Here is a 127,470-nt window from a genome sequence, read left to right on the forward strand (position 1 = left end):
CATGATCTACATTTTGTTAAGTTACAGTCTTATTCTAAAATGGATTAAATTGTTTTTTCCCCTCGTCAATCTACATACATTACTCCATAAAGACAAAGCAAGACCAGGTTTAGATTTTTTTTGCAAATGTATCAATAAAAACCCACTGGAAACATCACATTTACATAAGAATTCAGACCCTTTACGAGGTACTTTGTTGAAGAGCCTTTGGCTGCGATTATAGTCTTGAGTCTTCTTGGGTATGACGCTACAAGCTTGGCACACCTTTATTTGATGAGTTTCTCCCATTCTTCTCTGCAGATCCTCTCAAGCTCTGTCAGGTTAGATGGGGAGCGTCGCTGCACAGCTTTTTTCAGGTCTCTCCAGAGATGTTCGATCAAGTTAAAGTCCGGGCTCTGGTTGGGCCACTCAAGAACATTCAGAGACTTGTCCCGAAGCCACTCCTGCAATGTCTTGGCTCTGTGCTTAGTATCGTTGCCCTGTTGGAAGGTGAACCTTCGCCCCAGTCTGAGATCCTGAGCAGGTTCTCATGAAGGATCTCTATACTTTGCGCCTTTCATCTTTCCCTCAATCCTAACTAGTCTTCCAATATTTTTTTCTTTATGTTTTTTTTAATAGATTTGAAAACAATTATAATAACCTGTTTTCGCTTTGTCATTATGGGGTATTGTGTAAACATTGATAATGATTATTTCATTTAATCCATTTTAGAAGAAAGCTGTAACGTAACAAAATGTGGAAAAAGTCAAGGACTCTGAAAACTTTCCTAATGCACTGTATGCATAGACACAGCAAAACTATTATGGCAACAGTATCGGAACAATGAGAGTGTCTGTTGTGGAACTATTATTTTCAATGTTCAAAACCAGAAATAGAAAATGGCTCTTCTACAGAAAAAACTAAAGTGTAAACAACTTCCCCACTCAATGATAAGCAATGAAAGAAACAGTCTCTCTTGAGGATTGTCCAATAGTGTGCTCCATCATTCTTGCCAATGCAGATTAGACAAACCAGTTTGAGTTTAGTGTTGTAATACTGTAGAAACTATTTGACAGAAGGTTGTACGAATGGGGCTTTAGAGTAAAGACATGGTAAGTAGTTAAACCATGCCCTCTCAACCCTCCTGTCCAAAGTCCTCCGTGAACTTCCTGACCTTGAACACGTCCGCCATGTTGACTCTGGGCCTCATGGAGGATGTCAGTCGAGTGCAAAGGGACACACCGAGAGGACGAACAAAATCGTGAGCATGGTTCAGCAATTACACAAATGTGAGAGTCAGTTTGCAATGCCTGGACGTGTATGTTGAAACAGCATGTTCTAGTATGTTTGTGAGCAGTGAATGTGAGTGAACATGTTAAGTGTGTCTGTGCTGTGAATGTGTGATTATCACCATGCAGATAATGGGCATCAGCAGCTTGTCGCTTGGCACATCCATCCAGGTCAATTCTATGGCAGCCGGGTCCCCAGGCGTGCACCGGGTCAGTCATCCACTATCAATTGACTGTTGGCACGAGATGGCCCTCACCTAGAGTACCATCACACAAACAAACTCTCCTCAATAGTAGAGAAAGCGATACACCTTTAGTGTGGTGTACAAGAGTCAACTACAATAGAGTTCCTATATCATGTGTACAGTGCCTTGCGAAAGTATTCGGCCCCCTTGAACTTTGCGACCTTTTGCCACATTTCAGGCTTCAAACATAAAGATATAAAACTGTATTTTTTTGTGAACAATCAACAACAAGTGGGACACAATCATGAAGTGGAACGACATTTATTGGATATTTCAAACTTTTTTAACAAATCAAAAACTGAAAAATTGGGCGTGCAAAATTATTCAGCCCCCTTAAGTTAATACTTTGTAGCGCCACCTTTTGCTGCGATTACAGCTGTAAGTCGCTTGGGGTATGTCTCTATCAGTTTTGCACATCGAGAGACTGAAATTTTTTCCCATTCCTTCTTGCAAAACAGCTCGAGCTCAGTGAGGTTGGATGGAGAGCATTTGTGAACAGCAGTTTTCAGTTCTTTCCACAGATTCTCGATTGGATTCAGGTCTGGACTTTGACTTGGCCATTCTAACACCTGGATATGTTTATTTTTGAACCATTCCATTGTAGATTTTGCTTTATGTTTTGGATCATTGTCTTGTTGGAAGACAAATCTCCGTCCCAGTCTCAGGTCTTTTGCAGACTCCATCAGGTTTTCTTCCAGAATGGTCCTGTATTTGGCTCCATCCATCTTCCCATCAATTTTAACCATCTTCCCTGTCCCTGCTGAAGAAAAGCAGGCCCAAACCATGATGCTGCCACCACCATGTTTGACAGTGGGGATGGTGTGTTCAACTGTGTTGCTTTTACGCCAAACATAACGTTTTGCATTGTTGCCAAAAAGTTCAATTTTGGTTTCATCTGACCAGAGCACCTTCTTCCACATGTTTGGTGTGTCTCCCAGGTGGCTTGTGGCAAACTTTAAACAACACTTTTTATGGATATCTTTAAGAAATGGCTTTCTTCTTGCCACTCTTCCATAAAGGCCAGATTTGTGCAATATACGACTGATTGTTGTCCTATGGACAGAGTCTCCCACCTCAGCTGTAGATCTCTGCAGTTCATCCAGAGTGATCATGGGCCTCTTGGCTGCATCTCTGATCAGTCTTCTCCTTGTATGAGCTGAAAGTTTAGAGGGACGGCCAGGTCTTGGTAGATTTGCAGTGGTCTGATACTCCTTCCATTTCAATATTATCGCTTGCACAGTGCTCCTTGGGATGTTTAAAGCTTGGGAAATCTTTTTGTGTCCAAATCCGGCTTTAAACTTCTTCACAACAGTATCTCGGACCTGCCTGGTGTGTTCCTTGTTCTTCATGATGCTCTCTGCGCTTTTAACGGACCTCTGAGACTATCACAGTGCAGGTGCATTTATACGGAGACTTGATTACACACAGGTGGATTGTATTTATCATCATTAGTCATTTAGGTCAACATTGGATCATTCAGAGATCCTCACTGAACTTCTGGAGAGAGTTTGCTGCACTGAAAGTAAAGGGGATGAATAATTTTGCACGCCCAATTTTTCAGTTTTTGATTTGTTAAAAAAGTTTGAAATATCCAATAAATGTCGTTCCACTTCATGATTGTGTCCCACTTGTTGTTGATTCTTCACAAAAAAATACAGTTTTTTATCTTTATGTTTGAAGCCTGAAATGTGGCAAAAGGTCGCAAAGTTCAAGGGGGCCGAATACTTTCGCAAGGCACTGTATAAGTTACCTTTTTGAAGTGTGTGGTTGACTGCACTTTCCTGACAGGCTGCATGAGCGCATCTCATACAAGTGATGCTAATGTCAGCCCCAGGGTAGCCTGTTGTCTTTTTGGCGAGCTTACACAGGTCTGCGTCACTCAGGCTGTGGGTCAGGATGCCCAGGTGCAGCCGGAACATCTGGGTCCTTGTGGGCTCCTCTGGGTGAGGGATGTAGATACGCTTCTCAAACCTGACAGTGACATAATGCACTGACGAGAATTATGTATTGTGATGGAGACGGAGGGGATGGCTGCCGTCTAATCGGCTCTTAACCAACCATGCTATTTTGTTCGTTTTTTCACATTGGTCGTGACTTTTACATAATGTTGCTGCTATCGTCTCTTATGACGGTAGCAGCATCAGAACTGGGACATCAGAACTAGGATTACTCATCTCAGATTAGACGAAGAGTGTTTCCACATTGAGTCGGATGGGAGGGAGACCCGACACCGGACCAGGCCCAGATCCCCGTCATTCACTGGAGAAGGAAACTGAGATTTGGCGGAAAAAGATCAGGATGCCTTGTAAGGATCAGGTGACGAGTGGCAAATCTGCCTTCCATCTTGCTAGCGTTCAATCTCTGAAAATAAATGGGACGAACGGAAAGCATGTATATCCTAGCAACGGGACATTAAAAACTGTAATGTCTTATGTTTCACCAAGTCGTGGCTGAATGACGACATCAACATACAGCTGGTGGGTTATACCCTGTAGGCAGGATAGAACAGCAGCCTCAGGTAAGACACGGGGTGGGGGCCTATGCATATTTGTAAACAAAAGCTGGTGCACAATATCTAAGGAAGTCTCTAGGTTTTAGTCACCTGAGGTAGAGTATCTCATAATAGTGTGGTCTACAGCCTATCTACCTAGAGAGTTCATCTGTATTTTTCATAGCTATCTACATACCACCACAGACCGATGCTGGCACTAAAACCGCACTCAATAAGCTGTATACAGCTATAAGCAAACAGGAACCACTCACCCAGAGGCGGCGCTCCTAGTGGCCAGGGACTTTAATGCAGGGAAACTTAAAACAGTTTTACCTAATATTTTTATCAGCAGGTTAAATGTGCAACCAGAGGGGGGAAAACAATTGAGACCACCTTTACTCCACACACACAGAGATGCATACAAAGCTCTCTCTCGCATTCTGTTTGGCAAATCTGACCATAACTCTATTCCCCTGATTCCTGCTTACAAGCAAAAAATTCAAGCAGGAAGCACCATTGACTGGATCTATAAAAAAAAAAATGGTCAGACGAAGCAGAAGCTAAACGACAGGACTGTTTTGTTAGCAGACTGGGATAGGTTGCGGGATTCTTACAATGGCATTGAGGAGTACACCACATCAGTCATTGGCTTTATCAATAAGTGCATCGAGGACGTCGTCCCACAGTGACCGCCCGTCCGTACTTACATACATACACCAACCAGAAGCCATGAATTACAGGCAACATTCGCACTGAGCTAAAAAAGGTAGAGCTGCTGCTTTCAAGGAACAGGACTAACCCAGAAGCTTAAGAAATCCCACTATTCCCTCCGACAAACCATCAAACAGGCAAAGCGTCAATACAGGACTAAGATCGAATCGAACTACACCGGCTCCGACGCTTGTCGCATGTGGCAGGGCTTGTATACTATTACAGACTACAAATGGAAGCACAGACGAGAGCTGCCCATCGACACAAGCCTACCAGACGAGCTAAATAACTTATGCTCGCTTCGAGGCAAGTAACAAGCATGAATGAGAGCATCAGCTGTTCCGGATGCCCCCCCCCCCCCCCCTTTACACTGCTTCTACTACACTGCTCAAAAAAATAAAGGGAACACTAAAATAACACATCCTAGATCTGAATGAATGAAATATTCTTATTAGATACTTTTTTCTTTACATAGTTGAATGTGCTGACAACAAAATCACACAAAAATTATCAATGGAAATCAAATGTATCACTTGGAGTCACGCTCAAAAGTAAAGTGGAAAACCACACTACAGGCTGATCCAACTTTGATGTAATGTCCTTAAAACAAGTCAAAATGAGGCTCAGTAGTGTGTGTGGCCTCCACGTGCCTGTATGACCTCCCTACAACACCTGGGCATGCTCCTGATGAGGTGGCGGATGGTCTCCTGAGGGATCTCCTCCCAGACCTGGACTAAAGCATCCGCCAACTCCTGGACAGTCTGTGGTGCAACGTGGCGTTGGTGGATGGAGCGAGACATGATGTCCCAGATGTGCTCAATTGGATTCAGGTCTGGGGAACGGGCGGGCCAGTCCATAGCATTAATGCCTTCCTCTTGCAGGAACTGCTGACACACTCCAGCCACATGAGGTCTAGCATTGTCTTGCAGTAGGAGGAACCCAGGGCCAACCGCACCAGCATATGGTCTCACAAGGGGTCTGAGGATCTCATCTCGGTACCTAATGGCAGTCAGGCTACCTCTGGCGAGCACATGGAGGTGTGCTGTGCGGCCCCCCAAAGAAATGCCACCCCACACCATGACTGACCCACCGCCAAACCGGTCATGCTGGAGGATGTTGCAGGCAGCAGAACGTTCTCCACGACGTCTCCAGACTCTGTCACGTGCTCAGTGTGAACCTGCTTTCATCTGTGAAGAGCACAGGGCGCCAGTGGCGAATTTGCCAATCTTGGTATTCTCTGGCAAATGCCAAACGTCCTGCACGGTGTTGGGCTGTAAGCAAAACCCCACCTGTGGACGTCGGGCCCTCATACCACCCTCACAGAGTCTGTTTCTGACCGTTTGAGCAGACACATGCACATTTGTGGCCTGCTGGAGGTCCTTTTGCAGGGCTCTGGCAGTGCTCCTCCTTGCACAAAGGCTGAGGTAGCGGTCCTGCTGCTGGGTTGTTGCCCTCCTACGGCCTCCTCCACGTCTCCTGATGTACTGGCCTGTCTCCTGGTTGCGCCTCCATGCTCTGGACACTACGCTGACAGACACAGCAAACCTTCTTGCCACAGCTCGCATTGATGTTCCATCCTGGATGAGCTGCACTACCTGAGCCATTTGTGTGGGTTGTAGACTCCGTCTCATGCTACCACTAGAGTGAAAGCACCGCCAGCATTCAAAAGTGACCAAAACATCAGCCAGGAAGCATAGGAACTGAGAAGTGGTCTGTGGTCACCACCTGCAGAACCACTCCTTTATTGGGGATGTCTTGCTAATTGCCTATAATTTCCACCTGTTGTCCATTACATTTGCACAACAGCATGTGAAATTTGTCAATCAGTGTTGCTTCCTAAGTGGACAGAAGTGTGATTGACTTGGAGTTACATTGTGTTGTTTAAGTGTTCCCTTTATTTTTTTGAGCAGTGTATTATCTATGCATAGTCACTAATAACTATACATGTACATTTTACCTCAACACCGGTGCCCCCGCACATTACCCCCGAAATATAGCCCCGCTATTGTTATTTCCTTATTATCTTTGTTATTCTTATCTCCTACTTTTTTGATGTTGGTATTTTTCTTAAAACTGCATTGTTGGTTAAGGGTTTGTAAGTAAGCATTTCACTGCAAGGTTAACATGCTGTTGTATTTTTAATTAACCTTTATTTAACTTGGCAAGTCAGTTAAGAACAAATTCTTATTTTCAATGACATATTCAGCACATGTGACAAATATATATTTGATATTGTATCCTTTCATTTTGTTTTTGCTTGAACAGTACAACACAAAATATTTAATTTAATATCTATTGTTCCACAAACATTAAGAAATATTTAGCATAGTTAATCAAGAGAAACGTAAATTAACCACCTTCCATGTTCCAATACAACTCTGGAAATCAAAGGTCTGGGTAGTTTTATAAAGATGAATGACAAACCACACGCACACACCCTGCACTCTGTGGTGGAAAGTCTAACTTTGAAAATGACAAGAGACAAAGTCAATAATCAATCAAGGTATTACTTTTATTAAAGAAATATAGTAAAGGAGGCTGTCGCACCACCCACGTAAGTGAAATGGATTGAGAGCCCCTGCACAGAGAGTACAGGAGCATTATACACACACTATTCAAGCTATCTCATGCAAGCATCTGCAAAAACATGTGACCCTATGTGTGTGTGTGTGTGTGTGTGTGTGTGTGTGTGTGTGTGTGTGTGTGTGTGTGTGTGTGTGTGAGAGGGGAGACAACTGGGTGAAAAGGTTGCCTTAGTCTGTTGCAACTGAGTGAGGACAATAGGGGCCAGAATGAAAGGAAGTAACTCCAGACATACTTCCTCTAACAGTAGCTCAATGGTTCCCCCAAGTTGGGCAAGCAAGTGCTTTCCACTGTCGGCCCAGATGATGTATGGTCGTACTGTTCACACACAGAACATTAATATTTTGCCCAGAAACAGGCTCCAAACAGAATAGCCCTATCACTGGTGTACAGGAAATAACGTTTACTCTGTCTCCAATCAAGCTAAGAGAAACCAGTTAGTTTGTCATTCATGGCTGAGAACCCAGACATCATGGGGTCCTTCGACACACAGCACAATTAGAACAGGCCTTTATAAATGACACACACTTTATCTTATGTGTTTAAAGAGACTCACAAGCCCAATGTCTAGGCATAAACAATAACTTTAGCACAAGCATTACTAAGGTTTAACAGAAAATTCCCTCACACCTCTGACCCGTGTTTAGTTCTGACCTGCAAGCCAACATTGATGAAGAGGCGGGTGTCTGCTGCGTTGGCCATCTGCATAAAGGTAGCTCCGCCCCACACGAGAGACTTACTTATAACGAGGGTGAATACGTTGAGAGAGCCTTCAACCCGAGAAGGCCTGTTGGGTTGATGGTATCCTACCTGAAATGATAAAGTACAGACCACAAATTCCAATTGGCTATACTTAAACTCTTAACATCCTCAGCTCTGACATATTCCCCAACATGTGGAACTAAGGACTGATCACAGCAATCCACAAAAGTGGAGACAAATTTGACCACAACTTCTGTGGGATATGCATCAATCTTGGGGAAATACTATGCATTAACATTACTTGTATATTTCCTCAGCGTAAACAATCTGCTGAGCAAATGTCAAATAGGCTATTTACCAAATTAACCGTAATCAGAACACGTATTCATGATTTGTTGATTTCAACTCAATTTGGCATGAGGGTCTGCTATACAAATGGATGGAAAGTGGTGTTGGGGGCTTAAACACAAATCCTTGTAGACAAACAAGTGTACGGTTACAATTGGCAAAAAAATAATAATACTTCTTCCCACAGGGCCGGGGGGGAGAGAGAGAGATGCAACTTAAGCCCCACCCTCAACATATATCAATGAATTCCCTGAAGTATGCACCAAGAAGGGGAGGAGACCCAAAGTAAAGCTGGGTGCAGACAGACTAGAAGTAAGATCAGGAAACAATGGCGGCAGAATACCAAAAGATGTGGATCAAAAACAAAGAGAAGTAAATATGTATGTTGTGTCAAACTGAAACGGTATATAACGTGATCTGAGTCTGGTAGCGGCAGTTGCTCCATGGACCAGCTCGGCTTGTTACTTTGTAATAAAGTCGTGAATTCACAAGCTCTGGTGTCAGATATTTTTAAGAAGTATTTCCATGACAGATTCTGTCAGACCTGACAGTAAATCTCAGTAAGACAATGGTGTTCCAAAGGTCCAGTTGCCAGGACCACGAATACAGATGCCATCTAGACACCGTTGCCCTAGGAGACACACAGACACACACAAAAAAAAAACTATACATACCTTGGCCTAAAGATCCGCGCCACATGCAACTTCCACAAAGCAGTGAACGATCTGAGAGACAAGGCAAGAAGGGCATTCTATGCCATCAAAAGGATCATCAAATTCAATATACCAATTAGGAACTGGCTAAAAATACTTGAATCAGCTATAGAACCCATTTCCCTTTATGGTTGCGAGGTCTGGGGTCTGCTCACCAACCAAAAATTTTGCAATATTATTCTCAGTGTACAACATATAAACACCAAATAATGCATGCAGAATTAAGCCGATACCTGACAATTATCCAAATCCAGAAAAGAGCCGTTAAATTCTACAACCACCTAAAAGGAAGCGACTCCCAAACCCTGCATAACAAAGTCATCACCTACAGAAGAGCACCCTAAGCAAGCTGGTCCTATGTTCACAAACAGACCCCACAGAGTCCCAAGACAGCAGCACAATTAGATCCAAATAAATCATGAGAAAACAAAAGGGAACTACTAGGCACATTGGAAAGAATTTACAACCCAAAAAACCCAGCAACATCAAAATGCTTGTAACGGAGATGCTGGGAGTCGAGAAGCTGGTGGTGAGTTTAATGCAAACATGGAACTAGGGATACACGAAAGACCGATATTAGCTAAAAACAACAACATTAGTGTCGGCCGATGTCTAGTTTAACGCCGATGTGCAAAGCCGATGTCAAATCTGACGTGCATACCTATATAATGTACATGACAAAACCCTGTATACTCCACCACGGCCACACTGCTAATGCACGCACGTACACACACGACCAGCCCCTAATACAACCACCTAGCTGCATCACAACCATTGATCACTACTGCAGTACTACTTTCAAAAGGCTGCAGAACACTGCACATTTTATAAAACCTCTACAGAACACACACTGAATTTGTCATGATTGAACTACCTCACATCACATGAAGCCTAGAGTGAAAAAGAGATTCTAAAATATCCACAATACTCACTGAGACATAGAACGGTCTAACTGCTGCTCCGGGTCAGCTGGCTGGCTTTAAGTCAAGGGAGTACATCTTAAAATAATAAAATGGTTGAACACCTCTCCAAAAATAGAACGTAACCTGTAAGAGAGCAGCACAAGCCATCTTGAGTCATCTACATCACCTGAAGCCTTGAGTAAAAAAAGAGATGCTATAATATTCACTGAGACATAGAACGGTCTAACTGCTGCTCAGGATCAGCTGGCTGGCTTCACTCTGTCAAAGTACTGGACAGCAACATTAGACAGGAAGAAGAGACATTAGAAATATAGGAGTAAAATAATGGTAAGTAAGCAAGTTATAAGACATGTCGCAACTCCCTTATTGGAGGAGCAATTCTCTCAACAGCTCGTTTTTCTCTGCAACTCCATCGATCACCATGTCAGTATCCAGGGCCATTAGGATATCATTCTCGGTGGCCATAAGCATGAAGGCCTCTAGGTGTTCTTGTGAGATAGTGCTCCTGAGTCTGCTCTTGATATACTTTAAGGTAGAGAAACTTCACTCACAAGCTACTTGGGTAACTGAGAGGGTGAGTAGGAACTTGAATCTAAGGCCAAGGATATGGTATGCATCAGTCAGCAGGTTGCACCATCTCAGCATCTGGTAACACAGTGGACATTCTTAGCAGGATGAGCAGCATTTATTCTTCATTTCCACCTCATATTATTTTCCATTGGGGCCATCATTCACTGTCCTGGTCATGTATTCCCCTAATCATGAACTTCCCAGTCGAAGCTTCTCGGCTATCAAATCGAAGCAAGCATTTGCTGAGCTCTTGAAGGGCTGTCTCTGGAAGACCATTGGATGTTATGTGGGAGAGGTTTCTCGGATCCAGAAGGACTAGGCCAGCATAGTGTCATGTGACAGAAATCACCTGTGGATACTGTGACTGTATCCATCATTTGATTGTGGACTTGAACTGTATAGGCACTCTCTGCCTCTGTCAAAGCTTCATCTCTCCAGACAGGATTTTCTTCTTTCTGGCCCTTTTGGGGCAGAGCGGCTTCCATCTCCTCCAGCGCTGTGTCCTCATTCTGTTCTTTGATCTTATTTGCAAACTGAACAAAATGTGTCTGGAGCTGCCTTAATGGTGTCAAAGTCTCTTGACATGCCTTTCAGGGTTTCCTGTGTATCCACAAGCATTCGATGGGCAGACAGGATGTCCAGCCCACTTGTCTGCAGGTATTTGGACAGCGGTGACGTGTTCTCAAATACCCTAAGAAATATTTGAGCTGTCAGTATCGTCTCATACCGGAGAAGAGCCTCAGTAAATCCTCTTTCCTTCACCCTAACAGTTGTCTTCATGTTGGCCTGTCCTTGTATGGCTGATAGTGTGAGGAGTACTTCAACATAGAGACCCTGGTCTGGTTTTCCAAAGACCTTCATCAATGCACTATCCTTAGTCCACCAGCATGTTTCTCTGATTGGAGATAGGCGTCTGTGGTCGCGTGTCCTGCTTCCTCTCCCACACATCCATCCTTTGGTAGGATTCACCGAGTAACACAGCAATGTCATTAAGGAGCACAAACAGTCACCCACTTGTTAAGACAATTTCAGTTGTGTCAAAACCAGATTAAGGACATGCGCATAGCACCATACATGCACTTGATTGAGGTACTTTTGAAGATAACAGAGTAGAGAAGCACATATCTGCCCTGCATATTGGATGCTCCATCCGTAACATTGCCAATGGACTTGCTCATGTCTAATTTTCGTTTATCCACGACATCTGTCAACAACCAAAGTACTGTCCAGTTGATGCCTCACACTTCACAACAGCCACAAGCCTCTCTTGTACGACATCTGTCACATATCTCAATGACAGACCACTGGTCTTGAGAAGTTATGTCCTGAGTTGTGTCGATCTGGGCAGAGAACATTGCAGCTTGCTCAATATCACTTAACATGGTCTCTTGGATACTGCTCTGAATTGTGTGAATGAGTGTTGACAGTATTTTTTGAATGGAGTGTGACTAGAGAACCTCTCCCTCTTGCCCCAGACTGATGTAGGTTCCTGCTTTTCTCAATGCATTTGGTGAGATGTTCTTTCAAGCACACAGCATACTTACCCAGCAGCATTATCATCTCCAAGAAATTACCGTGATCGATACTGGTGTCCTCAGACTGCATCCCCCTGTAACGGAGCCCCCATCTTGCCAATGACTTTCACTATGTCTACGACACGTTCCAGCACCTGCCTTCCCCTGCGTACCTGCTCTTTGTGGGCAGACACCTGTCGCTGAGCAGACATTGAATGTCTGCTTTGGAGGACCTTAAAAAGTATGCCTCAGCATTACTTCTGTGCATGTTGCTCTTCAAGCGCTTCTACCCTTTGGGGAACATGTTTCCAATCGGTCATTCCACTCATAAAAATACTGCTGTCAGTAGGCTTCGCAATTGCCATACAAATTGAACAGTAAGGCATATCTTTCTTTGTATGACAGCCACTTTCGATTGGTACCGTATTTAAAAGTGTTTTATTTTATCTAGGCAAGTCAGTTAATAAGAACAATGTCAATGATGACCTAGGAACAGTGGGTTAACTGTTCAGGGGCAGTATGACAGATTTGTACCTTGTCAGCTCAGGGATTCAAACTTGCAACCTTGCGGTTACTAGCCCAACGCTCTAACCACTAGGCTACCCTGCCACCTCTGTACCACAGAATTGTTTAAATTCCTGCATAGGGTGGAAACATTTTTTTTTTTAAGGTCATCTGACTTTGGTCTCTTGAAATAATTGGTCTAGCCTTCCCTGGCTCCCTCTTCCACTGAAACGGACCCATCATCAACCTGGATATGAATAAAATATAAATTAACTACATTTAAATGTTTATTCCATGTGTAACTGTTGTTGTATGTGTCGAATTGCTTTAGCTTGGCCAGGTCGCAGTTGCAAATGAGAACTTGTTCTCAACTAGCCTACCTGGTTAAAAAGGTGAAATAAAAAAAATAAAAAAGGCCCAACTTTGAAAAACTTAAAACACAGCAGCAGCCCCACTATTTCAGATCAAGTGAATTAATGACAACAAAACGTTTTTTTGTGTGTGTGACTTTCCTCGCCATTTACACCAGACTGTGGGCATGATGAGTTTCAATGCATTGTCTCGAAAGAGGCGACGTGGTAGGAACCGGTGGCGATGAGGATCATAGTTAGCAAATCACTGTTATCACATTCTCCCGCACAAAATATGAATTTGAAAGGGTAAGGACATGATTCGTTTTACAATATGTACACTATTTGCAACCAATGTTCGCGAAATCTAGGCATCCAGAGCTTTGCTAGGCATCAAATTGAGTTCTTTACGCTATCCGGTTTGAACACCCGGTTACTGAATGTCTTGACCTCAGTTCTTTCTTGCACATTTACACAGCAGTAGCTGACCAATAGTATTTGCATTCCACTCAAATTCGGATATAACATGCATTTGTAACACATTTAGTGCAGGCGAAGCGGTAGATATGTGCCCATATTTGGCTTCGCTGTCCTCTCCGTCTACTCTTCCACCCGCAAACCGGGTTGTGGCATCTTCCTCTTGACCGGTCGAGCACTTCAATGTTAGCGTCTGTGGCACTAGTACTACCACCACCGAATAAATCGGTTCGTTTTTTTTTACATTCACTTGCTTTTGAGTTTAGACTTGACTCTTAACTTGTCAGCCCCACCCTCACATTTTTCACTCTGCTTTTCCGTTTTCTATTGTAGCTAGTTTTCGAGCTGTCAGTGTCAATGTAAGCGAGACAAAAGGGGCTAAGGTTTGCATAAACGTTCGTTTGGAATAGATCAACGGGCCTGGGGGAAAAGGGGAAGGGTTGGCCAGTGTCGCTCAACCTTCTGCCAACTTGATTAATAAATCTATATATTTTACTACTAAAGGCGGCCCACTGGCCTAGAGGTTGACTAGCCCACTGGGAATTCTCCTGGGGCTCAGTCCGCTACTGCTTGGTACCTAGCTAGCTTCATCTGGCTAGCGAGGCACGACCGGACCGGGTTGTGAAGCTGGCCACAATAAGGATAAGGCTCAAGTGGAATTTGCTGTTTCCCTTCAAAATAAAAGTATTGTAACGACCCTGCGTTTACTAGCGCGGATATCGACTCTGCAGTATGCTTTTGGGGCACAGTCGATTGCGCGCTGGACTTCGAGCTAGAAGGCCGAGAGTTCGAGGCCTGCTCCCTGCCTGTTTCATTACAGTAAGTAATTGACAGCGATGCAAATATTAGAATTATGCGACACTTATTTTGAACGCTAACCGCACAGTCCACTATTGTGTTTAATCCTTATTGTGGCTAGTTTCACATAGATGGGTCAGACACCCATTAATCAAATAACTGTCTTGTAAATTAGGGTTATTTTAGATGACACTTGGCTAACTAAAGCTACTGAAAGAGATGTAGTTTTGCTGTGTATTTGGGGAAGAACATATTTTTGCAACACATCCATCAGTTTAAGCTTTTTCTTTTACGACAAGCACTGTCCAGAGCTTGGGGAAGTGCAGGTGCGCGAGACAACTTTACAAGCATCATAGCATACGTATCGATGAATCTTTATTTTTTTAAATATATTTTTTTATTAATTTCAAATCAATACATAAAGCACATGAGGGAACACAAGCATACATAGATTACAAACAATAGACAATCGAGCTAGGGGGTACAATATCACATTACAATTACACAAGGACCTTAAAGGACATGCATATTCTTACAATTCTAACAGCTTTTTTGTTAGTAGAGCATTTAACGGTCTTAAAATACAGTTCAATTTCTTTTTGTAGGGTACGAAAATGTGGTTTTCTGTTTGTAAATTTACATTTGTGTATATGAAATTTGGCCAAAAGAATAATGAAATGAATTACATAAAAATGATTCCGCTTATTTCTATTATATGTAAAGAATCCAAACAGTATATCTCTCCACAATAGTGTAAAATCTTCATAAATGTGTTCAATTATAAACCTACTGATGTCTTGCCACAGTTGTCTTACATGCATACAATGCCAAAAGATGCACAACTGTTTCTGGGTGGTCATTACAAAAGGAGCAATTTGAGTTGATGTTTTCCTTAAACTTCTTCATATAGTGGTTGGCAGGATAACATTTGAATAATTTTAAAGGAAACTTCCTTAATTTTGTTAACAAGTAGGTATGTATGTGGCAACATCCAAACTTTTTTCCAACAGATATTATCAATAAATCCATTCCAATAAGGCATGACATAAGGTACAACATCCTGCTGAAACAAGGATCGTATTGCTCTGTTGTTGAATGGACCAAAAGAGAAACAAATCTTTCCTACTGATGAGTCAACAGAAGGTAGGCTCTGAGGGTCAGGTCTTGACACGTTCCTGAATAACATAGCAACACCTGAGGGAATGGCATCTAAAACAATTGCAAAATCTTTAGGTGTTACAGGGACCTTGTAAAGTGATAAGAATTCTTTATAACTGAGTAAAAGACCCTCTGCATTTACCAGTTGGCTCACCAATAGGATATTTCGGAACCAATATTCTAAAAACAGAGAGGTATTTTTATACAATATATCCCGATTATTCCATATATAATATCTGTGTGGAGAAAAATTGTGTTTATAAATTAAGGACCATGACAAGAAAACCTGCTGATGAAAAGCAGAAAGTTTCACTGGAACTTTGTCAATATTATAATTGCAAAACAACATGAAGTTAAGGCCACCAAAAGTAGAGAAGACATGATGAGGAATACAATTCCAGATAGAAGTGGGTCTTAGGAATTGTTTTATCCAATTGATCTTAAAAGTATTATTTAAAGTAGTAAAATCCAGAAAATTCAGTCCACCATTCTCATAAGTGTTCATTACAACAGTTTTCCTAATGTAATGGGTACGGTTTCTCCAAAGAAAGTTGAAAAGCATCTGGTCTATCTCCTTGCTTATTTTACAGTCAAGATATAAAGATAGCGCACCATATGTTAGTCTAGAGATACCTTCAGCCTTGGTTATTAGGACTCTACCTTTTAAAGATAGGTCCCTCTGTAGCCATTGATTTAGTTTCTTCTGGGTCTTTTTTAATAAGAGGGTTAAAATTTAGTAAGCCTCTAGACTTCTGATCCTTTGTAATGGTTACGCCTAAATATGTAAGTTCTTCTTTTACTGGAATACCATAATATGAAGGTGTCACACAATCTTTGACAGCCATGAGTTCACATTTCTTAATGTTAAGATATAGACCAGACGCTTTGGAAAAGGATTGTATCACATTGATCGATATGGGAATTTGGTTAGCGTCTTTCAGAAAAAGTGTAGTATGGTCAGCCAGCTGGCTTATAATAATTTCTTTACCAGCTATGGAGATACCTTGTACAGGACTATTATTTAAAGAATTTGCAAGAAGTTAGGCGATTAATAAAAACAGGTACGGAGAGATAGGACAACCTTGCCTAATTCCTCGCTTTAACTCAAATCTAGGTGAGGTGCCATATTTTAATTTGATAAAGCTGTTACCATTTGCATAGAGAGTCTTAATAGCCTTACAGAAAAAAATCCCCAAAGCCAAGTCTCTCAAGGGAGTGGAAGAGAAACTGATGCTCTGTGTCAAATGCTTTATAAAAATCTAAAAATAATATGAAGCTATCCTCAGTTATTAGGTCTGAGTAGTCAAGTACGTCTAATACTAGTCTGACATTGTTAGAAATATGTCTGTTCCTCATGAAGCCAGACTGTGTTTCATCAATGATTGCATCCAGGACTTCTTTAATTCTATGCGTATCGATGAATCGTTGTGACATACGAGTGATAATTTACGTAGTTACACTAATGAACGTGTTAAATTATTATGTGACGTGCAGTCATAGTCAAGGTCCTGATGATTGGTTCTTTGGTCAACAAGTGTTATTTGACACGCAAACGGAGTTCCATAGAAGTCCTGTTTGAGGATGAAACGACTCTACGAAACACCAAGTAAGTACAATAAATAGGTTGATTATGTTTTACTTGCAAGGGGGACATACATAAATGCCAGAAAAATAACTTATTGGTTAGTGTGGTGTGTGTAACCTTTATCTAACTAGGCAATTCAGTTAAGAACAAATTCTTATTTACAATGACAGCCCGAATGATGCTGGGCCAATTGTGCGTTGCCCTATGGGAGTCACAATCACGGCGGGATGTGATACAGCCTGGATTGAAACAAGAGACTGTAGTGATGCCTCATGCACTGAGATGCAGTGCCTTGGACCGCTGCATCCGTTTTAACTATACTAGAATACTTTAAAAAAAGCCCAATTTTAAAAATCGGTATCGTTTTTTTGGCAAGGAAAATATCGGTAATAAATCACTACATGGAACAGGAGTTGACATAGCGAATAACATCCCTCACCAAGGTTGGCCACCAATACTTCTTGGAGATGGAGTACTACGAGTAAAACCTGGATATCCAGCGACAACGTCACTCCTTGCGGGCGGTTCTGGTTGCCTAGAAAGGAGACAACTTCCTGATGAAATTGTCACTGCTCTGCCTTGAACAATAGTTGGTTGGCCAGGAGATGTTCCAGGACTACTTGATATGATCCTCCAAGGTAGCCAAGTAGAAGAGGATGTTGTCGATAGACAGCCACCTGGCATCCGAGCAGGTCCCGTAACACCTCGTTGGCGAATGCCTGGCTAAGCCAGAAGGCATCAGAGTGACCAGACATCATACTGAAAGCCATCTTCCATTCATCCCTCTCCCGGATGATTGTATGCACTCCGCAGAGATCCAATTTGATAAGAACGCGGCCCGTGGAGCTGTTCGATAGCTGCCGGCACCAACGGGAGAGTAACGGGACTTGGTGAGCCACCACACTAGCAGGAGAGGTGGACGTGTGGCTAAAACTTTGTTGGATCGCTTCACGGATGTGATCCTCCATGGCCTTAGCCACATACAGTATAGATGCATCTGCGCCGAGTCCGCAAGCAAGTCAATGGCACAGTCCCAGGGACGATGAGGGAGACTAGTGGCACAGGTTTTGGGAACAAACTCCCACAGGTCCTTGTATACCTCCAGGATGTTGGGCTAAAAGGCAACCACAGGACTCAACCGACATGGAACGGGAAAGCAGGTCATCCAGCAGTCGGGTGCCCAGTCCGTGATTGTCATCCTCCACTAATGAAGGGAAAGTTCTCATGATGGACTCCACGGTGAGTGGTCCCGGATCCTAGTAGATGCACCGATCATCAAGGGCTTGAACTGGAAACAGAGGAGAGCAGGTATGAGGTGACATTCAGAGAGGGACTGTAGTCAATAAAGAGCCCCAGGGCATCGGAATCCACAAGCACTGTATTTTTTTGTATTTAACTAGGCAAGTCAGTGTAGAACAAATACTTATTTTCAATGACTACCTACACCAGCCAAACCCAGACGATGCTGGGCCAATTGTGCGCCGTCCTATGGGACTACCAATCACGACCAGTTGTGATACAGCCTGGATTCGAATCAGGGTCTGTAGTGACATTTCTAGCACTGAGATGCAGTGCCATAGACCGCTGCGCCACTCGGGAGCCCTCTAGAAACAGTACATGAGGGACAGCCAACTAGTGTGATCGACACAAAAAAAGTTTGGTAGATAGCTATGAAAAATGACCACTCACCTCTGCCCCAGGAGGTGGAAGATCACATGACCGTCCCTCTGCTCCCGTGGATCCCAAGTAAAAACGTACCGGACACTGCTGAAGCTCCCCTTAACCACAACAGGGACAGAGCCCAGCAGTTTCCGTCACTATGCCACGGGGAGGCGTGTGACCCCTACCTCCAGGGGTTCAGGCTCTGATACAGAGTGGTCACTGAGGGAAGGACAGAAGCAATGGTACCGACGCTCCCAAAGTTAACCATCAGTCTGGTTAACTATCGCAATGAGTGCAGCCAAGGAGGTTGTCATCCCGACATGCAAGTTCCATCTGGACCTCCTCATGCAGTCCTCTTCTGAAAAGCTTACAGAGCACTGGCTCATGCCATCTGCTGAATGTTGCTACTGTCTGGAAGGTGAGCGTGTACTCAGCCGCAGTCTTGGCATCCCACCATAGTTGGAGTAGGCACTCATCACCTCTGCCCTCCGGTGGATGAGCGAAGATAGCTGTGAACACTGCCATGAACCCCTCATAAGAAGCCAGCTCCTCTTCTCTCCCAGATAGCCGTAGCCTACACCCACCCAGGCATCACTGACCTGGGCAGACTGTTGGATGGGCTGGCTCAACTGGTGGTAGAGTATCATCCACTAGTATCCTCTCAGGTATGTTCGAGATGTTGAAGACCACAAAGAACCTCTTCCATAGCCGTCACCAGTTGCATCAGCTGGTCGTGGTGTTGACAAAGTAGTTATCATTGTTCGTCAAACATCAGGGAGATGGCCTGATTTCCTGCTGCTTCCCTTTGAGGAAGTATTCTGTAACAGAGACACTGGGAGTCAAGAAGCAGGTGGTGAGTTTAATAATGCCGTGACCATTGCACAATACAACCCAAGCATACCATCTGTAAATGAAACACATAACCAATAGTGCCTGGGGGAACAGCACTAAGGGAGTGACAGATATAGGGGAGGTAATCAGTGAAGTGATGGAGTCCAGGTGTGTTTCATGATGAGGCGCAGGTGACCGTAACAATGGTGCCAGGTGTGCGTAATGATGGATGTCAAAGCCTGTGATTAGTAAACCACCTGGAGAGGGGGAGCGGGAAAAGACGTGACAATGCTTTTTGGCCCTAAACAGAGAGTACACAGTGGCAGAATACCTGACCACTGTGACTGATCCAAAATCATGGAAATCTTTGACTATGTGCAAGAGACACATATTTCCCTCATTACACAGACCCACAAAGAATTTGAAAACAAATCAAATTTTGATAAACTCCCATATCTATTGTGTGAAATACCACAGTGTGCAATCACAGCAGCAAGATTTGTGACCTGTTGCCACAAGAGAAGGACAACCAGTGAAGAACAAACCCCATTGTAAATACAACCTATGTTTGTTTATTTAATTTTTTGTTTATTTTACTTCTGTTCATCTATTTCACTTGCTTTGGCAATGTAAACATGTTTCACATGTCAATAAAGCCCTTAAATTGAAATTGAATTGAATTGAATTGAGAGAGCCCAGGGGCTCCAACAGTTTTTGAGATGTTTTTGAGATGAGGAAGACTGTTTCAGGCCAACCAGAGTTACTCCTAACAATACATTGCTTATCTTTATGGAAAATATTATGATAGACAATTAACTAATTAGCCTCTTGAATGTCTATATCTGTATACCAGACGTAGTAACCATCTCACATAAAGAAATGCATGTCGGTGTGTGCTTATGTCAAATCAAATCAAATGTATTTATATAGCTCTTCGTACATCAGCTGATATCTCAAAGTGCTGTACAATAACCCAGCCTAAAACCCCAAACAGCAAGCATTGCAGGTGTAGAAGCACCTGTCTATCTAGCTCTCTGGGGTTAGGCCTAAGCTTCTCTTCTTTCGAATAGGCTATATATATATTTTTTTTGTATTAAAATGTTAATATTATACAGTGGACACCGTAGCCCCGATACATGTAGTGCTCAAATTTCTGACAGCTGAACCGTGAGGTGGAAAATTGTTTTAGGGAAGTAGAATAAAAACAAAAAATAGGCTATAAGGTGTGCTGCACATCGAAACACAAGGAATAGTGGTTTTGTCATTTGTTATAGGCTGTTTTTAACGAAACGAAAATGTGGCTCATTTGGCCAAAATCTTCCCTGTCATGTTGTCCCGGCGCTAAAATTTCCTAAACGAAACTCTGAAATATTGTTTTTAAGAATATTTTACAATATTCGCATGATAATCTGTCGTCAATTGGATGGAAACCTAACTAGTGCGCTAGTCCAGTGTCACTTTGATCATGTATGCACATCATGGTTCACCAGCAGCCCCAAACATCTAAAGAATAAACTACCAGCCAAACAATCTTGTATCTGGAGGCTGAGCATTTTTTCATCTCTATCTGTAATTTGTCTGTATCTATGTAATTGTTTATGTATTTATGTTAAAAATAGGGACCAAAATGGAAATAAGTCCCCGACTATATTGTGCAATACCGGTCACTTTTACAAATCTTTGTTTATATGTATTTTTTTAAATTATCAATCAATCAATCCAAACTGTGCAGAAGCTAAAATGTTATGCTAGATCAGCGTCCAGTGTTTTAGTAGAAAACGTGTTCTCTTTGAGATTAAAGTTTTTTTTATAAATCATTCTAGCACATATGACAACCATAAGGACCATTATTGTTTTAACCGTTTGGATGAGGACCAGGATTTTATGGCCCAGACCCAGTTTGGAAAACGCTACGTTGTATAATCATGAACTTATATGTATACATGTTTTCTGTAAAACATATAGAAATAGCGATACATGTAGATTATAAATACATTGCTTACTTTAAAGCAATATTGACCCTTTGTAAACTAGCTATTTCTTGCACTGCAAAAAAAAAACTATCGGTTTTGTGGCGCCCACCTATGTTCCTGTGTTCAACTAGTAATGCCTGGTGAGCTGTGGCTGGTCTGGCCAGCTGGCTAATGTTTTGGAGAACATAGCTAATAGCTAGCCTAGCTACACTGCTAGCTTGTTAACCCCAGTTGGTCAACACAATATACAAACATCGGAGAAAATATACCATAATTATACGAGATAGTTTCAGTTGCTAGTAAAAGTCGAATATATGTAACTTGCTAAGTCGACAAGAACATTCCAACCGTAGCAGTGGGAAAAGGTAGGGACATGGTCGAGTATCGCTAACGTTAGCTAGTTGTGTTAGGCCAATGCAATGTCTTGATGGGGTTGGTTGTCAACGCCAGTTCTTGCTTGAGTTGGACAAACGCTGGCATGTTAGCTAACTAGTTAGTTAATTGGGAGACCGGTAGCTACAGATTGTAACACAAGATAATGTGATTTAACCCAAAAAATATACTGGTAGTTACAGGCCTGGTTGTACAAAACGTTGTCAGATTTTTCAACTAATAACTAACCTGTTATTGGCGATACTATCTTCGTCCTCCATTATAATGGGCCACATTTGTTGGGTTAACTAGCATTTTTAAGTTTCATGACAGCCTGTTTTCGTTGTGGTTCTCTGTATTTCGGTTGTTCTTCCTGAACCCACACCACCACAGTTGTTTTGCCATTAACGTTATAATTGTGTAAAACTAACATGTGTTCATTATTCATGCCACTTATGGCAACGTTTTCATCAGCACCTCATGGCTGTTAACAAATGAGAACTGCAGTGATTAGGTAACTAATAATAAACATTTTTCTTTTAGCTAGCTAGTTAGCTACAAACATGGTTATGTCATCAACAGCTGGATTTCATCATGCAAGGTAAAGGTGTAGACTACAAGCTAGCCACAGACACACTTTCATATGGCTTTTGCTTAGACCCTTTGGTGACTGAGACCAACAAACACCAGTGTGAAGGAGAGGAATGAAGGCCTGATCTTTGAGATGACTGTCTACCCAAAGAATTCGGTGCGGATCTTATCTGCCCGGGAGCGTGGGGCCCGTGGCCTTGGTTCCCAGCGCCTCCTGCAACAGCTTGTTGAGGAGAAGACCCGGCGGATGAAATGGCAGAGTCAGGTAAGGAGCATCCTTGGTGAGGCATGGATGGAAATCGTGCAATCTAACAAGTTTAACTGACATGAGTGGGTGCTTTTTTTATGTGCTCTTATTATATTTTCCTCAGAAAGTGGAGTTGCCGGACAGCCCTCGTTCTACCTTCCTGTTGGCTTTTAGCCCGGACAGGTCAGAATGTCATCCAATAAAATGTTGTAAACATTTTTTGTTTGGAGGAGATAGAAAGACACCAAGACTGGAAGATTGTATGTTAACTGTTAATGTTTTCCCTTCATATAGGACCTTAATTGCCTCCACTCATGTCAACCACAACATTTATATCACCGAGATTAAGACAGGAAAGTGTGTTCACTCTCTGGTGGGCCATCGCCGCACTCCTTGGTGTCTGACCTTTCACCCTACCATCCCTGGTTTGGTGGCTTCGGGATGTCTGGATGGAGAGGTTCGCATCTGGGACCTGCATGTGAGTGGCTGTCATCTTCTCATGCAAAGGAACCTCGGGGACTACATGTGCTACAATAGACTTAATTAGACGACTCATCTTTGGGATATTCTCCTAGACCTAGGTGTCAATTAATTAGTAGGCGAATGGAGGAGTTTGCTCACTTCCTTGATACACAAAAGTATTCCACTCATTGCTAGTGCAGAAGTGTTTTAAAATCCACCACACCCCCTTTGAATCAGCTGTTTTCTCAAAGGAGAAAGCATGCACACATTTAAAAAGGATACGCCACTTATTATTTCATCTGCAAAATGTCTTCCACAACTAGCTGTATTTGTTTTTTTTTATCACTTTACACATTTATTTTGGGATTTCACCCCTGTAAATGTAATTTGCCTTATGGAGAGGAGAGTCTAATTTCTACAAGCTCATTTGTTTATTCTTTTTTTTCACCATTTCATTTTTCCTATAGGGGATTTTAGAAACACTTAAAATAAGGGATGTTTTGTTTAGGCTTTTCCCGGTGTGATGTTTTGATAACTGTAAATCTCTCAAGGACAAAGTGGCTTGTATCAATATATTTGCCTGTATTTATCCCACAAAAATGTAATGCTAATGTGGCTATCATAAAGAACTACAAATGTTATGATGATCTGGACTAGACTGACGAATCGAGGCAAAGGTAATAATCTCTGGATTAACTATCTAATGTTAGCTAAATCCTGTAATGAATAAATTGGTAAGATTTCTTTCAATTGACAATTCTGTGAACTGTCTTGTGCAAGTTTTAAGTTGTCATAATACCTGTTAGCAAAGATGTCCGCTAGAGATAATGTGCAGGAGCTTGCAGGGATTTGTAGTTTTGCATGTCTACTTTGATGCTAATTAGCATTTTCGAATCTGAGCATAAATGGAGCAGAATATATTGATAGAAGTTACCCTGTCCGAGAGAGATTTACACGGTTATCAAAATGTCACACTAGGTAAGCCTACACGAATCACAGCCCTTTAAGTGTTTCTAAAATTCCCTATGGTCAAAATTAATGGTGGAAAAACTTTAGGAACCATTTCCCTGTTTGACTACTAGGTTTTATGGGTACTATGACACCTCCACTGTGAGGCTCTATGGCAGTGTCCATGCAAAAATGGGTTATATCCAACTAGAGATCTCTAACTATCTCTGTGTGTGGCGCTGGTGTAGGTAACCATGTCCTCTCTTGCATCACAAGTTTTATTCCTTACCAATCGATTTCCGTGCATTCTCTTAAAAATAGTTGGATGACATTCTGGGTTTTTGTGCATGTGCATAATATTGACACTAATCTTCTTCTTTTGAACACTGTGTGGGCCCTCTGATGCCCAGGGTGGCAGTGAGAGCTGGTTCACTGAGAGCAATGTGGCCATTGCCTCCCTGGCCTTTCACCCTACTGCCCAGCTCCTTCTCATAGCAACAAACAATGAGGTTCACTTCTGGGACTGGAGTAGGAGGGAGCCATTTGCCCTGGTCAAGACTGCCAGTGAGACCGAGAGAGTCAGGTCTGATAAAAGCTCCACCTTGATCTCCCTATCATTTCCACAGTGTTCGATTATTTGACTTGTTGAAACTTTGCTGCAATATCTGAATTTGGAAACCGAGTCGAAGCAAAACGTAGCTAATGACACATGCAAATGCTCTGTTGCAGACTGGTGAGGTTTGACCCACTGGGTCATTACCTGTTGACCGCTATAGTGAATCCCTCTAACCAACAGGTGAGACTGTTTAATACTTTACATTATTTAAGGTCAGTTGCATCATATCAAGAACATTGTGTTCCTGTTGTGTGCTTTTTAGCAGAGTGATGATGACTCGGAGGTCCCCATGGATAGCGTGGAGATGCCCCACTTTCGCCATCGATCCTTCCTACAGTCCCAACCGGTCCGCCGTACACCCATTCTCCACAACTTCCTGCACATCCTGTCATCGAGGAACTCCGGCTCACAGTCTGAGGAACAGCATCCTCCTGCACCTGCTGCCAATAGTGCTGCTGACTCTCCTAGTCTTCCCTCTGGACATTATTCTGCCCTGCGGAATCGCTCCCGACCCCCCTACCAGGGTTGTGTGCAACACCTTGGTATGGTTTGCTTCTGCAGTCGGTGCTCTGCCACCCGAGCCCCTTCACCATCTGGAGAGGACCCCTCTGACCCTGAGAGCCTGGAGGCCCAGTCTCATGCCTCCACCTTCTCCTCTGCTCGCACTGAGCCCCGGCAGCCCTCTGAGCCTCGCTCCTCACACCGTCCCTCTGCCTTCAGCAGTGTGTACGGCAGTGCTAGAGGACACTCTTTACGCACTCCATCTTCAGGCCCTGGCCAGCGCAGCATCCCAGGCCTTATAACCAACCAGGGCCACCAGCAGCCAGGCCTGGAGTGCTCTGGGCGACTGGCAGGAGCAGACTGGATGGGCAGCATGCTCAACATGCGGCCTGAGCATAGTGGGGGTGTTGGGGTATCTCCACCCAGGACTAGTGCATCCTCTGTCAACCTGCTGTCTATCCTGAGGCAGCAGGAGGGCTCCTTTCAGTCGCCTGTCTACACCTCTACCACAGAGGGAGGAAGCTTGCCCCCAGCAGTAGTGAGCCCTCACACCAGTGGAAACAGCTCTGTAGATGGACCCAGCACTAGTAGTGGACACCACTCTCTTGGGGAGGGAGGGAGCAACAGCCCCACCTCGATCCGTAACGTGCTGCAGTGCAACTTGAATCGCTACTTCATGGAGTATGATCGCATGCAGGAAATGGAGCAGTCAGGTGGTACTGGTGGAGAGAGCAGCCAAGAGCAACAGACACGGGAGATGCTCAATAATAACATAGAGTGTGAGCGGCCTGTCACCCCCCATTATCTGCCCCCCAACAGCAGTGATGGTGGTTCTGGTCCCTCCCGCGGCCATATGAACCGCTGCAGGGTCTGCCACAACCTGTTCACGTTTAACCAAGGTACACAGCGCTGGGAACGCACTGGCCAGACCCCATCACAAGAGGAGGGGAGCACCTCATGGCAGCCCCCAAGCCCCAACCCTGCCTTTCACACAATGAGGCCGACGGTGCTACATGTTCCCCAGTCCTCTGACAGGAGACAGTTATTACAGTCACAGCCCAGTGCTGATGAACCTGGAGGGGACCCAGCCTTCACTCACCGGGGATCCTCTAGCTCACAGAGAGAACAGGCGGTGGGGTTGGTATATAACCAGGAGACAGGCCAGTGGGAGAGAGTTTACCGACCGTCTGTCAGTCCAAGTCCAGCGGTGAATATACCACAAGAGGCCTTAAACCAAGAAATGCCTGACGAAAATCACGATGACGATTACCTGAGAAGGTGAGAGAATCAGGTGTTAAGTTCTGTGTTATCGATATTTTGTGCAATTTGTTAAATGAAAAACATAATTGATGCATAGCTTTTTCCAATATGCTGGAAGTAGCATGAATGGCCTGATGGCTGAACTCTGACTTTGAGGCAGTACCAGATGCAACATTCAACACATCTTATAAGCTTCCAAGTCTGCCCTACCACAAGACGTACACATCATCCCAAGTCACCCCATGCTTGTCATTAGTCTAATCATACAGGCAGACTTTGCATGTTATGCTTTTGTGCTCATTCAACTGTGCAGCTCACATCAGTATCCCAGATTTTTTTTTTTATTAAAAAAAGATTATATCCCTTAATATGGTAATATTTCCCCCTCCTTTTTTAAATGCGTTTTTATTTTTTGTTGATAAAAGGTGTTTTCCAAACTTGTGCAGTCATCAGGGTAATTTTGGACACGCCTTCTCATTCAAGTCTATTTCTTTATTTGTACTATTTTCTACATTGTAGAATAATAGTGAATACATCAAAACTATGAAATGACACACATGGAATCGCGTAGTAGCCAAAAAAGTGTTAAACAAATAAACATTTATTTTAGATTCTTCAATGTAGCCACCCTTTGCCTTGATGACAGCTTTGCACACGCTTGGCATTCTCTCAACCAGCTTCACCTGGAATGCTTTTCCAACAGTCTTCAAGGAGTTCCCACATATACTGAGCACTTGTTGGCTGCTTTTCCTTTACTCTGGGGTCATCCCAAACCATCTCAATTTGGTTGAGGTTGGGTGAATGAGGCGGCCAGGTCATCTGATGTAGCACTCATCACTCTCCTTCTTCGTCATATAACCCTTACACAGCCTGGAGGTGTGTTGGGTCATTATCCTGTTGAAAAACAAACAAGCGCAAACCAGATGGGTTGGTGTATTGCTGCTGAATGCTGTGGTAGCCATGCTGGTTAAGTGTGCCTTGAATAAAATTTTTAAAAAATACACTGACAGTGTCACCAGCAAAGCACCATCACACCACCACCTCCATGCTTCACAGTGGGAACCACACATGCCGAGATCTTCCCTTTACCTTCTCTGCGTCTCATAATGACATGGCGGTTGGAACCAAAAATCTAAAATTTACACTCATCAGACCAAAGGACAGATTTCCAACAGTCGAATGTCCATTGCTTGTGTTTCTTGGCACAAGCAGGTGTCTTCTTATTTCTGGTGTCCTTTAGAAGTGCTTTCCTCAAATCATAGCGCTTGATGGTTTTTGCGACTGCACTTGATGAAACTTTCAAAGTTCTTGACATTTTCCAGATTGACTGACCTTCATGTCTTAAAGTAACAATGGACTGTCGTTTCTCTTTGCTTATTTGAGCTGTTCTTGCCATAATATGGACTTGGTCTTTTACCAAATAGGGCTATCTTCTGCATACCAACTCTACCACCCCCACAACACAATTGATTGGCTCATAGAAGGAAATAAATCCCACAAATTCACTTTTAACAAGGCACACCTGTTAATTGAAACGCATTCCAGGTGACTACCTCATGAAGCTGGTTGAGAGAATGCCAAGAGTGTGCAAAGCTGTTATCAAGGCAAAGGGTGGCTCCTTTGAAGAATCTCAAATATAACATGTTTTGATTTGTTCAACACCTTTTTTTTTGTTGGTTACTACATGATTCCATATGTGTTATTTCATAGTTTTGATGTCTTCACTATTATTCTACAATGTAGAAAATAGTAAAAATACATTAATGAGTAGGTGTGTTCAAACTTTTGCCTGGTACTGTGTGTATGAAATTTACTTTTGCAAGATGTTTTTTGTGACGTTATTACACTGAAAGCCATTGCGTTACGTTTTTGCAAATTGAATACCATTCAAAAAGCCTACAAAAGGCTTTTTTTCAAAACTACAAGGTCGACAATGTGTCGCTTTTCATACAGTAGCTTTTTTGCGTATAGCTTTCTTTTGGCTGATTGTGATACTTAACAAGTGGGAAGCTCGGACCTCATCTTTCTAAAAGTTTCCAAGTTGGAAATGTCAAAATTGTGTTGAATGCAGCATTACCTTCAATCTTGTTAATGCTGAGTTCCAAGCAGGGATGCATCGGGTCTCATTTTTAGAGTATTTGGTGTGACTCGGCCGGGGATCGACTTCCCATCGTTCCAATCAAATGGTGGACACAAGCTAATTTGTAATAGACCTGTAGAAGCAGGATTGTCTTTGTGTTGCTTCAGTTTTCCACTTGGTGGCAGTATGCTACTGACTAAATATTTAGAGATGATTGCCAAGACAACTCTACCTCTCCTGTGGCAACTACCATTGACAACTTTCTAGAATAGGAGTAGTTAGACCTAGGCTATTAGGATTGGTTTGGGAATTAGCATAGGTATTTGCTGTGAACACTTAGAAAAGCTATTTAATGAACAAGCCATTGTATTTGTAGTTGCACAAACTATGAGGATATGATGGGTTCTGCAAAACACGACACAAACTGAATTCTTCCGCTGCTCTATTGTTCGCAACATAATTCAGTCGGAGACTGGTTTTATCTTCATTGATGGCAATGAAGAGTATTAAAGACATTGACAAATTTTCGAAATGCCACTTTACCCATGTGTGCTCTGGCCCAACCCATCAGTTTCTGGAACCAATCAGATGGTCTAGAATGGATTTCCATTCAACAAATCGTCTGGAAGGTACTCAGATCCAGACTCATTGCGGAGAAGAAACTAACATCCTTGGGCGTGGCGTTTGGCTGGAGCAAGGATTTTGGGTAGCCAGGCAAGAAAGTAATGCCTATTTTAGGAAACAGTGAAATGGAAAAAGTGAAATATTTGATATCTTAATATTTGCATAACATTTAGCTACAGTCATTGAAAACACACACGGTAATGTTTTTTTTCCCCCCTCTCATTTTCCTTCTCGCTTCAATCCCAATCCATCCCCCGTGCCCTGAAAGGTTGCAATTAGCCTCTGTTTCAAGGGCAGTGTTGTGAACTTTAACAATGTGAAGTTGCCCTTCCTGCTCAACCCCTCATTATCTAGCCTAATGCTGGGGCTTGTTGTGTGGAGAGCTCTCCAGCACCCTGAGGGTGCTGCTCTACTTTGTCTGACACGAGGCCAAAGCATTGGGTTTAATCTGTAGGCTGTCAAGAAGCGTCTGGAAAGCAAATGACCAAACTGAAGTTTGGTTCTCTGTTATGTTCACGTCTCTTTTAGATTCTAGTCTATCTCATCGACTCACAGCTTCAGGTCACCCTAGATGGAATATGTTCAAGGTTTTATGTGACTATATTAATGATATTTGATCTTTAGGCTACTTTGTGTTGTTGAGCCTACATGGGCACAATGGGTTCTTTCTCATGTCCACATTCTGAAGTTAACCTTCTTTGGGCAAGGCATTGATATAGCAGATTAAAAGTGATTTAACAAAAGGAACAGGCCTAGGCTTATATTAGGCTGTATTTATTGCAGTAATTGCTTTTTCTGTGAGGTGTTGGCTACTGTATTCTTATACATTTTCTGACTTGTTTTGAGCCCAAAAGACTAGAGCGGTTGAGGTTATAATCTAACAATTGAAAATGTAGTGCTTTTTTTGCATACCAAACGTTCCTCAAAACCACTAAAGTATAAAGACCATTGTTATAGTAGTTGCCTCACCATCCTCTGTATAGGAATGGCATTCATGTCCCGGCTCAGTAAAAGACTGAACTAATTTAATGGGTTGTTACACAGGGCTGTGACATTTCACATCACTATAATTATTTTTACTTGATGTGCTGCCGATAATGGGCAAATGAATGTCCCTTAGGAATTTAATGAGACTTTTTTTTAATGACTAAAATGGTGGTTATAAAAGACTATCCTCCAATGAGCAAGCTGGCGAGGATGTAAATAAATGTGAATCTCAAGGAAGGGAATGCTTTGAGTGATTCCAGTAATTTGGCTATTGTATCCCTCACCGTAATGAGCACACTGTTTTGTGACTTTGGGGTAAGGATTATGGCAGGAAGGTGGGAACTGCATGTTCTGTCTCATTAACATGTCAACCACACAATCATTTACAGACTTGTTTTAATGTCGACAATGTCGGGCTTGCTCTCCAGCCAATCACTTGAAATAGTCTGCACTGCATATGTGCTATTTTAGAACACGTTTTGAATCCAACAATAAATAAATATATATATATATATAAATTTTAAACTTTGCATACTAAATCTGAATAAATGATTGCTGCCTTTCCATATTTGGAGTCACTCTTTGTCTTATGGGGCACTAAAATGTCAAATTCAAGATTTGAAATTGTCACGTTGTGTCTCCGTTGCCACTCACATGTCCCTGAGATTTTCTATATTCAATCTATTTCAAACGTTTCAGCTTTAATGGCCTGAATAACAACCTAAAGCCAATCTTTCTCTATGATACATCCAGTTTTATCCAAACTCAAAACTGAAAAATAAGAACTGGACTGCTGAATGCAAGTGGTGTATTGAAATGTTGGCATTGTTCATGGTCTTTGCAACATCCCTAGTGTGGGAATACTGGGTCTTGATAAAGGTTCAGCGCGTCGTCGCATGTTTTATTGCCATTATCAAGCATAGTTGATCGGGCTGTTCAGCTGTAGTGCATTGACTCTCATTCTAAATCTATCACCCAAATCGGCTGTCCCCGAACACAGGCGGTTATATAGAAGAGCTAGGAGACATTCGTATCCATTGAGGAAGCACCTGATATGTAGGCTCTCTATGGTGTGTGTGTGTGTGTGTGTGTGTTTTTTAAAATTGTGGAGGTATTCATTCTCTTAATTATACCTCTGAAAAGTAATGAGATAGGAGAGAAACATTGTTTGGTTGCGTCAGTCACAGAAATGTCTCCTTTTTTCCCCCACTGGAAAGCGGTTTAGACTAGTTGGCGATAATGAATATGGAAAATATTTGAGCTGATTATTAAACAACAGGTACAACAACTTTGTTTGTGGTGTTTTCATTAGTGGACATGAAAATCTAACCATCCCTTTTGCTCCGTTTCTCTTGCATAGGAGGCTTTTGGAGTCATCTCTTATGTCGCAGTCTCGATATGACATATCTGGCTCCCGGGACCATCCTATTTATCCAGATCCTGCCAGGTGAGTCTTGTGGTCAGTGCTATTGATGTCTTACTTGTAATACGTTATTTATGAGAATACAAAAAAGTTCCAAGCGTACTAGATTAGCATGTAGCACACACTACAAGGACCAACAATAATTTGGCACTTCGATAAATGGGGGTGTCAAACATAGTAGATTTGCCCTCAGGTGGTTTGAGTAAAAATAAATTGAAACTGCAGAAATTATATTGGACCTAAATTTATACAGTCTCTTCATTTTGTCTTCTGTCTAACAATCACTGAACATAAGGGACACCGTCAGTGAGCATTGACAATTCTAAAAACAATAGATAGAGCACCATTTTATGGCAAATATTGATGCAAAGGAAATATGACACATTTTCAGGTCGGGCCTCGGTGTAGTGCTCTAACAAGCCAGCAAACAAATGGAAAATGGTCCCACTATCAACATCATTTCACTAGCCTCGTAGAGAACCAGGCTTCCCTAATCCTGAAGTCTGGCCTAAATGAGCTTAAAAGGGGTGGAGACTTGGTCTAAATCTGATGCCTCACAACACGTCAAACCAATCCAAGGCCTTGCTTGGGTGGCGCTTAAGACGCAGCACTCCCTCAACAGTCATGTGGGGAGGGTTCTTGGAATGTAACGTCCAATAAAAATGTAGCTACTGGAAGCCAGCGGACCATTCAAACCGTTTCGGCTACTACAAAATTCTTCAGATCTTCAAAGGAGGCGTGACGACAACAACATTTTGGGAGGACTAACATTTCACTAACCTGTGCACACTTGTCTCTGTGTGGTTCTCAGGCAACAGTATGTCATAGCATTGACATTATATACTGTAAGACAAACTAGACAGTTTAGCTTCAAGCATATGATGCTTACATGAAGTATTTGTCAAAGGTAATTTCCCTTTAACATCTGCCAGAAGGCCAACCGTGTAGCAAATATGAACTTATTCTATTGCATGCTGTTCTTTTGAAATGTATTATCACTGCTATAAATGGAATTGTAACTGGTCGTCGTTAAATATAAATGGAAGGACATGGTCTTTTCATGGGAATACATTTTTATTCATTGCAGCCCTACACAAGTTGTGATGTTTCTTAGACCTTTGAGCAAAGTGGGGACGTTATCAACATCTATCTGTATCCCACCTTTCTGATACTGCCTTGCTGAAGAGTGATTCATTACACCGGGTCTGCTATGAGCCTGGAGGTTCTGAATTTAGTGTCTGGGATTGAATGCCAGCTGACCTCCAAGGTGGTGCCTTGTGGGGTGGATAGTAGGGCCTAGTCCTCTCAGTAAAACCACATTCATCTAGGGACAGCGCTGCTCTGCTTAGGAACCAAGGTGCTATATAGAAAATCAATGTGTGACCCAGAGCAGGGACATAATGATCAGTACAGCCAATTTTTGTAGAGAGTGGACACTTGACAATTGACTACTCACTCTGTCGTCATTTGCTTTGACGTTTGATCTTAAACGCCTTTAGTGGCGAGGATAGCGCCGACACTTCCCTCTCACCTCGTTATTCTCTCTCTCACATGTATTTATTTAAACTTTATTTAGTCAATGTGGAGTTCCATTAAGACCAACGTGTCTTTTACAAGGGAGCCATGCATGACTAACGCTTACACAATCAAGTCAGCATAGGCGCATAGAAAGTACAGAACCTTCAAAAACACAATCATAAAAAAACAACCACATTCCTCGGTTAAGAGGTCTTCAATCAGAATTTTCCAAAAGGCATATTCAGACTGAATATAAGGATCCGTTAAAGGTTTTCTACTTTGAAAATCCAAATCTAGTTCCTCTTCCATTTTAATATCCTCAAACATTCAAGAGTAAGAAGTAGCCTAGGCCTATCTGCAAGAGTAACCGTTACAAATAGTTCCCACATGAAAACATTTCCCATGTGTTCTGGCCATGAACATTTTCTTACATGCTGTCAACCACTCAATACAATGCATTGAGACCGCTGAAGTATCTGAGGTGAAAATGGGTCCTTTTTATGGACAGTTCCTAGAAAGCCTTTTCTAGGGAATTACAAAAATAATTTCCATTGAACATTGTGAGAAAGCTAGTGGGGCTTTGTAGGTGCCTTGTCATTTGTAATTTGCCAGTATGGCTTGCATCCAGGACAGAACTACATTAAGAGTAGGTAGTGTCCAAACTCAGATATTCTCTGCTGGTTACCTGTTTCAGTGCTTGACAGTGTCTTTGATAGTGTTTCCTCGTGGGCAGACCCAGATATTCATGGCCACTGCTGTTCACCTCCTGGAGTATTGGGAACTCCATAAAAAATAACACTATGTACCCTGTTACCTTCTCCTCCCATTGCATTCTGAACTCCAGAGTAGAGATTTATGATTTTAGTTTCTAAGATATCAAAAGATGCTGCCCTGTAATGGAACCTGCCTCCTTTATTTTGGCCATTTTGAACATGTTTGTCCCCTGTCACATCAAATTCATAACGCTTCAGTGGAATTGATGCCAGATCTGACAAACTAATTTGTAGAGTCAATTTAGTATCACTTTTAATACTTGGCAGGTGTTGATTTATTTCCCTGTACTCGTTTTCATTTCCAATCCAGTATTTTGAATTGTAATCCAATTACTGACCCTCTGGGTGTCATGCAATAACTTTGATTAATGTAACTCAGGTTTTTCCACCTATTCAAATAATTATCCAGGCAGATAAACTCATTTGTGACATGAATAGCTATACAGAGATTGCATAGCAGGCTACACTATAACTTGAAGAAAAATCATCTTAATACCAAAGTATTGCATGCTCCTTGAGCCCTGGTAATACAGTACAATCATTGGGAAAGCTAGACTGAGGTCTGCACACAACTTGACTAGTGATAATTGCATGGATGGGTATTGGTTTTGAAAAACCCTAATCTTCTGCGAGTTAAGTCATCTATTTATATTTGTGGAGTGTCAACATTGACTGTCCCAGACCACCTTGTCTGCTGTCGGCAGCAAAAACGAACATATTTACTTTACTGATTTAGCGATATCTCTTCATTCACCTCTTCTGACTCTTGAACTATGTTTACTCAAACCAACATTTTGGATTAAATCTAAATACTGTAGTCTGTGGCCCTAGCCCATAACTTTCCAGTTTAGGCTATTATTTATTTAACATAAATTTTCCTTGATTTGGGTACTCTGATTAGGCTGTAGATATACCATACAAGCTTTCAGATTCCCAAACAATTTCTACACAATGTTCCCAGCTTAGCGAAGCCCGATGAAGACAATTGATAGGTTAGCATTTACACTTTACAAAAATGTCTACTACAGTCTTTCAATCAGTCAATTGAAGTAAATTCATTAGGCCCTAATCTATGGATTACACATGACTGTGATATATATGCATCTGTTGGTCACAGATACCTTTTTAAAAGAAAAAAAGGGGGAGTTGATCAGAAAACCATTCAGTATCTGGTGTAACCTCACGCCCCATGCAGTGCGACATCTCCTTCGCATTAAGTTGTTGAGTGGAATGTTGTCCCACTCCTCTTCAATGGCTGTGCGAAGTTGCTGGATATTGTCGGGAACTGGAACACGCTGTCGTACACGTCAGTCCAGAGCACCCCTAACAGGCCATGGAAGAACTGGGACATTTTCAGCTTCCAGGAATTTTGCAGAGATCCTTGTGACATGGGATCGTGCATTATCATGTTGAAACATGAGGTGATGGCGGCCAGTTGAGAACAAGTTCTCATTTACAACTGTGACCTGGCCAAGATAAAGCAAAGCAGTGCGACAAAAACAACACCGAGTTACACATAAACAAATGTACAGTCAAGAACACAAAAGAAACATAGAAAAATCAATGTACAGTGTGTGCAAATGTAAGGAGGTGGGCAAGAAATAGGCCCTAGAGGTGAAAATAATTACATTTTAGCATTAATACTGGAGTGATAGATGTGCAAGTAGAGCTACTGGGGTGCAAGAGGGTAAGTAATAATATGGGGATGAGGTAGTCGGGAGTGCTATTTACAGATTGGCTGTATACAGGCACAGTGATCGGTAAGCTGCTCTGACAGCTGATACTTAAAGTTAGTGAGGGAGCTATGAGTCTCCAGCTTCAGAGATTTTTGCAATTTGTTCCAGTCATTGGCAGCAGTGAACTGGAAGGAAAGGCGGCCAAAGTAGAGTAGGTGTTGGCTTTGGGGATGACCAGTGCGATATATCTGCTGGAACGCGTGCTACGGGTGGGTGTTGCTATGGTGACCAGTGAGCTGAGATAAGGCGGGGCTTTATCTAGCAAAGACTTATAGATGACCTTGAGCCAGTGGGTTTGGCGGATATGTAGCGATGGCCAGCTAACGAGAGCATACAGGTCGCAGTGGTGGGTAGTATATTTATTTTATTTTTTATTTCACCTTTATTTAACCAGGTAGGCTAGTTGAGAACAAGTTCTCATTTACAACTGCGACCTGGCCAAGATAAAGCATAGCAGTGTGAACAGACAACACAGAGTTCCACATGGAGTAAACAATAAACAAGTCAATAACACAGTAGAAAAAAAGAGTCTATATACATTGTATGCAAAAGGTGTGAGGAGGTAGGCAAATAATTACAATTTAGCAGATTAACACTGGAGTGATAAATAATCAGATGAACATGTGCAAGTAGCGATACTGGTGTGCAAAAGAGCAGAAAAGTAAATAAATAAAAACAGTATGGGGATGAGGTAGGTAAATTGGGTGGGCTATTTACAGATGGACTATGTACAGCTGCAGCGATCGGTTAGCTGCTCAGATAGCAGATGTTTAAAGTTGGTGAGGGAAATAAGTCTCAAACTTCAGCGATTTTTGCAATTCGTTCCAGTCACAGGCAGCAGAGAACTGGAAGGAAAGGCGGCCAAATGAGGTATATGGAGCTTTGGTGATAAAACGGATGGCACTGTGATAGACTACATCCAGTTTTCTGAGTAGAGGGTTGGAGTCTATTTTGTAAATGACATCGCCAAAGTCAAGGATCGGTAGGATAGTCAGTTTTACGAGGGTATGTTTGGCAGCATGAGTGAAGGAGGCTTTGTTGCGAAATAGGAAGCCGATTCTAGATTTAGTTTTGGATTGGGAAATGCTTAATGTGAGTCTGGAAGGAGAGTTTACAGTCTAACCAGACACCTAGGTATTTGTAGTTGTCCACATTTTAAGTCAGAACCGTCCAGAGTAGTGATGCTAGTCGGGTGGGCGGGTGCAGGCAGGCAGCAATCGGTTGAAGAGCATGCACTTAGCTTTACTAGCATTTAAAAGCAATTTAGAGGCCACAGAAGGGGTGTTGCATGGCATGGAAGCTCGTTTGGAGGTTTGTTAGCACAGTGTCCAAAGAAGGGCCAGATGTATACAGAATGGTGTCGTCTGCGTAGAGGTGGATCAGAGAATCACCAGCAGCAAGAGCGACATCATTGAGATATATATTTACAGAGAAAAGAGTCGACCCGAGAATTGAACCCTGTGGCACCCCCATAGAGACTGTCAGAGGTGCAGAGAACAGGCCCATCGATCTGACACACTGAACTCTGAGAAGTATCTGGCCCATCGATCTGACACACTGAACTCTGAGAAGTATCTGGTGAACCAGGCGAGGCAGTCATTTGAGAAGCCAAGACTATTGAGTCTGCCGATAAGATTGCTGTGATTGAGTTGAAAGCCTTGATCAGGTCGATGAGACGGCTGCACAGTACTGTCTTTTATCGATGGTGGTAATGATATCGTTTAGGACCTTGAGCGTGGCTGAGGTGCACCCATGACCAGCTCGGAAACCCGATTGCATAGTGGAAAAGGTACGGTGGGATTCGAAATGGTCGGTGATGTTTATTAACTTCGCTTTCGAAGATTTTAGAAAGGCAGGTCAGGGTGGATATTGGTCTATAACAGTTTGGGTCTAGAGTGTCTCCCTCTTTGAAGAGGGGGATGACCGCGGCAGCTTTCCAATCTTTGGGGATCTCAGACGATAAAAAAGAGAGGTTGAATAGGCTAGTAATAGGAGATGCAACCATTTCAGCGGATAATTTTGGAAAGAGAGGGTCCAGATTGTCTATCCCAGTTGATTTGTAGGGATCCAGATTTAGCAGTTCTTTCAGAACATCAGCTGTCTGGATTTGGGGGGGTGGGGGCGGATTGGGCAAGTTGCTGCAGGGGGTGCAGAGCTGTTGTCCAGGGCATAGGTCGCCAGGTGGAAAGCATGGCCAGCTGTGGAAAAATGCTAATTGAAATGATTGATTATTGTAGATTTATCGGTGGTGAGAGTGTTTCCTATACTCAGTGCAGTGGGCAGCTGGGAGGAGGTGCTCTTATTCTCCGCTTTAGTGTCCCAAACTTTTTGGAATTAGTGCTACAGGAAACAAATTTCTGTTTGAAAAAGCTAGCCTTTGCTTTCCTAACTGACTGAGTTTATTGGTTCCTGACTTCCCTGAAAAGTTGCATATCACGGCGGCTATGCGATGCTAATGCAAAATGACATGAGATGTTTTTGTGCTCGTCAAGTCTGGGGTAAACCAAGGGCTATATCTGTTCTTTTATTTACATTTTTTGCAATGGGGCGTGCTTATTTAAGATGGAGAGGAAAGCACTTCTGAAGAGCAACCAGGCATTCTCTACTGATGGGATGAGGTCAACAACCTTCCAGGATACCCAGGCCAGGTCAATTAGATCGTTTGACCGCGGACACATTACGGACGCAGGCAATAAGGCAGTGATCGCTGAGATCCTGGTTGAAGACAGCAGAGGTGTATTTAGAGGGCAAGTTGGTAAGGATGATATCTAAGAGGGTGCCCATAGTTACGGATTTAGGGTTGTACCTGGTAGGTTCCTTGATCATTTGTGTAAGATTGAGGGCATCTAGTTTAGATTGTAGGACGGCCGGGGTGTTAAGCATGTCCCAGTTTAGGTCACCTAACAGTACGAACTCTGGAGATAGATGGGGGGTAATTCATTAATATATTGTGTCCAGGGCTGAGGGGGGTCTATAACAAGAGGCAACGGTGAGAGACTTACAGTGGGGAAAAAAAGTATTTAGTTAGCCACCAATTGTGCAAGTTCTTCCACTTAAAAAGATGAGAGGCCTGTAATTTTCATCATAGGTACACTTCAACTATGACAGACAAAATTTGAAAAAAAATCCACAACCTCAAACAGTCACATTCCAAACTCCACTATGGCCAAGACCAAAGAGCTGTCAAAGGACACCAGAAACAAAATTGTAGACCTGCACCAGGCTGGGAAGACTGAATCTGCAATAGGTAAGCAGCTTGGTTTGAAGAAATCAACTGTGGGAGCTATTATTAGGAAATGGAAGACATACAAGACCACTGATAATCTCCCTCAATCTGGGTCTCCACGCAAGATCTCACCCCGTGGGGTTAAAAATGATCACAAGAACGGTGAGCAAAAATCCCAGAACCACACGGGGGGACCTAGTGAATGACCTGCAGAGAGCTGGGACCAAAGTAACAAAGCCTACCATCAGTAACACACTACGCCGCCAGGGACTCAAATCCTGCAGTGCCAGACGTGTCCAGGCCCATCTGAAGTTTGCTTGAGAGCATCCAGAAGAAGATTGGGAGAAAGTCATATGGTCAGATGAAACCAAAATGTAACTTTTTGGTAAAAACTCGACTCGTCGTGTTTGGAGGACAAAGAATGCTGAGTTGCATCCAAAGAACACCATACCTACTGTGAAGCATGGGGGTGGAAACATCATGCATTGGGGCTGTTTCTCTGCAAAGGGACCAGGACGACTGATCCGTGTAAAGGAAAGAATGAATGGGGCCATGTATCGTGAGATTTTGAGTGAAAACCTCCTTCCATCAGCAAGGGCATTGAAGATGAAACGTGGCTGGGTCTTTCAGCATGACAATGATCCCAAACACACCGCCCGGGCAACGAAGGAGTGGCTTCGTAAGAAGCATTTCAAGGTCCTGGAGTGGCCTAGCCAGTCTCCAGATCTCAACCCCATAGAAAATCTTTGTAGGGAGTTGAAAGTCCGTGTTGCCCAGCAACAGCCCCAAAACATCACTGCTCTAGAGGAGATCTGCATGGAGGATAGGGCCAAAATACCAGCAACAGTGTGTGAAAACTTTGAAGACTTATAGAAAACGTTTGACCTCTGTCATTGCCAACAAAGGGTGTAAAACAAAGTATTGAGGAACTTTTGTTATTGACCAAATACTTATTTTCCACCATAATTTGCAAATAAATTCATAACAAATCCTACAATGTGATTTTCTGGAATTTATTTTCTAATTTTGTCAATCATAGTTGAAGTGTACCTATGATGAAAATTACAGGCCTCTCATCTTTTTAAGTGGGAGAACTTGCACAATTGGTGGCTGACTAAATACTTTTTTGCCCCACTGGATTTTTGAAAGTATTGTTTGGGCACAGACCTGGATAGTATTACAGAACACTGCAGGCCATCTCTGCAGTAGATTGCAACTCCTCCCCCTTTGGCAGTTCTATCTTGTTGGTAAATGTTATAGTTGGGGATGGAAAATTCTGGATTTTTAGTGGCCTTCCTAAGCCAGGATTCAGATACGGCTAGAACATCCGGGTTGGCTGAGAGTGATAAAGCAGTGACTAAAACAAACTTAGGGAGGAGGCTTCTAATGATAACATGCATGAAACCAAGGCTTTTATGGTTACAGAAGTCAACAAATGAGAGTGCCTGGGGAATGGGAGTGATGCTGGGGGCTGCAGGGCATGGGTTAACTTCTACATCACCAGAGGAAGAGTAGGGTAAGGGTACGGCTAAAGGCTAAAAGAACTGGTCGTCTATTGTGTTCGGAACATAGTGTAAAAGGAGCAGGTTTCTGGGTGCGTAAGAATAAATTCATGGCATAATGTACAGACACGGGTATGGTAGGATGTGAGTACAGTGGAGGTAAGCCTAGGCATTGAGTGACGATGATAGAGGTTTTGTCTCCAGAGGCACCATTTATGCCACTGGGCCTCAGGATCTCATCACGGTATCTTTGTGCATTGAAATTGCCATCTATTTAAAATGCAATGATGTTTGTTGTCTGTAGATTGTGCTTGGCCATACCGTAACCCCACCGCCACTATGGGGCACTCTGTACCCAGCGTTGACATCGGTAAACCGCTCGCCCGCACAACACCATACACTCTGTCTGCTATCTGCCTGGTACAGTTGAAACCAGGATTCACCCGTGAAGAGCACACACCAGCGTGTCACTGGCCATCAAAGGTGAACATTTGCCCACTGAAGTCGGTTATGACGCCAAACTGCAGTCAGGTCAAGACCCTGGTGAGGACGACGAGCACGCAGATGAGCTTCCCTGAGATTGTTTCTTAGAGTTTGTGCAGAAATTCTTCGGTTGTGCAAACCCACACTTTCATCAGCTGTCCGGGTAACGATCCCACAGGTGAAGAAGCCTGATGTGGATGTCCTGGGCTGGCATGGTTACCAGTGGTGGAAAAAGTTCCCAATTGTCATACTTGAGTAAAAGTAAAGATGCCTTAATATAAAATGACTTGAGTTAGTCACCCAGTAAAATACTACTTGAGTAAAAGTCCAAGTTTTTGCTTTTAAATATACTTAAGTATCAAAAGTAAAATTGTTAATAATAAAAAAATCTTAAGTAAACCAGAAAATAATTTTCTTTAAAAAAAATGTACAGTTAGTTAGGGGCATGGTCCAACACTAACATATCATTTACAGACGAAGCATGTGCTTATTGAGTCCGCCAGATCAGAGGCAGTAGGGATGACAAGGGTGGTTCTCTTGATAAGTGTGTGAATTAGACCAATTTCCTGTCCTCTTAACATTCAAAATGTGTACAAGTACTTTTGGGTGTCTGGGAAAATATATGGAGTAAAAAGTACTTAAAGAAAATTAGGAATGTAGTGAAGTGAAAGTAGTCAAAAATGTAAATAGTGAAGTACAGATACTACTTAAGTAAAAATGCTTAAGTACTTTACACCAGTGTTGGTTGTGAGGCTGGTTGGACGTACTGCTAAATTCCTAAAATAACGTTAGAGGCACTGTAATTATGGCCATCAGAGTGTAAGCATGGAAGATAGGGAAGTTTACTTGTTTTATTTTAAAGAAGCCTGCTCCATTCTTACCATATGTGGGCTCTGACAATACATGGTCTTGGGTTTGTTGAGGTTTTTCTGGTATTAGCACTGCTTTCTGCCTGCTTTGCTTGTTTTTATTTGTCAGGTCAAAAAAATACATATTTACACAATACATACAAAAATAATGTGACTGGGATAGCACAAAGTCAGACTTATTTCCATTGTGGTCTATTGCTCCTGAGTTATCTGATCACCATTGATTTTAGTTGTGTGTCCTTGCTGTGTTCACAGGTTGTCCCCTGCGGCATATTATGCCCAGCGGATGATTCAGTACTTATCTCGGCGGGACAGCATTCGCCAACGATCACTGCGCTACCAGAGCCGACTGCGGCCTCTCTCATCCACCTCGGATACCCCAGGAAGCAACCCCTCCCCCTCCGTTGAGAACAACGAGGTGGACTTTGAGGAGTTTGAGTGAGTCGTCATCTACCTACAACATCCAATGCCTTTTGTATCCCGTGACTATTGTTTATGAAGACAATTACAGGACACATTATGATAAAACATCCTACAGTTGTTGAGAACTTTGGGATTTATTCATGGAACAATTTGCATGAAACCATAACATAGCAGAATGCTGTGATTTCTCTGTCAGTGGATTTGGCTGTGAAGTTAGTGCCACCATTGCCAATGGTTGAGAGAAATTAATTCCCTGCATTATGCGTCCACACACCCTCGGTATGATCTGGAGTGCATAATGACTGACAAAGCAAACAGCTGAAAAACACTCCTACCACAATAACTTGCGTATCGAATGCCTAATGTGTGACACTCGAAGGTTGAATTTGTGATGTATTTTTCAAATTGATTCGTTTTTTTTTATTTCCCCCTTCAATATGTAAATGTTAATTGCCTCTGGCCTGACTATGAATGCAGGTGCAGGGGGATGGTGTTGCTTGAGGTCATCAGTCTTCTCAGGCCTCTGCAGATTTTGCGCTGTAGCATCTTTGGCCAAATGAGGTCAAAGGAATTCCCCTGGCGCTATTTCCTCTCCAGCATTTGACGACAAACTATTTTATAATGATAAGAACTGTTTGTCAGAATGAACAACTAAGTTATTCGTCGCTCTATCAACTATTTTAGAATGCCTTTTATTGTCCTTTGGGTTGGATTCAGTTACGTCAAACCAGCAAGGACATTTTCCTCGAGCATGTAAACGGTCCAATCACCATTTTGCTAGTTATAACTGGGTCATTGCATTGTGTGGCGTCAGCTCCACATCAGTGCGAGACAGTGTCTATTTTCTTCCGACAAGATTAGACATGTGCTGCCACCCTCTCGTTCATTATTGAACCTGGTGGGATTTAGGGAATTCTAACAAGACGACTTGCCCTTATCTCCAATTCCAGATTTACGCTTCTGCTTACTAATTGTTTTAGATGATTGGCGTGGATCAGAACTTTGCTGCCATAGTGAGTGTAATTAACAGTATGGGGGATGGCTCTATGCATCACAGACACAACGCTGTTGTTAGTTGAAGAGAGGGAGGTCTCAGATTTCTGGGGGTATGACGTTTCTCAACTTTCAATAATGAGTGATTGGCACCGTTTAAAAAAAAACACATTTTGTGGTACTGTATGTCTTTGAGATGTGGAGCCTTGTGCACGTTGGCCGTTTTGCGTTCTGTGCTAGTACCACTGGAAAGTTTTTAGGGCATTCAATTTACAGTTAGGTTGATCAATTGCACAGCTAACTATGAGCAATATTTACAGTTAGCGATCTAGCTAATGTGTTTTGATTTCCACTTCCTCAGGTGGTGAATTAGCCCTAAGTGAATTAGCCTATTAGCTAGTACACACAATCATGTAGGCAAATGGATCTCAAAACATTTGGAGAAGTCTGGAGCCCTATTGTGAAACTAAAATATAGCAACAATAGCCTAATTGTCAGCTCAAATTTGAATGACGAACTGGTTTGCACATAATTACTTGAATCATGCCTTCCTGCTTGGACATGTTTGAAAAAAACATAGTTTTTAATCACACCATCTCAACAGTCTATTTTCCTCAATAAAGCACCGCAAATGACTTAGATTTAAGATTTATGATTATTTTCTATTGCATTACACAAAGTGTTGGTGCGACCAAATCATTGGGCTGGTGCCACCAACTGAAAAGGTTAGTGGGACCAACACTTTGTCTGAGCTGTGTTATTCTGGTACAGGATGCTACGCGTGATGAAATAATAAAATTTTAAAAAAGACCAATTCATTCTTAACACAATACACACTTGATAGGTGTTTTTGTTTGATTTTCACAAAATCATATATTTTAACGTGCAGAATAACTGAGAACAGATTTTCACTTTTTCTTTAAACTGGTCATGATGTGCCAGTTGCACAGTGAAAAGACATACCCTTATAGCCAGCAAAACCCTATGGCGCTTTTGGAATGATGTAAGAATTCACTCATTGTAATGGAACCAGCAAACAGTGAAAGTAAACCTAGATTACAGTCCTGTGAAAACATATACAGCAGCAGACTCCGACTATAGATGAATCAGGATTATGCTCCCCTTGAACTGCACAGAGTGACAGTATTTGGTATTTTAAAGGGGTCTACTGAAGAAATTATTTTAGAGCTGTGGCCTAATTCTCTTCCAAACGCTCACCTTGTTTTGTAACATGCTGATCAGAGAGAGAGAGAGAGAGAGAGAGAGAGAGAAGAGAACATCAGTTTAATAATGACACCACCGATGATGCTGTTGCCACTTTCCACAGAAAGCTGCTGACATTTGACCACTTATTAGCTCTCCTTCTCATCTCCTTTCCCAAATGAATTGTGGCTTAATCTAAATGAGTTAGTTTTCTACACTTGCGAAGAATGAGGCTGGACATTTCTTCAACTTACTTATGGGTGCGTCTTGTCCCCATTTTGTTTTTTAGTCTGTTTGCAAGTGTGAAGTCTTCCTAGACAAATTAACTGATTCCTTATTTGCTGGACATTTATAACATGGCTAGCAAAATAGTTTCATATTCGACTTGAGCTTCATACATGGAATGAAGTTATACGGCCAGTCGGCCACAGAGTATCATTTCAGTCGAAGCAAACAACATTTTGCCGGTATTAAAATGCAGTTCTGGATGACTGATTTGAGATGGGGCATCTTCAAAGCCAGAATATGACCTCACCGATTTGGTTTATGAATTATTACGCCAACCTGACTGCCCGACTTAGAAATTAATTGCGGAGGGTATAAGAGTGTTGGCATATTTCATATCAGTTATTGAAATGTATATTTATAAAAGCATCTCTATTTCCGCCTGCTTTCCGATTTCGAATACTTTCAGAGGCTCCACGTTTGTCCGATTTCCTCTCTCTCACATCCTTCACATTGTCACAGTTTTCAGGAAGTGTAAAGCAAATTCTGAATATGAAACGTCCAGTGGATCAGAAATAGGCCGTGTCCTCTCAGCTGATACTCTCTGATGGAAATATGATGCATATTTAGTTCCTCCTGGGGTCAGTGAATAAATTACAGGAACCACAGTCTTCCTTTGCAAGTTTAGATATTTACATTTTTAGAGAGCGACTAACAGGAGCAATTAGGGTTAAGTGCCTTGTTCAAGGGCACATCGACAGATTTTTCACCTAGTTTGCACACGGATCCGAACAAGCTACCTTTCGGTTACTGGCCCAACGCTCTTCACCGCTAGATTACATACCGTCCTGATTCTATACAGTGTCTCCTCAGGCTTTGTTTTTCCTCCTTTTTGAATGTGTCCGGACTAGAGTGTTACGATGTTGTAAAAAGGGGCCTACTTACGAGCAGTAAATAGAGAAACATTGGAGCCATAAATAACCATCTTTACCATAAATGACCACCTTTATGCATTGCAGCATTACAAACTTTTGCAAATCTTCTCTGGAGTTTCTGTTTGGCTGCTTGGTTTTTGAGGCTGCTGGATAATCACAAGCAGTACTGCAACTTTCTCCCTTTTGTCTGGGTCTCAAGCCACTACTAAGTTAGGCTAACATCAAACTTTTAAGTGAGCCTGCACTATATAGTGAGCCCAGCTACGGTCTCTCAGTTAAGCTGAGGCTTTTAATTTGAAGTACTCCTTGTATATGTTTGTCTGTTATCTCCCTCTCTCTCTCTCTTCACAGGGATAACGGGGATCGTGCCAGACACAGAGCTCCACGCAACGCTCGTATGTCTGCCCCCTCGCTTGGCAGATTTGTTCCCCGGTGGGTGGCCCTGATATGATTAATTGATTGATTCTATTAGGAAAAAGATGCACGGAGTACAACCCAAGGGATAACACATTAAAGCGATTCCACTGGTTTCCCTGATGGAATAACACACAATGCAGAGAAAACAAACAAAAACAGCCATCCCTACAATAAAAAACAGCTTCACACAGCATATAATAAATATTGTAAATACTTAACTAAAAAAAGAAAGATACGGGAAAACAAGAAATAGTCAACCTATCCAAACTCATCAGTTGTCCTCCTGGTACTCTGAATACATGACACTTATTGGCTCTTCATATTCCAATGGCTTTTTTTTGGGGGGGGGGCCAATAATATGAGCCTCTGTGTCCCGAGATTTGGATATAGGAAATGTTTTACATATTCTCAAACTTTTTTCATACGTTTGATTTAGAATTTGTCTACCCAAAGCCAGTGGTGAACATTAGCATAATCATACAGCACAATCATCAATTTGTGCACCAATGTAGAGTCAGTTAAGGCTATTATAAAGACTTGCCTATGCTTTTTAGTCCAAAATTTTAGTCCCCTATTACGCGACATGGATGGTTTCCAATTTTCTTATGTCGTCTTCGTTATGGGGTGAGTAAACTCTCAGTTGTGTGATTCTATGCGACTTGATGCTTCTCTGTTTGTTCAAGGAGGTTCCTACTGCCTGAGTACCTGCCATATGCTGGGATCTTCCACCACGAGAGGGGCCAGCCTGGCCTGGCCACCCATTCCTCCGTCAACAGGGTCCTAGCAGGTAGGCAGAGTTATCCCTGGTGTTTTTGTCTCGTTTTCTGTTTTGGTATCTAGGCTGCAAGCAGAGCTGGCAATTCCTATAATATTTCAGATCACGTGGGTGCTTTAGGACCTGGTTGCCCACACAATGTACCATTTTCAGATGGATGAGCAGTTCAGCCACTCATGAGTATTAGTGCAGCAGCACAGGTAAGTGTTTGCGAAGAGGGCCTCTGCGTAATGACTGCCCTGTGCTCTCCACCCACGCTTTTGGAGCACAATCCACATGCTCCAGTGGTATTGATGTGGACGTTGCAGGTAATGAATTCGTCAAAGAGAGTGCTTCAGAACCTCTTTCCCCTGCCGCCCACACTCTTGCAAACATGCTGGAACGCCCACACCAGCCCCAAAGAGAAAACTTACCAAACTATTTTTTTCCCCTGACATGATTCATGTGTAAAAAAATGTGAGGTTCTCTGAAGTCGCGTCTCAAGCGTGCTTTTGCATTCTTAATGGTTTCTGACTCCTCATATCCAAAGGTAGAGCACATTGACAGCTCATGTCAAACCAAGCCAAATAGTCCCACTCACCCTTTGCTTCCATTGTCCGACAAGGACCGATAGTCACCGCGAGAAATGAGAGTGCTGCTCTGGCTTCCGTGTTGTTTACTGTGTTGTTTCTCATTGTACTGTATCACTGTCATTGTGCGTGTCTTGCCCACTGCTGAAACCTACGAATATCAAATGTTTTACAATTAGTGTTTCCTTTCAACTTGCATGAAAAGTGTCTCCGTGTGTGTGTGTGTGTCGTCGAATTAATAAACGGAGAAATAACACCAAGGTTTCATGCCTATTGAGTCAGGAGAGATGTTCTCCGCCCAGCCCTCCATTTGCTGCCTACGCTGATTACTGTGACACCTGTGTTGATGATGGTTTGTAATGTTGCTCTTAAAATGCCACAGCGACGTATGGGGTGTTTGACTTTAAATGACCTTTCACAGCCATTCAGCATAGCTCCGTTCATAGATGGCCTAGTCTTTTTGTTTTTGGATGATGTGAAAATTGAGAACTGGTATTTTTATATATTAATATTTATACTTTTCACCAGCAGAGGACAGTAGTAACCATATACTTGTATATGTGCCTTTTATGTAAGAGAGAGAAATGCAAATCTTTAATCATTCCAAAAATAAATAATGCTGGTTCACATTTATATAACTGGCAGTTATCTTTTTTTCAATGACAGGGTTTTGTCTTTTAGGGGTTCACTGTTTAAAATTTTTGTGATCCAAAAAGTGCATTTTAATTTAAACTTGCATAAAGACACGAGGTACAGTGGACATGTCATTCAGAGTTTAAGAGACAGTCTAGACCCGGTTTAGCCTCTCAACTATGTCCCTTCCCATCTTGGTGGCCAATCAGTGTCTGAGCAGAAAGAGAATCTGTAAATGGAGAAGGTGACCTGCGATGACATGTCATTGTCACCCCAAAGGTCAGGAGAGAAGGGAACAGACAGGGTGATATTATCTGCTCAGTCTGTAACCCTGAGTGTGAACCCACTGCAATTACCAATCCCAGTGGAGAAGGACTGTAATGGAGTGGACAGAGAGGGTTACAGGTTCAGTCAGCACACAAAATGGAAATGATCTGATAGAAACACAGACAATGGTTGTTCAGAATATTTTGGCTCATTTCCCCACTATTTTCATTGTACCAGTAAATCATACATCTTTTGTCTCTACCATCTCCTCTCTATGTCCAACTTCCTTTCGAAAATCTTATTAGCGCCATATTTTCGAAGTGGCAAGTATTGTATTGCGACGCACACTATAGAGAAGCTGCTTTTAGTTCTGCTCTACCTCTCTTGTCACCCTCTGGCGTTTTCTCCTTTGACTGGGCTGGTGGCAGATGTGGCAGCTTTTCCACCCCTCTGTGCATTGACATGTTGGTCGGGGCATGCAACATCGATATTGCTGGAACTGATGACACCCTTACATAAAGGCCCTCAGCCTTACAGCTTTTAATGGCATAACACACAATACTTCACATCTGTATACTGCTATTTCATGCCTCTTTTTTTTCCTTTTCTTTTTTTGACGTCTTTCTCTATGTGAAAGTTCTTCCCTTTTCGATAAATGTATTATTTTCTTCCGTTTATTGCTCGCAGGCCACAGCTGTGAAACTTTGAAAATGTGAGATCTTGTTAAATGTTTTGTGGCTGAGTTTGTAACGGCCTATGGCCTGTGACCATAATCTAAATCACATTTTATTGGTCACATACTAATATTTAGCAGATGTTATTGTGGGTGAAGCGAATTGCTTGTGTTCCTAGCTCTAACAGTGCAGCAGTATCTAAAGATTCACAACTATACACACACATCTAAACATAAAAGAATGTAATTAAGAAATGTATAAATATCAGGATGAGCAATGTCAGAGTCGCATTCACTAAAATACAGTCGAATAGAATACAGCATATACATATGAGTAAAGCAGTATGTTAACATTATTAAAGTGACAAGTGATTAAAAAAAAAATATATATATATATATAGCAGCAGCAGCTATAGCAGCAACTTCTAAGGTGCAGGGTTGTGTAGCCGGGTGGTAGCTGGCTAGCGATGGCTATTTATTGTCTGCTCTTATATTTTATGAAATTAAAGGCACAGTGTCGTCAGCAATAGGGCAGTGGATTTAGCCCAGAGCTTGTATTCTCAAAATTGGTTAAATGTAGTGCACATTACTCAGAGGTCAAACCACTGGCATGTGTATGATGCAATATATAATGGTTTGTGCTTTAATCCATACTGTTATAATTCAATATTATAGTATCAGTCTCGAAGTGCGTGTTCAGATTTGGCAGTGAGAGTATCTGGAGGCATGTTGTATCAGTGAGACAGGAAGTCTTAATTCATTAAGGCAGCTAGCTCTAAGACATTCCGTTGGTCATGTTGGCTCTTTCCCAGAAGTTGAACAGCAAGGGGCCCGATGTTCCTCTTCCCCAACTTGGGCTTTGTCTTGGGACTGCCGCCAAACATAAAAATATGAACTTCAGGGAAATCACATGTGCAGCCAAGTGGAGAGAGGATATGCCAGGTGTATTTTATTATGTGACGCTCCAGCTCTCTGACATACTGTGCATAGAGGGGCTTGTCACTCTCTTGTCACTTTGCCCTGCTTCAGTCCCCTATAACCTCATTCCCCTTCGGGTCTGTGATCAGTCTCTTTCTCACTCGGTTTGCCTTCTCTTCACCCCCCACCCTGTGTCTGCTTCACCCCTCTTCCCTCTCCTGCAACCCTCCACTGTTGTCTTTCCAGCTTATCCCTACGCTCTTTTTCTTTTCAGTCCCTCCGTCCTAAATCCACCTCTCCTCCGAAGTAAATCTCTTGAGCTTCCCTTCTGTAAGGAGACACTTCTTGCTGATGTGTAGCAGAAAACAATTCCCTCCTTTTGAATGTTAACCCTTTGAATAAGTCATAATTTATTCTCATGTACCTTGGAATTTGCAGTAGCAGCTCCCATGCTGATAACAGGTGGGAGGGTTGAGAACCGCATTATACATGTTAAAGAGCACTTCGGGTTTTTCTTTGATAGCTTCCTGGCAAAAGTAACAGAGGGCATATTTTGAGATGTAGCTTATGTACACGAGCAAGTCCCAAACTGATGTGTGTACAGTGTACCGCCTCCTCATTTCCAACACCTCTTCCCGATCATTGCTTCAATTGTTTCTCTGCTCAAGTTATTTTCTTTAGCTGTGCAATTGTGGCCCCTCATCAGGAGTTGATATTTGTTTGTGCCGACACCCACCACCACCACCATCCTAAGTTGCCCATCCCTTTTCGAAGTACACCATCACCCAGTTGGCTCATGCTCTGTCAAACCAAGATAAGTCTAACCGTCATCCCCATGTACATTGTATTGGGAAAGCTGTTGAATATGCATTCCCTGCACTTTGTTAGCCCTCCAAAAATATGTGTGCGTAGGCTATCCCCCAAAGCCCAATGGGAAAACTGAGCCTCCGATTAGAAGTTTTTCCTGTTGAAATGCATTAGCGAAGAGTAAACCATACTGTTTAAATGTTCATATAAAATTGAGTTTTTGTCATTTGCATTTTTCACATGTATTTGCTCTTCACAATAACAAAGATGCGGTTTGAATCAAAGCGTCCCGGCTGGGGTTACTGAGTGCTTGAGTGGCTGCGTTAGAATATCTTAGTGGGTCCTGACTCTGTAATGCAGTAGTCTCGCTTTATAGATGGAAGGGCGACTACCTTTTTTATTTCCATTATGGGAGCTCTCTTGGAGGCGTTTGACGCTGTGGTTGATGGACACTCAGACAGAGCAGTGTAGTGGTTTTAGTTTGGGAGAGCCTGCCAACATCATGCCTGTCATTTTAATAGGTGTAACTGTTGAACCCCCTCTTATAAGAGTGGAGTGGATTGTCATGGTGTTGAGCAGAGATCTCCAGTATGGCTGATTGCATCCCCACTCCTGCTATTTACCTCCTCTCTTTTACGTTTCCTGTTTGGGTAACTTTCAGCGGATATAGAAAGTGTGTAATGCATTCGGGTTCCTCTCTGTTGTCTTGTTTCCCATTAAAATGTTTATTGTTCTCTTGTCAATGCTCTTCGGTTTTGCTGAAGTTGTGCAGTGGTGGTCTGATAATGATGTTCCGACTACGGTCAGGGAGGGTTATGTAACAGGATGATAACAATGTTAGAATATCTGAATCTTCTTTTCTGTGATCAGACTGCAGATCGGGCTGTTACTAGCCTAAATGCTGACTGGATACTGACGGCCTGCTGTCTGCTACCCGGTTGTCACCACTGAATGCTTATGTGCACTCACCATAGAAAAGTGGAAGTTTCCAGCTGTCAGCATTAAGCTCAATACATTGGGGATTTAGGAAATGTCCTGCTTTTGGACTAATTTCTCCATTGCCAGACGGGCAACAGATTTTCTGTTGTGCAGTGTGTCATATCCCAGGAAGTGTACCCAGCTGAATTCTATGTGCACAGGGCCTGCACAAGATGTTGTACACTCCTAAAATAACCCTAAAATATCTAGGATGTTATTAGTCTATCATTTATTCTCAATGTTTCATCAGGATGCAATAATGCAAGACATTAGAGCAGGGGGTCTTCAACCTTTTCTTGCCCAGGGACACATGCCTTGGTAAACCTGGCGACCAAGGGACCCCCATCGAATGTTAACGCAAAACAAATGTTCTCGTCTTTTCTTATCAGGTGAATAGCAAGGAGAAGTAATCAACATTATTATACATTTTTGTTGTTTGTATTTTGCCCCACTTTTTTTTCTCCCCAATTTCGATCTTATCTTATCTTTGAAACTCCCCAACGGGCTTGGAAGGACGCATGACTTCACCTTTGCCTCTCCCAAGCCCGCGCTCCTTAACACCCGCCAGCTTAACCCGGAAGCCAGCCGCACAAATGTGCCGGTGGAAACACAGTTCAACTCGCAACCAAGTTCAACTCAACTCAGCCTGCAGGCACCCGGCCTGCCACAAGGAGTCGCTAGGGTGCGATGAGCCAAGTAAGGCCCCACCGGCCAAACCGTCCCCTAACCCGGACGACGCTGGGCCAATTGTGCACCGTCCTAAGCTGTGCCACGGCCGGTTGTATCACAGCCCGGAAATGAACCCGGTTCTGTAGTAACTCCTCTAGCTCTGTGATGCGATGCCTTAGACCACTGCGCCATTCGAAGGCCAGTAATCAATATTTTTTAATTAATAGTTTTGATACATTGTTTTTTTTATTCTGACCTCCCCATATTATAAATGGAGTAGGAAGTGTGAACTCTAACATAGCCTATTAGATAGAAACATAACTCCAAACACTTTCACAAATAGCAGCAGTCAAGAAAGCTTACCAGTGGCACTTTCCGCGACTGGAACTCGCGGGTGCTTTTTCAAAACAAAATGTCAGATACTCCAGTTTGTGTATTTGGCTCCAATGAGTGTAATTTGCTCAATATTAGGAGTTGAGAAATAAAGTTTACATCATTTAGAAATTATATTCCCTTTTCTACTGGAGGTATGTAATTCAAAATGTTTATTTTGTTGTTGCTAGCAATATTCATAACATTAAAATACATGCTTTTTAGTTGTTGTTTGTGTATTCTTTTTTTATTGAACCCCCTGCCGTACCTATGGGTCTGTGAACCCCCGGGTTGAATACCCCTGCTTTAGAGGCTATGGTGTATTGTGCATGTTGTCTAGGAGTAGTGTTGAGCTGTGGAGCCAGTGATGGTGGCCATTACTTGAAGATGTTTCTCAACCCTCCTAGGTCTTATGAAGGAGTGACATTTTATGGGGATAATTCAGGATGAGCTGAGTCAGGGTCTATTGCAGGACACACCAGTGCTCCCTCATACTGTTATGGGCTCTTGAAAATCTTGCCTGGAAATTCCCAAAGGATATGCATTTGGATTTTGTAATACTTTTCCTGAGAGCTGTGTCGGACAGCTGGCAGCAGCTTTCTCCTCACCAAATGATTTTTAAAAAGTACCTACTTACTCCATGAAGTATTTTTTTATGAAGTAAGTAAGTGCTAAGTGTCGTCAGAGGCCCAGTGGTTAAAATAGAGTGTGTCTACAGTATTATATTAAGTTATTGTTCAGAGATAAAGTAGCCATACACGATCCCTTTTGAAAAATTCACTCTACAGAGACCATCTCCTCTCTTCGATATTAAAAATGGGTTTCAGGAAGGCATTGGTAGTCACTCTGCTATGCTTTAGGCTCACTTCCACTTTTGTGTAAAGCACACTGGCAGTGTGGTGAGTGGCAGATAATCCCTTTTTTTTAGTAGACGAATGGTTTGTTGATTTGCAAAACACAGGTAATACTGGCTCAGTCAAACCTTTACTTGGCGGAGTCTCACAAAATTTAAGAACGCTCAAGCAGTAGTTGGACACCGGACTCTAAAAGCTACTGCTCTTCAGCCGAAAAGTTTTTATGGCCTCTGCATAATTCATTCATCGTTCTGCTGTTTATGGTACCTTCAAAATGTGTACTTGGATGAGCCCGAAAGCACATCTCTTTGCAGGCTGTGCTAAAGGCCAGTTACAGCCTATATGGACTTTGAGGATGAATAATGGGTATAGACCTAATAGTTTGTGGTGGAGCTACTCTTTCAGACACATGTTCACACTGACTCAATCATGCACACGCGCACACAGATCTAAACCACATTAGGCTCGTTTTAACTATTGTAACATTTTGCTTGCTTTCGGATTCTGTCAGGAATGGCCGACTAAAGGTATGTGGTTGAAGTTTGACGTGATTGACTTTTCTACTGGCAGAATTTAAACCGTTTAAACTGTCAGAACAGAGACTGACTGTCGGTCTGATTCCATTTCTATAATGCCATATCTTGTTGCATTCCTTACATTATTTCATAGTGTGGCAAATGAGATTAGCATTGCTCTTGTATTAGGGCTGTCATAAATATTCCCTGGTTTTATTTGGAGTGTTTTAATCCTGTTTTCAGCCTTTAAACATTATTTGAATGATTTTATATTCAACAAATCATCTTTGCCTCGTCTCTACATTTCATCAGTCATGCCCCAATGCACTGTGGATGTAACCACAGCAACCAAATATTTTGTGATTTATTGCTACTTTGATAAGATAGTGATTACTCTGTTGGGCAGTTGTCACACCTCAAACTCTAGCTCCACTTGACGTGCTTCCATACTGCTACAGCACTACGTTATGTTTTTCATGTGTTAGTGGACCCACTGTGATTGAGTTTATTTTCGTGTATGGTCCCTTTTTTCTCTGCATTGAACAAATGCACTCACACTGCATAGCTTGAAGCACTTACTGAACAATTGTAGCTCAGCCATAAACAAACACTACTAGCTGTATCCTGACAAAGCTAGCCATAAGCATCTAGCAAGCAAGCTTGCTGGAGAAATGTCATTTTCATGTACAGAACAAGATGTGCAGTAGAGTTTATCTGGTTTATGGGAGGTCAACCCATGTGGGTCCATTATTTCAGACCTCCCTATGAACCAAATACCAACAGTAGTAGCCATTCAGACCCCAACTGGTATAAAAATAGCTGTGGGGAAAAAGCAACAAGAGACTTGTGCCTCCCTCTCCTTTTTAAAGTGCAAGCATCCCCAGCAGAGACATTTCTAAGTGATGTTGGAAAATTACTGTCCTTATTCTGGCTAGTCTGATCTTACTCTCCTAATAGGACGTAATAAAAATGTGTGTTTTCGAAAATGCGTTCATGTACTAGTTTTTCTCTGAATTTACAGAGACTCATAAGGCCAGTGGTTGCGTACGCATGACTCAATATAACCCAGGGTGCTTGATCCTCATATGGCTGATCTTCTGTGTATTATAGTGTGACTAACAGGGTCTTCTCCCTCTGGTCTAATAGACTGTAGCTACAGTTGAATTCTGAAGTTTACATACATTTAGGTCGCAGTCATTAAAACGACTTTTTCAACTATTCCACAAATTTCTTGTTAACAAACTATAGTTTTGGCAAGTCTGTGAGGGCATCTACTCATGGGGAAATCAGCCAAGATCTCGGTTAAAACTTGTAGACCTCCCCAAGTCTGGTTCATCCTTGGGAGCAATTTCCAAATACCTGAAGGTACCACCTTCATCTGTACAAACAGTAGTACACAAGTATAAACGGCATGGAACCATGCAGCCGTCATACCGCTCAGGAAGGAGACGCGTTCTGTCTCCTAGCGATGAATATACTTTGGTGTGAAAAGTGCATATCAATCCCAGAACAACAGCAAAGGACCTTGTGAAGATGCTGGGGGAAACAGGTACAAAAGTATCTATATCCACAGTAAAACAAGTTCTATATCGACATAACCTGAATGGCCGCTCAGCAAGGAAGAAGCCCTGCTCCAATCCGCCATTAAAAAAGCCAGACAATGGTTTGCAACTGCACATGGGGACAAAGATTGTACTTTTTGGAGAAATGTCCTCCTGTCTGATGAAACAAAAATAGAACTGTTTGGCCATAATGAACATCGTTATGTTTGGAGGAAAAAGGGGGAGGCTTGGCAGCCGAAGAACGCCATCCCAACCGTGAAGGACGGGGGAGGCAGCATCATATTGTGGGGGTGCTTTCCTGCAGGGGGGACTGGTGCACTTCACAAAATAGATGGCATCATGATGAAGGAAAATTATGTGGATATATTGAAGCAACATCTCAAGACATCAGCGAGGAAGTTAAAGCTTGGTCGCAAATGGGTCTTCCAAATGGACATTGACCCAAGCATACTTCCAAAGTTGTGGCAAAATGGCTTAAGGACAACAAAGTCAAGGTATTGGGAGTGGGCATCACAAAGTCCTGACCTCAACCATATAGAAAATGTGTGGGAAGAACTGAAAAAAGCGTGTGTAAGCAAGGAGGCCTACAAACCTGACTATTACACCAGCTATGTCAGGAGGAAGGGGCCAACATTCACCGAACTTATTGTGGGAAGCTTGTGGAAGGCTACCCTAAACGTTTGACCCAAGTAAAACAATTTAAAGGCAGTACTACCAAATACTAATTGAGTACATGTAAATATCTGACCCACTCGGAATGTGATGAAAGAAATAAAAGCTGAAATAAATCATTTTCTCTACTATTATTCTGACATTTCTCGTTCTTAAAATAAAGTGGTGATCCTAACTGACCTAACACAGGGAATTTTTACTAGGATTAAATGTCAGTAATTGTGGAAAAACTGAGTGTAAATGTATTTTGCTTAGGTGTATGTAAACTTCCGACTTCAACTGTATATCATTCCACTTTCTTTTCATGTATGAGTGCAGTAAGTCCGTGAGTTGTTGTCAATCTCCAAACCCACCATGTGGTACTATTATGAACCGAGGTCCCATGTGAGAGAATTAGGGTCCTCTCTCTCATCCATGGTGCCATGTGACAGTGGTGTAGTCTGCATGGCCATGGGGTTAGAACCAGTGACTCCACTTAGTTCTGACCCCTCTACCTATAAAAGGGTGAACTGTGAAAATGTATCTGGTTTTATATATGGACTGCGAGACCAGGGGGAATAAAATGCAGTCTATGATTAATATGCATCAAATAATGCCACTTATGCTCTCTCCATCCCTTTGTCCGTTGTCCCCATACCACCTCAATGCGTACTTCTTGCTACTCTTCTTCCCACACTGCCCCAGACACTTCCTTTCGATCCAGTTCAACTCTCCAATCCATCTCCCCCTCCAGTTTCATTCTCTAGTAATCATTAACTTTTTATCTGATGATGGTGTGAAAATGGTCGAGGCTTTTTTAGTATCAAATCAAATTGTGTTAGTCACATGCGGCGAATACAACAGGTGTACATTGAAATGCTTACTTACGAGACCCTAAACAACAATTCAGTTTTTTTTTAATAACCTCTTAAGTCTACCCCTTCCTTTTTCGAACATTCTGTTAAAAATCGCGCAACTTTTCAGCGTCCTGCTACTCATGCCAGGAATATAGTATATGCATATGATTAGTATGTGTGGATAGAAAACACTCTGAAGTTTCTAAAACTGGTTAAATCACGGCTGTGACTATAACAGATTGTGTGTTTCATTGAAAAACGCAAGAAAAACTGCTCTCTGAAAGCTAAAAATAATTTCCATAAGTCACTTTCATGGGTTGTTAAAAGAGCACAAAATTAATTATGGATCTGCATGCAATTCATACAGATTCCACACGATGTCGCCATTGTCGTCATTTTCAATGGACTTTTTTGTTGGAAAATCCAACTAACAGGATTCCGTTTCTTCCGGTCTCCACCAGGATGGTTTGAATGTGCACATTGGCAGCCATTGATTTGCAGACGAGGAGCTATTGAATATACATCGCCCTGTAATCATTTTGATAGATTATAAACGTTTACTAATACCTAAAGTTGGATTACAAAAGTATTTCGAAGTGTTTTGTGAAAGTTTATCGTCGACTTTTTTAATTTAAAAAAATGACGCAGCGTTTAAAAACAATGTTTTTTTCTGAATGACACAGCTTCCATAGAAAGCTATTTTGGGTATATATGGACCGATTTAAACGAAAAAAAGACCCAATAGTGATGTTTATGGGGCATATAGGAGTGCCAAGAAAGAAGCTCGTCAAAGGTAATGAATGTTTTATATTTTATTTCTGCGTTTTGTGCTGCGCCGGATAAGCAAAGTCTTTGTTTACGTCGCATTCAGGCATTTTGAGGTGTTGCATGCTATCAGATAATAGCTTCTCATGCTTTCGCCGAAAAGCATTTTAAAAATCTGACTTGTTGGCTAGGTTCACAACGAGTGTAGCTTTAATTCAATACCCTGCATGTGAATTTTGATTAAGGTTTGAGTTTTAACGAGTACATTTAGCATTTAGCGTAGCGCATTTGCATTTCCAGGTGTCTACTTGAGACATCTGCGTCTCAAGTAGGAGCAATAATTAAATATACGGAAAAGTCTAAGAAATAAAAACTAACAAGTAATTAAAGAGCAGCAATAAAATAACAATAGCGAGACTATATACAGGGGGGTACCGGTACAGAGTCAATGTGCACTGGTTTGTTGAGGTAATAAGTACATGTAGGTAGAGTCATTAAAGTGACTATGCATAGATGATAACAACAGAGTAGCAGCGGTCAAAAAGGTGGAAGGGGGGGCAATGCAATAGTCTGGGTAGCCATTTGATTAGCTGTTCAAGAGTCTTATGGCTTGGGGGTAGAAGCTGTTTAGAAGCCTCTTGGACCTAGACTTGACGCTCCGGTACTGCTTGCCGTGTGGTAGCAGAGAGAACAGTCTATGACTAGGGTGGCTGGAGTCTTTGACAATTTTTAGGGCCTTTCTCTGACACCGCCTGGTATTGAGGTTCTGGATGGCAGGAAGCTTGGCCCAAGTGATGTACTGGGCCTCGGACCACAAGCCTCTTGTGTAATGCCTTGCGTTCGGAGGCCGAGCAGTTGCTATACCAGGCAGTGATGCAACCAGTCAGTATGCTCTCGATGGTGCAGCTGGAGAAGCTTTGAGGATCTGAGGACCCATGCCAAATCTTTTCAGTCTCCTGAGGGGGAATAGGCTTTGTTGTGCCCTCTTCACAACTGTCTTTGTGTTCTTGGACCATGTTAGTTTGTTGGTGACGTTGACACCAAGGAACTTGAAGCTTTCAACCTGCTCGGCTGCTACCCTGTCGACGAGAATGGGGGTGTGCTTGGTCCACCCTTTCCTGTAGTCCACAATCATCAATCCTTTGTCTTGATCACGTTGAGGGAGAGGTTGTTGTCCTGGCACCGCAAGGTCAGGTCTCTGACGACCTCCCTATAGGCTGTCTCGTCATTGTCGGTGATCAGGCCTACCACTGTTGTGTCATCGGCAAACTTAATGATGGTGTTGGAGGCGTGCCTGGCCTTGCAGTCATGAGTGAACAGGGAGTACAGGAGTGGACTGAGCATGTACCCCTGATGGGCCCCTGTGTTGAGGATCAGCTTGGCAGATGTGTTGTTACCTATTCGTACCACCTGGGGGCGGCCGTCAGGAAATCCAGGATCCAGTTGCAGAGGGAGGTGTTTAGTCCCAGGGTCCTTTAGCTTATTGATTAGCTTTGAGGGCACTATCTGTGGATCTGTTGGTGCGGTATGCAAATTGGAGTGGGTCTAGGGTTTCTGGGATAATGGTGTTGTGAGCCATGACCAGCCTTTCAAAGCACTTCATGGCTACAGACGTGAGTGCTACGGTTCGATAGTCATTTAGGTTCTTGGGCACAGGCACTGTGGTGGTCTGCTTGAAACATGTTGGTATTACAGACTCAGACAGGGAGAGGTTGAAAATGTCAGTGAAGACACTTGCCAGTTGGTCAGCGCATGCTCGCAGTACACGTCCTGGTAATCCGTCTGACCCTGCAGCCTTGTGAATGTTGACCTGTGTAAAGGTCTTACTCACATTGGCTGCGGAGAGCGTGATCACACAGTCTTCCGGAACCAGCTGGTGCTCTCATGCGTGTTTAAGTGTTATTTGCCTCAAAGCAAGTATAGAGTTAGTTTAGCTCGCCTGGTAGACTTGTGTCACTGGGCAGCTCTTGGCTGTGCTTCCCTTTTGTAGTCTGTAATGGTTTGCAAGCCCTGCCACATCCGACGAGCGTCGGAGCCGGGGTAGTTCGATCCTATCTTAGTCCTGTACTGATGCTTTGCCTGTTTGATGGTTCGTTGTAGGGCATTGCGGGATTTCTCATAAGCTTCCGGGTTAGTGTCCCGCTCCTTGAAAGCGTCAGCTCTACCCTTTTAGCTTAGTGCAGATGTTGCCTGTAATCCATGGCTTCTGGTTGGGGTATTACATACGATCGCTGTGGGGACGACGTCATCAATGCACTTATTGATGAAGCCAATGACTGATGTGGTGTTCTCCTCAATGCCATCGGAGGAATCCCGGAACATATTCCTGTCTGTGCTAGCAAAACAGTCCTGTTGCTTAGCATCTGCTCCATCTGACTACTTTTTTATTGATCTAGTCACTGGTGCGTCCTGCTTTAATTTTTGCTTGTAAGCAGGAATCAGGAGGATAGAGTTATAGTCAGATTTGCCAAATTGAGGGGAAGGGAGAGCTTTGAACGTGTCTCTGTGTGTGGAGTAAAGGTGTTCTAGAATGTTTTCCCTCTGGTGCACGTTTAACATGCTGATAGAAATTAGGTCAAACTGACTGAAGTTTCCCTGCATTAAAGTCACCGGCCACTAGGAGCGCCACCTCTGGATGAGCGTTTGCCTGTTTGCTTTTGGCGGAATATAGCCCCTTATGTTTGGTTTTAGTGCCAGCCTCAGTCTGTGGTGGTATGTAAACAGCTATGAAAAATACAGATGAAAACTCTCTAGGTAAATAGTGTGGTCTATAGCTTTTCATGATGTACTCTACCTCAGGTGAGCAATAGCTCGAGACCTCCTTAGTTGTCGTGTACCAGCTGATATTTACAAAAATACATAATCCGCCGTCCCTTGTCTTAACAAGGGGCTTCAACTGCTGTTAGTCATTAACTAGCTAACTACGGTGCTCGTCTAGATACTGTAGTTTGTAATGTTTGCCACGTATGATTCTAAGTGTTATTTTCCAAAGATGATTTATCAGAGTTTCTAAACCCTGAAATTATTAGAAATGTTTAGCTTATTGAGTGCCATCTCCTTTCAAATGTAACTAACATTTGTCATAAAACATGTTAGGGTTGTTCGACCATGCATTATATTTCTGGTGTATAGGCCTAGTACATGTGAAATCCACTCTTTAAGATCCACTTTCTTTCAATCAGTCAAGTGCAGCCAGTGCACTACAGATGTTATCTTTAGTTATCTTTAGTTATCCTCTGAGAATAGGTAGTTCATTATATATGTATTTTCCTCAATCTAGCAATCATCCGTTGTAGATAATTCTGCCATGAGGTTTTTGTGCATTGTAGACAATGATGCATGGAAATACAGTAAGACGGTGGCTAATTAGATTTTTTTTTAAATATAAAACGAAATGGGGTGAATAGAGCATAAGGGCAGATAACTTCCCAGATTAAACATAATCAAATTTAATGTGCAGTAGGGGCCCTTTTAATTGCAAATAAATTCATTAAAAATCCTACAATGTGATTTTCTGGATTTTTTTTTCTCATTTTATCTGTCATAGTTGAAGTGTACCTATGATGAAAATTACAGGCCTCTCATCTTTTTAAGTGGGAGAACTTGCACAATTGGTGGCTGACTAAATACTTTTTTGCCCCACTGTATGCACCTGACTATGTACAAAGCCTGCGTGAGTCTAGGCCCCTTCTCCCCCCTCTGACATGAGCCATGGTGGGTCTGTCAGAAATGAATGGAACAAGTGCCCCTCTACGTGTAACTTGCTCCGACACTTCAGTGACGTTATAAATGATGGTCTCTTAATGACTTAAATAAGAGCAGATGGCAGACAGCCATATGTAAAGTCCATCATACTGTAGTTCTGTATAGCTGCATTGTTGACCACACACCGTATAGGCAAATTGCAACTGTGTGTAAGTACAAATTGTAACATTTAAGCTAACCAAGCTAAGTTTGCCACATTACGAAGAGGGTAATTTCTTTCACTTTCGTGAAAATGTTACAGTTGCTCAGCAAACTTGATGTATTCCTGTAAGAAGGGAAAGTGCAGCCTTGAAAGAGGTTTAGCCCATTACCATGGCGCAGCAGATAAAAACATTAAGCACTTAATCCCTCACACTGCAGTTTCAGTAATTTTTTGATAAAATTGTGTCATGTAAGCGTAGCTAATTATGGCAAACTCGATCGGTTTTTAATCTACTTTGCTTTTTGAACACCTTGAAAGTAGAAGAAACACTCAGTATAAACAGCCATTGTCTCTGGTCTTTATCATTAGTTTATTTTGCAGTCAAGTCAATACAGCAACTTGTTTTTTTCTCACAAGCCTGAGGCCTTTATCTCCATTTCAAATTAACTGTGAAAAAATGATTGCGGTTGCAGACAGTTGCAGTTTGTAAGTGGCCTAGACTTTGACTTGGGGAGTGACTTGCACACATTCTGCCACAGACAGAAAATGTGTCAATTGTGTAATAATTTGTGGCATTTTAACGTAGCATAAGGGCAGTTTCTATTGATGTTGCTGCCTCTGGGTCAGTTACTTCAGACATTTTACTATGTACTGACTGATGGAAGTTTGTTCTGAAATCAAATTAGAACCAGTAAATGCGTTTGCATATATGATTTAGGCCTATACCTCATAATTCATGAGGACCTTGCAATTGGCGATATTGCAGTATTATTAATGCATTTATCATATATTTTACAGCATTTTAGAGCAGTTCTTTGCCTCTTAGGTTTAGACAATCTTATGAATAGTATTTGTACGAGATTGCCCATTTTGGTATAACAGCGTACAGACGCCATTACCCTTTTTTGATGATTATTAAATGGTTTTAGTCTACTATAGCTTTTCACCAGCACCCTTTTGATTTGCCATTAGTCACACACTGACATAATTGCACCTGGTCAGGATTCCATTATCATCAGCCACGTTTATGTGCGTCCTATTGTAGCGAGGTTCTTATGTACCACAGGAGAACCAAGAAATGAAGAGCGACACCACGGCTGTCTTTTAGGCTTTTATGTTGATCTGCAATAGTATTGTGAAAAGACAGGACAGGAACACATCAGTCTCCAATGCACCATCTGACAAGTTGTTCTTTCTCTCTGTGTTTTCTCAGACTCACACAATCACACTCACACATAAAGCCATAATGTATACTATAAAATAATAACCAGTCCTTAATACAAAGAATGTATAATCTTAATTCTTAGACAATAGAACCATACCTGCAATAGTATTGTGAAAAGACAGGACAGGAACACATCAGTCTCCAACGCACCATCTGACAAGTTGTTCTACACAGGAGCATGAAGAAAGGTAAAACACATATACTGTCTCACATCCCCAATACATCGCTAGGTGCTTTCAGTGTTGACAGTAGCAAAATACAACAACTCATGTACAAAAACACTGCAACATAAACAAGTTACAACGTGAAATCGCCTCTTTTCCATTCAGACCGTTGAGGACCAAACTACATCTCCCATAATGCAATGCCAGCACCGGTCGGCAGCTCAGCTAACCGTCTACATCACAGAAAGGCATGCTAGCTAGCAACAGCAGCACTTTTAGCACTCTGTAAACTATATTAATAACAACAATAAAACTCTCAAAGTTACATGTTTCAATAGTCTCACACTCCCTTATAACAATATCTACAGCATTAACCTTGGGATGTTTAATTTATTTCATGTTATGGACTACAAAGGAGTAATCTGCAACACGTACATTTCTCTCTGTGTTTTCTCGGACTGAGGAGAACGGGAGCTACGGGTAGTACCAGGGTGTTAGTAGGTGACACAAGCACCCAGATGAAGTAAAATATATTTAATGAAACAAAACCCGAAGATGTTATCATTCCGCTACTGTAGCTGCCTACCTAACATCAACAGGCAGCACCAGTAGCGCAACAATTAAAAATAGACACCAAAAGTAAAGTTCCTGGCGATCATAGCGATCTGACTCCCTTCTGTCTGAACTTGGAATATTCCTGTCGCAAGCTTTGGCCACTGACCCTCAACCTGGTTGTTCTGTTCTGCGTTGTGTACTATTCTAATAATTTGAAGTTTGATGAAATAACCATTTTAAATCTACTACACTATTAACATAACACTCCAGGAAAGTGTCAACATAATGGACTTAAAAAATATTTTAAAAAACAGCGTTTACTGAGAATGACTGGGCAGACAGGAAAAAGCATGGGCCTGGACCACTGCTGTTATCCCTAATTTTGGATGACCGCTCAACAAAGGCTTGACTGAATTACAAAACTGTATAATAGATAACACCCCCCCCCCCCCCCCATAACCTAAGTACATATTATAGAAATTAAGTGACTCATGCAGTTTTTTTGTTTTTGCTCAGCGGGATAAAGTTACATGATGACCTTCTCTGTTCTCTTCTCCTAGGTGCGGTTATCGGTGACGGTCAGTCAGCTGTGGCCAGTAACATCGCCAACACCACCTACCGCCTCCAGTGGTGGGACTTCACCAAGTTTGACCTACCTGAAATCAGCAACTGTGAGTGGACCAACATTGTTGAACTTATCGATTTGTTGGGATGGAACAAGAAACTTAGGCCTACTCATACAGATCTGCCCTGCCTTTTTCCATCTTTCATTCCTCTGTGGGGATTGTTTCAGATCCAAGCCTAGCACTATTCTAGGATGCCTTCTCTCTCTCTATCTTGCCTGCCGCTGGTCTTAATGGTCCGGTTCATTTCACAGTAGTCTCCCTGCAGGACCATGCTGAGTGCATTCTACTTTAGTATTTTGAGATTCAGTGGCTCTGTTTATCATCAGGCTCACATAGTGTCGTGGTCTGGTTGTTACTCTGCTTCAGGCCAAGTTATTCCTGACGTCAGGTCACAGGACAGAGAACAGAGCCCCGCTGCTTAGAGCACCACCTCTAAATATAAAACCCACTGGGTTATTCTGCTCTAATCCATTCAGTGCCCAACCAAGCACTTTTTCTGGGTTTAGTTTTCTTTAAACATATACTGTGTTTGACAAACTGTTCTTATAGAGGTTGTAATATGATATGTAATAGTGTCTATTTAAATCAAATAATTTGGTCCAGTGACTGTTACTGTAATGTACTCCTAGCGGTTCAGTACATCATTATACCCAGCACCTACAATAGACATTGGGGAAGGACATTATTCTCAAACTACGCCATGACTTTTATAGAGGATTTCACATTTCTGTGCGTACCTGAAGGTCAGTAACTTTTGAGTGTTGGGTCCCCAGGCTAGTCGTCCAAACTTGAGCAATGTCAAAAGATGGTTATTTTGGGGGTAAAATTCACTCCAGAATATAGGAAGCAGAAGCCTATGGTATTCTCTAGAACAGGGATCAACAAAATGTTGCCGCGGGATATTTTTTTGTTGTTGTTGAGAGTCAGAGGGCCAGAACTTAATTACAAATAATTTGTAGACTGAAAGTTCACCACAAGAAGCCCAAACAGATATTATATTTGACTAAATAGTAATAATAATTTCAAACCTTGCTTACAACGATCACATATACAGTGCCTTCAGACAGTATTCATACCCCTTCACTTATTCCACATTTTGTTACAGCCTGAATTCAAAATTGATTAAATATATATTTTTATCACCCATCTACACATAATAACAAAGTGAAAACATATTTTTTACAAATGTTTGCAAATGTATTGAAAATTAAATACAGATATCGAATGTACATAAGTATTCAAACCACTGAGTCAATACTTTGCTGAAGCACATTTTGGCAGCGATTACAGCTCGGGGTCTTTCTGGGTAAATCTCAAATTGTGCAACATTTTCCCATTTGTATTCTTCAAGCTCTGTCAAATTTGCTTATTGGTCATTGCTAGACAACCATTTTTAGATCTTGTCATAGATTTTCAAGCAGATTTAAGTCAAAACTGTAACTAGGCCACTCAGGAACATTCACTGTATTCTTGGTAAGCAACTCCAGTGTAGATTTGGCCTTGTGTTTTAGGTTATTGTCCTGCTGAAAGGTGGATTTATCTCCCAGTGTCTGGTGGAAAGAAGAATGAAGCAGGGTTTCTTCAAGGATTTTGCCTTTGCTTAGCTCCACTCCATTTCTTTCTTATCCTGAAAAACTCCCCTTGTCCTTTAATGATGACAAGCATACCCATAACAGCCACCACTATGATTGAAAATATGGAGAGTGGTACTCTGTAATGTGTTGTATTGGATATGCCCCAAACATAACATTTAGTATTCATGACAAAAAGTTAATTGCTTTGCCACATTTTTTTACAGTATTACTTAAGTGCCTTGTGGCAAACAGGATGCATGTTTTGAAATATTTTTATTCTGCACAGGCTTCTTTCTTCGCTCTGTCAGTTAGTGTTGTAGAGTAACTACAATGTTGTAGATCCATCCTCAGTTTTCTCCTATCACAGCCATTAACTCTCAAACTGTTTTAATGTCACCATTGGTCTCATGGTGAAATCCTGAGCGGTTTATTTAGGCTTGCCATAACAAAGGGGTTGAATACTTATTGACTCAAGACATGTCAGCTTTTCATTTTTCAACAAACAAACAATTTTTTTTGTAAAAATGTTAAAGAACATAATTCTACTTTGATATTATGGGGTATTGTGACAAAGGCCAGTAACAAAAAATATAAATGTAATACATTTTTAAATTCAGGCTGTAACACAACAAACTGGAAAAAGTCAAGGAGTGTGAATACCTTCTGAAGGCAAGTCTTTGAATGAATGTGCTTGAGTGGCCCAGCCAGAGCCCGGACTTGAACCTGATCGAACATCTCTGGAGGGAACTGAAAATAGCTGTGCGACAACGCTCCCCATCCAACCTGACAGAGCGTGGGAGGAACTCACCAAATACAGGTGTGCCAAGCTTGTAGTGGCATACCCATAAAGACTTCAGGCTGTAATCGCTGCCAAATGTGCTTCAACAAATTAAAGGGTATGATTACTTTGGTACTTTTTTCTTATTTCTTTTTTTATATACAGTGGGGGGGGGGGGGGGGGGGGGGGGGGGTGTATTTAGTCAGCCACCAATTGTGCAATTTATCCCACTTGTAATCCATTTTAGAACAAGGCTGTAACATAACAAAATGTGGAAAAAGTCAAGGGGTCTGAATACTTTCCGAATGCACTGGATCTCTCATGTGTGGAAATACTTTGGAATACATTTCCTAAATTAAATTACTTTGAGCTTTTTTGCTGGTGTTCTTACTGTTTTTATGTCCAAATAAAACCAAAACAAATATTATATAATGTTTTACTCAGAAAACCAAATAAAATCCCTGCCCTAGGCATTATTTTATTTTTTATTTTTTGCCCAGCAATGTACCTCAGGTTGGTGAGATGTGACTCACCTACTCTAAACAACGTGATTTTTAGCTCTGCTGTGTGGGTTTGTATAGGGATGTCGGAGGGCTTGTAACTCTTATCTCCATTTACCAATGATTTGAATTGACAAAGTAAACAGTTTTGGGTTCTATGCTCGTTAATCAATATCTGGTGTTTTTGTTTGAGCATTTTGAGCCTGCAAAGCCTGTTATTGAGTCTTTATATCAAATCAAATTTGATATCTCAAAGTGCTGTACAGAAACCCAGCCTAAAACCCCAAACAGCAAGCAATGCAGGTGTAGAAGCACGGTGGGTCGGAAAAACTCCCTAGAAAAGCCAAAACCTAGGAAGAAACCGAGAGAGGAACCAGGCTATGAGGGGTGGCCAGTCCTCTTCTGGCCACCCCTTGAAGTGGAGGCAGTGTAAAGATTGGAGGGGGTGCAGCATGATCATTGAGGACGTGTTGGGATTGGGTAGCTGACTAGTGCTAGCTATTCTGCAGCCTGATGGTCTGAGGGTAGAAACAATTTGCCAGTTTTCCGGTATTTGCCATGATGCTTCAGTACTGCCTGAAGCATCATGGGAGAACAGGAGAACAGGGCGTGGCTGGGGTCCCTAATGATCCCCTAATGATCTTCTTGGCCTTCCTGTGACACCTGGTGTTATAGGGTTCCTGTAGGGCAGGCGGTGTGCACCCAATGGTGCTTTTGGCTGCACGTATCACCCTCTGAAGCGCCCTGCGGTCCACGGCAGTGATGCAGCCCGAAAGTATACTCTCGATGGTGCTCCTGTAGAACACTGTGAGAACCCTCGGGGACAGGCCGAATTTCTTCAGCATCCTGAGGTTGAAGAGTCGCTGTCGTGCCTTCTTCACCACGGTGTCCATCTCGTTAGACCATTTCAGCTTCTCTGAGATGTGTACACCAAGATATTTGAAGTTATTGACTTTCTCCACGGCAGCCTCATTGATGAAGATGGGGGCATGTCCAGCCTGTGTCCTCCTGAAGTCCACAGTCAGCTCGTTTGTTTTGCTGGTGTTGAGGGAGAGGTTGTTTACCTGGCACCACGTCTTCAGGTGCCTACCACCTTCCTGTCGGCCTTCTCGTCGTTGTTGGTAATCAGGCCTACTACTGTTGTCGTCAGCGAACTTCATGATGGAATTGAACCTGAGAGGCAACACAGTTGTGGGAAAACAGGAGGGGACTGAGGACAAATAACAATGAGAGAAACTCCCCAAACACTGGTGTGCCAAGCTTATAGTGTCATACCCAAGAAGACTTGAGGCTGTAATCACTGCCAAAGGTGCTTCAACAAAGTACTGAGTAAAGGGTCTGAATACTTGTGTAAATGTCAGATTTCAGTTTTTTTTTGTTTGTTTAGATTGAGGATTTATTTTATTTTTAAAATACATTTTAGAATAAGGCTGTAATGTAACCACAAAATGTGGCAAATGTGAATGGGTCTGATGGAAAAAACGCAAGGTAAATCTCTGGAATGAATGTAAATCATTTAAAAATAATAATAACTTCTGCCTCCTGATACGAACTTCATTTCAGAACGCTAGCACAGCAGATGTTCCTCCTCTCTGTGAGAGTAAGTTGTGAACAGTGTGATGTGTCTAGCTCTCCACTAAGCTCCACAGACAGACTTGGCTATGGGCCTTCTCCGGAATGCTGCTCATATATAATTGATGTGGGTGGTGCCTTTAACAATGAACTGTAACAGCTGTTTAGGAAAGAGGAAGAGATGCGTTATCCGGGGTGGGTGGGTGTGTGGAGTGAAGTGGAGCTTCTCAGCAATGATTAAAAGCAGAGGGTCTGAAATACAATCGCAAACAATGCAAATGACTCTCCCCATCGTGATCTTGAAGTTCATGCCAAACGCAGACTGACTGATATGCTAATGCACATATTCAGCGAGGCTTATTGCAAAGAGAAAGCTGTGCAATTAAAAACAGTGTGGGATGTTTCAATTTAAAATCCTTTGTATTTGAACTTAACTCTACCATAATCTTATTTGTCACATGTGCCGAATACAACCGGTGTAGACCTTACAGTGAAATGCTTACTTACAAGCCGTTAACCAACAATGAAGTTTTAAGAAAACACACTAACACAAAAAAAGTATAAATGAGAATAACAAGTAATTAAGGAGCAGCAGTAAATAACAATAGCGGGGCTATATACAGGGGGAACCGGTACAGAGTCAATGTGCTGGTGTCGAGGTAATTATGTACAGGTAATTATGTACATGCAGGTAGAGTTATTAAAGTGACTATGCATAGATAATAACAGAGTAGTATCAGCGTGGGGGGGGGGGGGGGGGGGGGCAAATTGTCTTTGTAACCATTTATTAGCTGTTCAGGACTCTTATGGCTTGGGGGTATAAGCTGTTTAGAAGCCTCTTCGTCCGAGACTTGGCGCTACAGTACCGCTTGCCGTGCGGTAGCAGAGAGAACAGTCTATGACTAGGGTGGCTGGAGTCCTTGACAATTTTTAGGGCCTTCCTCTGACACAGCCTGGTATAAAGGTCCTGGATGGCACGAAGCTTGGCCCAAGCAGTTGCTATACCAGGCAGTGATGCAACCAGTCAGGATGCCAAATCTTTTCAGTCTCCTGAGGGGTATAGGTTTTGTCGTGCCCTCTTCACGACTGTCTTGGTGTAATTGGACCATGTTAGTTTGCTGCTCCATTACAGCCCTGTCGATGAGAATGGGGGGCGTGCTCGGTCCTCCTTTTCCTGTAGTCCACAATCCTTTGTCTTGATCACATTGAGGGAGAGGTTGTTGTCCTTGTACCACACGGTCAGGTCTCTGACCTCCTCCCTATAGGCTGTCTCATCGTTGTCGGTGATCAGGCCTACCACTGTTGTGTCATTGGCAAACTTAATGATGGTGTTGGAGTCGTGCCTGGCCTTGCAGTCATGAGTAAACAGAGATTACAGGAGGGGACTGAGCACGCACCCCTGAGGGGCCCCATGTTGAGGATCAGTGTGGAGGATGTGTTATTACCTACCCTTAACACCTGGAGTCACTGGTCAGGAAGTCTAGGTTCCAGTTGCAGAGGTAGTCCCAGGGTCCTTAGCTTAGTGATGAGCTTTGAGGGCACTATGGTGTTGAATGCTGAGCTGTAATCAATGAATAGCATTCTCACATAGTTGTTCCTTTTGTCCAGGTGTGAAATGGCTGTGTGGAATGCAGTATAGGGATTGCATCATCTGTGGATCTGTTAGGGTGGTATGCAAATTGGAGGGGGTCTAGGGTTTCTGGGGTAATGGTGGTGTGAGGCATGACCAGCATTTTAAAGCACTTCATAGCTACAGACGTGAGTGCTACAGGTCGGTAGTCATTTAGGCAGGTTATCTTAGTGTTCTTCGGCACCGGGACTATGGTGGTCTGCTTGAAACATGTTGGTATTACAGACTCAGACAGGGAGAGTTTGAAAATGTCAGTGAAGACACTTTCCAGTTGGTCAGTGCATGCTCAGAGTACACATCCTGGTAATCCGTCTGGCCCTGCAGCCTTGTGAATGTTGACCTGTGTAAATGTCTTACTCACATCGGCTGCGGAGAGCGTGATCACACAGTCGTCAGGAACAGCTGATGCTCTCATGCATGTTTCAGTGTTACTTGCCTCGAAGCGAGCATAGAAGTCATTTAGCTTGTCTGGTATGCTCGTGTCACTGGGCAGCTCTCGGCTGTGCTTCCCTTTGTAGTCTAATAGTTTGCAAGCCCTGCCACATCTGACGAGCGTCAGAGCCGGTGTAGTTTGATTCAATCTTATTCCTGTATTGACACTTTGCTTGTTTGATGGTTCGTTGGAGGGCATTGTGGGATTTCTTATAAGCTTCTGGGTTAGAGTCCCGCTCCTTGAAAGCGTCACCTCTACCCTTTTAGCTCAGTGCGAATGTTGCCTGTAATCCATAGCTTCTGGTTGGGGTATGTACGGACGGACGGTCACTGAGTCTGCTAGCAAACCAGTCCTGTAGTTTAGCTTCTGACCACTTTTTTATATAGATTGAGTCACTGGTGCTTCCTGCTTTAATTTTTGCTTGTAAGCAGGAATCAAGAGGATAGAGTTGTAGTCAGATTTGCCAAATGGAGGGTGAGAGTTTTGTATGCGTCTCTGTGTGGAGTAAAGGTGGTCTAAAAAATGTTTTCCTCTCTGGATGCACATTTAACATGCTGATAGAAATGAGGTAAAACTGATTGAAGTTTCCCTGCTTTAAAGTCCCCAGCCACTAGGAGCGCCACCTCTGGATGAATGTTTTGCTTTTGCCAGAATACAGCTCCCTATGTGCAGTTTTAGTGCCAGCATTGGTCTGTGGTGGTATGTAAACAGCTACGAAAAATAACTCTCTAGGTAGATAGTGTGGTCTACAGCTTATCATGAGATACTTTACCTCAGATGAGCAAAACCTCGAGACTTCCTTAGATATTGTGCACCAGCTATTGTTTACATATATGCATTGGCCCCCGCCCTGTGTCTTACCAGAGGCTGCTGTTCTATCCTGCCGACAGTGTATAACCCGCCAGCTATATGTTAATGTCGTCGGTCAGCCACGACTTGGTGAAACATAAGACATTACAGTTTTTAATGTCCCGTTTGTAGGATATACATGCTTTCAGTTCGTCCCATTTATTTTCCAGCGAATGAACGTTAGCTAGCAGGATGGAAGGCAAGGGCAGATTAGCCACTTGTCGCTTGATCCTCATAAGGCATCCTCATCTCTTTCCACGAAACTTACGTTTCCTTTTCCAGCGAATCACAGGGTTTTTGGCCTGGTCGGGTGTCTGTAGTATATCCCTCGCGTCCGACTCAATGAAGAACAACTCCTCGTCCAATTTGAGGTGAGTAATCTCAGTTCTGATGTCCAGAAACTCTTTTCGGTCATAAGACGGTAGCAGCAACATTATGTACAAAACAAGTCATGAACAACGTGGGAAAAAATAACAAAATAGCCTGTTTGGTTAAGAGCCGATATGACTGCAGCCATTCCCTCCAGCGCCATTTTTTCTCCAGGCGTTGCTGCATTATTTAGTCATAATCCTATCCTAGATCTTTATCTACTTGGGCAACCAGTAGCAGACCTGCCAACATGCACGCATTTTGCGTATCAACTACGCAATACTCTGTCCATTTACGCAGGTACGAGATCCGAGTTAAAAGTACGCAGAAATTAATAGGGCCTGATCTGAAATTATGTATGCCCTGCAAAGAAATACAATATGCAACTTTACGTAGGCTAAAACACCATATTCTTCTAGCTAACAGTGTTCAGATTCCCTTTGCGGTAGCCAATTTAAGCTTTGTGTAGCCAGTTTGCGATCTCTGTCGATGCGATCATTTGTTTTTGTGTTTTCAAAATGATTTTGCTTTGAGTGTTAATTATGAACCGTGTTTAAAAAGCCATCAGACTCACAAACAGCAAACGTGCGGGGCAAGAAACCCCCAATTCGGCTCGTGCTACATCTCCAATTTGCCATGTGCTTCTGGTACTACTGGCATGATACAGGGTTGGCAGGTGTGTAATAGTTTTAAGTGCTTTGTTAGGCTATTGGTTCTCGACCAACCCACTAGTACATCTGCAGCAGCAGGGGTTATTAGTGTGTGATGCATTGGCATGCACATCAGGGTTTCCGTCAGGAAAATCTGGCGCTGGACAACGTGATCGGCAAGATTTTAATTTACCTGACATCCATATGCATTGGGTGTGTAATGCATTAGTGTGTCCACCCACTGTTCTCCAAATCGCATGTGGATTATTGTAATTCATTTGAACAGAATAGAAATTAGCCTGTTAAATTGTAACAAAATAAAGTATAATGATGTTCTTATACCAACAAGACAGGTTTTTATTGAAAATCAAAACATTGCCTGTTGCATCTGCATCCCTGCTGCAAATCATAATTGAATATAATGTATACTTTATCAGGCTCCCGAGTGGCGCAGCAGTCTTAAGGCACAGCATCTCAGTGCTAGAGGTGTCATTACAGACACCCTGGTTCAAATCCAGGCTGTATCATAACCGGCCGTGATTGGGAGTCCCATAGGGCGCCGCACAATTGGCCCAGCATTGAACGGGTTTTCCGGTGTATGCCGTCATTGTAAATAAGAATTTGTTCTTAACTGACTTGCCTAGTTAAAGAAAGGTTACGTTTAGAAAATGTTTTATAGAAAATTTAAAAAACATTTGGCCTAGAAGAACTAGTCACCTACACAGTAATAAAACACATCTTCAAAATATATTTGTTTAATATAATTTGCGAATTATATTTCCTATAGGCTATTTGTATGAACATTTTAATAAATAACAAAAAACAGCTGTTTTCAAATACAATCTAGACCTCTAATACAATCCAGGCCCAATAAATAACAAAGAAATGGCTGTCTATGAACACCAGGGCCAGCCGGTCATGGCTAGAAGTGATCCAGCTTTTGTCAAATAAACATCAGATTTGACTTTTCGTTGCTGGTTAGGAGAATTTAACCTGGAAAATTAGGTTACGGTTAGGAAAAGGTTTAGGGTTAGGATTATCTACACTCAACAAAAATATAAGCACAATATGTAAAGTGTTGGCCCCATGTTTCTTGAGCTGAAATAAGAAATCCCAGAAACGTTACATAAGCACAAAAAGTATATTTCCGCTCAAATTTTGTGCACAAATTTGTTTAAATCCCTGTTAGTGAGTGTTTCTCCTTTGCCAATATAATCCATCCACGTGACGGGTGTCGTATATCAAGAAGTTGATTAAACAGCATGCTCATTAAACAGTTGCACCTTGTGCTGGGGACAATAAAATGTGCAGTTTTGTCACACAACACAATGCCACAGATGTATCAAGTTTGAGGGAGTGTGCAATTGGCATGCTGACTGCAGGAATGACCACCATAACTGTTGCCAGAGAATTGAATGTTAATTTCTCTACCATAATCCGCTTCAACATTGTTTTAGATTATTTTGAAGTGCATCCATCTGGCCTCACAACTGCAGACCGTGTGTATGGTGTCGTGTGGGCGAGCGGTTTGCTGAGTTCTGAACAGAGTGCCCCATGGTAGCATAGGGGTTATGGTATGGGCAGGTATAAGCTACGGACAACAAACACAATTGAATTTTATCATGGTAATTTGAATGCACAAAGATCCCGTGATAGGATCCTGAGGTCCGTTTTTGTGCCATTCATCAGCTGCCATCCTCATGTTTCAGCATGATAATGCACTGCCCCATGTCCCAAGGTTCTGTACACAATTCCTGGAAGCTGAAAATGTCCCAGTTCTTCCATGGCCTGAATACTCACCAGACGTGTCACCCATTGAGCATGTTTGAGATGATCTGGATTGACGTGTACAACAGCGTGTTCCAGTTCCCGCCAATATCCAGCAACTTCACACAGACGTTGAAGAGGAAAGGGACAACATTCCACAGGCCACAATCTACAGCCTGATCAACTCTATACAAAGGAGATGTGTAGTGCTGCATGAAGCAAATGGTGGTCACCAGATGCTGACAGATTTTCTGGGTCTGTGACAAACGGATGCATATCTGTATTCCCAGCCATGTGAAATCCATAGATTAGGGCCTAATTCATTTGTAAATTTACTGATTTCTTTATTTGAACTGTAACTCAGTAAGATCTTTGTAATTCTTGCATGTTGCGTTTACATTTTTGTTCAGTATAACATGCAAAACAATTGAACTTTTGACATTAATTTGACAAAAGCTGGACTCGTTCTCGCCGTGACCAGGCTGGCCCTCCCCATTCCCGCTGCGATTCAGCACCACAGCAGTGGAAAGAGGACACTCTAGGTGGTCACAAAATTATCAATTTATAAAACTGATGTTTTACAATCCAATTTTATTTTACTTATTTGTCTAGGCAAGTCAGTTAAGAACCAATTCTTATGATGACGGCCTACCCCGGCCAAACCCTCCCCTAACCTAGACGACGCTGGGCCAATTGTGTGTGATATAGCCCGGGATCGAACCAGGGTCTGTGGTGACGCCTCTAGCACTGAGATGCAGTGCATTAGACCACTGCCCCACTCGATATGTAAATAAACTATATTCGTTAAGGTTGGTTCATTGAGAAAAATCTTATTTTACAATGCTCTTCTGAAATGAGTCCCGTGCCATGCATTTATGAAAGCACTTGTTTCCAAAGCTTAAACTATATCTCTCTTTTTATCATTCTATTGAATGATGTTAATAAATGTTTTATTGTAATTTGAGCTATCGTGGGATCGTGATTCATGTCATGTGTGATATACGTGGTTTAGTGATAACAACTCTGTTTCCTGCTATAGGCAGTTGGCTGCCTAGTGATTGCAACATTGTAATTCTTCAATGTGAGTACTTGGCGACAATGTTTCTTTTCCAAGTGCTACTGAATAAGCTAAACTGAAATGCACCAATTGCGCATGATACATACAATTCCTCGAGTCTATCAATCTATTCCAAATCTTTGTACTATTCATGACACATCCGCGGCGTATGTTGATCTTGCCTTGGGCGGCAGCTGAACTGCTAGGACTGTGCCTGACGTACACAATCATTTGCCTCTAATTTACCTGCGTTTGCGGCAGACCTTGGCCTGCTCAAAGTGAGCCGTTGCTGTTGGGAAATCAAAGATGTCCTTCTCCTTGCAGCAGCTTGTGATGCATATCAGCCTCGTTACTTTGTCCTCAAGAAGGCGTGATCTTGAAGCCGTCTTTACTCTGTTTTGAAGAAGGAATCCCCTCTCGGCGGGCACACTGAACACGGGGATAATCAATACAATCTTTGCCAATTTTGCCCAGTCTGGATACACTTAGCTGAAGTCCCTTATGAGAACCTCACGTCTTTTGCGGAAGTAAAAATAGAAACACACACACCCGACACTGATTTCCAAGCAGCTTGTGGATTTATTAGCCTATGAAGTATATTTACCTTTGAAGTTGGAGAACATCGACTAGTATTTCCATCAATGGAAAAAAACATTATTTTGCAATGTATTATTTTTTTCTTCCAGACAATTTGTCCGGCAACAATTTTATTTATCGACTTTTCATTTATTTTATCGGCCAAAAGCCGACATTTACCGGCTAATGGAAATCCTGCCGGGACTATACCAGTATCGTGACACTCATTAGTGTTGTTTTCCTTGCCAAGATACTAAGCGGATTAAACTTCTTTAGGAAAAAAGCCCTAATGTTGATATTCAGTTTTCCAAGCTAATAGCACACAATATTTTACATACAGCAGGTTTTTAAAGGACCAAAGAGTTTGGTGTTGTTTGTATTTTCATTTTTGCCACCCCAAAAATATTGAGATACTGCTATCGTCACAGACCTAGTTCAGATGCTAAGATTGCGTGATGTATTTTCGCCCTTGCAGAGTAATTGGTGGTTACAAGCAGATTGCATTAAGTGTGGAACCATGCCGATAAAGTGGAACATTTTCAAAGGCCCCGCTCTCTATTCTCTTGCTAAATCAATTGGTTTTTGGAACAGTGCGTTCACATCAAGACTCTTGCACTCATGGAAAGCTAGCCATATTCTTACAAAAAGTGTAAAACCAATGTGTCCTCAGATGTCTTGTAGAGTGGTTGGGGCATGGAGGAAGTGGGATAGGAAATGTCCAAGGAGCGATTACATTGCCCATCCGCTGATTTAGTTATTTTCCCCTATTAATGACATTTGGGATGGAAAAGGTGGCACCTCTCTTCACTGTTACAGTGAAAGTGACGTATTTTATTCCCCTGCCATTTCTATCACAAAGTTGGTACCAGACATGCTTTTCATGCAGTGTTATAACTTTGTTGTTTTCAGTTGAAATCTGTCTGGTACTTTTTGACCTTGCTTGCCTAGACTTATTTGTTCTGTGACACACATTGTCTGCTGTCTTTCGCAAATCCAACCCATATGCCTGCTGGGGGAGTAGAGTTTACAAGTCAGCATCCTCCAAAAAACTCAACTGAATGGCCAGGAAGCTCCCATCTTCTCCTCCCAGACCTGTCCTAGATTAGGAAACATAAGAGTGGGGGCACAAATATTGCTCTCCTCTCATCCCGACTTAGTCAGAGCTTTGCACCATTACTGGCAGAATATCTCGCCTGAGAGTGGCTGAAGGGGAAAGCTAATTTGTAGTGTGACACAAACTGCCAGATCATGTTTGGAGAGAGGGCGAGGGTGCAAGAGGAAGCTGGCAGAGGGGCATCCTCTGTCCTCAACGAAAATGTGATTTTACCAGTCTGGGAGTTGAGTAATGAGTGGTTGAAATTGTATGGCCATGCAGGACAAGTGATGTCGATTTGATCGATGACATGATATGGCACAACGGAGTGCCTTTTAAAAAACTCAGGTCAGCTATAGTATTCACGAAGCCGAGAACAGTTTAAGAAAGAATGTCCATAGTTCCATCACCTGACAAAGCCATCCGTCCTATGGATGTTTGCCATAGGACTGTTCTCTTAAAATGCAAATCACAGTATGTTGGCAGCGATGGCAGGAAGCTGGGCCAATTTTATTGCTGAGAGGCTTTGAGGTTTAATTTCGCAGTAAATAAATGTATTAGTTTAGCATTTGAATGTGAAAGCGTATTGACAATATAAAATATCCCTTTTAATTTTGACAATCATCCACTTATCCCACATTCTGTGTATGAGACAAATAAATAAATCTTACGCAACACACAACATTTTGATTATTGTTGCTTTAGATTGTTGTTTGTCAGAAAGGCCAGCCATTCATTTTAATTAGGCTACTTAATAGTAAGTAATAATGGTTTCTTGCTACAGTAATATGGTTACTCCACTTTAGCTGTTGTTGATATTGTTGTTGTTAATATATTTTCATGCTTGGACAGTGTAAGTCATGGGAATTGTACTGCTTTTTGGTAGTATTTTTAAAGTGTTTTTTAAATGTAGTCTACATGGTTTAATTTATACGGAGCCACAGGCGATAACTGAAATCTGGAACCGTGTAGACAAATGTTATCTGGAGGCTAGTGAACTTTCTCAACATTTGAATCGACAACTGTGCTCAACTCTCTCAATTACTCATACATTGCACATTGTGTACCCTGTGCAAGTTAAGTGTATTTGTTTGTGAAAGCACAAATGGACTTACACAATTCGCTGCTTCACGCCTACTCTGTCCATTTAGCTTTGCTTGACGGATTGAGCTCATAAAGCTGAGAGGAAAACACCGGGTCTGCCGTCTGGGCCCCGGCCCTACATTGCTACTACTTCACTGCTTTACTTAATTAACATGGCCCACCTTAAATCTTCCCTACAAGCAGCTGTGATCACCCCTTGTATGGGCCATATACACTATGCAGTGTCCACCCCTCAGCCATCACCATGGTCCTCACTGGACTCAAGTAGACCCACTGGAATTGGTTCCATGACAGACATCCTTGGGCTAGGTTATTGGAAGGAGAACTGCTCCCTCAACCAAGATGTACGCAGGGAATGACCAGCTAGAGGAACTGGAGCATTGTCTGCTTGCAGCTAACTGACGATATCCCTCTTCTGCCTGCTGTATGTGACCCATTTGTTCACTTTGACACAGCTTTGCCATAAGGGTGCTCTTTCTTTATATAAGAAACACTAACACTTTTATACTCATAATTGGGACCCTTCTCTTTTAGAAAAGCCTTTTAGTTGTTGAATGGATAATACAATATCAATACAATGACATTGCCAATGCACTTGTTGATAGTTTCCCCTCTAAAAACGGAATGCATTTTATTTAGCCTATTTCCATCAATACATCAAGTTGTCAGTATAGTCATTACCAGTATTATTTCCCTTCTTACAGTGTCTCAACACTTGGAGGAGAGTTAGGTGTTAATATAGCCGCTGCTCTCAGCCTGCTTTGAGAAATGACTTAATCATGTTTTGGATTGTATATTCCTCTAGGGAGACAGGAAGGGATTATGTCGGGTGTTGGAATGTAACATTAAGATCAATGCCAAAATAAGTATTCAAAAGACACACACACACAAAAAAAAAACTTTTGGTAAATATTTTGAACAGACTGAAATTAGCATTTGTTTTTTTTGCAATGCTGTCTGGTAGTTTATTGGAAGTGGGAACTATTCTTTTTTTTTCCTTTGCCGGTGCAGCTGTCTGAGACATGCTAGATCTGTAAATGTATCAATTTACTATGTCAATGCAATGTGGACTAGCTTAGGGGGGGAAAAATATGACTGAATGATAATGTGAACTTTTCTTCTCCTTGCGTACTCCCTCCAAGCTTCTGAGACATTCACCTGTTTACAATGTGGGCTCTTTGTATAGCTGATGTGCACCAGACATGTACACTGTAGGACATGTGTGAAACTGAATGGTCATATCACATCAGTGCCTCTCCTCCTGCCACTGCAGCCTCTGTCAATGTGCTGGTGCAGAACTGCAAGATCTACAATGACGCCAGCTGTGACATCTCTGCAGACGGGCAGCTCCTGGCCGTGTTCATACCCAGCAGCCAGCGGGGCTTCCCAGATGAGGGCATCCTGGCTATCTACTCTCTGGCGCCTCACAACCTGGGAGAGATGCTCTACTCCAAGAGATTCGGTGAGTCATTGTCTCTCTAAAGCACGTGTCAAACTCATTCTACAGAGGGCCGAGTGTCGCTCCTCCCGTGTACTTGATTGAAATTGAAAGGGAAAAAACAAAACCAGCAGACCTTAGGCCCTTCATGGAATGAGTTTGACACCCCTGCTCTGAAGTAACATGGTGGTCCATGAGCCAGGCCCCTGAATTTGGGTCGTCAGGCTCACGTGGGCTGTCTCATAGTGATGTTTTGAAGGTCTGTGTCCCTGGAGTTGGAAAATGAGGTGTTAGCAGTAACTTTCTGTGTGTTGTTACTCTTTAACCCCTCCATCCCATTCATTTTTCCCATAGGGATTTTACCCCATGACAGTCAGTATACAACACATGATTAGTAACTTATACCCTTTAATCATGGGAAAGCTTAGATCAGAAACATTTTCAGAATGTTCGGGTCAACAGAACTTTGACCTTTTTAGGGTACATGTCAGAATTATTTGTATAAATGGATTTAAAAAGGAAACTTTGTTTGACAGGTGGTTTTAAAATGTCATGCAATTACATTATATAATATAACCAACTTTGAAAGCACCAGCTATAACTATTGTCCATATGCCACTGACATCAGAATGTTGGAAGTTTAGCCATAAAATTATATGTAATGGATAGGAATTGGCATTTGAAATTGTCACTATTTGCATAATATACATGTTTTAAAGACGTTATTAAAAAAAATAAAAAAAATAAATGTTCAATGGGGACTTGCTCGTGTGACTCAGGAGAAGTGGTGCGCTCTGCTTATTGTTTCAGCACAGAATGGTGGGGGAGGGCGGGAGAGGAGCAGGGGCTGGTGTGTCTGACACAGAGAAGAAGAAAGTAGCCAAACCGACTCGCACAAATTAGACAAACTTGTTGCTATGATAGACAACCTATCATCTCATTCCTGCATTAACTCCATAGAAGCCTTTTTTACAATATGGCCACCAAACAACTCAATGGGATCTTCTTGGATAATTTCACATGACCATACCTATATGAAATATAATTGTAGTAAGCCCAAAAATATCTTCACATGCTCATAGTGATGTAGAATACACAACCTCGGCCTCCCGGGTGGCGCAGTGGTTAAGGGCGCTGTACTGCAGCGCCAGCTGTGCCATCAGAGTCCTGGGTTCGCGCCCAGGCTCTGTCGTAACCGGCCGCGACCGGGAGGTCCGTGGGGCGACGCACAATTGGCCTAGCGTCGCCCGGGTTAGGGAGGGCTTGGTCGGTAGGGGTGTCCTTGTCTCATCGCGCACCAGCGACTCCTGTGGCGGGCTGGGCGCAGTGTACGCTAGCCAAGGTGGCCAGGTGCACGGTGTTTCCTCCGGCGCATTGGTGCGGCTGGCTTCCGGGTTGGATGTGCGCTGTGTTAAAGAAGCAGCGGCTTGGTTGGTTGTGTATCGGAGGACGCATGACTTTCAACCTTCGTCTCTCCCGAGCCCGTACGGGAGTTGTAGCGATGAGACAACAATTGGATACTACGAAATTGGGGAGAAAAAGGGGTAAAATTAAAAAAAAAAAAAAGAATACACAACCTCGTGAGCCATCAATATGAACATGTTAAATTACTCACCTAATTCTGGCAAGAATTTGCCCAAAAACCTGTCTGAATTGCTGATTATGGTCAATAATGGCAATATTTAATCTTCAAACATGTAAAAATGGATATGAACAGTACATGTGAATAGTTATGGATGTGAGCTGATTACAATTATATACTATTAACTGTTTACATAAAACAGAGGACCAGAAACTTGACTCGTACATTTAAAATTCCATAGGAATGTTTTCACCTGATGATGAGAGCAGCAAACCATTACACGTAGTTACTCTAAATGAAGATGTATTCTTACTATGGGGCCATAGCAGATTGGTCTGTTACTAGAATAGTAAAAGTAATATAATTGGCCTCAACAGGCCCAACATTGGATTTTACATCATTGTAATGGAATGTATGGGGCAGGTTTATAGTTCTCATAATAAAAGCAGTTACTAGGATAACATTGTATATCATTTTAATCAGCTCTCATCCTATGACTATTCACATTTTATAGTTTTTTTTAATTTAACTAGGCAAGTCAGTTAAGAACAAATTCTTATTTACAATGACGGCCCTGACCAACGCTGGGCCAATTGTGCGCCGCCCAATCACGGCCGGTTGTGATACAGCCTGGAATCGAACCTCTAGCACTGAGAAGTAGCCTTAGACTACTGCGCCACTCGGGAGCCGAGTAAAATGTACACTGCCGTGTTTGAAGATGAAATATAAAGTCTGTGTATTGTAAGTATTATATTAAGCATGAAGATTGATAAAGGCAAATTTTTATTTTTTTATTTTACCTTTATTTAACTAGGCAAGTCGGTTAAGAACAAATTCTTATTTTCAATGATGGCCTAGGAACAGTGGCCTAACTGCCTGTTCAGGGGAAGAACGACAGATTTGTACCTTGTCAGCTCGGGGGTTTGAACTTGCAACCTTCCGGTTACTAGTCCAACGCTCTAACCACTAGGCTACCCTGCCGCCCCTAAATTAAAGCTTTAATCTAGGCAACACTTTTTTATTGGTAATTAGATATGGGAATGTGGGAGGCCTACTTATTTAGCTTAGCCATAAATACAAAACAAATTATTTTGAGCAGGTCTGGGCCCAAAGTAGCTGTGAAAACTGTAATTTACAGTTCAGCTACTCTCACGAGTAGTACAAACACTTACCAGTCATTTAAGACTAGGCAATAGCTTAATCAAGTACACAAATATAGCTTTTAGATTAACCGGTGCAGGCTGCATTCAACTGAGGGAGACTCCATTTTGGATATACTCCAGATTCCTAACTGGATAATAGCATTGGTTTCCAAATGGTTGCCTTTAATGAGAGAGTTTGTTTTACTGTATGTTTCTCAAGTGGGAACAAACATTCAACTGTCGTCAAAAACCATTAATTAAGAAATACTTAACTGGTTTGTTAGGAAATTCTACTGACTTGCATTAACCTGCTTGGACAGTATCAATCTAAGGCATCAGAGAAGGCAGGAAAGTTTAATTTAATGGTTCCTGTTGTCTGTTATTTATAGCTGCTGAGTCAGAGACATTCAGAATGCAATCCCAATTATCTATAAAGCAATTTACAGTATAGAGTGTTTCAGTCAGACTTTTAAATACTGTTTTTAGGCCCTCGTGTAAAACCATGACAAAGGTGTTCAATAGTTGCTTTAAGTTTATATGCCAAACACATCCATGCTCAACATAAGTAGCCTAACCATCTGTTCTTTGTCTAGGTCCTAATGCCATCTCTGTCAGCCTGTCCCCGATGGGCCACTACGTGATGGTGGGCTTGGCCTCCCGCAGGATCCTGCTCCATCACACTACAGACCACATGGTAGCGCAAGTGTTACGCCTGCAGCAGCCCCATGGTGGAGAGACTTCCATGAGGGTGAGTTTGGCCAACGTTAATCCTTTGGAATTTCACGGAACAACAACAGTATTATGCCATTTATTTGTGCTTTCATCAATGCATCTTGATTCAGCTTTATTTGAATTGAACTTGAAAATGGCAGCAAGAACCTAGACCCAAATCACCGGTGAGCATCCGCAGGGTGACAGTAACAAAATGAAACCGCCCACATCTGGAGGTAAAGGAGATTGTAAATGATAAGCTACTTCTGGCTGGCAAAGAGTACGACTCTTTATAAATAGCTACTTTAACGCTGTCATTTTTGGGGACAAACAATTGATTTTCACCCCATTATCTAACCAACTGAGGAGGAACGTGAGACACAGACATTACAATTCAATACAGTAGCTCAATTAATACCCTCGCAGCTCCAGCCCTCTCACAATGGCCAGCCAGATTAGCAACCCCAAACAAACAAACCAGCGATGGCAGAGCCTGCGTTGACTCTACTTTAACTGGATTCTGATGGTACCAAATATCTTTATTGATCTGCTTTAGAATGTTTTTGCTCCAACACGATTGGAATAGAAAATGGGCTTACAATCAATGAGAGTATTTTTCACATGCCTCCAGGTGCTGACTCTAGCCTTTTATATTCCAGCTGTACAAAGTGATCTTGTGTAATGGAGAAACTTCTTGGGGTCTAGCCAAAGTAGAATCATGGTTATGCACATTTCATTTAGTCTTTAATCTACCCCATGATCTCTCATGGCCCTTTGGCAGACCACAGTACAGTGTTTTCCCTTTCCTCTTTCAGAGGAACTTCTGCTGTCTGCTGATGGTCTTGATGATCTAAGCTCAACAGCACTGTGAAACATTTCATTCTCCCTTTTCATTTGTGTTTTTTATAGTCATGATTACTGTTTAGAGAATGCACCACACCGTTTACACAGTCTCACAATGGTCCACTCTTAAATAGTAATGAAGAGTCTTTGAAAGTGTTCTGTGTTTGGTGGCTCAGTATGTGACTCTGTTTTGGCTGGACATGTATCAGAATGTAGCAGGGGATGTGGTAGGTGGTGTGTGAAGGATGAGGGGTAAAGTGTTTATGATGCAAGGCTTGGAGCCAGGGTTCCATCTGTGACATCCCAGTGACCCAGAACACAGCCCAGTGTCCCATGGCCACCCCAGATCCAGCCCTCAGAGGGCCTGATGAAAGCAGGAAGCAGGACCCACTGCCTGGGCAGCCTCTAATGACTTGGCTGAGTAAACAACATCAGGGTGCCACTTTGATGTTGTCTTTCTGTCTCTCCCACTGCCTCTTGCTGTTAGTGAGACTGTTCTCCGTCCCACCCCATTTTTGAAGATGCCATGCAGCCCTGGCAAACTAGGCTACATGATAATTGAGATGACGTTTTAACTTTTTTTTGGGGGGGGGGGGGGGGTGCAGCACCAGTGGCTTTTCTAACTCCAAACTTCTCACATTGCCAATGGTGAAATTGTTGTGACATAAGTTTTCTAACTGAACAGTTACATAGTCTGAAGAGAGCCGTAATTATCCAAAATCTAATAGAACAAATTGGGAATGTTTTTGTTTTTAAAGCTGCCACATGGTGCATAAAAGCCCATGTCTGATTTGACATGGAACTAAAAGGCGTTTTGCTCAAAGAGTTTTGGCTCTCGTTAATAACTTGGCTAGGACCATCACATAATTGAAATTTGTATTACTCTTACAGAATTTCCACATGGGCACATATTGTAAATTTAATCAAAGCCTATTGGATGATAACTTGTTTTAGGACAGAATCATTTATAATGGACTTTTCCCCATCATAACATAGGTACAGCAGATCCCATTATTGAATGGGACACTTTTAAATGTGCCTTTAGAGGCCATGCAATTCAGTACTCATCTATAACACAAAAGCAATTTAGGTCAAAAGAGTCCATATTAACAAAGGAAATGGAAGGACTAACAGCACAGATAGATAGAAAAAGAAAACTGTACCATAAAGGGTCACAATAAGTTAGAGGATAAACAAAAAGAAATGGAGGAACTTATTCAAGAAAATATATTATAAAAAAAAGCGAACTGGATGCAATATGGCAAAAAAAAAAGTCTGGGCTGAATGGCATACCAGTGGAAGTAACCTTTTTTGATATACTCAGAGGACCGTTATTGGCATGCTTTAACCACTACGATATGAATGGTAGATTATCAGACACACAAGGTAAGATTTCATTATTACTGAAATAGGATCCAAGTTGTAAATATTAAAGATCCAGTCCATTTGAAATATTGGAGGCCCCTTACACTTCAGTGTTCTAGCAAAATGCTTAACGCGTAGAATTAAAAGGTATTGCTGGAAATTATTCATCCTAATCAGTACTGGAAACAATATAACACTATGAAAAATCTGGGAAACCAGGCCTGTTAATCATAGCTTACTTTGAAAAGACCTTTGATAATGTACAACTGGAGTTTATATATAAATGCTTAGAATATTTCAATTTCGGAAGATCTCTAATGAAATGAGTTAAAGTTATGTATACTAACCCTATGTGTAAAAAGTAAATAATGGCTACTTCTCAGAAAGTTTTAAACTGCCAAGAGGAGTGAAATAAGGTTGTCCACTATCGGCATATCTATTTATTATTGCAATCAAAATGTTAGCTGTTTAAATCAGATCCAAAAATAATATTGAGGGGTTAGAAATTCAGGGCTTAAAAACATGTCGTTGATTGTTTTTTTTTCTCCACAATTTGGATCCCTCCACAGCCTCATAGAGGATACTTTTTTCTAACTTCTCTTGATTTAAACCAAATTATGATGTGTACTTTATTACGTAATGGATCACAAAAAAATGCAACTTTTACATTACTGTGTAGTTTACCAAATACAATTGTCTGATGGGGATGTGGACATACTCCCGTAAGAAAGAAATTCTCACTCCAATGAATTTTAATAGAAAGTAGATAAGATCTTGCTACCATGGAAAGGAAAATACATGTCTATTTGTTGGACAATCACCCTGATTTAACTCTTTAGTCATATCACAGTTTACCTATTTGCTTATGGTCTTACCTACACCTAGCGACCGTTTATTTTTTTATATGAGCAAAAAAAAAAAAAATCTGTTGCCCCTGCATTAAAGACCAAAATTGGTTGAAAATTGTGATAAATATACCAGTTTCATTTAAGGACCAAACAATTGACACCTGTGCCATATAGATTGCAAAATAGTTGGGAAGAGATTTTCGATGTACTGATTCCATGGCACATGGTTTGTGAACTGATACGCAAAACAACGCTGAATTCAAAACGTAGAATTTTTCAATTTAACTAAATTCTTGCAACCAATAGAATGTTATGTACAGTGCCTTTGGAATGTATTCAGACCCCTTGCCTTTTTCCGCCAGACGGCTTAGAGTGGCCAGACGGCTTTCTACCATAAAAGCCTGATTGATGGAGTGCTGCGGAGAATGATGTCCTTCTGGAAGGTTCTCCCATCTCCACAGAGGAACTCTAGAGCTCTGTCAGTGACCATTGGGTTCTTGGTCACCTCCCTGACCAAAGCCCTTCTCCCCCGATTGCTCAGTTTGGCCGGGCGGCCAGCTCTAGAAAGAGTCTTGGTGGGTCCAAACTTCTTCCATTTAAAAATGAGGCCACTGTGTTCTTAGGGACCTTCAATGCTGAAGAAATGTTTTTGTACCATTCCCCAGATCTTGCCTCAACACAGTCTTGTCGCGGAGCTCTGTGGATAATTCCTTCGACCTCATGTCTTGGTTTTGAGCTGACATAACCTGTCAACTGTGGGGACCTTAGATAGCTGGGTGTACCTTTCCAAATCATGTCCAATCAATGAATTTACCACTCCAAGTTGTAGAAACATTTCAAGGATGGTCAATGGAAACCAGATGCACCTGAGCTCAATTTCGAGTCTCATAGCAAAGGGTATGAATACTTATGTTAATAAGAAATTTAAAAAATAGCATAATTGCTTTGTCATTATGGGGGTATTGTGTGTAGATTGCTAATATTTAATCAATTTTAAAATAAGGCTGTAATTTAACAAAATTAGGAAAAAGTCAAGCGGTCTGAATATTTTATGAAGGCAGTGTATTTAACAGGGCTGGGATTTAACCTTCCCAGCCCTGCAGATTATGCTGCGAAGAGGCAGAATCATTAGATCATTTATTTTGGTACTGTCCATATGTAGCTTGTTTTTGTTCACAGATCCAGGAATGGCTGAAGAATTGCAACATTTACCTAGAGCTAACGCTGCAGATGGCAATACTGGGTGATTTGGAAAATAATATAATACTTTTAGCAGAAATATTTATCTTTAATTTACAGTCAGTGGAAAATATGAGAATAGAAAGGTTCAGAACTTTTGTGAAGCATCACTGTACAGTTGAAAAATCCAATATATGGATGGTGTTAAGAGATAGATGGGAGGGGTTTGAATGGAGCTGAAGGGTGGGACTAATAACAAAAAGATAGCAAATTTAAAATATTCTTTGTCTGTAACATGTATAACTTTTGTGAAACGGCACAGTTAAAAATATATGGCAAATATACAGTTGAAGTCGGAAGTTTACATATACCTTAGCCAAATACATTTAAACTCAGTTTTTCACAATTCCTGACATTTAATCCTAGTAAAAGTTCCCTGTCTTAGGTCAGTTAGGATCACCAGTTTATTTTAAGAATGTGAAATGTCAGAATAATAGTAGAGAGAATGATTTATTTCAGCTTTTATTTCTTTCATCACATTCCCAGTTGGTCAGAAGTTTACATACACTCAATTAGTATTTGGTAGCATTGCTTTTAAATTGTTTAACTTAGGACAAACGTTTCGGGTATCCTTCCACAAGCTTCCCACATTAAGATGGGTGAATTTTGGCCCATTCTTCCTGACAGAGCTGATGTAACTGAGTCAGGTTTGTAGTCCTCTTTGCTAGCACACGCTTATTCAGTACTGCCCACAAATGTTCTATAGGATTGAGGTCAGGGCTTTGTGATGGCCACTTCCAATACCTTGACTTTGTTGTCCTTAAGCCATTTTGCCACATCTATTTTGTGAAGTGCACCAGTCCCTCCTGCAGCAAAGCACCCCCACAATATGATGCTGCCACTCCTGTGCTTCACGATTGGGATAGTGTTCTTCAGATGGAGGTTTTCACTCATGCCTCTCATCTTTTTAAGTGGGAGAACTTGCACAATTGGTGGCTGACTAAATACTTTTTTTTGCCCCACTGTAGCAAACGGGGAATGTGTTTGATGTGTTCTCAATTTGTAAGTTGAACATTTTGCATTCTCTGCGAGCACATCTGACACACCGCCCAAGTTATGGCAGCATAGACTGTCCAATAAGGCTCTCTGAGCTGACAGCTCTTATGCAGATCCCCAATTATGCTGTCTTGCTCCTACGTTTGGAGATGAAGCAAACAGCTTTTACCCTCCTCCTTTGTTATTTCTCCGTATTTTGTCTCGGAGTGGTGTAAAATGTATGCAGATGTAGACAGACGGGTAAATGTGGTCATTCGTCTTCGCTTCACAAGGTAGGAGGCAGACAGTAGTACCCGTGTCAGTCACCTGATATGGCTGTCATAGCAGCAGTTTTGGCCAGTCATATTGAGAAGTGGCGTGACAAGCCAAGGTGACTGCTCTTAAATGGGCACTCCCAACAACGTCTCTTCTGAACTTGATTCATTGAGGGAACAGCCAACCGTTAAGACAGGGAGCTGCTCGACTCAACAACTCTAATCTGCATTTCAGCAGACAGACTAAAGTTCTAACATTGTTCTGCTATTCCCGCACTAGTACCGGATTATGTCTCAGGTTCTGAATTCTCGGGTTAATTGATAACCAATATATTAACATGAAATTAATGAATAAGTTATAACATGCTAATCTAACGTGAAAGATAAAGCTCATTAGAAGACTAATGCAATACAATTATTTTTAGTATTTTTGTTGTTAGGTTGTATCATATCGGGACAAAAGTGGTACTCTTTGCTCTGTCTGTAATCTATTTATTTCCGTATGTCCCCATTCCCCCCTAGAGAATGTTTGATGTGGTGTACCCCATGGCTTCTGATCAGCGGAGACACGTCAGCATCAACTCGGCCCGCTGGCTCCCAGAACCTGGCTTGGGGCTTGCATACGGTACCAACAAGGGAGACCTAGTCATCTGCAGACCTGTGTAAGTCTGCACTATGCACTCTATATACCTCTGTTTCTCTCTTTTTTGCCTTCCCTCTCGCACAGTGCAATCTGCCCCTGGCTTAGAGACCTAAGTTTGTCCTCACTACCTCTTCTCTCACTACCACAGTATGTTTAAATCAGGAGTGGCCTGTGGCTAGATTTCTCCCTAAGCACCTTTCTCTATATGTCAGGTATTTGTTTTACATTTGTACGGAAACAGTGAAAAACTAATAGCCAATTAGTGTGTATTCCCTCCCCGCTTTAGATATCCGTTTCTGTTGAGGACAAGAATCCCCTCATTTGTGTGGTTACCTAATGGCCCTTAAGAGGGTCCCAGTGCTCATGGCTTTAAAGCCTTTAGCATTCGGGAAGGCAGGCAGCAGCTCCCACCCACCCACGGCAGGCAGGCAGGCATGCAGGGCAGGGCAGGAAGAGTTGGATCGATGGAGCGCCCACTGACTTATTCAGCCAGCTGTCATCAGCTAAGTCAAGTCAGAGGAGCGTGTTCTCGCTCAAGTTCAAAAAGTTTTTCAGTTATGTTTTTCTCTGTTATGTCTGGCTTTCTGAAATACATTGTCTCGTGTTACAGAGGAAGGATGATTTGTTCTCTTTAGCCCCCGGGCCTGCATTGTTACTTCAAAGAACAAAAACTAGAACCAAGTTATCCAACACCAGTAAAATGCGCATTATGACCAAAAAATTACAAACCTTACTAACAGTGATAGTTAAATCTAGACAAATTATGTTATGTGATTTTGAAGAGGGAAATGTGGGAATTTTTAAACGTACCTAAAGACATTGCAATTAATCAACAGCCAAATTATCTCTAATTTATGTCAGTCATTTGAATGATCCGACCATAATCGTACCTTTACCCAGAGAGTCACTGTACGTGCAAGAGACACTTAAAACCACATCTGTATCATGAAGCCCTAATTGTGGTCTAACAAATACATGAATAGCGTTCCTACATACAGCACCACAGGTGCATAATAACCAAACAAACATCACAAGAGGATGAACACACACAGTGCTCCCCATGGACATACTGTACAGTATACCACTGCAGCATAGACTCCACATCCCTATTGGGGAAAGCCTATTATATCCCTCTGTGTTTACTAATGGTAGAAACAGTTGTGCTGCAATCAGTGGCTCATCTCCTACTACACTTGAGCAGGGATCATTAAAGAGGGAAATAAAGACCAGAACCCCAGGATGTGTTTGTGTTCTCTGGTCTCTTTTAATTTCCTGCGTTGTGTAAATTACATGATCAAACATGTCTACACGGGTCTATAGAAGGACCTTGTAAATGGCCAGACCTCATATAGCAGCACTACCAACAGCAACGATGCACACGGCTTCTTTCCTGCAGAAAGCTGCATTTGAATATCTGGCATCTCTCACATGTGTTGGCAGCGTGAGAAAAATGTTTTCTGATTTGCCCACAGGCAGGCTTCTGAGGTGAAGAGGCAGCTTCCTCGCTCTGTACGTATTGACGAGAACCCTGAAATCTTCTTCAATCAATTTTGTTTTTTCTTTTCCTACAATATTACATGTTCTGCTTGGATGAAAATCCTATTTAAGGCTGCTTGTTTAACTCGGAAGTGAACTTTCTTTATCCACATTTCAGTTTTACTGGTGATTTCCCTCCTAGCCAAAACAGCCGATCGATGGTGGCTAACTGCGTTCAGTTTGACATTTGAATCAGAGCAAACAATGATCATCAGCCATTTTGGGTGATCAACTGTTTAGGGGATTAGTCATTCAGTCTACCCTTTCTTTGATGATGACCATTAAATATGTGTTTCAACTACAGTCTACAGGTTTGTACTGATAGCCACCTTTTTACCTTGACCAAATACCATTTGAGTGGAAAAGTGGTCGCTTGCCCCACAAGTGGAGTATGGTCTAGCGGAGTTCTGTTGGTCATTGTGTGGTCAAAGTGACCTCTTTAGCGACAGAAGGCACTGGGACCAGTTGGGTAGCCTAATCAACCCATGAAAGCCTAATCGAACAGCGGCATTCTAACAGCAGCCTGTCAAACTCGGCTGTTACCCAGATGTCTCACCGTCTCTGGCTGTCTGATTTCTCAAGTTTAGTGGTCATCCCACACCAAAATGATTTTGCGGGATTTGGGTACCACTTGTTGTGGTTGTTTTCTATCGTTGGATTGATTTTTCAGCCCCGTAATTCAATTTTGCAAGCCTGGCTGTTGCAGCCTTTCTGTTTTATTATATAGAATAACAGCATGAAAAATAATGCAATGTAACTTTTTTTTATTCAAGCATGCTGTGCTATAAGCAGCTTTGCTTCGGAGCAGGGACGTGTTGTTGCTGATGAAACTGAAATGAGATCAGGACAGCGAGAGATAGTGGCCTTGTTTGGGAAATAGTCTCATAAAATAATAACTTTCCCCCTCTTGGTCCTAATACTGTCGATATTATTTCTTTATCTATCTCCTGAAATGTTGACCTAACTCCTACCATGTATTCTGCTCTTGGCAGCTTTTCTTGGATTGTATACTTGAACTTCCTTTCAGATTCACAGCTAGTGTGCTGGGAGTCTAAAATGTAAGCTTTTAACGTGCCAAATACTCTAATGGTACAGGTAGGAATTATAAATCAAATCAAAATAAATCAAATCAAATTGTATTTGTCACATGCGCCGAATACAACAGGTGTAGACCTTACAGTGAAATGCTTACTTACAAGCCCTTTACCAACAATGTAGTTTTAAGAAAAACACCAACAAAAAAACAAGTAAGGGATAAGAAAAACAAAGAATTAAGGAGCAGCAGTGTAGTAACCTGGTATTTGCTGCTAATGAAATAACTGATCCATACTCATAAGCGTTGTCGGTGCACAGATGTACAGCTTAATGAGAGACCTGTTGAGTCCAGATAAACCAGGAGAAAAGTCATTCATAGATTCAGTCGAGCTATTAAAAAATCACTTCAAACCCAGTGAGATAGTACAAAGATTCAAGTTTGATTCACGCATGAGAAAACCTATCGAATCAGTGGGGAAATATGTGGCTGAGTTGAGAACTAGCATTGGACTGTAGCTATGGGAATACATTATTGCAAATGCTAAGCGATCGGCTGGTGTGTGGGATTAACGATGACAGGATTCAAATACACTTGTTATCAGAGCCTAATCTCATGTTTGAGAATGCACTCAAACTGGCCCAGGCCATGGAGTCTGCGAATAGAAATGCACTGGATTTACAGGCAAGGGGCGCAACTGCGTGCCATACAATAAAAGAGAGCCGCTCTGAGCGCGTTGAATTTTAAATAACGGAAAGCCAATAGAGACTTATCGTTGCAAAGGCAAACACGCAGCGTTTGACTGTAAATTCAAACATGAAAAGTGTTATGCATGGGGGATAATAGGCCACATTGTGAGGGCGTGCCGCAATAAAAAAATATAAGTCACGGGCTGCAGAAAAGAGAACGGACAGAAAACCGAATACCTCCAGACGCTCTTGCCACCGCTCTAATCACGTGATAGAAAGTGAAAGTGAGTGCGCAGACGCAGAGCAAGCATTCTCAGTGTACAGGGGGGCGAATATGAAGAAGGCGAAGCCTTTCATTGTGGAAATGGGAATAAATGGATTGAAGGTACCGTTTGAACTCGACACAGGATGTCGTGTCACGCTGATGAACAGGTCTCAATTCTCTATGAAGTGGAAAAATGTTGAAGTGCCTCAACTGAGTGACACCCCCATTAAACTCAAAACGTACACAGGGGAGAAGATCACTGTGATTTGGAGTTGCTGATGTTCAAGTGGATATCAAGGACAAAAGACAAGTCTGCCTCTCTTAGTAGGGGAAGGTACTGGCCCCAGCTTACTAGGAAGAGGGTGGTTGGAGGAAATAAAATTGAACTGGGATGAAATCAAACATGTCACCACAGAGACATTGACACTACAGCAGGTGCTTTCAAAGCATGAGTGTGTTTTCAAAGAAGAGCTAGGGACATTAAAAGGGGTCCAAGCTACCATTCATGTTGCTGCTGATGCTACTCCCAGATTCTATAGGCCAAGATCAGTTCCATATGCCATGAAGCCTAAAGTGGATGTGGAAATTGACAGACTCTTAGCAGATTATATAATTATACCTGTCAAGTTTTCTGAGTGGGCAGCACCAGTTGTTCCTATACTAAAACCAGATGGTTCAATCAGATTATGCGGTGACTATAAACTGACTGTAAATAGAGTTTCCTCTCTGGAGAAGTACCCCAGACCCAAAATGGAGGATTTGCTTTCAACGTTAACCGGAGGGCAACAGTTCACAAACCTGGACATGAGTCACGCATATCAGCAAGTGCTAATGGTTAAAGCTTCACAGAAATACCTGACCATAAACACCCACAGAGGGATGTTTACCTATAAATTTCCAAAGAACAATGGAGGGAATTCTGCAGGGGATACCCACGGTAGGGGTTTACTTCGACGACATTCTTGTCATGGGACTCACGAAGGAGGAACATCTCAAACTTAGAGGAAGTTTTGAGGAGGATGGAGGACGTAGGATGTAGAGGAGCAAGTGTACACTGTTAGCTGAGGAAGTGCAGTACCTGGGTCACAAGGTGGATGCCAAGGGGTTACACACTGTCAAAGCTAAAGTGAGGGCTGTTGTGGAAGCTCCAGCTCCGACAAATGTTACAGAGCTGAAAGCCTATCTAGGCTTACTGAATTATTATATATAATCGCTTCCTCCCGAACCTCTCTACCCTCTTAGCTCCTCTACATCAACTGTTAAGGAAGGACGTGGCCTGGAAATGGTCAAAAAGACAGGAAGAAGCTTTTGTAAAGTCAAAGGTGTTACTGCAATCAGCTGAAGTGCTAGTGCACTTCTCAGCAGACAGAGATATCATCTTATCATGTGATGCCTCATCTTATGGTGTGGGTGCAGTGCTATCACACCGGATGGAGAATGGTGCAGAGAAACCTATTGGGTTCATGTCAAGAACATTGTCGCCAGCGGAGAAAAAAGTACTCTCAGCTGGACAAGGAAGGACTGGCTGTCATATTCGGAATACAGAGATTCCACAAGTGTTTATACGGGAGAACATTCACTATTGTGACCGACCATAAACCTCTGATCTCTCTGTTCCATGAACAAAAGCCAGTACCACAAATGGTCTCTCCAAGAGTTCAACGTTGGGCTGTGTTGCTCAGGGCCTAAGAGTACAGAATAATTTACAAACCAGGTAGATACCATGGGAATGCTGATGCTCTGAGTAGGCTGCCCGTTCCAGAAATCATCATTCAGGAAGAAGAAAATGACCAGGTTTTGATGATCGATGTGTTGGATGATGCACCGTTGAACACAGCACAAATCAGACAATGGACTTCAAAGGATGTGACTATCACAAGTGCATGCATTTATCCTGAAAGGATGGTCTACAGTGACAGAGCCTCAGATCACGCCTTACTACACTCCCCACTTGGTATTGAGTGTTCTAGATGGATGTGTTCTGTGGGGTTCAAGAGTAGTTATCCCACCACAAGGGTGGGGTATGCTACTGAAGTTGTTGCATCAGTCACATCCAGGTATGTCAAGAATGAAAGGCCTAGCGAGGTCATACGTCTGGTGGCCAAAGATGGAACACGATGTGGAAAATGAGGTTAGCCAGTGTGCAGAATGTCAGAGTAACAGGAAGTCATCCCGCACCCCACCGCGCCATTACATCCATGGGAATGGACGGGAAAACCGTTGACACGACTACATGTGGACTACGCTGGACCTTCCCTAGGAAAAATGTTCCTTGTGCATTCTAGCTACCATTGAGGATTGCTCAGGACCAGTATCCTATACTGTGATCATCGGAAGTAGACAAAGACTAAGGAGACACGTGGATCAGATCCGAGCTCGAATTCCAGTTCCATCCTGGGATCTGAATCAATTCTTAAACGAACAGGACAGGACATTGGAACGTTCCCCAGAGTTGCAGTTGGACAAACCACCTGAGACCAACAATGCTCAACTTCCTGAGACCAGCAGTCCGGGACGACCTCCTCCTGTGAAGTCTCCACAAAAGGACTTTGTTTCACCATCAAGGGGTGAAGATCTGGTGGCACCAGCTACGCCACCTCTGAGATGCTCTATTAGAGAGAGACGTCCGCCAGACTTTTTCAGATCAGATGTTTGAAAAAGTGTAAATAAGAAAATAGCTCAGAAAGGAATTAAGTTGGGTTATTAGCTTTAAAGGGGGGGAATGTAGTAATCTGGGATATTTATGTTTACCAATAGATGGCAGTATTGACTCAAGTTTGCTTCCCGCTATCCATAGCTATTTCTGATGTCTGCCTATATAACTGTGATTAAGAAAGCTTCAGGTAGCTTAAGCCAGGTGCATTAGAGAATGTAATTCTAAGTTACAATTAAATACTAAACTGTACTTACGTCTCATTAGTCATCAATCTAAGAAGCCTCTAAGGAGTAAATAACAATAGTGGGGCTATATACAGGGGGTGCAAACTTAATGAATGTGTTTGAGTTGTGCCTGGCCGTGCAGTCATGAGTGAACAGGGAGTACAGGACGGGACTGAGCACGCAGCCCTGAGGGGCCCCCGTGTTGAGGATCAGAGTGGAGGATGTGTTGTTACCTACCCTTACCACCTGGCGGCAGCCCGTCAGGAAGTCTAGGATGCATTTGCAGAGGGAGGTCTTGAGTCCCAGGGTCCTTAGCTTAGTGATGAGCTTTGAGGGCACTATGGTGTTGAATGCTGAGCTGTAGTCAATGAATAGTATTCTCACATAGGTGTTCCTTTTGTCCAGGTGGGAAAGGGCAGCGTGGAGTGCAATAGAGATTGCATCATCTGTAGATCTGTTGGTGCGGTATGCAAATTGGAATGGGTCTAAGGTTTCCAGGGATGATGATGGTGGTGATGTGAGCCATGACCGGCCTTTCAAAGCATTTCATGGCTACAGACGTGAGTGCTTCTGGTCGGTAGTCATTTAGGCAGGTTACCTTAGTGTTCTTGGGCACAGGGTCTATGGTGGTCTGCTTGAAACATGTTGGTATTACAGACCCAGACAGGGAGAGGTTTAAAATGTCAGTGAAGACACTTGCCAGTTGGTCAGTGCATGCTCGGAGTACACGTCCTGGTAATCCGTCTGCCCCAGCGGCCTTGTGAATGTTGACCTGTTTAAAGGTCTTACATCGGCTGCGGTGAGCGTGAACACACAATCATCCAGACCAGCTGATGCTCTCATGCATGTTTCAATGTTACATGCCTCAAAGCAAGCAATTCCTTGCTAGTTAGTACAGGGTCTATGTCAGGTTAACTGCGGACTTTGATTGGTTATCTGACTGGAACCAGGGTTTCACATGTACAGGTAAGGTACCTGAGGAAATCTATCCTCAAATTGATTATCCCGCTCCTGCTTCTCACTTTACACAGTGGATTTCTTACATTTGAAGCAGAAAATGTAGGGACTTGTAAACCAGATGCACACTCATGATATCCAGCACCTTCTCTCTCTCTAGTACTGTATGTGTATCATCATCATCATCATCATCCATCATCATCACACACACACATTGATATCCCATAAAAGCCTCTAACTGTAATGAGGTGGAGTGGTTCTGTGCCCGCCGGAGTTTGGAACAGCTGGAGAACTGGCCAGTCACCCAGAGACTGCTGGGTAAAGGAGCCCTGAGGAAGAGCTCTCATTATCCCTTTTATGGAGGCATTTTAAGACCTTTGGCAAAACAGTTGATGCTTCAGCTCTGGCGCATTCTAGTCCCAAACATCTTTGTCCAAACTGTCTCTATTCCAGTTCTTAGTGTTGTTCTAAGTGTGTTAAGGAGTTTCTAGCAAATCTGCACTCACTACAGCTGGATGTAGTACTGTACTTGCTAATGAACTTCATCTGCTACATATTATCCAAGACAGTGATGAATAAGCAAGCAGTTCCCATACCCAATTCCTGTCTCAGACTCAGGTTTGAGTCAAAATAACAGATGCATAACTTATGCATGTGCCTGTTTAATCTTCCTGGTGATATTTGCCGAGCTCAATTATAACACCCCCTGGATTTACACGTACACACAAACACACTTTAGGTTGGAGAGGCTGCCCGATGAGCAGTTTAGGGGCTTTAAGTTCCTTGCTCAAGGGAACATCAATGGTAGGTGGCACCTGAAGTATTGATGCCAGCAACCCTCTGGTTGCAATACTTACTCCCTGCCATCAGCCACGCTGAAGAAGCATCGGTGTCGGATTCATGCAAATGAGAGAAGACATGGATTGTCTTCCTCCTTTGGGGATTTCAGCAGGTCTCTTCTTCTGCCTGGTGTGCTTACTGTAAAGAGCCAAGGTAAAGCAGACAATCTGACAGGATTTGAAAGCAGTAGCATGTCAGGGGCCGCCGTTCCAGCGATTTAAGTGTCATGCATTCAATTTGTCTCTCAGATTATATTATTTTTGCCTGAGGGAGTGAGTGAAAAAAAAATATCCCCTCTTTCTCTCTCTCTCTCTCATCCATTTTTCCTTTCAGCACACCAGTCCATCAACTGCACTGGCTTACACACCAGAATATGGTCTTTGGAAATATACACATACTGTTTATCTACCCACCGGCGTGAGAACAGTCCTTATAAGATATCCACTTTTGTGCTATTGAAATTAATATCTTCCCAGTTTAATGCCTGCCAGCAGTTTTCCTAAATCCATGGTAACTACCCCAAAAAGAGTGCCATTGCTCAGTTTCTTATCAAGTATCTCATTTCCCTGTATCACACTTATTTTGATAAACGGTTGTAGTGGAAGGGTCGTTAAGTGTACATGATTTATCAGTGTCTCTCACAGGCTGCTGATTCGCTGACTCTGCTGCCTGTCCACTGATGCTGGGGATTAATGGAACATGGAAACTATTTTCCTCATTTCCTTCTAAGATGTAGCTGATGGACACATTTGAATGGTGCTGTCTTCACAGAAACCAACTGCTTGACTATCCCTAGCTATTCGATGTAACCTTGGTTTATGGAGCAGCTTGCATTCTCCCAACACTCAGGCCACATTACTATGTGGGTGTGACTTAAAGACATGCTCTGCAACTTTGGCGACGACTAAGTATTTTTTTAAACCTCTTGTTTAGGGCTGAATGTGACAATGTGTAGTTCATACATGCATAACCTATGAGCAGAACTACTGTTTTACCTAAATTAGCCACACAATCCCAATTTGTTTGAAAGCGACTGTTTTTCTGGAAACTGTGCTGTGCCCTTTTCCCTACATTTTCTCCTATGTGGGCCAGCCCCTTAGCAATTCGAGTTCTAGCCAATGAGCTTCAGCCCCTCGCCATTTGAGTGTCAGCTAGCAAGATTCAAAGCAAGAGAGTGCAATGTCCGCCATTTTCGCGACCACTTTTGGCTCGTGAGCGCTACTTTCAGAACTACTGCATAGCAATTATACAAAAGAGCCGAAGAATGTCTTTCAATCGAGTTTATAGTAGTAAGAACACATGTAGTGCTTTTCATTACTGTGTTATCACATAGATCTACGTAGGCAAAGATAATACATTTTAAAAATACAATAAAAATATACATTTAGAATCAAGGCAGGAAATAGCAGTAGTAGGCTAGGTGCTAAAAGGACTTTCCAGGTTAGGACTATAAGAAAGACAGTCTGTAGAAATGTGTTTTTAAGGCCCATATTAAACATTCTGATTGCACTGTTCAGATAAGGCTGCAGGAGGGCATGCGTTTTAAGGTGGTTGATGGTTGAGAACAGGATTCTGAGGTTAGCCTCGTTGTTCAAATCAAATTTATTTATTTATATAGCCCTTCGTACATCAGCTGATATCTCAAAGTGCTGTACAGAAACCCAGCCTAAAACCCCAAACAGCAAGCAATGCAGGTGTAGAAGCACGGTGGCTAGGAAAAACTCCCTAGAAAGGCCAAAACCTAGGAAGAAACCTAGAGAGGAACCAGGCTATGTGGGGTGGCCAGTCCTCTTCTGGCTGTGCCGGGTGGAGATTATAACAGAACATGGCCAAGATGTTCAAATGTTCATAAATGACCAGCATGGTTGAATAATAATAAGGCAGAACAGTTGAAACTGGAGCAGCAGCACGGCCAGGTGGACTGGGGACAGCAAGGAGTCATCATGTCAGGTAGTCCTGAGGCATGGTCCTAGGGCTCAGGTCCTCCGAAAGAGAGAGAGAATTAGAGAGAGCACACTTAAATTCACACAGGACACCGAATAGGACAGGAGAAGTACTCCAGATATAACAAACTGACCCGAGCCCCCCGACACATAAACTACTGCAGCATAAATACTGGAGGCTGAGACAGGAGGGTTCGATCATGGTTGACAGGTTGTTGTCAATCATGGTGGCGTAGAAGGCTGATCGTGCTGCTTTTAGGGCAGCAGAATAGCTTGCTTTGGTGGTCTTTGTAGGCCAGTAGATGGGTCGTGAAGCCGTCCTTCCTCCCAACGTTTCTCAAGCTTAAGGTCATGAGGCTTCGTTCTGCGCAGTTCATCAGTGAACCAGGGTGAAGAGTGTTGGAAAGTTACGGGAGCAATGATGTTCAGGGTATTACTCAGAGTGCTGTTGTACAGGTTGACCATGTCGTCGAGGGTCGCGAACTTGCATCAGACTCAAAAGTGGGCTGGATGTGTTAAGTTTCCTTAAATTGCAGAATTGAATGGCCCCCATTGGGCAGTGGAGCAGAGTGGGAGCATTCAGACCGTGTCACAGACTTGTGGTCAGATATACCAAGTTCGAGGACATCCCAAATCAGAGGCAGGGACATCTCCAGTGATAATGTATTGTGTGCTGACGGTTGTGGGTGGGGAACATTTACATGTTGCACATGATTTAGACTGCAAGTTGAGGAAGTCAGCCGCCATAGAGCACTTGGGTGAGTCAACATGGATTTTAAAGTCACCCAAAATGATAGTGTTGGAGAGGGTGGAGCATACAGAGGTTAATAGTTCACAGAACTCAGGAATTTAAAAAAAAAACTGTGCTTGTCTGGAGGGGATTGGGGGCTGTAAACAGGGATAACAAGTGAGAGGATTTGGTTGTTTACATTTAAAAGCAAGGCACTCAGACTGAAAATCAGCAACAGTCTGTGGGTTTTAAATAAAGCACTCTTTATAAAACAGTAAGGTCTCCACCACGGCCGTGGCTGTGTGCCTTTTCAATGTATTTATATCCAGGCGGCGCTGAAGCATTTACATAGTGAAAGTCCCCCCCTCTTTGTGCCATTTTTCAGTGATGCAGATCATGTCAAAATCATTGTCCGAGATCGTCACACAAAAGAGGCGACTTGTTAAGGATTGAAGATTGTAGAGTGCACAACGTCTGAAAACATTGGTGGAAACACTTTCATTGCATTTTGGTTGGTCCTCTGCCCTCTGTATGGACTGTATTGGCTTTGGGAGTGGGTGACGTAGTTTGCCTGAGGGTCAGCCTGCAGAAATGGCCCTTTATCACCTAACTCCGATACTCTCATTGTGAGTGCATACAATAGACTTTAGTTTGTTAATTAGTCTCCCACCGCCTCGTCGTCCTCACCATGTTGTCCGTAGGAGCCCGTATTGAAAGAGGCTGTTCTTCTGAGGATTTCTTCTGTATAGTAAATGAAGGTTGCTGCCATTTCAGAATCTTTTCATCCAGCCTTCGGTCGAGGAGATGAGGATCTAGAAAGATCTAGTTAGGCTGGTATTTGAATCCAAACCTATGCAGGTTCTAGCCAAATATGTTAACTAATTTAACGTCGATGATAAAAAACAACGAGGTTCTTATGTTCTATACTTGATAAGCTATCAAAAAAACGAAATGCTTCTCTTTAATTACTTGTTACTTTTATCTCTTATTCTTATCCATATTTTTTTGAAACTGCATTGTTGGTTAGGCGCTCGTAAGTAAGCATGTCACTAAGGTCTACACCTGTTTTATTCGGCGCATGTGTCTAATAACATTTTGATTTGATTTGTTAAAAACAATGCGCTTAAACACTTAAAAAATAATGATGGTTCATTTTGCAGGATTAATATACCAAGGCTACCTCTAGGTGCCATGGCAACCATGGAACTCCATTGCCATTCTGTCTCTGCTTCATAAGATTTAATCCAATCCTGCTGGACAGGAATGTTTTCGAGATGAATTTGAATGTCTTCAGGTTATTTTATGGTTCAACACCAATTGAACAGACACTTATTGGTAAGATTCTCAGACCAGAGCAGTATTATGAAAACGATCTCAACTGTTCCACTGCAATTATTTAAATTGTATTTATACTCTACCCCGAAGATAGCCGGAGTGCATGCCCTGAATTGATTTTTTTTTATCAGATTAAATCATAATTGTGGATGCATCCAGGTCTGACAACCTCCCTCAGTCAACATGAGGGACTACAGATTTGTCATCTTAATGCTGGGGACCATTGTGAGGAATCTGCTTGTACTGTACATCCTTTTTTGATTGGTTTGAAATACTGAAATACTTGGTTTGAAAGCTTTAGCATATCCTGCTGTATAGGTCTGACATGACGAGTGGAACATTGTAACTTAACGTTTTTAGTTCTCTGATTTAACATACAAATATGACCAAATGATGAAACATGAGCAACAACATGACAGTAATGACTCATTGTACAAGGTCCCTCTCTCTTTCCTTCTCTTTGTTTCTTTCTCTCCCTCTCTCTCTACTTCATCTCTCCCCTCTAGAGATGCCCAGTCAGACGGAGACGGCCCCGCTGAGCACAGTGAGCCCATATTTGCTGTCAACAACAATCGAGGCAGTGGTACCGGTGGGAGCCGCGATAGAGAGCGACCAGGGTGAGAATTGGCTGGGGCAGGCCTTTGAGGATGGTGTGTGTGAGAACACTAGTTAGGCATATGTGGCTTTCAGAGAAGGGGGATGTGCAAGTAGATTATTTTTTTTTCTTCAATGGCGATATGAAAGTCTTCTGTCTAGCAGGCATTCTCTGAACTGTGTTTACACGCTAGTTCTGTGTGTTGACATTGGACTCTCCCCTTTTGCTCACAACAATACCTTTATTTTCAACAAAATGCAATGACAAAGCTAGTCTCATACACACACACTTACATCCATGTGGCCTTTATCAACATGTGCCACGTGGCTGTGTTTTGCAGGAGCAGCAGGGCCCCCTTGAGGTCTGAAAGGGACATGAGACTTATGAACGCCATCGGTCTCCAGCCCCGTCATCCTACCCCCGTTGTGACCTCACAAGGCACACAGACACCCGTCCTACGTCTTCAGAATGCCGAAACACAGACTGATCAAGAGCCACAGGTTCCCAGTACCTCCCGGGCCTCCCAAGCAACAAACAGTACATCTACCTATATCTATACCCATCTCGCTCTCCCCCCAATCCCTCCAGTATTTACCCTCTCTACTAGATCTACAATGCCTTTGGAAAGTATTCAGACTCTTTGACTTTATACACATTTTGTTACTTTACAGACTTACTCTAAAATGGATTAAATAAATTAAAATCCTTAGCAATCTACACACATTATTACTCCATAATGAAGAAGTCAAAACAGGCTTTTCAAATGTTTTGCTAATTTATACAAATAGAAAAAACAGAAATACTTTATTTACGTAAGTATTCAGACTCTTTGCTATGAAATGTGAAATTGAGCTCAGGTGCACCCTTTTTCCATTGATCATCCTTGAGATGTTTCTACAACAAGAGTCCACCTGTGGTAAATTCAATTGATTGGACATGATTTAGAAAGGTCCACACCTGTCTATATCAGGTCGAATGGTTGGCAGTGCATGTCAGAGCAAAAACCAAACCAAGAGGTTGAAGGAGTAGAGCTCCGAGACAGGATTGTATCTAGGCATAGATCTGGGGAAGGGTACCAAAAAAATGTATGCAGCGTTGAAGGTCCCCAAAAACACAGTGGCCTCCATCATTCTTAAATGGAAGAAGTTTGGAACCACCAAGACTCTTCAAAAGAGCTGGTCACCTGGCCAAACTGAGCAATTGGGGGAGTAGGGCCTTGGTCAGGGAGGTGACCAAGAACCTGATGGTCACTCAGACAGCGCTCTAGAGTTCTTCTGTGGAGATGGGAGAACCTTCCAGAAGGACAACCATCTCTGCAGCACTCCACCAATCAGGCCTTTATGGTAGAGTGGCCAGACGGAAGCCACCCCTCAGTAAAAGGCACATGACAGCCCGCTTGGAGTTTGCCAAAAGGCACCTAAAGACTCTCAGACCATGAGAAACAACATTCTCTGGTCTAATGAAACCAAGATTGAACTCTTTGGCCTGAATGCCAAGCATCACGTCTGGAGGAATCCTGGCACCATCTCTACTGTGAAGTATGGTGGTGGCAAGCGTCATGCTGTGGGGATGTGTTTCAGCGGCAGGGACTGGGAGACTAGTCAGATTTGAGGCAAAGATGAACGGAGCAAAGTACAGAGAGATCCATGATGAAAACTTGCTCCAGAGTGCACAGGACCTCAGACTCGGGTGAAGGTTCAACTTCCTACAGGTCTACGACCCTAAGCGCACAGCCAAGACAACGCAGGAGTGGCTTCGTGACAAGTCTCTGAATGTCCTTGAGTGGCCCAGCCAGAGCCCAAACTTGATCCCCATCAGACATCTCTGGAAATAGCTGTGCAGCGACGCTCCCCATCCAACCTGACAGAGCTTGAGAGGATCTGCAGAGAAGATGTGGTGTGCCAAGCTTGTAGCGTCATAACCAAGAGGTCTCGATGCTGTAATCGCTGCCAAAGGTGCTTTAACAAAGTACTGAATAATGTGTCTGAATACTTATGTAAATGTGATATTTCAGTTTTTTATTTTAAAAGAATTAGCAAAAAAATCTAAAAACCTCTTTTTGTTTTGTCATTATGGGGTATTGTGGGTGGGTGGGTGGATTGAAGAAAATGTTTAGAATAAGGCTGTAACCTAATAAAATGTGGAAAAAGTCAAGGGGTCTGAATACTTTCCGAAGGCAATGTACATCGTTTTCATAATACTGAGCTGTTCAACTATGTAATGTCTTAACGGGTAAGTCTGGTTAAATCGCCATCAAATTAATCCCAGAACTATTTAATATTCTAAACACAATATGCAGAGAGCCCAAGGCTCCCCTCAGGCATATTGTAAGGACTTTCACAAATGAGTAATTGACAAATTTTCAGGATGATACTTTCATTAATTGAGCGAGTGAACCGTGGAAATCGGGTTCCATTTTACTGCACAACACAACAGTACTTCTACAATGGCTGTTTTTTTTTCATTAATGGGGAATTTGTTCCTTGTTGCTGTCAGGAAATACAACCTGGCAAATTAGTAGCGTCATAATTTAATTAACTTTTTATGGAATCCTTTTCATTTGGCATTTAAGACTAATTGCAATCAGTGAACAACCTCCTTGACCTCATTCCATACAGAGCTAGTTAGAGGTACATTTAGTTAGAGGTACATTTCACAATTTTTCAACTTCATATTCATAATCTCCAGCACCACCCCAACATCAACACACTGTATGTGAAAGTGGCGTTTCTATATTTTGGGGTCAAAAAAGATAGAGGAAGATGGTGTGTTTTCAATGACATCATCGACCAATTAGTAGGCAATGCCTTCTCATTATTGGTTAAATTCACATGATGCACATCAATGATGTCATTGGAAATACGTATACTTCCTCTCTTTACTACAAAACAGAAACGCGGCATTTTCACACATGATGGGGTGGTGGTGGAGATAATCAATGTGAAGTAAAGAAAAAAAAAAGAGGTGAAATTGCCCTTTTTAAGACGCCAACCTCTTAATTGCCCTTGGTTCCTAAGTCAGGTGAAGTGGATCATTACTTGTCTGTTGTCCCAGTGGTAATATAGCAATACCAATTACCCCCCATCTCTGCATTAACTGTCTTAGTAACAGATCACAGAAATAGATGTTGTGATATTGGGTCTCGTCCAAAACCCGTCTCTTGGGGCACTGAAATATAATTTTCATTACTGTATCTTCATGTTTCCCAGTGGCACATCTGGGAACGTAAGTGCTATCAGAGAAAATAAGACCTGCATAGTACACTTCTGTGTCTCTGGGCTTTATAAGGTTCTATCTAAAGGGGTTTAGACTCAATTTCATAGAAGTCAATATCCACAAACAGAGCACCAGAGTCCATTTTGGCTCAGCTGGAATGTTGTACACAATACATTATGTTGCGAGAGCATTAGCACAACTCCATTATACTAATTACAAATGAATGATTGAAACAATAAACACCTGGCGAGAAATCGAAAACGGGCTCTCATGCCCAGCCTTTGCAATCAAGGCCCTTTCACCTTTCATCCAATCGGATCCAGCACTTACCATTTATCTCTGTTTCTACTCCCCTATTGTTGTTGTTAATGTACCAATGGCTGGTATAATGATTATATAGCATAGCAAGGGGATAGAGAGACACTGTGCTGTATGTAGGAGTGTACTAACTGTACCTCACTTGACCTCACTGACCGTGTGTGTGTGTGTTCATTCTGCCATGGTCCTCGGGTTGAGCTATGAGAGGATTTTCTGACAGGTGTCCAGGAGTTAGATGGTAATAAAGGTTGATTGCTTTGACTCCAACCCGCCGCCCTTCAAAAGTTGACTGCTCAGACTCCACACTCCACATTTCTCCATTGAAAATGTGCCTATTTCTTGAAGACTTGAATCTTTTTTTACCTTTATTTAACCTTTTGTTTAACTAGGCATGTCAGTTAAGAATTCTTATTTACAATGACGGCCTACCCCCAGCCAAACCTTGACGACAGGGGCCAATTGTGTGCCGCCCTATTGGACTCCCAATCACGGCCGGATGTGATACAGCCTGGATTTGAACAAGGGACTGACCTCTTGCACTGAGTTGCAGTGTCTTAGACCGCTGCGCCACTCGGAAGCCCAAATATATAAGAAACACTGAAGAAGGTGAAACACTAAGAGTTCTACTTCCTTACTCAAACCTGAAGTTAGGTTTCATAATATCGAATATTATCTGATATATAAATTCAGCAAAAAAAGAAACGTCCGCTCACTGTCAACTGTTTTATTTTCAGCAAATGTAACATGTGTAAATATTTGTATGAACATAAGATTCAACAACTGAGACAAACTGAAATAAGTTCCACAGACATGTGACTAACAGAAATTGAATAATGTGTCCCTGAACAAAGGGGGGGTCAAAATAAAAAAGTAACAGTCAGTATCTGGTGTGGCCACCAGCTGCATTAAGTACAGCAGTGCATCTCCTCATGGACCGCACCAGATTTGCCAGTTCTTGCTGTGAGATGTTACCCCACTCTTCCACCAAGGCACCTGCAAGTTCCTATACATTTCTGAGGGGAATGGCCCTAGCCCTCACCTTCCGATCCAACAAGTCCCAGACGTGCTCAATATGATTGAGATCCGGGCTCTTCGCTGGCCATGGCAGAACACTGACATTCCTGTCTTGCAGGAAATCACACACAGAACGAGCAGTATGGCTGGTGGCATTTTCATGTCAGGATGAGCCTGCAGGAAGGGTACCACATGAGGGAGGAGGATGTCTTCCCTGTAACGCACAGAGATTGCCTGCAATGACAACAAGCTCAGTCCGATGATTGCTGTGACACACTGCCCCAGACCATGACTGACCCTCCGCCTCCAAATCGATCCCGCTCCAGAGTACAGGCCTGGGTGTAACGCTCATTCCATCAATGATAAATTCGAATCCGACAATCACCCCTGGTGAGACAGAACCGCGACTCGTCAGTGAAGAGTACTTTTTGCTAGTCCTGCCTGGTCCAGCGACTTTTGGTTTTTGTGCCCATAGGCGATGTTGTTGGCGGTGATGTTTGGTGAGGACCTGCCTTACAACAGACCTACAAGCCCTCAGTCCAGCCTCTCGCGGACAGTCTGAGCACTGATGGAGGGACTGTTCGTTCCTGGTGTAACTCGGTCAGTTGTTGTTGCCATCCTGTACCTGTCCCGCAGGTGTGATGTTCGGCTGTACTGATCCTGTGCAGGTGTTGTTACACGTGGTCTGCCACTACGAGGACGATCAGCTGTCCGTCCTGTCTCCCAGTAGCACTGTCTTAGGCGTCTCACAGTACAGACATCTGCAGTCCTCATGCCTCCTTGCAGCATGCTTAAGACACGTTCACGTAGATGATCAGGGAACATGGGCATCTTTCTTTTGGTGTTTTTCAGAGTCAGTAGAGAGGCCTCTTTAGTGTCCTATGTTTTCATAACTGTGACCTTAATTGCCTACCGTCTGTAAGCTGTTAGTGTCTTAACAACCGTTCCACAGGTGCATGCTCATTAATTGTTTATGGTTCATTGAACAGTTGTTAAACCCTTTACTATGAAGATCTGTGAAGTGGATTTTTCTGAATTATCTTTGAAAGACAGGGTCCTGAAAAAGGGACGTTTCTTTTTTTGCTGAGTTTATTATCCAAGCAGTTTTCAGAATGGTAGATGGACGTATTGTATGCAAGTTGTGTATTTGCCAATTTTCCCCTAAAATGATGGCGGTACAAAACACCACTATCAGGATGCCTAATATTACTCATCACATAGAAAAGGCTTTTAATGAGTAAAACCTGAATTTATTCATCATAATAATATTGCTGTGGGTGGGAAAATAACTAGGTCAATCATTACATCATAAATAGTCCCCAACAAATGGACAACTTTGCAATTGCATTTGCGCTGTTATACAATGAGCCTGGTGCAAAGGGAAGTTTATATTTACGTATCATTCGGATCTGAATCATCCATCCTCATACTGTGGGCTGGCTGGTTTGACTAATCGGCATCTCCATGGCTGTGATGCCTTAAGTGACTCTTCAGCCGCCCTCTCCAGCGCATGGCTGATGGAGTGTTGCCGTTGGGAGAGAGAGAGCAGGCATTGGGGACGCGCCTCCGCACATCGCATTGAATTCGTAACGGCACACTCCTCAGGCCCAACTCTTGTTCAGCAAGTTGTATTCAAGCATTGCTCGACGTGTTCATTTGAAATGGATTAGCAGCACTGTTGTGAGAAGATGATCGCATGTTATGATTATAGAGTCACTACACACCTACAGTATTTATGCCTTGGCAGTCGAGCCTTTGTACTTCAAATAACACCTGGCTCAAAGAACACTCGGCATGACTCTTGCCTAGTGTCTTACTTTAACTTTTGTGTAAGGCCTAATGTGTCATTTTAGTTAAGTAATTCTGATTTAGCGTATTCCCGAAAGCCCGCTGTATTGAAGGATCCCCAAAAAATAATCCAACCAGCACCTCTGTTACACCCACCCACCTGGCAAAGTGACTTTAGCCAATCTTCTGTTTGAGTTGAGTCCCCTCCAGCCAGCCAGACACCCTGCGTTTTGTGTAGAGGAGAGTGTTAAATACAAGGTGACACTTCCCACATGCTTTCATTAAGGCAGCGACACACCTCGGAGAGCCCTAATGTCCCGCTGGGGTCATGTAAATCAGCCGCCCTCAATCTGGCAGGACAGTGATAAAGCTAAAGCACCTGAGTTGCATTATTAGGCCAAGTTATAATTGATCCCCCGGGGAGAGAGAAGGGAGAGCCAGAGACACTATAGGAAATGCTCAGCGCTTGTCCTCCTCATGTACCTATAGAGGCCGTGTCGTTGCGGAGGCGACTTTCCCTCAACACCTTCGGTATTTATGGGCCACGCTTGGGAGATGACACAGGGCAGAGCAATAAAGGAGACGCTCTCTTACTCCACGTAAAGATGATTTAAATGGAGCCTCCCGCTGTTCGATGGGGATATGGAGAATAGACTAGATATTTGACTAATCAACAGTAGCAATAGAGGACGCCCAGGACTTAGCATTTACTATCAGGGTCCTCAAGAAACCCCTCCAGTTTAATGACTGGAAACTTTGTTTATAGAAAAGTTTGTAATAATTACACAGGTTATACATGTGTGGGGTTAGGGATTTTACATTTTTATGGTTTGAATGAGAATCATCTTAGATCTGAAACTTCCCCGTACAGTTTTTGTAATGTACATGGTTTATTTCTTTGTGGTTAACCAACCAAGGCTTGTCTGTCATCTAGGAAGCGTCATTAAGATATATGGGTGGAATCCATCACTGAAGACATCACTTCTAAGGCAAAAATCTTAAATGGATTTGTGTCTGTCAAGCTACTGTGGGAAAACCTCCACTCTAAAAAGGTTCTGCAGTTCAGTGTGCAGGTGGACAGGTGACTGACACAGAGAGTGCTACTCTCACAGCCTCTGGCCTTGTGGTGTCAAACAGTCAGATAGAATGCCACCCACTGACAGGTCTTATATCCAATTCCCTGATGCCATACGAGTTTCAGTATAATCCTCTAGCCTTGTCAGTCTCTGGTTTGATTGGATCTAGAGGTGAAAATAGTCATGCCAATATTCACCTTTTGATGTCACAATCAGATATCCATTATTTTGGTGGTGTGAGAATACATTTTACTAGTCCAATTTTACATGTGATGGACGTTGTAGCGTTTTATTTTACACACTCCTCGCCCACTCTCCTCACCGGGAGACGGGCAGCCACCCAATGCAGGCTTTCATCTCTCCACCTCGCAGATGGAGCAACAAAATACTGCACTAATCCGATTCCTCTCCCCCTCACTGAGACTAAACATTTCTTTAGGAAGCATGTTTGAGGGATATGGTTCAACATAGAACAGGTTTCTCCTAAATTCTATTTACTCTGAGTAAATCTATATTTCTACAAATATATCATTGTACAGAGTACTACACTCAGTACCGATCTCCAGTATCTCTTTGAGGTATGTTTTTTTTGGTACAGATCACCTTGAAGAATTCCCTTAATTCACAATGAGCTTGTATTTGGAGGATTTGAATGAGTTTGAGTGTTTACCTGGGTCAACAGTTGTAATCTGACTGGATGTAGTTTTACTCTTACATAATGAACATAAGATTCTGTTGGTGTCACCAAGTCACGCATGTTTTCTGAAGTACACTGCTCCAAAAAATAAACGGAACACTAAAATAACACATCCTAGATCTGAATGAATGAAATATTCTTATTAAATACTTTTTTCTTTACATAGTTGAATGTGCTGACAACAAAATCACACAAAAATGATCAATGGAAATCAAATTTATCAACCCATGGAGGTCTGGATTTGGAGCCACACTCAAAATTAAAGTGGAAAACCACACTACAGGCTGATCCAACTTTGATGTAATGTCCTTACAACAAGCCAAAATGAGGCTCAGTAGTGTGTGTGGCCTCCACGTGCCTGTATGACCTCCCTACAATGCCTGGGCATGCTCCTGATGAGGTGGCGGATGGTCTCCTGAGGGATCTCCTCCCAGACCTGGACTAAAGCATCCGCCAACTCCTGGACAATCTGTGGTGCAACGTGGCTGGGGGATGGTGCGAGACATGATGTCCCAGATGTGCTCAATTGGATTCAGGTCTGGGGAACGGGCGGGCCAGTCCATAGCATCAATGCCTTCCTCTTGCAGGAACTGCTGACACACTCCAGCCACATGAGGTCTAGCATTGTCTTGCATTAGGAGGAACCCAGGGCCAACCGCACCAGCATATGGTCTCACAAGGGGTCTGAGGATCTCATCTCGGTACCTAATGGCAGTCAGGCTACCTCTGACGAGCACATGGAGGGCTGTGCGGCCCCCCAAAGAAATGTCACCCCACACCATGACTGACCCACCGCCAATCCGGTCATGCTGGAGGATGTTGCAGGCAGCAGAACTTTCTCCACGGCGTCTCCAGACTCTGTCACGTCTGTCACGTGCTCAGTGTGAACCTGCTTTCATCTGTGAAGAGCACTGGGTGCCAGTGGCGAATTTGTCAATCTTGGTGTTCTCTGGCAAATGCCAAACATCCTGCACGGTGTTGGGCTGTAAGCACAACCCCCACCTGTGGACGTCGGGCCCTCATACCACGCTCATAGAGTCTGTTTCTGACTGTTTGAGCAGACACATGCACATTGTGGCCTGCTGGAGGTCATTTTGCAGGGCTGTGGCAGTGCTCCTCCTGCTCCTCCTTGCACAAAGGCGGAGGTAGCGTTCCTGCTGCTGGGTTGTTGCCCTCCTACGGCCTCCTCCACGTCTCCTGATGTACTGGCCTGTACCCTGGTAGCGCCTCCATGCTCTGGACACTACGCTGACAGACACAGCAAACCTTCTTGCCACAGCTCGCATTGATGTGCCATCCTGGATGAGCTGCACTTCCTGAGCCACTTGTGTGGGTTGTAGACTCCGTCTCATGCTACCACTAGAGTGAAAGCACCGCCAGCATTTAAAAGTGACCAAAACATCAGCCAGGAAGCATAGGAACTGAGAAGTGGTCTGTGGTCACCACCTGCAGAACCACTCCTTTATTGGGGGTGTCTTGCTAATTGCCTATAATTTCCACCTGTTGTCTGTTCCATTTGCACAACAGCATGTGAAATGTATTGTCAATCAGTGTTGCTTCCTAAGTGGACAGTTTGATTGACTTGGAGTTACATTGTGTTGTTTAAGTGTTCCCTTTATTTTTTTGAGAAGTGTATATAAAATTGAAGTAGATGCATCTTCTCTCCCGGCGAACAAGGTCTCAACACGTGCTGTGTTTTATTTTCTTCCTCTCCAAGTCGGTGGACACATAAGGGACCTTCATCCAGGCAGCAGCACAGATATGGTGCCTGAGATGCCCCCGCACACACTGCAGGATGATGGCGAGTCAGCCGAGGCCTTCACAGAGGCCAGCACCACCTTGGCTAACCCAGGTAAACTCATCCGGTCGTCCTCCTCCACACCTGATTCTCAGTGGAAATAGACTCTTATCTCAATTTGACTGGCATTTTTGTGGGATCATTTATATGCCACAAAATAGTGTTAAAAGTCAAGACAACCTTTGCCTGAGAGCAAAATAGCTGACAAATAGGAGCCATAATGTAGCTCCAGGTGAGCCAAAGAAAACCCGCATCATAAGGTCTTCTCAGTTCTATATCTATGATCACAACACCATTCCACCACCACCATCATTAGCAAGACCATTCATTCAGTCCACGGGAGTGGTTGACTGTGATAAATGAGTTTGGTCCTCGTCTGAGGAGATGATCAGTAGTCACTGTCTCCTTATCTCTGGGTTGGAGGAAATGGGGGGGGGGGAGGCCTCCTTCCTCATATTCCCCCCTTCATTAATGGCCTCTCCCTTGTAGGGGCAGCAGAGCATTATTATGGCTGGGATTATTACAGCCTAGTTGTCGACGTGCGCACACACGTGTATGATAATTTGTGGTCTATAGACCACAAGTTATCGTAATTTGTGTATTGAATACAGTAGCCATAAACTGTGGAGTGGATGTGACTGTTGCCAGCAAACATGGTGTGAAAAATAAAGGTGGTGATTATGATATTGTACATAGTAAGCAGTATCTCTTTTTGAATGTTTTTCCAATGTACAGTAGTAGCCTCATCCATAAGAATAATATAACTGCCAGGGCCACTGTCCTGCTGGCACACCCAGTGGTATTCTGCTGATTAACGGTATAATACCGTTGTTCATAAACTTTTATGGTTGCTTGGAGCCCAATTCAAATGAAGAACAACATACATACAGCCTGTTTTTACTCCTCCAAATTGACACATTTCGTTCTCCAACTATTTAAGTGCCTGACAAACAGATGCAGTTACCTCCTGTTTTCAGTAGAAGGGACAGCCATAAGTACAATAATGTTTTTGTTTTTTTAAAGTACTATGTTCATATCCCGAATGCCCGAAGTTTTAGATGCTTAAGTTGCCGTGTTTCCACCTTACAGTACTGCCCTTGTTTTTTTCCCCCCTCTGTGTGCTTCTGACTGTGGCTTTGTTTTTAACACAAATGACATTATGAATTTCTTTGCGGAGTCCCAGGAGAGTTCGTGACTGACGGATAACACACAGCACTCTGATCTGTCAGTCTGGCTTCTCCATGCATCGCTAGAGGACCGCCTCCTGACTCTCTCATTTTCATTCTCCGCATCACATTAAGTGCGATTGCAAAACATTTAGGCCGTTGACGTTCCCTCAGTAACCTTCATATACATCTTATTTTGCCTGTTAGAGGAATATAAAAAATGTATGTATGGGTATAAACAGCCAATCATGTTGTGGCAAAGCCAAATAACCAGGTGTACTTGACAGGTAGATGTAACACTGAGTTGCCCCATGTTCATACTTCACTGATGTTACAGTACACAGCTGTCTAGTTTCAAAGGTATATTTGGCTGCACTTCCTCCGAGATGTTGCTTAATATATTTTTTTAGGCTCGTAAAATAATATTTGATTTCCTTTCAGTAGGTGATTGGGATAAGTTGAACTCTACACCAACAGCAACTGCCTGGGTAATATGATTACAATATGTGGTATTATAGCAGGAGCTGGATGCTAGAGCAGACTGGTAATGCTGTTTTAGGACTGGCTTAATCCAGGCTAGTTGGACACTTAAGACATTTAGCCAGCCTTGTAAGTAACTATATTCTTCCCCTGTCAGGTAATGTGGGCTTCATTAGGGCTAGCGCTACGGCTAACGCAGATATCACCGTGCCGTGTCAAATCGCAGAGAAGAGGCCCACTTCGATCACGTCATGCTTGCCACTTCCACCTTCCCTCAAATAGTTTATACTGTCTGGTTACATTTATGGAGGGAGTTTCTCAACCGCCAAGCAGAGGACATGCATCTGTGTAGAAGTGGAAATTGTTTTTGTTTTTCATATGTGTATTGTAGTTAGTTGCAAACAACATGTTGAGCAAGTAGAACATTGCAAAGTAAATCCAACATTGAGGAAGTGAATGGAACCAAGTGACCAACTACAACCTATTGAAACTGTTCCTACTGTATGTTTTACAAAGCTCTCCTTGTCTTTTCCTCCTCTCCCCAGGGGAATCTCAAGAGCAGGGCAGTGGGGAAGATGCCGTTTCTCGGCTTCGAAGGCTGATTGCCGAGGGTGGTATGACGGCCGTGGTCCAGAGGGAGCAGAGCACCACCATGGCCTCCATGGGTAGCTTCGGTAACAACATCATCGTTAGCCACCGCATCCACCGCGGCTCCCAGACTGGGACAGAGGCTCAGGATGGGGGCAGAGACACTCAGGGCAGGGGTCAGGGTCTTGATGGAGGTGGTTGGACGTCCTTCTCTCCGTCCCACCGCGGCACTCTGTCGTTCACAGAGCCCACTTCTCGTATTCTGACCCACCACAGCATGCAGCTGGGCGAGAGCTCAGGCTTCCTGTTAGAGCCCTCTGGGGCCCATAGCCGAACAGTAGCACCTCTCCCCTCCCAGTACATCACAGTCTCTTCTCATCTCAGCCCTCAGGGGCCCATTGGGGGGGAGGAGGGGGCCGATGGGACCCCTATGGACACAGACGATGCGTTTGAGGGTGTGGGACTTGTCGATGATCTAGATCTACACTTGCCCTCTGCTTCCTCCTCCTCTTCTTCAACCCTGTCCCCTGTTGTCTCCCCTCTTGACAACAACTTCAGCGCCAGTTACCATGGAGACCCCTACAGTCGATAGATGGTCATGTGCTTTCCATACCCATCTGATCTCTACCTAGAAGACTCTCCTCCGTCTAGCCTTATTACATTGACTACTGGTTTTTCTGGAGGCTTTCGAATCCCGACATTGAAATTAGGCACTTAAAACTTCATCCCACTCCTCCATTGCCTGTTCAGTTTTCTATCCAATAGTAGGCTGGATGAGACCTACCTTCAACCTAGGATTAGGCTCGGTCTCTTTCTTGGATGTGGTGTTCCTTTGCGTTCCCTGACCACTTTCAGACTTGTTTGTCATTGCCTAATTGAGAGCAAGAATCCAAAGCTACAGTTTGGCCATTCCATTGGAGAGAGGTGGACCTGAATGACTCTTTTACAATCAGGGTTCAGATCGGTGGTTGTCGAATGCCACCTGGGACCAAATTCCATGATCAAATTGCAACGTTCTTGAAAACGTGTTAGGACTCTGCCCCTTGCTCACTATTAGCAAGATGCTGGTATAGTAGAAGCACATTTTATTAACCAATCACATTGGTACAATTTGATTGTGAAACTGGATGATTATGTCTATAAGTTACATTTATTGTGTGTGTGAGAGTTCTATGTCGCCCGTGGTAGTTACAAAACGTTTCATTCTAGTCGTCATGGTGGATTAGTGGTTTGCAAAGATGTAGTTGACCCAAGATAACTATGAATCTCTTGTACTACATAGGAGAGCAGCATTACATTACAGAGTAGAATTTATTGAGACCACATCCACAACATGCTATTCCATAAGCCATGTTCGTTATTATCGCCGTGCGCTGTTCATGACAAAATAATTCCAGACTTATTATTTTTTTGCTTATTTATGATATCATAATCACCTTCTCATTTAGACTTCTTTTGAAGACATTAATACTGCCTGACTGATAAACTGCCCGGTTTTGATTTGGAAAGTTCAAATAGGGTACGCACAATGCCGTCAGGAGAACACCTAATCGTTTATTTTTTTTACCCCTTTTTCTCCCCAATTTCGTGGTATCCAATTGTTTTTAGTAGCTACTATCTTGTCTCATCGCTACAACTCCCGTACGGGCTCGGGAGAGACGAAGGTTGAAAGTCATGCGTCCTCCGATACACAACCCAACCAAGCCGCACTGCTTCTTAGCCCAGCGCGCATCCAACCCGGAAGCCAGCCCCACCAATGTGTCGGAGGAAACACTGTGCACCTGGCAACCTTGGTTAGCGCGCACCGCGCCCGGCCAGCCACAGGATTCGCTGGTGCGCGATGAGATAAGGACATCCCTACCGGCCAAGCCCTCCCTAACACGGACGACGCTAGGCCAATTGTACGTCGCCCCACGGACCTCCCGGTCGCGGCCGGTTACGACAGAGCCTGGGCGCAAACCCAGAGTCTCTGATGGCACAGCTGGCGCTGCAGTACAGCGCCCTTAACCACTGCGCCACCCGGGAGGCCCCCTAATCGTTTTTTTATTTAAAAAAAAAAATTCTCAATTTCAAACAGTACATTTATATTTTCCAACGGGGCTATACATTTAGGTGAGTTTTTTTTCTCTCACTTGAGTAGCCTCGTTTCACTGCCAAAAATACAATTAAACCATCTAGTGTTGAGCGAAATGACAACACAATGTCAAATGCAGATAGCCTAGTCAAATACTTAACATCCAATCACATTAACCGTTACTCTCTCGCGGGAAACCTTCACTCTCTTGCGCATAGATTTAGAAACGAAACATGACCATTTGAAAAATAAGCCACGGGAGTTTTTCGAGCGAGAATCAAGACGACGTTCAAGTAGTAAGACATGTATAAAAGCAACAGGTACATTAATAAGAAGGGTCTAGAAGCATATTATATTGTGAGCTACCGAGTGGCTAGGACAGGCAAGCCCCATACTATTGTGGAGGACTTAATTCTTCCTGCTGCCGCAGATATGGCTGGTACAATGCTGGGGGAAAAGGCCAAAAAAAACTATACTGACAATGACTTCATCAAACAACACTGTTTCACAACGCATCAGTGACATGGCATTGTTTTGAAGCAATTACGGCTTCGGAATACAAGCCAGTGAATTATATGCGTTACAACTGGATGAGTCAACAGAAGTGGCGGGCCTGGCACAGCTCCTGGTATATGTCCGTTACGTTTATGGGGGTCAATTAAGGAAGACATCCTCTTCTGCAAACCACTGGAAACCAGGACAGCATGAGAGGATATGTTTAAAGTACTGGGCAGCTTTGTGACATCAAATGGACTTTGGTGGTCAAGATGTGTTGGTATCTGTACTCCTGTAGCAAAAGCCATGACAGGTAGACATAGTGAAGTGGTAACGCGCGTGCAAGCAGTTGCTCCCGACGCCACTTGGGTACACTGCAGCATCCACCGGTAGTCTCTTGCTGCCAAGGGAATGCCTGACTGTTTTGAAAGACGTTTTGGACACCACAGTGAAAATGGTTAACTTTGTTAAAGCAAGGCCCCTGAACTCTCGTGTATTTTCTGCATTATGCAATGATATGGGCAGCGACCATGTCAACATACAGAGGTGAGCGGGTTATCAAGGGGCAAAGTATTGGCAAGTTTCTTTTGAATTCAGAGACGAGCTTACATGTTTCTTTACTGACCATAATTATCACTTGTCTGAACGTTTGCATGATGACGAGTTTCTCACACGACTGGCCTATCTGAGTGATGTTTTTTATCACCTGAATGATCTGAATCTAGGATTACAGGGACTCTCCGCAACTATATTCAATGTGCAGGACAAAATGGAGGCTATGATTAAAAAGTTGGAGCTTTTTTCTGTCTGCATTAACAAGGACAATTCACACGTCTTTCCATCATTGTATGATTTTTTTGTGTGCAAATGAACTCAAGCTTACGGACAATGTCAAATGTGATATAGCGAAGCACCTATGTGAGCTGGGTGCGCAATTACGCAGGTACTTTCACGAAACGGACGATACAAACAACTGGATTCGTTATCCCTTACATGCCCTGCCTTCAGTCCACTTACCGATATCTGAACAAGAGAGCCTCATCGAAATTGCAACAAGCGGTTCTGTAAAAATGTTATTTAATCAGAAGTCACTGCCAGATTTCTGGAGAGGGCTGTGCTCAGAGTTTCTTGCCTTGGCAAATCGCGCTGTTAAAACACTGGTGCCCTTTGCAACCTCGTACCTATGTGAGAGTGGATTCTCGGCCCTCACTAGCATAAAAACTAAATACAGGCACAGACTGTGTGTGGAAAATGATTTAAGATTGAGACTCTCTCCAATACAATCCAACATTGCAGAGTTATGGGCATCTTTTCAAGCACACCCTTCTCATTAACCTGTGGAGAGTTCTTCACACTTTTTGATGAACAAATACGTTTTTATATGTAAGATGGCTAAATAAAGAGCAACATTTTTGATTATTATTTGTGCCCTGGTCCTAATAAGAGCTTTTTGTCACTTCCCACGAGCCGGGTTGTGACACAAACTCACACTCATTCTTATGTTTAATAAATGTATAGTGTGTGTGTTTGGCAGGCTTACAATGATGGTAAAACACAACATTTGAGAGTGCGCTGACCCTGGTGCTAGAGGGGCTATGCAGCTGGAGGTTGAATGTTTGAAGGGGTACGGGACTATAAAAAAGTTTGGGAACCACTGGTCTAGCGTGTCACAATATCTCAACCATATCGTTGATGGCAAATATTGCCGATATTCAAGATTTATCGTATATTAAGCCAAACCGAGTAGCATTACAAGATGTTGCTACAAGGGAGTTGCCAGATAATACCATTACCCTTTCCTCCCCAGTGTAATGCCTGTATCAGGTGTTCAGTATGCAGTTGGATGTGTGTGCAACAATGGTTCATCTGTTCCATAAAGGAAAACTAACATTCATCATGATTGCTTATGTATTTAAAAGGTTGATTTAATAATAACAGGGTACAGTACACATATGCTACCGGCATTTAGATCATGAGCCCTAGATCCGCAGCCTCATAACTTCCCAAACTTGTCTTGAAAACACCCACATGCTGTGCCAAGTATTTGAAGTGAAGCATTTTGACAATGGTGTAACTCTTCTACGCTGTCAAACTGTCACCCCATGACTTGTGACGGTTGTCTTTTATACAGTAGGATTCCTTCTCTGGATCCACTGTGGTATGTTGAGCCCAGTCATCTAAGGCTAACTGGAATTCGAAAAAAGGAGATACTACATAATGTGTTGTACATCCAGAAGGCTCTCTTTAAAATGGCCAGTTTGCCTCCCACTAGCTGCCCCGGTGCCTTGAGGGTTGTTGATGTTGTGACAGAGAGGCAGTTGGAGGTGCACAGGGGTGATGATGCGTATAGCATTCCGAGTCACCACAGGGGCAAAGCTCTCTAGGTTGAATGGACTTTGTCCTTCAAACAGCTTTGTCAGGTCTTAGTCCTTTTTAAAATTGGTTTGCCAATCAGCAGTAATCTGCATTTTTAAAAAAATGTACATTTTATTTATTGTTTTTCCTAGCAAGGTGGTGGGTTTTGACAGTGAAATAAACTGTGTTGAATTAATGAATTTGGAACAGCTTACTACAGCTCCATGGTGAGTGGGTTACTTTTTTGATCTTTCGATGTGAAAAGTTATTGCATTACGAACAGGTTTTTGTCTCTCAGCCACTGTTGGTCCAGCCAACTGGCAGTGCTTATCGCTCTCTCAAAAGTATATTGTGATTGAGTCTGTTGAGTTTATTTATGTTTTAAAGATAATGGTTCTAGAGGAAGATATGCCAATTTAAGCCATAACGTAAGGTTGATCATATCTTTTCATATAAACTCACCAGTTGCAATAGTCATGTGATCCTTGCCGCAGCAACTGTCCGTCACTGTTGTTCAGATCACTTCTAGGAGATCAATGCACCATTTGTCGGTTCATATGCTGATCTTACTACAAACATCTTCAGAATTTTTCATTGTCAAAAAGAGAAATATATTTTGTTGTTCATTGTTTATCCTATCCTATCCTATCCTATACTGTATGACTGACCATTCACTTCTACAATGCCGATCTTCATTTTAATTTGTCCTCAATTAAGGGGTCCCATTATGGCTTGTAATGACTCCAGTAAGGTTATGGTAAAATCTAGATTACCCCCATAGCGTCAGAGTCTGAGTGAAATTAGATTTGGACAAATATATGCTTGTTGTTTGAGCCTGAATGTGTTTAATGTTAGCGTTTGATCTATGAGACACAATATCCTTCTGAATTTCTACAAAAAATAATCAGTTTACAACCACTTCTAACTGTCGACCCTTGGAAAGAGCAGAAGGCCCGAGGCTTATTTACGGCACTTGGACTTGGGATATCGGAGTGATCTGGGTAGGAGTAGAAGGGGTGGAAGGGGATACAGTGTTTGCCACAGACAAACCAAGAGACCCATCGGGCATCAGAATGGTTCAGACTAACCCAGATCTGTCAGACTCTCTGCTCCTGAAAAGATCCCCCTCCCCTTTGGAAACTGGAGCAGACAGCTGACACAGTTTTTTATTTTGTTTCCCCTTTGATTTCTTTTTGAGCACTCTCATTTCATGTTTTTGTTGTTTTTGGTTTTTGAACTTGTGGAATTTACTGTTTTCTGTTGTATTTGAAGAGGATATGATTGACTGCATTCTAGTGTCCTGTTGGTCAGGAGGATAATGGAAAGGATGGGTTTTTAAACAGAAGGCAGGAGCTTAGTGGCTTCGTGGTGACTGTTGGGTGAGATGAAGAGAAATTGAGCAGTAGAGCTGAATGCTGATCCCTGTGGGTTCCAGTCCTGCTGGGTTTTAAAGTGGGAGAAAAACAGTGAGCAAAACGGCAGCATTGGATTTGGCCACCTTGATCCTCATACAGCATTGTGTTCGATAAGCTCATCGGTTTCAGCTTTCACTTTCTATCTGTGCTTTTTATTACTCGGTTCACCAACATACAATAATCAGCAGCTTGTGTATGAATTAAATCAAGACCACAGTTAAATAGTGTAACTACAGTTTATACAGTAGAAATCTCCACATACAGTTCTCCAGTTTTTCTACCGATCACTTTCCACAGCCAAGGACGTTTTGAGACTTCCAGGGTTTTTATTTTCTGTGCAATTTAAGGGCAATATGTAATCGCATGACATACTCAACAGATTTAGTTATACTGCTTTACACTGACCACACAACGATAATCAAACTGCACAACTGTTCACAGATCATCTCAAAATCATTGTGAAGACATTACACTGCAATATTTTCGTACAGGTGATAATCACATGTTTGTGCTTCAGAATAAAAATGTCTGTGACCTTCTGGGTATGATTGAAATTTGGATCAAATCTGTTTATTTTATTTTTTATATATATTTGTAAGTCAGAAATGTGTTTTATAAAATGAGTTTCCTAAACAATTACTTTATGGAAAATCCAAAAGGTCACGAGTGTATTTGTTCTGTTGTCACTGACTCACCATAGTGTCTTTTTCTCACATGTATCAGTATGTGATCTACTGAGTGTACGTGAACTCAACAAGGAAGTGTCTTCAGTGGACCTGTTTTTGTTGTTGTAGGAGATTGTGATTTGAAGGGTTTTCTATCTACTTTAAAGGGTAAAATGCAGTATATTACAGTAGTCGATGTGCAACTAAGTGCTGTGAGAACACCAAAGATCCTAGAAAATATATGTTGATCATAAACAAATAAAAATACAAATGTAAAACCTGAAACAATACATTTTTCTTTTTTTTTTTTATTCTCTCAAGGGTGAAAAACAATATCATACATTTTTCTTCCACTGTGCTGGTAAGAAGTGGTTATTTTACATGGTGAGCTGTTATGACTGGTTTGAAACCTTGTCAGTCTCTCCCTCTTGCTATTTTACAGTATGAGAAGAATTTGTCTTATAAATAATGCATTAATTGATTGCATAACAGCAACATATCCTGCCAGCTCTTTATAATCCTGGAACATTTTGTGTTCAGTAATTTGAACAATACAATGTCATTGGGGGCAGTCATGTTCACAGTACAGAATACTGTGCACAGGATCTTCAAGACTGACCTCCTGCTCTTGAGAGCTTGGACCTAGTGGTAACATTGGATGGAAATAATGATCTTTCTACGGATATTTTTGCTTGCTCCCTTTTATTTTTATCACATCTTTGTCGGTTTATTCATGGCAAATGGTTCTGGTAAACAACCCACATCCCCTCCTACAGAAATACTCACTTTTGGCCAGCAAAGCCAGGCCTTGAGCAAAAATAACGAGAGCAATCAAAATGAACAAATATTAGGATTGTTTTCCGCTTGGGGGTTTTCATGTCTTCCAGAATCATTTGCTTCTTGAGAATTATTTTTTTTTATCATGAAACTGCATCCTTATTTGTTTAAAAAAAAAAGGATAACCATTTCTAATCTGCTGAATTATTCATATTTTCTTGATAACTACTCAGGGGAGATGTAAAATCAACCGAATCATTGGATTCCTCGCTGCTCTGCTGTATCAGATCTGACCAAAAGGTCCCACAATGATCTGACACATGGATGCCCTGGGGGTTTAAAGAGGTTGAGCTTTATCTAGTGTTGGTCCACCTGATCAACTGATGGTGTATGTGTTTATACTAGAGATGAAGATTCAGATCGGTGCAAAGAGGTAGAGGGAAAACAAACAAACAAAGCCGTGCCTCTATATTAACTGAGATAATTACATAACAGTGTAGATGGATAGAAATTAGAACTGGGAAATTGATGAAAGCATTGCACTTAACTTCATAAATTACACTAGAGAGTGCTGCTGGGAGTGACCTAGGACCTGGCACAGCTGAGCAAGTGGTTGGCTACAGGGCCAGTCTGATTGCCCATACAATCCCTCCTTTTGCCCCTGTCAATGTTGCTGAGGTGGAGTAGGCACAGAACAGAGAACTTACATAACTACAGTATGCTCCTCTGTGAATGGATACTCCCTCTTAAGCACCTACACAGACTAGCCTCTGACCCAGTGCAATCATCAGAATATTCAGTCCGATAGGTGGCGGAACTAATTGGATGCTAGAGCTTAAGTTACAGCACTCTTGTTGCAGTAGCCACCTTCCAGCCCCAAAATGTTCTCCCAGGAGTCCAACTCTGAGTTGCGGTCGATCTGCAGTGGCTGCTCATGTTCTTGACGAGGAGAGGCTTCAGTGGGGTAGTCGATGTGTTTAATTGTATGTCAGGTGCTCTGGGGAAATACTGCCACAAAGTAAGATGTTTTTAGGAGAGGAAGAGAGAAAAGGCCTCCCACTTTTATTTCCTCTCTTCTTTTGTTTGCCTCCTTTCCCAATTGCTCTCTCCAGCCAAGTTTTTCTTCCCCCTCCCTCGCCCTCTTCCTTCCCACCTCCCCCCACTCTGTTCTACAGATGGTCTCTTTCCTCCCTCTCATCACCCCACCCATGGTCTCTCCACTCCCATTATTTCTGCATGCCCCTCCGCCCCCCTGCCGTGTCTCCTGTGAATAAGAGTCTGGCACTTCAGTGTTAGAGGCCCTGTCACTTCAAAGCAATGCTTTTAATTAATCCAATTTGGTGAGAGGCAGTTCTAGGAGTGCACCTACCGTTCAGGAGAGAGGGTAGCAGGATGGATGACGGGTGTCCTCAGAGGTGGTATGGAAAAAGAAAGCCATTACCCATACTCCACCACTCCATAAGTGGGGCCTGGGGACGTTCGGGTGAACTCTTCACTTTGCGTGTCTGTAAAGACACCAGGTACTTGCACTACTTTAGTAATCGATGTGTGTGACTTATCTTTAACGAGTTCATGCATATAATCGTGCATCACCACATGCTCAAGGAACACGTGCAAATAACGAATTAGGCCAATGTACAAATTTCATAGGAAGACTATGGAGACCACAAAGTGCTTGACTGTCTTTTAGACTCGGATCCCCTCATAATGAATTAACTGTTGCAACAACAAAAAAAGCTTGATGCAAAAAATATCAGCACCGTCCCAGCTCCTAAATACTCCGCTTCTGGTTAAATTGGGGCACTTTTTTTTATCAGAGTAAACATGAAGACAGAAATCCGCTTTAGGACTTTTAAATGGGTGTGGAGTTTGTCCTAGAAACAAACACACACACACACCAGCTGGCTTCGGTGCAGCTATGTTGTTGCTGGAAGAAGAAAAAATGCTGTAAAAGCTGCACCGCTAAATGTCTACTAAAACTACAGTCGTGGCCAAAAGTTTTGAGAATGACACATTCATTTTCACAAAGTCTGCTGCCTCAGTTTGTATGATGGCAATTTGCATATACTCCAGAATGTTATGAAGATTGGTCAGATGAATTGCAATTAATTGCAAAGTCCCTCTTTGTCATGCAAATTAACTGACCCCCCCCCCCCCCAAAAAGAATTTCCACTGCATTTCAGCCCTGCCACAAAAGGACCAGCTGACATGTCAGTGATTCTCTCGTTAACACAGGTGTGAGTGTTGACGAGGACAAGGCTGGAGATCACTCTGTCATGCTGATGTAATTGTCAATAAAATACCTTTTACACTTATGAAATGCTTGTAATTATACTTCACTATTCCATAGTAACATCTGACAAAAATATCTAAAGACACTGAGGCAGCAAACTTTGTGGAAATTAATATTTCCATTTTCATTGTCCTCACACCACAAGGAGCAGTAAAATATGATACAGCAAAACCCTCTCATACTGATCTGCTGAATCATTGTTATCTTCCGAATACATGAACTATCACAGAACACTGAGGTTTTTGGTGAGATTAATTGTTAATGGTCTGTTGAGAGTAGAGGTCCATTATCTTATTCTCTCTCTCTCCTATGCATTCAAGTTTCTGTTTTGTTAAATTAGTCAATATTCCCTCTAGCTTAACATTGTGATTTTGATATAATAAGTTTTATTGTGGTATGAATTACTTCTTGAAATAAAAGAACACAAAACACAAATCATAATCACTGTAATACATTGGTGCTGAAGAAATGAAGGTTATTGTGCAACAATAACAGGGGTAGAGCATGCTATGTACCAGTGGAGGCTGGTACATAGACTTGAAAAATTGAAGAGGATGGGCGACCCACGGTATAGGCACAGATTGCATGGAGATGACAAAGTGTGTTCCAAAAATCATCAAAGACTATTTAAACCTAAAGCGTTTCATAAAGACATTTACAGTACAATATTATGGGGAATGAGAAGGCTACTTACACAGTTGGAAAGGGATCACAGCAGGGCTTGAGTGAGGGTATGAGGCATGAGTTGAGGTGTTCAGAGGCTTGACCAGTGCAGGACAGGATTTGACTGGGGAAACAAAAAAAACAATAACACAACACTGCATAGTTAGCCAAAGCAAGGAGTGAAATGATTGTGTAATAATGTGATTGTGTTTGTGAATGTGATTGACTACAGTTGAAGCCGGAAGTTTACATACACCTTAGCTAAATACATTTAACCTCAGTTTTTCACAATTACTGACATTTAATCCTAGACAAAATGCCATCTTTGGTCAGTTAGGATCACCGCTTTATTTTAAGAAAGTGAAATGTCAGAATAATAGCTTTTATTTCTTTCATCACATTCCCAGTGGGTCCGAAGTTTACATACACTCAATTAGTATTTGGTAGCATTGCCTTTAAATTGTTTAACTTTGTTCCAACGTTTCGGGTATCCTTCCACAAGCTTCCCACGATAAGTTGGGTGAATTTCGGCCCATTCCTCCTGACAGAGCTGGTGTAACTGAGTCAGATTTGTTGGCCTCCTTGCTCGCACACGCTTTTTCAGTTCTTTCTGCCCACAAGTTTTCTATATGATTGAGGTCAGGGCTTTGTGATGGCTACTCCAATACCTTGACTTTGTTGTCCTTAAGCCATTTTGCCACAACTTTGGAAGTATGCTTGGGGTCATTGTCCATTTGGATGACCCATTTGCGACCAAGCTTTAACTTCCTGACTGATGTCTTGATATGTTGCTTCAATATATCCACATAATTCCCTCCCTCATGAAGCCATCTTATGTTGTGAAGTGCACCAGTCCCTCTTGCAGCAAAGCACCCCCACAACATGATGCTGCCACAGCCGTGCTTCACGGTTGGGATGGTGTTCTTCGGCTTGCAAGTCTCCCCCTATTTCCTCCAAACATAGCGATGGTCATTATGGCCAAACAGTTTCATTTTTGTTTAATCAGACCAGAGGACATTTCTCACAATCTTTGTCCCCATGTGCAGTTGCAAACCGTAGTCTGGCTTTTTTATGGCGGTTTTGGAGCAGTGGCTTCTTCCTTGCTGATAGGCCTTTCAGGTTATGTCGATATAGGACTCCTTTTACTGTGGATATAGATATTTTTACCTGTTTCCTCCAGCATCTTCACAAGGTCATTTGCTGTTGTTCTGAGATTGATTTGCACTTTTCGCACCAAAGTACGTTCATCTCTAGGAGACAGAACGCATCTCCTTCCTGAGCGGTATAACGGCTGAGTGGTCCCATGGTGTTTATACTTGCGTACTATTGTTTGTACAGATTCATATGGTACCTTCAGGCGTTTGGAAATTGCTCCCAAGGATGAACCAGACTTGTGGAGGTCTACAATTTTCTTTCTGACGTCTTGGCTGATTTATTTTGATTTTCCCATGATGTCGAGTAAATAGGCACTGAGTGTGAAGGTAGGCCTTGAAATTCACCCACAGGTACACCTCCAATTGACTCAAATTATGTCAATTAGCCTATCAGAAGCTTCTAAAGCCATGACATCATTTTCTGGAACATTCCAAGCTGTTTAAAGGCACGGTCAACCTAGTGTATGTACAGTGCCTTGCGAAAGTATTCGGCCCCCTTGAACTTTGTGACCTTTTGCCACATTTCAGGCTTCAAACATAAAGATATAAAACTATATTTTTTTTGTGAAGAATCAACAACAAGTGGGACACAATCATGAAGTGGAACGACATTTATTGGATATTTCAAACTTTTTTAACAAATCAAAAACTGAAAAATTGGGCGTGCAAAATTATTCAGCCCCTTTACTTTCAGTGCAGCAAACTCTCTCCAGAAGTTCAGTGAGGATCTCTGAATGATCCAATGTTGACCTAAATGACTAATGATGATAAATACAATCCACCTGTGTGTAATCAAGTCTCCGTATAAATGCACCTGCACTGTGATAGTCTCAGAGGTCCGTTAAAAGCGCAGAGAGCATCGTGAAGAACAAGGAACACACCAGGCAGGTCCGAAATACTGTTGTGAAGAAGTTTAAAGCCGGATTTGGATACAAAAAGATTTCCCAAGCTTTAAACATCCCAAGGAGCACTGTGCAAGCGATAATATTGAAATGGAAGGAGTATCAGACCACTGCAAATCTACCAAGACCTGGCCGTCCTTCTAAACTTTCAGCTCATACAAGGAGAAGACTGATCAGAGATGCAGCCAAGAGGCCCATGATCACTCTGGATGAACTGTAGAGATCTACAGCTGAGGTGGGAGACACTGTCCATAGGACAACAATCAGTCGTATATTGCACACATCTGGCCTTTATGGAAGAGTGGCAAGAAGAAAGCCATTTCTTAAAGATATCCATAAAAAGTGTTGTTTAAAGTTTGCCACAAGCCACCTGGGAGACACACCAAACATGTGGAAGAAGGTGCTCTGGTCAGATGAAACCAAAATTGAACTTTTTGGCAACAATGCAAAACGTTATGTTTGGCGTAAAAGCAACACAGCTGAACACACCATCCCCACTGTCAAACATGGTGGTGGCAGCATCATGGTTTGGGCCTGCTTTTCTTCAGCAGGGACAGG

General features: G+C 42.5%; 1 protein-coding gene across 3 annotated transcripts; it reads left to right on the top strand.

Moving 5' to 3' along the window:
- Positions 1 to 21,539: 21,539 nt before the first annotated feature.
- On the top strand, positions 21,540 to 121,408 carry LOC139411310 (activating molecule in BECN1-regulated autophagy protein 1A-like). Of its 3 annotated transcripts, none has more exons than XM_071157469.1 (19): positions 21,540 to 21,771; positions 22,437 to 22,634; positions 22,741 to 22,799; positions 22,911 to 23,094; positions 24,437 to 24,609; positions 24,756 to 24,822; positions 24,905 to 26,421; positions 31,455 to 31,541; positions 41,880 to 42,062; positions 45,755 to 45,835; positions 46,504 to 46,607; positions 64,097 to 64,207; positions 79,388 to 79,576; positions 82,870 to 83,024; positions 89,055 to 89,194; positions 101,890 to 102,000; positions 102,319 to 102,515; positions 111,805 to 111,939; positions 114,077 to 121,408. In XM_071157469.1, exons 2-19 carry the CDS (start codon positions 22,503 to 22,505, stop codon positions 114,709 to 114,711), a joined length of 4,260 nt encoding a protein of 1,419 aa, XP_071013570.1. In that variant the 5' UTR covers positions 21,540 to 21,771; positions 22,437 to 22,502; the 3' UTR covers positions 114,712 to 121,408. The 3 variants fall into 3 exon arrangements, with proteins under 3 accessions (XP_071013570.1, XP_071013572.1, XP_071013571.1); XM_071157471.1 differs by having other exon boundaries at positions 111,805 to 111,888; XM_071157470.1 differs by having other exon boundaries at positions 46,507 to 46,607.
- The last annotated feature ends 6,062 nt before the right edge of the window (positions 121,409 to 127,470 follow it).

This window comes from Oncorhynchus clarkii, chromosome 6 (genome assembly GCF_045791955.1).
Source record: "Oncorhynchus clarkii lewisi isolate Uvic-CL-2024 chromosome 6, UVic_Ocla_1.0, whole genome shotgun sequence".
Lineage (NCBI taxonomy): Eukaryota > Metazoa > Chordata > Actinopteri > Salmoniformes > Salmonidae > Oncorhynchus > Oncorhynchus clarkii.

Bases quoted from the DNA above. Each gene is read 5' to 3' on its own strand.
- LOC139411310 (XM_071157469.1), top strand. From the start codon at position 22,503: ATGACTGTCTACCCAAAGAATTCGGTGCGGATCTTATCTGCCCGGGAG. The intron at 22,800-22,910 runs GTCAGAATGTCA...CCCTTCATATAG, and splicing joins TTGGCTTTTAGCCCGGACAG to GACCTTAATTGCCTCCACTC. The intron at 42,063-45,754 runs GTGAGTCGTCAT...CTCTCTTCACAG, and splicing joins GTGGACTTTGAGGAGTTTGA to GGATAACGGGGATCGTGCCA.